General features: G+C 39.3%; 7 protein-coding genes across 10 annotated transcripts; 3 read left to right on the top strand and 4 right to left on the bottom strand.

The window, feature by feature from the left end:
• Positions 1-1,041: 1,041 nt before the first annotated feature.
• On the top strand, positions 1,042-38,331 carry tle2a (TLE family member 2, transcriptional corepressor a). Of its 2 annotated transcripts, none has more exons than XM_087785454.1 (20): positions 1,042-1,404; positions 16,092-16,252; positions 23,665-23,728; positions 26,036-26,080; positions 28,202-28,264; positions 28,430-28,471; positions 29,260-29,470; positions 29,924-29,940; positions 30,988-31,083; positions 31,474-31,518; positions 31,584-31,745; positions 32,138-32,264; positions 33,703-33,896; positions 34,623-34,702; positions 34,887-35,136; positions 35,539-35,786; positions 35,901-36,048; positions 36,117-36,267; positions 36,462-36,538; positions 37,442-38,331. In XM_087785454.1, the coding sequence occupies exons 1-20, from the start codon at positions 1,381-1,383 to the stop codon at positions 37,547-37,549; spliced, it is 2,313 nt and encodes a 770-aa protein (XP_087641580.1). In that variant the 5' UTR covers positions 1,042-1,380; the 3' UTR covers positions 37,550-38,331. The 2 variants fall into 2 exon arrangements, with proteins under 2 accessions (XP_087641580.1, XP_087641579.1); XM_087785453.1 differs by having other exon boundaries at positions 28,430-28,504.
• Positions 38,332-41,852: 3,521 nt separating this feature from the next.
• Positions 41,853-59,771, bottom strand: nadsyn1 (NAD synthetase 1). Its single transcript, XM_087785450.1, has 22 exons — positions 59,564-59,771; positions 59,432-59,492; positions 56,726-56,842; positions 56,335-56,388; positions 56,122-56,208; positions 55,504-55,555; positions 55,317-55,405; positions 54,924-55,041; positions 54,709-54,840; positions 54,230-54,301; positions 53,706-53,830; positions 52,022-52,070; positions 51,861-51,963; positions 51,184-51,352; positions 49,640-49,775; positions 48,437-48,543; positions 46,793-46,924; positions 46,638-46,707; positions 43,666-43,794; positions 42,735-42,911; positions 42,055-42,086; positions 41,853-41,976 (listed from the first exon to the last, which is right to left on the bottom strand). The coding sequence occupies exons 1-22, from the start codon at positions 59,646-59,648 to the stop codon at positions 41,931-41,933; spliced, it is 2,142 nt and encodes a 713-aa protein (XP_087641576.1). The 5' UTR covers positions 59,649-59,771; the 3' UTR covers positions 41,853-41,930.
• shcbp1 (SHC SH2-domain binding protein 1) lies at positions 57,479-74,824 on the top strand. 2 transcript variants are annotated; one of them, XM_087785452.1, is made up of 14 exons: positions 57,479-57,604; positions 65,404-65,586; positions 65,727-65,842; positions 69,536-69,744; positions 70,316-70,411; positions 70,988-71,218; positions 71,294-71,471; positions 72,556-72,603; positions 73,243-73,363; positions 73,489-73,620; positions 73,692-73,810; positions 74,019-74,105; positions 74,175-74,280; positions 74,365-74,824. In XM_087785452.1, exons 2-14 carry the CDS (start codon positions 65,454-65,456, stop codon positions 74,640-74,642), a joined length of 1,854 nt encoding a protein of 617 aa, XP_087641578.1. In that variant the 5' UTR covers positions 57,479-57,604; positions 65,404-65,453; the 3' UTR covers positions 74,643-74,824. The 2 variants fall into 2 exon arrangements, with proteins under 2 accessions (XP_087641578.1, XP_087641577.1); XM_087785451.1 differs by lacking the exon at positions 57,479-57,604 and adding an exon at positions 64,204-64,403.
• A 12,140-nt stretch (positions 74,825-86,964) lies between these two features.
• On the bottom strand, positions 86,965-93,012 carry spg21 (SPG21 abhydrolase domain containing, maspardin). The gene is made up of 9 exons (XM_087785449.1): positions 92,720-93,012; positions 92,448-92,510; positions 90,674-90,835; positions 89,248-89,328; positions 89,042-89,187; positions 88,831-88,939; positions 88,656-88,763; positions 88,438-88,578; positions 86,965-87,500 (listed from the first exon to the last, which is right to left on the bottom strand). The coding sequence occupies exons 2-9, from the start codon at positions 92,508-92,510 to the stop codon at positions 87,375-87,377; spliced, it is 936 nt and encodes a 311-aa protein (XP_087641575.1). The 5' UTR covers positions 92,720-93,012; the 3' UTR covers positions 86,965-87,374.
• A 2,651-nt stretch (positions 93,013-95,663) lies between these two features.
• On the top strand, positions 95,664-98,851 carry pdcd7 (programmed cell death 7). Of its 2 annotated transcripts, XM_087783137.1 has the most exons (6): positions 95,664-95,862; positions 95,958-96,565; positions 96,953-97,091; positions 97,563-97,793; positions 97,865-97,952; positions 98,349-98,851. In XM_087783137.1, exons 1-6 carry the CDS (start codon positions 95,781-95,783, stop codon positions 98,479-98,481), a joined length of 1,281 nt encoding a protein of 426 aa, XP_087639263.1. In that variant the 5' UTR covers positions 95,664-95,780; the 3' UTR covers positions 98,482-98,851. The 2 variants fall into 2 exon arrangements, with proteins under 2 accessions (XP_087639263.1, XP_087639262.1); XM_087783136.1 differs by having other exon boundaries at positions 95,664-96,565.
• Positions 98,852-102,134: 3,283 nt separating this feature from the next.
• On the bottom strand, positions 102,135-106,366 carry ubap1lb (ubiquitin associated protein 1-like b). Its single transcript, XM_087783041.1, has 5 exons — positions 106,262-106,366; positions 105,151-105,681; positions 104,037-104,186; positions 102,351-102,452; positions 102,135-102,269 (listed from the first exon to the last, which is right to left on the bottom strand). The coding sequence occupies exons 1-5, from the start codon at positions 106,364-106,366 to the stop codon at positions 102,135-102,137; spliced, it is 1,023 nt and encodes a 340-aa protein (XP_087639167.1).
• Positions 106,367-111,318: 4,952 nt separating this feature from the next.
• uqcrfs1 (ubiquinol-cytochrome c reductase, Rieske iron-sulfur polypeptide 1) lies at positions 111,319-112,847 on the bottom strand. Its single transcript, XM_087783134.1, has 2 exons — positions 112,577-112,847; positions 111,319-112,098 (listed from the first exon to the last, which is right to left on the bottom strand). Exons 1-2 carry the CDS (start codon positions 112,785-112,787, stop codon positions 111,488-111,490), a joined length of 822 nt encoding a protein of 273 aa, XP_087639260.1. The 5' UTR covers positions 112,788-112,847; the 3' UTR covers positions 111,319-111,487.
• Positions 112,848-121,896: the final 9,049 nt, after the last annotated feature.

The following is a 121,896-nucleotide window of genomic DNA, read 5'->3' as shown; positions in this document are numbered from 1 at the left end:
TTTTCTTTGTATCATTTTTATTTTATCTATCTTCTTTAGCGGGTTATCCTCGCCCTTTGTTCTTTTCATTGACTTTGTTCCTGTTCTTGTTTTTATGAATCTATTGTCTGTGTCTGCTATGAACTGAAATACCAATTTCCCAAAGTTATCTACCGACCGACCGACTGTGCAAACACATCACTGGTCAAAACTTGAGTTTTTACATACATGTTGGATCTTGAATTATGTGGCCCTGCTCCACAGAATGCTACCTGCTTCTCTGATCATTATTGTTTTCGTCTTTAACATGAAGATGCTTTAACATCCCCCTATGTGGAATCTGACTCTTATCTTGATATACTGCTAAGCAGGACTCATTGTTTCTGCATCTATATTCCTCTTTTCATCAGAAAGTATCTTCTGAGCTGGTGTGTGTTCACATCAACATTAAACATCAACATTAGGGTCCAACAAACACCACTGAACAGTGAGCTTCCTGGAGTCTTGACTTGTGGTGAGGAAGAGGAAAACCACTGGCTGTGGACACAGACCCACACCTCCATACTAGGGGGTCCCAGGAAAGGGTTAACCTCACACGGCTCCTCGTTGGCTCTGATGGACGTGTGCAGTCTTGTGGAACTGAGCTCCAGCCAATCCGGAGAAAAGCCATCCACCCCCACGTGGGCATCCAAAACGCGGATTGGCTCTCTCGAATCGTGTTTACTGCGCCTTGGTCGAACCCCACGTGGAAATATCATTCAATCGTTACATTTAATTAATATAAAGAGTTTGAATAAATATATCTTTCCACATGTGTTATTCCATGGAAACTAGTTAAACCAAAAAACAATCGGGATTAAGAGTAATTCATGTTTTTCTGTTCAAATGAAGCCATAATAGAATGGAAGGTTTAAATATATATGTGTATATATAAATATATATAGTGTGAAACAATGGTGTGGATGGGGGGGGGCCTCATATGTAAGGGCCCAGCAGGATCAGAGGAGGGGGAGTGAGTGTGAAGCTCAGACAAAAGAGGCTGCGGTGCATTCACTGCTGCTGCTGAGTTTCTCCCTCGAACTCCACCGCCTGATCCAACTGGACCTACACCGCAGAAGAACCCGCTCCAGGTCCACGTCTGCTGCCGAGCCTCTCCAGGACACCGAGGAAGCCTTGGTTGTGTCGCCGGCGTCTGAGCTCGCCTGCCTGCTGCGGTGCTGCTGCGGTGCTGGAAGTGAGACCAGAACAAAGAAGACTTGAAGCTCAGACTAGCTTCTCCGGAACCACTGGACCCGGACTGGATGCCTGTCTGAGCCGGTCTACTGTCGCTCGCTTCTAGTCTGGACGCTCCAGTCTCAGCCCGGAGTCAGGAGGACGAGAAGAAAGGGAAGGAGGACCAGGATGTTCCCTCAGAACCGAGCACCAGTAAGTCTTGAGCCTTACCGGCGATGCTAATGTTGGGTCGTGTTTGTTCTCTTTTGTGCTTTTGTGCGTCATTTTTAAGTTGATAAGTTGGGGTTCAGGAGGCCACACGAGCAACTGAAGACCCAGCCCAGCCTTGAGAAGAAGTTGAAATAAAAAGATACACGTTGCAGAAAAACAATCTCTTATTAAGAAGTAAACGTGGATGGATTCATACAAAAGAGTAGTTGAAGAACACCTAAGTATCAGTGCTGCACAGGAACAAAAGCACAAGGTAAATATTGAAATGGCAGGAAGTCATTTAAGCCTGTGTTGCCAGTGTTTTTAAACACAACAGTGTTTTTGTGGCAGCAGTATAGAATGATAGAATGTCATTAAATGACAAAAAATGAGCACTAGAAAAAAACAAGCAGCAATACATGTAAAAGATTACAGATTAAGATAAGTTACCGCTCTCTCTCACCATCACCTTCCATTCAGAAATTGAACTAGTGTTTGGAAATGGATTTGAAAAAAGACAATGAGAAGGAAAAATAATAATAATTTTTATAGGTATTTATCGTGGCCTGACAAAGGGTGAACGTGGCCCTAGAGGCACCCTACTATACCTAAATGTTTTTTCTTAAAATGCCAACCGGATTATATCCAGGCTTGGATTCTAGTTCTCCATAGAAAACTGTACCTGACCTAGTTGATCAGTACATCGAAGTTCTGCAATTTCAATTGTGTGCTTTTTATATTAAACAATAATGATCCTCTCCTGGTGCCTTTCTGTAACGTTCCATGTTACACCGACTAACATGGCCATAAAAACAAAATTGGCAACCGCCTGGGATCAGTGTGAGGTTAAGAGTAACGCCTGTGCTGCGCACATTTTAATATGTTCTAGTCCAGTTAGGTGGAGAGCTTTTGGAGCGCTGAGATCCATAAAGCAGGGTCCTCCAGCTGTGTGAAGTATCAATTAAACCCTGCTCATTTGCCTAACCCTCATCTCCAGGCTCCAGTGTGGCCCTCCCCCACCCCTGACTGGGGTCTTCACATTCATGCATGGAGACCAGATTAGCAGGAGACTTTACATGTGCTGGTGTGTCATTCAAATATGGATTGAAGTAACACAATAAAGCAGGTGAGGAGGTAGTATGGCCTTATTTGCATCACCACCATGTGTGGAGCCCACAGTTCTGCTTGCACTTCCTCTGGAGTGAGCTCGCCCAAGCCTGTTGGAGAGCTGCACACAAAATGTGTGCATGTGTGTAGAAACATGTGTGTAGTCACGCTGACTGCAGGCAGGTTGAGCGGGAGGCAGACCCCTCTGTGGCTATGTGGTTAACAATGTAAACTCAACCCCTCTTATCCAGTCTCTCCTCACTTGTGTTCCTCCGAGACACCCGAACCACATCTGAACCTATATGAAAGCGTCCCGTGGTACGAGGGGGCCGAACATGGTGGGCTCCAGTCGAGTGTTAGGCCAGCGCCCCCTTTCTCTTCATCCCTGCAATGATGTAGCAGAATACACAATCTTATGGTCTTCAGCACGCACGTGAAGCAAGTGTTTAGTGTGTCTTTTTATATGTACTGTATATTGAACATATTTTGTTAGCTTTTATTAGAGGTTTGAGTGAAACCTACTTCCTGAATAAGTGTTCTGTGGGTTATTATTGGCCTTCTTTGTATTATAAATCAACAGACTGCCGTCTTATTTTTAGATGAAGCAATAACTCGCGTTACTGTTTAATATCTTGCTAATCAGTGTGACAAACAAATCTTGAAATGCAATGAAATGGGTTCACTGTGTAGTGAGGGAGCAGAAATGAAACTGGAAAAAGGTACTTTGTACTTTGGGTTCTTCTGTGATGCTAATGGAGAAAGATGCTATTCATCTACTGCTATATACACACTAAAAGCCACTAATTTTACAAAAACTTTGAACCCCGCGGCTTATACAATGATGCAGCTAATCTATAGATATTAACTGGCGTCTGGAGGCGATCTGGAAAGAAGAGCCTGAACAAGGCAGAAGAGATGATGAGCAGAGGAAGAATATGGGAACAATAGCTGAATATCAATTGCTGAAAGGGCAACTAAAATTCAAACATCACTCATTTTCTACTCATAAGCGTTGGGATTGTTTACACATTAATATGTTTCTTTTTAGAGTTTTGGGCAAAAATGTAAGTCAATTAAAAGGTAGCGATTGGCTAAAAAAGATACTTAAAAGCATCCATTCTGCTCGTCTGTAAATCATCTTGTATTGAAACCTCAACAAGTACAATTGTTCCAGAAAAATATAAATAAGTTTATATTTTACGCTATGTACGTATGTGGCCGACGTTTAAAGAATAACAAATGATATAAACCAGAAGTACTCTGGGTAAATCTCGCAGGCGCTTCGAGTGAAGACAGTAGACTGTGTTTGCTCTGGAAGTGCTTGCAATGTTTACCTGGAGTACTTTCTACTGTTGCAAAAGGGTGAAGCCCATTATTGCGTCATAGTGGGCTTACCTCTCGAAATTTGAATATTGGGTGAACTATCACTTTAAGCATTGCTAATTATCATAACAATGTTTTGTACTGTATATTTACTGCAGTTGTTTAACTGAGTCATGTTTTTTTCCCTTTCTTATGTAGTGAAGCACTATGTGACTCTGAAGGGTTATATATGTATACATTAATATACATCATAATCATCATTATTATATTATTATTATTACCATCATTTCAACAATGCAGAATACAAAATAAAAGGACATTAAAAATGAAATGATTTGATGATGATGATGAACTTAACCTGATGCTCATTTTTAAGCATTATTGGAGAAACGCTTTGAAACATTTAAATAAAATTCCCACCTTTATACCAATACTTATTTAAAAAAAAAACTCAGTTAGCCGCATCAGAGGGCTGAAAGAGCAGCATGCGGCTCAGGAGCTGCGGGTTGCCGACCCCTGGACCACACCTAATGTTTTTGCTGTTTCTTTGATAGGTTTGTTTTAATTTTTCAGCCTAACGGTGGCTTGCGTCACAGCTAGTGAAAGCTCCTTGGACCTCCTATTTAGAGGTAACGGTAACAGATTCAAAATACAAATGTAACTATTCTCCATATCTCCAGACATTTTACCTGCTCATTGAAAATGATAAAACTAAGGAATGGCTTTCAAGTTAATTGTCCCATTACTTTTTTTTCCCTCAAAAGTTGGAGACGCATATAGAAACTGTTGTAATACCAAAACTGTTCACCTCTCAAATCTAAGCTGAACGTCTGCAGTTAAAGCACATCTTGTTCGTTTAATTTAAGGTAAGGTAAAACTTTATTGATCCCTCAGGAGGTCTCCTTTGGGAAATTGTTTAATTTCAAACGCGTTGTAGTGGTGTATAAGTGCAGATAATTAAGTCAATATGCAATATTTATGGCCCTGACTGTATGTTTGTGTGTGTATTGAAATGAAAATTAGTCAAAAACATTGTGAAAATACTAAGTCTATCACCTTTTTAACATTTACACAAAGGCTCTTATACAATGTTTCATGCTGTTATTCGTTACCATTTTATTTTATAATTTGACCATTTAATTTAGTGCCTGTTCAATATTTTCACACATATCCGCAACAGTATGAAAGAAACCTAAACTCAATTCAGATGGCCTCAAGGTCAGAAATCTCACTGCAATTAGAAAAATACAAAACTTCGTAAACGATTCTGTGTTTGAACTACTATTGGACATGATCGTTTCCTGGAGGTACACTAAGGTCTTTATTTAGTCCGAGAGGATTAATTATAGTAAACCTGAATGGTGCACCTTATCTACCCACGACTTAACCCTTTAAATAAGTCAGTTTAAATAACAGGATTTGTACGTGACCTATTGAACAACTGTTGGTGTTGTTAGAGGTAACGTGTACATTTTAGGACATTGTCAGGTCTCAGAGTAAGGTTTCAGGTTTCAGACGAAACAAACGTCCTCAGGCTTTTTATTCAAGTCGTCAGACAAAACTATATCAGATGCTCTCAAATATACAGATGACATGACAGTAAAAAAAAAAAAAGCATGATCACGGAATATTAATTCGTAACAACTGTTACTCTTCAATGTATGAATGGCAATTTGTCCCCAATTTGGTGCTCAGAAATCTTCCGACGTAAACATAACTGCTTAGACAAACATCCGTCAGACGAAACAGCCTCAGACAAACATCCGTCACATCGAACGCCCTCAAGCTTCAAAATAAAAATCTTCAGACAAAACGACATGACATGGTAAAAACAAAATGAGAATGTTTAATGCTAATCGGTCTGGATTGCTCAGTCAGTAGAGTTCAGGGCTTGGCACGAAAAAATCTGTTTCGATCCCAGAGTCGCGCTTTTATCTGGGATCTAATCTCAGTTATCAATAATGAAAAGGGCGCGAAAACGTGCAGATTTCCCAACAGGTTTGAAGTTCCAAATAGATTATTTTTATTTATTAAGACCACATGGTCGTTTTATACATGCATCACATCAGTTATATCAAGCTGGAGAAAGATAGAATAGAATAGAAAGATGGTTTCTCTCTTCTAATCATGTGATGGAAGCTATCTTCTCGAAAGGCACACTTATATTAACTTATTTTATATTTAATAAGAATATGCGAGCCAAAAATTTGAATCGAGCGCCGAGACGAATGGATAATCTTCATGTCACTACTCAGCGCTTTATACTTGTTGAACTACATCTTAAGATGTTTCTAACAAGCCACGGATGGTCTCTGTGAACAAAGTATTTGTGTTAATAACCCTATATGCAAAATATAAACATTTACACAGGAGCAGGTCTGCAATATATTTATAACGGTGTGTGATTAATTTTAGTTAAAATTAACTAATTTAAACTGTTAGTCCAGTTTAAATTCATGTTTTCATTTGTTTTTTTCTGATAGTGGAGAGAAGAATCACATGTTGTAGTTCATTTATACACTCGGAAATTTTTTGCGCGCTAAACACTGAACTTTACTGACTGAGCTATCCAGTCTGACGACGTCATGGGGACAAATTGCCATTCATACATTAAAGAATAACTGTTGTTATGAATTAATATTTCGTGGTCACACATTTTTTATTTTTACCAAGTCATGTCTCGGGTTCTGTATATTTGTTGGTGTCTAATGTCGTTTTGTCTCAAGACTTTTATTTCAAATCCTGAGGACGTTCGATTTGACGGATGTTTGTCTGAGGCGGTTTAGTCTGAAGGAAGTTTGTCTGTGGCTGTTGGTCTACAGTGTAAATGAAGTTCCTGTTCACACAGAGATGGAATTCACTAGTTCAGTAGGACTTTAATCAACATAAGTTTAGCGTTTTTATTCATGGGTCCTGCAAATCCAGTGGGGGCTGGCCCATTGAGGGGAGCCCCACTCTTGTGGACCTCGCTGTGTATGTTATTTTCTTCATATTTCATAATTCATTTATCGAATTTCTTTTTAGTATGAAAATAATCATGAACAGTGATTATTTCTTTGTAGAACTCTTCACACTGATAAACTATATTGCATTGATGCATTCTGTTGTTCCTAATCTTGGTTTGTGTCGTCATTCATCATATCCTGTTTATCCGGGGGAACTTCTTTAAGCGTACATCAGTGACGTAAGGGTAAACACAAGGGTCCATGTTCATGATATTTTGTTAGCTTGGTAAGCTCAGTTGGTAGCGTACCATATTTGAAAAACAACTTTTTTAAAAAGCTGTCACATATCTGTCTAGCTAGTCTTTCATATACTCAACTACTTCACAACGACTGTCTGCAAAATGGTTCAGCAACAACCTCATTATATTATTGTAAAGCATCTATGAGCTGTGATACATTTGCTTGTGTTCTTTTGTGTACAAGCATATATGCTCATGATCCATGCCTTCTACTTTTGTGTAAAGCAATGAAAGGTCAAGCACATGTGCTGTACACTCTTTTTTAATTTTCAGTGGGTCATATGATTAAAACTGCTCCATTTTTACTGAGCACTTCTTTTTTAGATTGACAAAAATGTCTTAAATTGGAACTGTATGCTCTCTATTGATCAATGGTTTGGCAGCCAACAAAACCTGTTGCAAATGATACTTGTGACAGATGCACAGGAAGGCGTGGGTCATTTGAGATATATTTAATTTAATGTGACTTCATAATAACGCCACATACAATCAATTAAAAACACTTTCTAAGTTTATTCTTTTTTGAGCAACCCATTTCACCATCATTGTCCCATTACAGTTTTTTCATTTTTCATGATGTGTTTTATAATTCTGTATTCTGGTTTATGCTTCTTCTTAATGGAGCCAGCAGTGCTTAGAAGGGAATAAGGATTTCTTAACAATTTTCCTAAGACCAAATAAGTTTCACTGAGATTTCTTCATCCGTTTCCTTTAGTTATGCTGTTTACACTACAAATAGCAATACCTCCAGGGCACAGGTAACAATATAGGTGCCCTTTTTTATTAAAGCGCAATTAATGTCAAAAACACTCTCTGATTTACTCACAAGTTTCAAATGTTGAAATCTTCCTCTCTAATATGCAGTAAGTCATTCATCATGATTTTGAAGTTATTACTGAAGGTTTCCCCTGTCTGAAATCTCAGTGAAAGAGCCGATCCCATTATTCGTAATAATAGGCTCCTCCTTTTCTAGCTAGCTGTAATCATTCCCCACTTTGTTGATAAAATGAGTCGCTTGGAGGTGGAGAGTTCTGGGATTGATTGTGTGCATCGACAATCCTCAAAGCATCTCCAGAAAAACGGTTTGAGTGGGCGGGGCTTACTACACATTTAAATATTTCAATTTGATTCAAACAGACACATACTGATGAGAACAATACAGGTCAAGATCAATTAAGACGCACTTAAATCAACACATTAGTTGCCCTTTTAAGTATATAACTATATATATCTTTAGATTCATTTAGGGGAAAATCCTTTGAAGTGCGTTTATGCTTTGAACTATTGTAACAGTTTATTTTGCTGTCTAACAAGAAGCAGCTGTCTCACCTGTAGTTCATGCAAAACTCTGCAGTGAGAATTCCAGCTCTAGTAGGAGGACTCGCATTTCCCGATCCAATTCCAGAGTAAAACTCTGCTTTGGCTGCCAGTTTCTTTCTAGAACCATTACACAATTCAGATTTTAACTTTCAGAGCTATTCATGGTCAGGCTCCACCTTACATCAGTGATCCGATCCAGCCTTACACCTCAGCTCGGGCTCTGAGGTCTGTGGATCAGAATCTGCTGATGGTTCCTGAACACGGTTCAGGACCAGAGGAGAGATCCTGAGCAAGACACTTCACCCTGATTGCTCCTGATGGTGAACTTGGCGCAAGTGTGCATGCCTACTCACATCAGTAAGTGTGAATGGTTGAATTTCCCCTCGCGGGACTAATAAGGGATTCTAAAAAAAAAAAAAAAAATCCTTCCAGGCTGTTGCTCCTAAGCTTTGGAACGATCTTCCACTGACTCCTTCAAGAAGCATCTCAACACTATTTGTGCCAGCTTTATATTAATTATTTTGGAGCTGCTGTGTTTGTCATCGTGTTTTGTTGACCTTTTAAAGTTTTATATTTTTAACTGTGTATTATTCTGATCAAGTGCTTTGTGACCCTGGTCTTACAAATACATCTTACTTACTTAAAGTTCCCTACCTCGCCGTAGCTGTTCAAGTGGTCCAGTGACAAGTCTAACTATCGACCAGCAGTTTGCCTACTCCATTTAGAGGACAGTGTAAAAGGTAGTTGAAAATGAACAAGGCTGAAGGGATGTCTAGTTTACACAAGCTGTTGCGGAGGTGCGTCTCTGTGGAAGGAACAAACGAGCTGAGGGGGTTACCTAATAAAAGAAGGCATCTTCTGCAATTAAGCCAGCTGACAGGCAAACTGTGATGCTTCACTAATGTGGGTTGACAGCAGGGAAATTTGAATAACGAGGCTTGTGGGAGTAAAGGGAGGAATGCAGGAGTGGAGGATTTGGGGCGATGAAAGACTGAGAAAGAAAGATGAGTTTTGCTAATGATCAGGTGCCCTCCTCCACCCCCTCCTCTTCTCTGAGAGGACAAATCATTGAGAGATTACCGGCATGCTTTTCTGGCACATGGGTGTTGTGTGTAATGAGGGGGGTGTCAGACCTGTTTCTTTTCTTTGCAATTGCCATTTCAATGCTGAGTATAATGGTCATTTTTAATAACCCAGATTTGGTCCTCAACGTCGTGTAGCAGTGATCTTACCGAGACTGATAAACTTCTAGTGATCTTCCAGGTCTCTCCCTTCAAGTGTGTTTCCCCTCTGGGGATGAATAAAGCTTTTCTATTCTATTCTGTCCTTGCTGTTGGAGTCGGAGAACAGACTGTGACAGTTTTCAGGGCAGGGCCGGGTCTAGACAGGCATGTATGAGGGGGCAGCCACAAATCTTGAGGGGGCATTGTGCCAGGCCCCCTCTTGCCCCTGCCTAGACCCAGCCCTGGTTTGAGGGGGCACAACATTTATTTGAGGGGGCCAGGCCCCTCTTGCCCCTGCCTAGACCCGGCCTTGTTTCAGGGTGTTTACATGATGATAAAGTTCTGGCCTAATTGGTGGTCTGGCTAGTGTTCTGAACCCTGTTAAGAGAGGAGGCAAACTTGTAGTTGAACAACAATTTATTTTTTTATGTTCATTTGAGTTGCTCATATTCTACAATCTATTTCACTTCATATGAAATGAAAACACATTTATAGGCCCCCTGAAAAACTTGATAATGCAATCGGGATCCTTATTTCAAATCCCATGAAGAAAAACTCCAAGGGCCAAAACACAATGGCATATCTTACTGTCGGTCCTTGTTTATGTCACAACTTTTTGGATTGTAGTTGAATGATGATGGACACCAAATGAATAAGATATTGATCATGATGTTCAGTGTCATAAGTTAAGGGCAACTAATGTGTTGATTTGATTCTCTCTTTAATTAATCTTGGACCTCTATTGAACTCTTTCCTTTTGCAAAATTCATTTTAAAATCATTAGAAAATCTGTACTGTCCACCGTAAAAAATTATGTTATGCTGAAGATGAAATCTCTTTTTTCATTACCATGCCTACTATGTGTTATTCGTCAAGCATCTGGATTTGTTACCTTGCGTCATCAACACTGGACTCTTGTACAAACAAAGCAGTGCGTGATCGCAGCAGGCTGAGATTTCAGACGGGGGAGAACTTTATGAAGTAATACCTTCCAACTTTGTCACAATGATAGACTTAATGCTTGGAGAGGAAGACTTGGCTATTTGAAACGGGTGAGTAAGTCAGGAGAGTTTGGTTTTGACATCAGTTACCCTTAAAAGTGTAGGTGAAATGGTAAATACAACCTTTAACCAAATAATTCTGTGAAATATTTGCATTTGGGTGTTGTATTTCTTTTTTTGGAATAATTCATAAAACACAGATTTTTAATCTGGAATCCTGACCAAAGTAACACGTGAAAACATTCCCCAAGCATATCTGTTCTGCACACATATTCAGTAGACATTCTGGTTTCTATACTGCTCAAGAACCACTTCGCCAAAGAGCCTTGTAGGTGTGTGGCCACAGACCTTTAAAACGTGGAAAGACTAGAAACATCACTATTGGGATATTTTTAAAATGAAGAACACATGGTGGAGTTCAGCTGACTCAGACTGCTGGATCTATTCATGACTATGAAATATTCACTTGTCCAAATACAAGAAGATTTGTTAATAAAGATAATTTTACCTCTTAAAAAAGTAAGCGATAGCAGGAGGCAGACTCTATTTATCATAAAAGTTCTGTCAAGGACCGTGGACGGCTTTACCAGAAACGGAGAATGAGAATGAAGAGATGATACAGAATCAGACATTCACATTACGTCAACCTTAATATGGGCTGTTGACACTTCATTTTAGTAAGTCAATCAACATGCTTACATTCACCATTAATAGTAGGACACTAAAATCAGGGATTCATTATTTACATTATAAATTATTACAGTGGATCTGAATTTATTAATTGTTTTGCATTTTGTTATTTTATTTTGTTACTACTGATTGATTAGTGTCAATATTACAAATGGCACCCCCTCTGGCATTTGTTTTCTCCTTATCCCTCGCAGCTGTTCTGTGCATGTTGCACAAGGTGTTTAGTCCAGATGTGAAGACCAATTTCATAGGTCCCCTCTTCTGATTGTCCCAAATGCACCACAATACAGTTATGGCCATTGCTTTGGTCTTTCATCCCCTTTATGGCCATCTTGACTCCACACCACATGTCAGCGTTGGCCATTGCGGCTACGAAGCATCCTGCAGTCAGCCAGCAATGTTGACGTAGCATGTATTCAATCCAATAAAATGCATGTGTGCCTGTAAATGCTCGTGAAAAAACAGTGGATGTGCACATGATACAAAGTCTTTCTTGTGGTGTGAGTGTGCTTGTCTGGTTGGGCTGGGTTTGCACATGGTTCATGAGAGACGAGGATGTGAGGGCACAGCGGTTAGCGGCTTGTGGTGTAATTAGATGAGATTTAAATTAAAGCTGTATGGATTTTCTCAAAAGAATCATGCATTGTTAATGACGCCCTCAAATATATAAATATATAAAATGTGGAAACATGTAGGTACAATGCTGCTTCTCCTCCTTCCCAGAGAAGCAAACTGCATATTAAAATTCTTCTTCTTCCTGCTGTCGACAGTACCCCTTATGTCCTCTCGTCATCAGGTCTTCATGTAACTAATGTGATTGACCCTCCCAGGATAAGAGTGAGATTAGATTGACTCCGTTTATATCAGATATGGCACATTTGTACCTGCATTTTTAACTGTCCTCTGGCACACTTCCTCTGGCAATTGGTGCCCGTGATGACTGATGTTAGCATGTGACTCACCTGTCTTCCACGAATGGATGACAACCATGCCAGTTACGCCAATATGCTTGATCCTTGCCCGTAAACACCTTACCACAGATTTAACCAAGCACAGTTTTAATTATATCAAAGAGTAACCTTCTTATGAAATCCCTCCTCTGCCTTACAAAACCAGACCTCCAAGATTTGTTTTGACTAAGCCTGACTGTAATTGGGTAACAAGACTTTCAGTAGATAAGCTTTTTTGAAGGGCAGGCAGACGGTCTACTGCTTATTTTGAGCTAGGATGCATTTCAGTCTGAGAGAATATCAAGGATTATCTGTTGGTACGCTCTCCATTCATCAAGGTTGCTTTGTCCGTGTTATGACCTTTGACCCAACTGTAGACTGATGCATTCAGTAATTGCATGATGAGTCCTAATTTATTTTTTATATTTTCTCATGCTAGCCTCTGAATTTCTTTTCGCAAATGGCATTATATTCTTGTTACCTCACAGTTAAGTGGACAGTCACTTCCAGGTTGACGTGGAAGTATCCATATAACCAGAACAACATACAAACCATACAAAGAAAAGAGAGTTTTGCTGCAAACCCTGAGCTGGTTCAAGCTGGATTGTTAATATCCTTCTTCTAGTTTTATTAAAAGTTGGTTCCACCTGTATGTCATAGTATAATTAAAATGCGTTTTCATTAGTATCTGAATAAAGAGCATAATACACATTACTGGACTACATATATCTCCACAAGGTTCTAACAATTGACACAAATGACCATTGAGTTTAGATGCTACTATATAAAAGCTATACTATTTCAAGTCCTTTGAGGTTAGAGACTTGCAGGTTTTGTTTTGCCAGTGTTTTCATATCTATAGATGATTAGTTGAGTAAATAGAAATCATGTCATCTTTTCAAATGGAAAAACCGCTACAGATACTAGTGGCATAGCTGAGATAGTAAAGTGGTTCGCTTGTGTCTAAGAAGTTGCTGGTTCAACCCCAGCCCATGATGGCTCCTGATGGTGAGCTCATGCACTGCATTGAGTAAGCAGAGAAAGAGCAATAAAAGTACCATTTACCATAGTTCAACAGTTCTTGGACGATCTACTCGTCAACGTTTAAATATTGACTAGGACTTTGAGGCCAAACGACAGGAAGTGAAGAGTTCTGTCACTTTACTGTGACTTTACAAACTTTAACTGATTCTATGATTTACATTGTCTATGTTCCCACAAGAACCATTGAGTATGTGTAATGTTTTTTTTTTTAACTTTTCACTCTAGTTGATCTCTTTCTATTCTCATCCATGAACATTTTCCTTTCTGTGAACCTCAAAACTCAATATATACTCTTTTCCTCTTTTGTTTATTTGTGCCGTACTCTGTCCCTCTCCTTCCAAGCATGTATACACATTGAAAGGACGAGTGAATGAAGCACTGAGAGCAAAGAGATGGTTCCCTCTTCCTCCTTCCATCCCCAGAAACGGTCTTCAATTCTCCCCTCCAATAAAATATTGATTGTCTTTGTGTGCGTTCAATTATGGCCGTTGCATGTAGGAGTGACAAATTTGAGTGTGCCCCTAAACGAGTGTATATTTCATGAGAAAGAAAGAGTAGGTTTGGGTTTTAGGCAGCAGTTTTAGCCTGTTGGGGGGGAGACCAGAGATACATTTCTTTCCCACTGCTCTTTGTTTTTTTTCCTCATATCTTCCCTTTCTACATCCTTCCTGAGAAATAACTCCCACAGTTTCTGACAGTCTCACATTCTGTTGAACCCCATCTTCCTTTTTACTTTCCATTTATTCTATCCTTCACCTTATGTTGCTGAAAGGTCTTTCCGGTTTTGTTTACCCCACTTACTTGAATTAACCAGTCTGCTTTTATTGGCACTCCTTGAGACCAGCCTAGGGATGAGTTTTATTTTATTGTGTTGTCATGTACACATGTACTGTAGCCTTGGTTTGTGAGGAAAACCTGGGAAAGTTTCATTTCTGCAATTTTCATGTCGTTGGACATGATCTTCCTGTTTCTCATTCATGAAGAGTGAGCAGAACAAATTTGTGTGTAAAATGTAAATGGTAAGTCAACTAAGTAAAGTTAAGTTATTTGTATAGCGCCCTTCTAGACCAGTGTCACATATCGCTTTAGCAAACAAAAACAATATACAGCTTAAATGCATGCTTTAAAAGGCCAAGACACATGAGACAAACACTGGAGTCCCAGAAAAGTAGGGAAAAGCCTGCACGAATAAAAGTGTCTTAAGATGTTTCTTGAAGGAGTCAGTAGATCCATCAAACTCAGAGAGAGTGGAAGATCGTTCCAAAGCTTAGGAGCAACAGAATGGAAGGATTTCTCTCTTCTGGTCCTGAACTGTGTGCGTGGAACCATCAGTAGATTCTGATCCACAGACCTCAGAGCCCGAGCTGGGGTGTAAGGCTGGATCAGATCACTGATGTAAGGATGAGCCTGAACATGAATAGCTCTGACCGTAAAAAACAGAATTTTAAAGTTGATCCTGAAAGAAACTGGCAGCCAGTTGAAGGAAAAAGTTTCCGGTCCGTTTTCTGCAGTGTTAAACTAGAGATGTGTCTTTGTCAAATATAACACCCAGGTTTCTCAGGCTCAGTTTGACAGACTGACTTAAATCACCCAAGTACTGACTCAACCCTGGAACCTTATCATCAGGAGCAATAACCAGCGTTTCAGTTTTGTCCAAATTTAGCTGCAAAGTTGTTTCACTCGGCCACTGTTTGATTTCTAGCAAACGATTGACTATGAATTATGAACTATTGAATATGACTAAATTGCAGAAATGTTCTGTATTCATCAATATTTTACTAGCCCTGATCTTGTTTTTGATAATCAAAATCTACTCCTGCTTTTGAACATGTGTTGAGTTTGTGTAAATTCAAGAATGCAATGTACAATGCATATTTTAATTTATATATAGCTTTGGTCAATGTGTACATGTGAATATTAATGACTTTGAAATCGCATATTGTTAAATTAGTTGACAATTAGCTGTTTTAAAATATTTTTACGTAATTATGTTCCTGATTGTTTACTATCTACACATATCTAAACTTTATATACCTTACTCTACTCCTTATACAGTGATCATTGTATATTGCTAATTACTTATAACCATGATTTACTCTTACTTTCATTCACAAAATACACACTTGTTTACGATCAGATATGAGGGTTCGGTGTGGTACATGAATTCAGAGAGCTTTATGTGCAACTCTGCGCTGGGATTTACCACTTGTTTTTCTAATGAACCTCAGATGAATGCAGCCTAATAAGGAAATATTTGATCAGATTTTGCTGTGTACTCAAGTTTTTAAAAACTTGTTCATTTGTCACCCGCTAGGCTGTTATTCTGACAAGGAGCCAAATAGACAGTCAGACAGCTCACGCCTCCCTCTTCTTCCAACCCTAAGATCCCCTTTGTCTGCCTGTCCTGTAGCATTACACGAATGGCTATAGTCTCCTAATTGCTGTGGACCCTGCCGAGAAGGGACACTAAGCACAAGGCTCAAGAGGCGTCCACTGCAAGAATGGGGTCTGTTTCGTACCCCCTCCCCCTTTTTCAGTCTCATTTCATGACTCAGAATTGTAAGTAAACAATGTCTGCCCATTTAGCTCAAAATCTCTTGTTTTTCCTTTACATCTAGCTGCTCTGATGAGTACCGTTTACCCCCTACTGTGACAACAACACAGAACTCACTCCGCTTTGACAATATCAGAGTTCTATAATGTATTTTTCTTTTCATCGATCAAATATCTTGTCTGATTGATTAACTGGACAAATTAAAGGTTAAAATCTAAGTATCTTTCTTTTCAGGCACCTCTACAGCCACCTCCGGGTTCCTCTGCTTCTGTTGTGGCAGCAGCGGCTGCAGCGGCTGCAGCTTCAGGGACACAACAGTCCCTTAAACTAACCTACCCGGAGACTCTGGACCGCATCAAGGAGGAGTTTCAGTTCCTGCAGACACAATATCACAGGTGGGTATGTAGACATCCTGTGTGTATGAATGCGTTATTGCTGGCAACCTATGGAATGTGTTTTAGATGTTTTCATGAAGGTTTTCAAGAATCCTTGGCTTGATGCTCACCTTCAACTAAACTTTATGTGTGGCAGTTGTCAGGAACACTTCGAAAACTGTACCTTTGATTTGATTCACGTGCCTCTATTGCTCTCTTACGTTCCACCGTTCATCTACTTTAAGTTGCTCTCAAAAATAAACTTAGTTATATATATATAATTTTCAGATTAATTGTAAATCAAGCAGAAACATTTGGAGCTAAAATATCAAAATCGATTTCCTTTTTATTTTACTAAAGGTGAAAATGATGTTGAGAATGAGAATCACCGACATTTTGCCAGTGTTGTATAATAGTAATATCTACAATCCTACTTAACACTTCCCTTTTCATCAGCTTAGCCTGTGTCATTATTGATGACTCAACCGCTACACCCGATCTTTCACAACTAACTTTGTTATGATAAGACACTTTAAATAAAATTGAATTGAAATTGAATTGAACAACTAACTTTATCGCTGCTTAGTTTTGTCTCTCAGTTTCTATTTATATTTTAGTTAGATTTTACAGGTTTAAGAACATATTTTGTGACGGACAGTTCAAGGCTTTTCAATATTTTTTCTGCAACAATCAAAAGATTCCTCTTTGCTCACTCTTTAATGATGACCTTAACCCTGACTGAAACTAATCAAACACGAGTCTCTCCTGGATCTGCTGCTGTGTTGCTGTCAAAACCATCCTCCTTGGCAGACGTTGAATGTTGTGTGTTACAAAAGACCCAGAGCGTGTTCCCCTTGCCAAGTTCTAGCCCTCAAATCAGGCTTCCTTAAGAAAGAATAATTGAAGGAACAAGCTTGTGACTTTTTGGGTGTTTTCCTTGGCTTTTTCCGGTTCCAAAATATCCAAATATCTAAGATCTAAGATATCTTAGATATTTTGAAGTTATTTTCCACCTTTGAGCTGTCTAATATGGCTCGTACATTTAATTGCATGCTTTGTATGGAGTTAGATTTGTTTTTTTATTGTTCAATAAAAAAAAACAACTTCAATCAAAGAAAACCTTTTGAAAATGTTTTTTTTAATTATAGTAACTTTTTTATTATCGATTTTTTTATTATTGTTTTTTTATTGAATCTTTTTTTTTTTTTTTGGTTGGAGTAATTGTTTTTGATTGAACAATAAAGAAACAAATCTTACTCCATTCAAAGCATGCAATTAAATGTACGAGCCATATTAGACAGCTCAAAGGTGGAAAATAACTTCAAAATATCTAAGATATCTTAGATCTTAGATATTTTAATCAATTTACGTTGGTCATGCATTTGTTGTAGTACATAATGCCTTGACAAACGTGTGTTTTAATTCATTCCCCCCTGTGTGTGGTGCCTTTATTTCCAATTTCTATAAGTTTTAAACAATTTCCCGAAGGAGACCTCTTGAGGGATCAATAAAGTTCTACCTAACCTAACCTAAGTGAACTAGTCAACACTACTGTATCATCAGAGGTTTATTCAAAGTTTTCGAGTCACTGTAACTTTGTTTCACTTCAAAAGAAATTTGGCTGATGGTGGGGTGTGTGTGTGTGTCTTAGCTGCCTGACAAAGAAATGAACGGTCTATATGTTTATTTGGCAAGTTCATTTTAACAGTGAGCGACAGCATATCACATTAAATTTTTTTTTTTTTTTAAATTTAATTGAGTAAAATAAGTATTTGATCCCCTACCAAGTCATAGTACTTGGTGGAGAAATCCTTGTTGGCAAGATCAGAGGTCAGATGTTTTTTGTAGTTGATTATCAGGCTTGCAAACATCTCAGGTGGAATTTTGGACCACTTCTCTTTGCAGATCCTCTCCAAGTCCTTAAGTTTCCAAGGCTGTCGCCTTGCTCCTCGGAGCTTCAGCTCCCTCCACAGGTGTTCTGTAGGATTATGGTCCAGACACCGGCTCGGCCACTCCATGACCTTAATGTGCTTCTTTTTGAGCCACTGCTTGATTTCCTTGGCTGTATGTTTTGGGTTATTGTCATTCTTAAAGACCCATCCACGACCCATTTGAAGTGTCCTGGCTTGATAAAGGAGGTTGTCACCCTGGATTTTATGGTACAAGGCCCCATCCATCTTTTACTCCATGCGATTAATATGGCCTGTCGCCTAGGCGAGAAACACCCCCAAAGCACGATGCTTCCAGCTCCATTCTTGACTGTGTGGATGGTGTTCTTGGGCACACACAGTCCTGTTCCTCTAAACACGGCGAGTTGAATTGATGCCAAAGAGCTTGAATTTGGGTCGCATCTGACCGCATCACCTTCTGAATGTTGCCAATGAACATTTGAATCCACCCTTAGTTGACATGAGAGTAGAAAATATGTGAAATTTGAATATTGGGTGAACTATCATTTTAAGCATTGATAATTATTATAATTATTAATTATCATATACTTTTCCCTTTCTTATGTAACGCAATATGTAACTCTGAAGGGTTATTTTTATATACATTTATATACATCATAATTGTATCATCATAATCATTATTATATTATTATTATTACCATCATTTCAACAATGCAGAATACAAAATAAAAGGACATTAAAAAACAAAATGATTTCAAACTTAACCTAATTTATAATAATGTACACGTTTGTAACTGACTGATTTGCTAAAAAATATAAAAGGTTAAATGAAGGAGAGGTTTGTTCGTTTTTTCAAGTAATTTGAAAAACGCTAAGAAACATTTAAACAAAATGGGTTGCCAACCCCTGTTCTAGGCTGATCCATCACCTTTCTGGAGATTGGTGGTTCTTTCATTTTGGAATAAGCTTACTCTCGCTCTCTCGCTCTCTCGCTCTCTTGCTCTCTTATAGTCTCCTTCTCACCCAGCTTTTTGTCAATGGTCCTGTACAGGTTGGCATCTGATTGATTAATTCTGTAGACAGGTGTCTTTTATACAGGTAACAACTTGTTATTAGGAATACTTTCTTAAAGTCAAAGCACTAATGTGTGGGAGTCATTGTGGATTGTTGCTAAATGGAGAATTCTGTGGGAGCCAGAATTCTTTATGGTTGGTAGAGGATCAAATACTTATTTCACTCAATGAAATGCAAATGATTTTTTTTTTTGTCATTGTGATTTTCTGGATTTTCTTCCTGATATTGTTAAAATGACACTGCCTTAAACGTATAGATAATACTTTACATGTTTTCAATAATGCCAAAATAAGAGTTACTTTAAGTTTTCTTTAAAAAAGAAAGTGTAAGGAAATCAGTTCTGTCTAAGTTGGCTTGATGGTTGACTTATTGCCACATATTTGTTGACTGGAACCATAAAAGTCCTCTTGACGCCTTTGTATTTCTTTTAAATCAGCAGGCTGATATTGGTCACTAGACTTAGCATAGACATTATTGACCAATTAGCAAGGGCTGAGAAAGAAGTAAGATTACAGGTTGATTCAGACCCCCCCCCCTCCCATCACTATCATCACACACAAATATGTTTCCTGGAAATGGAGGGGCTTAGTTGTGTATTTTGGCTGCAGAGAAGGTGGCTGGTTTCTGATAGATGTTGGATTAGATGGCAGGAAAGAGACGCAGGGAAGGGATTAAAGCTGATGAGCTAGAACTGTGTGTGTGTGGCAAGAGAAGTCGGTGCGTGTGTGTGTGTGGCAAGAGAAGTCGGTGCATGTGTGTGTGTGTGGCAACTGATTTTGGCTTCGCGGTTTGATGATGTAATTAGTTTGTTGGAATGAGGAATATTACAAGGAAAGTAAAATAAGTTGAGGGTTCATTTAAGTGCAGTTATAGGGTCAAGTTCACTTTGTTTTTTATGTTGAAATCCAAAATATTTGATTGAGGTTTCATGTTTTTTCATATTTAAGGGCATTTTTCTCTTTCATTGTTTTTTTTTTATGTTTAGTTTTGTGTTATTGCAAATGTGTTTAATGGTCTGATATGTGCAAAAATATGATTTAAATGAATGACTTATGCCATTTATGAAAAAAAAAACATACAGATTTTGTCATGACCTGGAACACGGGTGCTTTAAATTTAACGATCGGTTAATTACATTAATAATAATAAAAATTAAGTTAAAATTAAAAACACCCTGCTGTTAATTATTCCTAGTACCTTTTGTACATTTCAATTCAACTTTTTAAAATTCTTTCTTTAGGGTTTAGAACCTTGAAGCAATAGCAATGTTTTTAATCGTCTTACCATTATATGTACCAGATATACATTTATAATATTAATTATTTATATACTGAATGTAAAAATGAATTCCCGGTAGTAAGATTCCCATTTCAGAAAAAAGCATGAAAAAGTCTAAAAAAAAACTATTTTGTGGCCACCGGCACTTCACTTTTTTTCTTCATAACCAGAAGGGACGTGTGATCAATATTTAATTTAATGTAAAGTGAGGCAGAGGATCTAAATGGTTTGACACACTCTTTAGATGGTGTCAATCTTTGCTGGTGTTCTCCATGTGTTGGCCAATGAAGTCTGTGTTGTGGTAGTAGTTGGAACAGCTATAGGCCACCTCACCTTTGTGTAGTGGGGCTCTGATGATCAGGAGCCTTAGAAGAGTTAATCACATGCATATTGCATGTTGTATATGATGATGTTTAGAGATGTGAGTGGCTATTTGATGATAACATATTTTATTGAATACTAATCTTGACTTGAGGCTATGTTACTCCTTGATCTAAATGGTTCTTACTTATTTATGGCTTTCTCTGATTGTTCATCAACCAAAGCGCTTTACACAAGTCACACACTGATGGGAGTAGGCTGTGACGCGTCACGGCAGCCTGGGCACACAACAACACAATTGTATTTAAAGCCGTCTGATAATATTGTGGTGAAAAAAGGCCAGAACTTGAGCATCAATCTTGGTTAAAACACTACACTCTCCAGCTTGCAGCCGGTCAGGGAAATGGCAGGAAAATGACTAGTGAATGACGGTAGCATACGCTGGTATTTGTCAATAACTTCTTGCTATTGTTTCTTCCTTATTATAATTCAGTCAGGTATAATTCCGGCTCTATATTTTTGATAACATATAAAACATTTTAAAAATAATTTTGAAGGGAATGAAGAAAGAGGGTTCACTGTTTGGCCTTTTATCATGATTAAAACAAACGGACTTTATAAAACTTGTTTAAAAAATAAAATAAGAAATTGGACGAGGAAATCCGAATCACTGATGTGTTAAAGTTGATGTTTTACAGCTAACTGCTAACTGCTATCACAGTCAAAATAATGAAAATGTGAATTTGTTTCATAGAAGATTCAGTGACTTGTTTCAAACGCAGACCAAGCAGCCAACACGTCTCTTGTTTCTTCTTCAGGTTGTTTCTATGCAAGTTTTTTTTTTTTTCAGATGTATGGGCCAAGTCCTGTCTATGTGCTTACATATGCAGGTTTAAGATGTAGTTTCATACGTGTACGCATATACCTGGCTGAGCATTTTGCTTCACACACAAAAGATGTGTGCTCCAGCATTGATGGACATTCTGAAATTTGGCAAGTTGCAGTATTTTATAGTGTGGGGCGGATTGTCTTATCCCCTGTCAACGCTGGTAAAGGATTGGAGGACACACTCGCAAATGTGCATGCACAGCCGCGCACAAATACACACTGGTATCTTAAGCTTTCTTGCTCATCCCTCCTCCTTGAGCCTGCTCCTTGAATCTTGTTTTCTCTTTATCTTCCAAACCTGCTCTCTTCTCCCTCCCTCTCTCTCTGTAAAGGGTTCTGAGCAAAAGACTAATTATTACTGGCAATCATTTCAACATAAATACCCACTTCCTTCTCACCAGTCCCCCCTTCCCTCATTTCCTTTCCTCATCCAACTCTATGCTTCTACAGTCTCACACACACAGAGGCACACACATTGTGTTTTTGCTTTTTAAATACGACCTTGGGGTTTTACTTTTGAGCTAAAAGGTGTGTCCACATCTGTATACATGTGTGCCTGTGGCATCCATTAAAACCCATTCAACACTTTTGTGAACATCCCCTCAGTTCCTATATCCTGAGGCAATTCATGCGACTCTCACTGAGGGAACTGATGTTGTTAAGGCCTATGCAGAGATGGATCATTTTTCTCTTGTCCTGGATTGGCGATGTGTTTTCCTCCAAGTACCAAGAACACATGCAAGTAAATGCCACTCTGGTAAATGCATCTGTAAGTTCAATAAGATCGACCTTACAGTTTTGCTGCCTACCTATCATTAGGCCTGGACCCACTGATTTTGGTTTAATGTTAAAAGGGTAAAATGGCAAAGGGAATTTGCATTGGCTGAGTGATTACAATGATGAACACACACCAAGCTGTCCAGGTCATGGGACACACATGCACACACTTTGGTCAGCTGAGTGACGTCTGCCAAAAGCAATTCCACAGTAATGGAATCTATTGGCTGGTGTGTGTTTGTGTGACTGTATGTGTGTGGATGCGATAATCCTTAGCCACCTCTAGCTACTCTCCCTCCTTTGGTCCCTCTCTTTCTCTACTTTCATCTTTACCAGCTGGCAATGATAAATGAGTCTTGTGTGTGCGCATGCACACGCGGCTAGTGTGGACGGTGACTGGATTGAGGCTGTTATTACCTGTTGCGGCTGAGGCTAACGTTACGGTATTAATCATATACTAATTTTCCCTTCACCGTACAACAGTCTCCCCCTCCTTACACCCAGAATCAATCACTGCCTGCAGGAAACAAGTAACTTGACTGCCCTTGAAAAGACGAGATGTTGTAGAAGGTATTGCAGTGCATTTGAGTGGGTGTCGGGTACGCATGTATGTGTTTGGACCTGTTACTTGGACTTTTTAAAGATGAAAGTATGTGCTTATATGTATCTGTTTGCAAATAATTATTCAATTTCAGGGCACACAAGGGACTGCACACTCAGGCAGTCACAGAGGATGGAATGAAATACAGGACATAGGGGATAGCAGCTGGCTGCTTGTCATCTTGGTGATGGTGTGTCTGCATATATGTGTGCATTTCTTCAAAACATTTTGTGTCTTTGTTGGTATCAAGCACACCTGGTCAAGTACTAAAAGAATCCAATTTATATCTATATATTTTTAAAGACTAGGCTTTAGGGGAAGCAACAGAATTGTGTCTTAAAGTGTGTTCCTAAAGTCCTGCCTGGATTTCTGAATCTTTGTGTGACTTAGCCTATTATCACCTCCAAGTAAAGATTGACAGTCACAGTGCTGCAGTCGCCCTTCTGGTGGGAGAGGGGCTGATGTAAGGACAGTTGGAGTAAGAAATGGAGGCTTTAACTCGTTAATATTCCTTTGTACTGATTTTAAAGTCAATCAAGTTTCTTAAATGGCCTTACACATTTTTTGCATTTCTTTTCTTGCAGTTTGAAACTAGAATGTGAGAAACTTGCCACAGAGAAGACGGAGATCCAGAGACACTATGTTATGGTGAGAAACCCACACATGCAACACTGCACCAGAAATAAAGGCCAGCTGAAGCATCCAGTGCAGAAAAAGCAAGAAACACACACATTCACTCATTCTTAAGCACACACAATAATCCAAATATATGCATAATACTTTTATTACTTATATTAACAGACATGCTTGTTCTTATATACATGTTTGCATATTGAAATACAGCAAAGAGTAACTAACATCTGGCAGATTTATGGAGAGTAAGGATAAATCTCACACGTGCATGCAGAATCAGACGTGCACAAATCATACCCATCATTGCACACACACACACACGCACAGACGAGGGCAAACGTGGCAGCAGAAGAGAATAGATAAACACACCCAGCACCAGATAGAGAGACTTGCACAAAAATGCACACTGCTTAAACACACACACACACACACACACACACACACACACACACACACACATCTTTGTGAAACAGGTTGTCTGCCAAGTCCACGGAATCCCTTTCGTCTGCTCACAGCTGCCAAATGACACCCACAAAAACCACACACACTGCCACACACAAAGTATATTCGGGTAAACATCACTTACATGGGTTTGCAATCATATACTTCGGCTTGCTTGTGGATGATTTGTCCAGAATCTTGCTTGCAAGTGTCCACGCCTGTCCTAGTATCTAAAAAGTAATTTTCAGTGCTCTTACCTGTTTTTGTCAGCCCTGAGATGTTATAAATATTTGTTGAAAAATATTTAATTTTACACTTTTTCTCTTGAAAACTTAAAACTACACTCACTGACAAGATCAAAATTGATCAAGTCAAACTAAGTTGAAGGTCATTTACTTGTTTCTCATTGATTTATATTTCAATATTTAATATAGGACTGAAATTGTATCCAGACAGATATTATCATCATTGATTTAATTTAGTAAACCATTATATTTGCAAAAATTCCTGATCAGTGTTTAACATTGAAGTTCAATCTATATTGTGAGTTTATCTTTGAATCCTGCAACCTTCATTACCTGCAACAAGAGAACCCCAGCTGACTCTGTGTGAGCTGCCCGAACCTGCGGCCCGAACGGAGTGTGGTAATCTTGGCACAGAGTAGGACTTGGAGGGGGTTCTGAAGTTGTAGAGGGAGCGAAGGAGTGGGGGGAGCTGGCACTGAGCCCCAGCAAAGTCTTTTTTTTTTCTTGCTGATGATTTGGAGGAGTTTATGTGTTGCTAAGCAACAGGCGAACTTGGCACAGTAACTGATGAGCAGAGCTGCCAGCTGCCAGGAAAGGCATCTTTTATGGACACTACACACACACACATGGACACACATGGACACACACACACACACACACACACACACACACACACACACACACACACACACACACACACACACACACACACACACACACACACACACACAGGCACACACAGGCACACAAGTACAGAATACACGCATATATATGCACTCGGCTGTACTGGTAGTCTTTTGGAGAGTTCCATTTCTACAACCCCCTCTCCATCTCACCTGTACTATTGAGTTATTTTGATGACAGACGGCAGATAAAAGTTGATATTAACATATCCCTCTTGACAGAGCTTAAATGTACTGTAAAATTAAAATTTAATTTCAAATGTGTCAAATATCTGAGCATAGCACTTTGACCATAACTTTTTTGTTTTTTCAAACGTTTTCCAATCGTACAGTTCTCATCACCTGAATTTTTCGTGCCCATATTAAGTTTTATACAAAAGATCTTAAACAGTATGCCTCTTTTATCAAGTATTAAATGCAAAATGTCTAATCTTAAACTATAAATGCCTTTTGTCTGGACCATTGCCATTTCTTTGATTCTGCTTTAAAGCTAAATTCTCTATTACCTTTTTTTAACTCTTTTTTTTTTTAGTTGTTATCTTTCACAAAAAGTATAGAAAGTTCTGCAAACCAGCCAAAAGGGACCATATGAATCAGGACCTCTGTTTCAGAATGAGTCTTCACACTACATTACACACAGAAGTGAAGGTTGAAACGAAATGTCAACAACACTTGCCTACACTGTTATGCATATCTGACCACAGTCTAGTAAAGTATGTGCATAGTTTTGTTTTGAATAGAACAATGAATTGAAACATTGAAACACAGATGCAAACCCAATTGCATGTGTTGTTAGTCCGTGATCAATACGTTTTTGACAATAGGAAAAAACCTCTTGGTAGAACTCGTATTGATGCGTCGCCGTGAATTGTTGTTTGTAAATGTTTATGTTCACTGTTCACACCTTTCATTTATGGTTAACATTATCTGATGAACAAATCCTTCTCTTTCAGTATTACGAGATGTCCTACGGTCTGAACATCGAAATGCACAAACAGGTAGCGGCTTTGCATTATTCTGTTTCTTTCTACCCTGTGGGTTCTTTCTCTCTGTTCCACTAGAACGTCTATCTGCCTGTGATGCTGCTGCAGAGGCGTTAATAGGATCCACAAACAGAATTCATTTTTGAAACAAAGATGCACAGATGAGAATCTGCTGCCCTTCTCTCACAGCAGCATCTTCTTCTCTTCACCATAAATCCAGTCCTCTGCTCTGTTTATTCATCCCTCCCACTTCTGCCCTGCTTTTTTCTCCCCTCCATCCTTCTTTCTTCCAATTGCTGTCTGACTTTTCTTCATAATGCTGTCCTTAATCACCATTTCTTCTTCACCCCTGTCTCTTTCGTTCCATTTATTTCTCATCCCTACTATCTTCTCCACCTCTGCCCCCTCCCTCGCTCCACCTCTGGGTCCTCTCAGACATACCGTCCATGCTGAATTTCACTTTAAATCAGGTCACTGCCTCCCTGTCGTCTACACTCTCCCTCTTTGTCTCAATCTTTTGACATATTTCAACCAGCATCTTAATTTTCCACCCCCACCTCCTCTGTTTCTTCTTGACTTCTTTCCCTCTCACATCCTCTGTTCATTATCATTTCCGCTAACCAATTTGCCCTTTCCGTTATTTTCTCCTGTTCATTTCTGCTCATCTTACTTTATCCTCTTTTTGTCAATTGCCAACATATTCTCTCCCTCACTCTTTCTCTCACCCTCCATTCCCATCTCTCAGAAGATGTCATTTAGTAGTTGGAGTTCTCTAACAAGAAATCATTGTGTCTCCCCTGGGGGTTGGGGTGGGGGGTGAAAAATTGAGGAGATGGGGGGAGGGGGAGCACGGCTCAGCTAAAATGGGATGAAGGAGTGAGAAAGCATGAGGGGAGATGGAGAACAACAAAAAGAAGGGGGTGGAAGGTTCAACCCAGCATCAATAAATCACGGAAGTCTGTGTATTTATGTGTGTGTGTATGTGTGTGCGTCTCAATTAACGTGTATAATTTTGTCCACTGAGTCTAGTCAACAAGATAAACAGCCTGTGGTCATAATGATGTTGTCATCATTATCTCCAGATGCATATCATCTCTAGCTGAAACAAACGTTGCCGTGTGTGTTTGTTGTATGGCAAAGCTTCACTACAACTTGTCATGGGTTTGCTCATACCTAAAAAGCAAAGACAAGTGGGAGGGTAATATCGAAATACTATATACTGCTGCAATTACGCTGATCTGACCCTGGAGGAGCCAGAAACTCTTTCATTGGGCTGCTTTAATAGCTGTCTAATTTAACTCTTTAATCCCCCCCCACAAGCATAAAAAGTTATTTTGATCTGCTTCTTTTTAATGGTCTACATTTGTTTGTCTATCCTATGTCTTGATCTTATGTGTGATTAGCTGTTGGGATGCTTCCGGTTTGATTTGTATCTTTTGAGAGGATCAATTCAAAGTCATTTTTCCTTTGGCCATGTTCGGTGGTTCTGCCCAGGGCGTCTGAGTAGGACATATCCAAAAAAACCTCAGACTACGTACACAAGACACATAAATCTCTTTCAGTTTTTATTAAAATTATATACATTATTGCCATTTTAGTGACTTTTCCCAATTGCTTAAACGTGCAAAAAAAAAAGTGTGTGTGAGTTTGTCATCAGGTGTGGTTGAACTGAGAAAAGACATGCACTAAATGACTTGCCCTCAGCAGAAACGCACACACAATCTTCTGCCACATCACAGTGCAGAGATGGTGCATCTTGTGTTTGCTTAGTGACACTCACACACGCACTAGTACACAAACGCAGTGTGTGGGCTGGCCGTAGCCGCAGCAGATGCTGTCCATGAATATTTTAGCCAAACTCCCTGGCAGAGTTTCCATTTGCATGGACCAGATGTAAGCGGCTGAAATATTTACCACACTGGCGTGTGTGTGTGTGTGTGTGTGTGTGTGTGTGTGTGTGTGTGTGTGTGTGTGTGTGTGTGTGTGTGTGTGTGTGTGTGTGTGTGTGTGTGTGTGTGTGTGTGTGTGTGTGTGTGTGTGTGTGTGTGTGTGTGTGTGTGTGTGTGTGTGTGTGTGTGTGTGTGTGTGTCCATGCTTGTGTGTATCCAAGTGACAGTCTTCTTTCTTTCTCTACAGACAGAAATTGCCAAACGATTGAACGTGATCTGTGCTCAACTCATCCCATTCCTGTCACAGGAGGTGTGTCACTGCTCTAGATCATCTCCGTTCTAGAAAAAAAACTCGGATACATGTAGCTAACAAATGTTAAAAGCAGATTTGCCTCTTAGACCAAAAACACTGTAATCAACATTTGGACAGTTTAATACTGGAGCCTCGCTCATGGACGTTTTCTTCCCTCCACAGCATCAACAACAGGTGGTCCAGGCAATGGAACGCGCCAAACAGGTGACCATGGGGGAGTTAAATGCTTCAATAGGGGTACGTGGGCTCCCCCTCTCTGCCTCATAGCGTGTGTACCTTATACTCCCAATATTAAGTTTCCTTCATCTTTCTTTATTTCTGATACAATACAGTTTCATTTGAACTGGTAATAGTGACTCCTTGTTTGAGGTACAACATGGAATTATTTTAACAAAAGTTCTGTGTTAACTATTGAAGTCAGTGTGTCAGCGATTCATTTATGCAGTTAACCTGACTGTTGAAATTATATATATATTTTAGTTATAAAGATCCCTTTAATTAAAGCTGTAAGAATGAAAAAGAAGATTAGTTTAATCTTATTATTATTTCAAAGGTGTATGAAAATCAGCACATTGGAGTTCTTGAAACTATACCCATGCTAAAAGCTTCACAAATAGTTTTGTTGAGTAAAAAATTAAGAAATCGTTCTAATTCCGAATAAAAAAATAAAATACTGATGACTAAATGTAATTAAGATAATTTCTTTCTAAAACAAAAATTGTAGATGGGAAGCTTTAAACTTACAATTGGTATTAAACGGGTGAATAAATGATACACAGACCCTTTTATAAATTATTTTCCCATTTTTCTGCAGAGACCCACTGCCCCTCCCACCCTCCCACCCCCCATCCCCCTTAGTTTCTCCTCTTATGCATATATCTGTGCTGTCCATCTTCTACATTTTATTCTGTAAAGCTGCCTCACTACAACTATTATGTCACTGGGATCTTCTATTCCTGTTTTCTTTCTTTTGCCCTTGTTGTACTAAACAGCAACTCCAGGCACAACATCTCTCTCAGCATGCACAGAGTTTGCCTGTGGGTCCACACCCATCAGGACTAGCCCATCCTGGTCTGGCACTTGGTGGAGGGTCTGGTCTTTTGGCCCTCACTGGAGCCCTGGGTGCTCAGTTGGCTGCTAAGGATGAAAGGGCACACCTAGAGGCCGCGGCCGCAGCTGCAGCAGCTGCGGAGCATCACAGAGGTAAAAGAATAATTTACAATTTCTGCAGATTATACAGAACTGTAAGGTGACAGCTCTGCCATTATGCTGGTATAACATGTAAAGATTGTTTTTCTATTTTTTAAATGTAACACATTTTATAGTTATAGAGATGGCTTCAAATCTTAAATGGTAATATTCCCTTTAATTGTGCTAATCTTAATGTTCATCCCTCTAGCTGGTGTGATGATGCATGGCTGATGATAATGATGTGCACATTGATCACATGTCAGACACCAGAGTTGAAGAACCTGTAGATCAGAGAAAGTGTGTATGTGTGATGAGACTGGGCTTGCTCTACTATAGTTTTTTATTTCACTGACTCTAAGCATATTTTGCAAATTTACCAGCTGAAGTAGTATTTGTACTGAACAATATTTGTGCTTCTGTCCTCCTTCTGTCCTCCATGGAACTGTTGTTTCTACCTGGGAATAGATCGCGACGCAGGACCTGTAAGTAACTAAACTGTTGTCATTTCAGATATACACCTGTTGACTACATTTCAGGAGCTTTATAATCATGTGTGATCTCATCCTACTTTTTTATATTAACCCTAATATTATTACAAAACTTTATTCTGAGGGTGAAACGTATGAAGGGACAACACAGTTGTTGAGAATGATTTCTCATGAATTCTGTTATTGAAAGTAAACATTCAAAAGAGGAAGGCATTCTAATAATAAAAGGGGGAAAAATGTTTGTTTAAGTAAATCTAAAATGCAGGACTTATTTAAAGATGTCAAGGTAAGGGCTGCCTATATCCAACTGGAACCTCTTGGCTTGATGCACAAGCTCCTTTCCTGGTTTGGGATGAAATTCTGCCCCAACTAAAGCTGTTCAAGTATCTTAGGGTCTTGTTCACGAGTGAGAGCGTGAGATTGACAGGCAGTTTGAGGCAGCATCAGCAGTTATGTGGACACAAAATAAAGTTAACCCTAAAGGCAAAGCTCTCCATCCCTACCCTCACTTCATAATGAAAGACAAGATAACGGGTACAAGGAGTCTAGATAGCTTACTGGTATACCGGCGTGTCCCACCACTAACGGAGAACGGAGGAGACACATGCTGGAGAGATTCTAAGCTGGCCTGGGAACACCTCAAGGTCCTCGGTTTGAGCTGGGAAGATAAAAATCTAGGCTTGTTCGCTAAAACTGGTTTCAGCAACCTGTCCTAGGATAAAACACAGAAGTCATGTAATTTCTGATGACTTCATAAACAATTAAATTTGAACACATACAACCCTGATTTATTCATATATGCATTAACAAGATATAGTTCAACTGCGTAAGAGTAACAAAACGGCTGCTACAGTGACCAGAACATTAGCAGAACCACTTTCTTCTATGCAAATAATATATCTGAAATGATTACTGTGTTTTCTGTCACCTCATTATCATCCTCCTCCTTCCCCTTTTGCCCTCCCTTCCATTTCTTCATCCCCTCAACTCCCCCCTTATGTCATTTTACTCCCGTCTCCCTCTTGCATTAAATCTCTTCAGAGCTCTCTGTCCAACGGTGATAAGGGTCGACCAGCAGACTACCTCAGCAACGGCAAAAAGAGGAAAGCTGATGAGAAAGAGTTCATGACTGATTATGTGAGGACCCACATTTTTTACTCATCCTATTTGTTTCAGTCAAGCTGGTTTTCTAATGTCAAGCCAAATTGAAACACATTAAAGTCCTGCTTTGAGTATATACTGTAGAATTATAGTTTAAGTTGGGGTCTTTTTCTTTTTAATTTCTCCCCCAAACTTCCTTAGAAAATTAGAAAAAATATTGCAAAGATGTGATATCAATATATGCCTTGTCCTGTCAAAGAAAATTAAAGTAAGAATTAAGAAAACTATACACAATCTATAAATTAGAATGAGTGGATACTAAAGTCAATCTGGCTCAAAAAAAAACCTGACTGCTAGAAAGCTGAAATGGAAAAAGTCCAACGGCTTACAGCATCATTTGATTTCTAATATCTGTTTCCCCTTCAGAACAGCGATGCAGATAAGAGTGACGATAACTTGGTGGTGGACGAGGTTTGTGCTGACACTCTCTCTTTCATCAACATTTATATTAATTATATTTTACTGTTTTTGTTCAGGACCCATCTTCCCCCCGCAGCGTGCAGTCTTACTCATCCAGGGAGAACGGACTTGACAAGATCCCACCGTCTCGTAAGGAAGGCCCCCCACAGGCCAGTCCCACCTCCCTGGCCTCTTCTAGCAGCACAGCATCACCATCCCGTGGAAAGGAGCCGCCACAGGTAAGGCAAACACCACATAATATATAATGTCGACCACATACATATATCATTAAAGTAAAATAATTGCTAACACATCATGTTCTGTTCCTCTCACGATTTTCCTCTAAAGACGCATTTCATTTTTGTATTTTCCCAACTTACTTTGGCATTAATCTAATGGTTGCTTTTGTACAAAAGTAAAAGTGATTTATTACTGCATCACTTTGATAAATGGCAGATTATGGAGACTTTGCAATCAGTAAATGAGAGCCAATTAAATGTTTAGTAAAAAAGCTGAAACTCTACTCGTAAAAATGTTTTTCTTCTTGGCTAGTCTAATCTTAAACCACCATTTTAGGCTCCTCTTGACTCCTCTCCTCTTCTTTCTGTTTCTACCTGGTACATGTATGCAGAGAGAGAAATCCATCACTCCAGGGATGAAGCCTGGCACCCCCATGTCACAAGAGTCAAACACCCCAGGACCTAGTGGACCACCCCAGTTTCGACCTATTCCGGGAAAACCAGGAGTTGACCCTCTCGGTAAAATGAAAGTTTATCATTAGAAATGCAGTAGCAGGTGTGTCTAAAATACACCTCTGAAAACAGTTATTTACTTGACTTGATCGTTGTAGAATATTTCATATATTCCTTCATGAGTTCTATGTGCACATAATTATCATCAGTCATGCATCATCACACCAGCTAGAAAGATGAACATTAAGAGCGCAATTAAAAGTGAATATTAGCATTTAAGATATGAAGCCGTCACTATATTATATATTTTATAGTTACCCTGCACGACGATGATGGTCCAAAATTGCATAATCATAGTTCGTATCGGCTTCAGTGAGATCAATGATTTGAGAAAATCAAATTTACTAATCAAAACACACAAAGACTAATCTTCCTCCATTTATATTGAATGGAACAACAATAATAATTTGGATTCCCCTGGGTAAAATCATTCAGAGATTTCCTGATGTTTCTTACCACATCTTTGCTGATGACATCCAGCTCTACTGCTCTTTTGATCCAACTGAGCCCCAGAGACTGAACAGCTTAGTCAATTGTTTGATTTATAGCAAATAATTGACTGAGTGAAAACACTTTTCAGCTAAATGTGGACAAAACTGAAACTCAGGTTATTTCTCCTGATGATAAGGTTCCAAGGTTGAGTCAGTACTTGGGTGACTTAGGTCAGTCTGTCAAACTGAGCCTGAGAAACCTGGGTGTTGGATTCGACAAAGACATGTTTCTAGTTCAACACTGCAGAAAACTGACCGGAAACTCTTTCCTTCAACTGAGAAAAATCTCTAAACTCAGGAAAATGTTGTCACAACGAAAAGACACAACAAACATTGTTTTTAGTTTTCATGTCTTAACAAGAAGAAGCTGTCTCGCCTGCAGTTGATACAGAACTCTGCAGCAAGAATTCTGACCCGCTCTAGTAGAAGAACTCAAATTTCTCCGATCCTTAAATCTCTTCACTGGCTTCCAGTTTCTTTCAGGATCAACTTTAAAATTTGGGTTCTTACTCTCAGAGCTATTCATGGTCAGGCTCCTCCTTACATCACTGATCTGATCCACCTTTACACCCCAGCTCGGGCTCTGAGGTCTGTGGATCAGAATCTACTGATGGTTCCACGCACACGGTTCAGGACCAGAGGAGAGAAATCCTTCCAGGCTTTTCCTTGATTTTCTGAGACTCCTGTCTTGTTCTCGGTGTTGTCTTGATCTTTAAAGTATTTAAGTCAATTTTTTTAAGCTGTTCTTGAAGTCAAATGTTCTGTTTGACATACCGGAGTATTTACTCAGCGTCACTGAAGGAGTTGGATATGATCAACAGGTGTCAGTAGTGATCCTGAGACACGGGTATCCTGCAGCTACACTCTCCATAATGAGTCACTCTGAACAATGGACCTGTTATGTCATCCTTATCATGTGTTTACTAATCCACATGTCTTGTCTCCTCCTCCAGCTCTGGGTCTGAGAAACCCCTTGGCAATTCAGGGTACATACCCGCCAGGTGCTTTTGGGCTGCCCCCTCCTGGAGTGAACGGGGACCTTCCTGGGGCGGCGGGCTACGGAGCCGGTCTGCACTTAGTCTCCCCACAGATGAATGGAGCTGCAGCGGCGGCGGCCGCGGCTGCTGGCTACGGACGCTCCCCTGTGGTTAGTCTGAGTCTCCACAGATAATTTGTCTTCTTTGTTCTCGCCACGTGTGACACATCAGCACAAAATGCTGTCGGCAGAGAAAAGGGGAGAGAGAGAGAGCCATCATTTTCCTCCTTCATTAGAGTGATGGTGTAATAAATGCTGCTCAGTTGGTTGTTCTGTCCTCCAGAGGTGTTGGTGAGGCACTGTTACATCTACTGTCCTCTACTTCTTCACAGCAGATGATTCGGATACATTCAACAAATTCACATCACAATGCCAGAAATTGAACAAATCGAGTAACGCTAACTAACGAGTAAATCATTCAGGAAATGACATAAATCATCTCATCGACTCTTGCACAAAATGTGGCTTTTAAAGACATTTTTAGGAGCCTTAGGGGAAAATATTTCAGCTTTGCAGAAAGAAATGCATATTAATGTTTCTATTGTGACCAAGGCTGTTCTAGCACTGTTCTTAGCCATCAGGTTGGTATAGACAACTACAAGACAGACATGAATCATACGTTTTTCATCGCTTTATATGAATTATAAAAAGACCATTTTTAATGATTGTGTTTCTGATGACTGTGTCAAGTGCTAATACTATGTGGGACCTTTAATAATAAAAAAATAAAATAAACTTTATTGTCGAAACTGAGTAAAAGATTACCATTAATGTTGACATTGAAAAACGCACTGTAACCTACAACCCTAGCATGTTCTTTATCTCCCGGTCCTCCAGGTGGGCTATGAATCTCCACACCCACATATGAGGGTCCCTGGGCTGCCTGCCAGCTTGCAGTCGGCTGCTTCTGGGAAGCCGTAAGTTTTGTTTTCTGGACTCTCCTCTTGGCTTGAAATAAAATTTGACTAGGAAAGCACTGAGACAGTGCACAAGGAGCTCTAGTCCCCTTAGTTTAGTTGTTTTTCTAACAAAAAGATGTATGATGTTATGTATGTTACTTCTTGTTAACTTGGATAGATACATTTTGCTGCTTCTCTCCAGAGCCTACTCCTTCCACGTGAGTGCGGATGGTCAGATGCAGCCAGTACCGTTCCCACCTGACGCCCTGCTCGGTCCAGGCATTCCTCGCCACGCCCGGCAGATCCACACCCTGAACCACGGAGAGGTGGTGTGTGCTGTCACCATCAGCACCTCCACTCGTCACGTCTACACGGGCGGCAAAGGCTGCGTCAAAGTGTGGGACATCAGCCAGCCTGGGACCAAGAGCCCGATGGCTCAGCTCGACTGTCTGGTGAGACACTGAAGTTGTTCCTGTTGTTCTCAAGAGCATTACACTGATGGCTCGTTTTTTACCCTCATGTCTACTAAGGTGTGGGAACATTTTCAGAGTTATCCGTGTCTTTTTGAGTGACAGGCTGAAATGCATCTCAATGTTCTGTGTCCCCCTCATCCAAATACATCCATATCGCTTGTCTCCGATATCCATCTTGTACTTTACCCCATCTAGAGGAACACAGAATAGTGAGCATAGTTTGAGACTGTCATATGGACATTAATTTCCTGTAACTCAAAAAATAAACGGATTGCTCTAAAAACATCTCCTCAGTTGACATGAGTGAACTATACATTGAAGTAGAAAAGATGTGACTCCATGCAGATGTACTGATAGTGCTCCCTGGATGCTCTGTCACAGAATCGAGATAACTACATCCGTTCCTGCAAACTTCTCTCAGACGGGAGAACGCTGATTGTCGGTGGCGAGGCCAGCACATTGTCTATCTGGGATCTAGCCACGCCCACTCCTCGCATAAAGGCAGAGCTGACCTCCTCTGCACCAGCCTGCTACGCTCTGGCCATCTCCCCTGACAACAAGGTCTGCTTCTCCTGCTGCAGCGACGGAAACATCGTGGTCTGGGACCTTCACAACCAGACGCTGGTCCGGTGAGAGTGAAACTTACTCTCACAAATGTTTGACGTTTCTTTATGTGGCCTTTCCTGGGAAGTCAGTTGTGTGTCTCCCTCCTCACACTCTTGAACCTGACATGTGCTCTGCAGGCAGTTCCAGGGTCACACGGACGGAGCCAGCTGCATCGACATCTCCAACGACGGGACCAAACTGTGGACGGGAGGACTTGACAACACCGTTCGATGCTGGGACCTTCGAGAGGGACGCCAGCTCCAGCAGCACGACTTCACCTCACAGGTACAAAAATCGATGAAATAATCAAAGCAGATACACAAAAACTCACAACGTCTCCCCCCCCGATTCAGATCTTCTCTCTGGGTTACTGCCCTACAGGCGAGTGGTTAGCTGTGGGCATGGAGAGCAGCAACGTGGAAGTTCTGCATGTCTCTAAACCTGACAAGTACCAGCTGCACCTCCACGAGAGCTGCGTTCTCTCGCTCAAGTTTGCTTACTGCGGTGCGTTCACTTGCATGCTCTTCTACAAATTGATGGTCTGCTTACATCAGATCACCTGAGGATGTTTCATCACAGAGAAGAACATTCGTGCAGTTAATTATGCCAAAAGTGTTTCCCCTCCCTTCGCCCTCCTCCTGCTTCAAGTCCTCGCAGTCTTCCTCAAAGGGATGATGACTTTGTGTTCGTTCTTGTAGGAAAATGGTTTGTGAGCACTGGCAAAGACAACCTCCTTAACGCCTGGAGGACTCCGTATGGATCCAGCATATTCCAGGTACATCACTGACAACAGGAAACGAGAAAACGTGTGGAACAGAAGATGTCTAAATGAGTCCAACAACACTTCAATCTTTACGCATGTTGTTCTATTGAACCTCAAAAAAGATTTGCAGAACGTAAATCAATGCAAATATAGTTTAACAGTTTGAAGACTTCTACAAATATCAACTCATCACTGTTGATGAATATTTTCCAACTCAAAAGGAATAAATAATAATAAATTAAATAAATTAAAAAAGATTAGTAAATAAAAAACGGCCAAATCGACGGAAGGGCGATTTTGTCTATTTTGTAGAAAAATAATGTAAGGGGCTTCATTTTCATCCCTTTTAATTGTTCCCATTTAACTGTGTGACGACAGTTGTTTAAGACAAAATATATTTTTTCGTCTCTTTGTACGTCCGCAGTTAGTAGATTCTTTAGATGGTGTTGCCGTCAAAGAGGTATTATAATGCATGGCAGTAAAGGATCTTAAATATAAGGACTATATAAGGAACGAGAGGGATTGATATTTAATAGAGAAACAAGGCAAGGTGTTTGCGTAATTATTTAGACACTTTTTTCTTCCAATTGCTGCAAAATACAGAAGTAATTGTAATTAATTAGTGAGAGTGTGTGGTTTTCTTGTTATGGCTAGAAAGTGATGGAAAGAATGAGGTGTTGAGTCTTGATTAATAAATGTAATCCAGATAAATAAGAAGTGATTTAAGCGTATTTACGAAGTCCAAGACATGTTGCATGCATCTGCAAAGGAACTTGTATCAAAAATATTTATCCTGACAGGCGACTAGGTTTAAATCACTCAATTAATTTTATTATCCCTGTTCCTTGTCCCACTTTATAAATGTTTATTTTCAATATGCTTTGAGTCTCTGACCTGTCTTTCCTGTGTCGTCAGTCTAAAGAGTCGTCATCGGTGCTCAGCTGCGACATCTCTCCGGATGACCAGTTCATCGTCACCGGCTCGGGTGACAAGAAGGCCACAGTCTACGAAGTCATCTACTGAGCCATGGTTGGCCCGTAAGGAGAACGGTTTACCACATGGGGGCGGAGTCACAGCTCATCCCTTGATCAGTGGCTCCACAGTGCATCGGTGGAGTGGTGACATTAAAGTCATACTTTACTTTCTTTGTAAAAGATGGGGAGGGACCTGGCGCACAAAGTCACATCTCTGGAAAAACAATGTTTTTATGCCCTGAAGGCACTGAAAGTTGAACTACGCCGCTGTTGTGGGATTTGTCCAAAGACTTTTTTTGCTGTCATTTATTTTCTAAAAAGACAAAATAAAACCTCTGTAGTAAAAAATAAATTAGTAAAACATATTTTTTTAGCATTTGAATTCTTTGCGAGCAGCTTGGACTACAAGTGATTGAACGAGTGGGAGATGAAATTCAACAGAGGCAGCATTTCCGGGTGGGCTCCATTCCCCACAGAAAAATGCCCATTTTCAATCTGGCTAGCTCCAGTCCAGCCTGGACAACACGCAGATGTCTGCTCCTCTGGCCAGCAGATGTGTAGCAGATGGCTAAACTTGTGTTCTGTGAGATTTTTAATTTCCCTCTTGGTTTATTTTCAACAGCAACATGATTGTATTATCACGACCCACAATCCCTGTGTTTATTTTTCTCAAAGATGCAAGAACTTGAACTGGACTAAAAAACCTCCCAGGTGTGGAGATTTCATCAATTTTGGACTTTATGCTTTTCTATGTTTTGTTGTCAGGCTACATCTATTTTCACTGCATTGTTCCCGTTTGTGGATGTGTAAATAAAGTTCTCTGAAGTTAAATGCTGCTTGCTGGGTTTGCTAAGAAACTGGGAGGACAATGGGACAATTTTGTTTTAAAGTGATGGGGGGGATATTTACCGGGAGTATTTCAAAGTACTTTCGGTTCATAGCGCTGTCTTTTAACGCCCACCACAAACGAGTTTAAAATATATACTTGGCAATTTTTTTCCGAAATAAATTCTGCACACCAAGGCTTCAATAGAAGAAGGGCATTCCAGATGAGCAGTATGGAGGAATATGGATGTTTTTAAATGTGGAGGGAGTTCGTCCCTGGGTGCCAGTCACTTCATTAAAATGGATTTTCACTTTTGCCTATAACTCTAAAAATGAATAAATTACTCCAGACCCTAAGTCCATATGAGGGCAAATGGAAAATGAGAAGTTAACATTTTGGTTGAACTAATGTAAAGTTTTGAACTAATTAAAAGTTGTTAAATCTTTTTCAACCCAATTTATTGACACCAATGTTTCTGTGCATCCATCACGTCACATTTGAGTGTTCTTCATCATGTGTGCTTCCGCCCCCTACAGGCTGTCGCTATGGGTTACCTCTCGAGGCTCTGCCTCACTGCTAAGAAAGAAGGATGCACTCACCACCTGCCACGATAAAAGGCCTCCTTTCCCATTAACTAGTAAGTATTCCACTCTTAGGGATTGGCGAAAGTTCTGTGCAATGCCTGCCTCGGACTTCCAGCAGCCGGTGGAGCACGGAGGGAGATGTTTATGTCAACAAGCAGCCAGAGGTTGTACGTGGGCCCGCCAACCAGAAGACGGCCTGTACACTAGGTGGAAGAAGGGTTTTTTGACTATGTCAACCTGGAGCAGGGGCCCCTCATCCAATATCAGAATCCATTACAATTGAAAAATATGTCACTGAACGAAGACGGAACTCAACCTAAGACAGAAGAGTAAGGACTGTGAGTTCGGAGCCTTTAAAAATGTTACGCTACAAAATTGTGTTGGGCATGAAAAATGAAAGCCTTAAAGAGACTCTTGAGAGAACCTTATCTCACATTGGAGAGGCCAATAGACACAGCAGAGACGGCAAAAGCACAGATTCAAGTAATGGATGCAACTGAAAAGCCTCAACGTGCACTGGAAAGTAGCAGACATGAATATAAACCGCAGCAGATAAAAGTTAAAAAACAACCTGCTCAACAACAGTACAGTTCACTAGCAAATACATGTGTGGACGAACACACCAGCCACGACAATGTCCTGCATACGGCGCCACCTGCAGAAAATATGGAAACCAAACCACTATGCGAAAATGTGTGGAAGTCATGAATACCAGCTGGAAAAGAAAATGCATCCATCAAATACTGAAATCGGTTATTTTGGAACGATGGATGTCCACAATTTAATGTGGATTTTAAGTTGGACACAGGTGCAGAAGCCAACGTCCTGCCATACCAAGTGTTCAAATCCATGAGTAAGAAAATCAGGGATGAACAAAACTGAACTGAACTTCAACTCAAGCCTACAACTACAGTCCTGGTGGCATCTGGCTTCAAGAAACCGCTTGGAACAGCACCATCTAGGCTGCAGACAAGACTGTGGATGACCAAACATTACAGATGCTACAAGATCCCCACAGAGATGGCTGGCCAGAGCTGGAAAACAGGTGGACATGATGATGACTGTCACAATACTGGCCCGTCACTCACACTATAGCATTGAGAAAAGGAATAGTCTTTTTGGTGACCCAATAGTTATACCTGAAATGCTGAGGAAGAACATGCTACGGAAGCTCCATGTTGCTCATCAAGGAATGCAGGAGGACAGTAGATGACTTTTACAACATGAAGCCAGACCACATCAGACTAGGTTCAGATGTACAATCAGACCACCAGAAAGATTCAGAGACATATGTTAAAATGAAGAAGTCAGAGGATTTGTTTGTTTATGGTTCCAGTTATTTGTGATGACCAATCATTTTGAAAAAGTGTATTTTTTCATAGTTCAGGCATGCTTCAAGCAGAGAAAGAATTTTGTTTCGGGATATGTTTACATTTCAAGAATATGAACACAAGTTTAATTTAAAGAGTCAATTTAATTTGGAAATTTTGCATGTTTAGAGTCAAGTTTGGAAGAAAGAATAAAAAAAGAGATGCCAAATATTGTGTGGCAGATTAATATGTATAATACAGGATGATTCTTCAGTACACCTTTTCAGGTATTCCCGTTCTGGGCACTCCACTGGTGAGGGAGAGCGTTTCTGGATCCATGTTGTCCCAAGCCTCGTCCACAAGCAAACTTTATGCTTCCAAGATGGAGCATGTTTTCTAGCTAGTGTGAGTCCCAGCAGGTCTGTCTTGTTTTCAGACGGTGGGCAGTGTGTGGGGCTGTTGGGCTGCTGACGGAGCACATCAATCCCACTGCTTTCCTATAGTGTAACCCATAGCGACGGCATGCAAAAGGCAGAAGCATGTGCTGTCAAAGAGACTGATTCCCCGTGTTTGAAATACTGACTTGTTGGTGGAAAGTGAGGCCTTTTGGTAGAACCAAGGTTATAAAAAAAAAAAGAAAATCTTACAAGGTAGTTTCTTGCAATGTCAGCTTTGTCATCTTATGGATGGTGAAAAGGGCAGCATAAGAAGGAAGGTCACAGAGGGGCCACAAATAGAATTGTAATAGAATTATAAAATCACACTTTTTTTCTTTTTTCATTTTACTAGAGTGGTTATCTTTTGGACGTTTCTTCTTCTTCTTCACGGCTACCGTAATGTCATTCCGCGTCTGATGGCTGGACTGTGATCGCGACATCTAGTGGATGTTATTTGAGTTGCAAGACTTACAAGTCAGATTTTTGCAGATATTGTGGTACGATTGTCTGAAAATAAACGAGACTTGTAAGAGGCGAATCTGTTGCAACAAATAAGAATACTTGTAATGGCTGATCCACATGTAAAATTTGGTTTCACACGCAGAATTTTAAGTTTTACCCGTTTTGTTTTGTAGATTAAAATGATATATTTACAAATACAAATGTTTTTTTTATTCAAGTCACAAATATGATTTTTATATTGGTGCATATCAGCACACACACGCAACCAATGAATATTTACAGATGACACTTTCACAAGTTACAAATATAAGTCCATACTTCTGCTCTGTAGTGCTAGATCAGCTTTTATAAAATGAAAGGTTATTAATTGATGGTCAGACAAAACTGAGTTCTAAGGAGAGACAATTAATTTTAATTTCAAGCCTAGTACAAGATCTGAGGTGTGGTTGAAACAATTGGGTTAAGTTGATTCATGAACACACTGACAGAAGAAAATTGATTCTAGTGTGGAATTTAACATATTAGCCAAGCTATTATTTACTATATCCACATGGATGTTAAAGTCCCCAAGAACTTTGACATTATCTGATTAAATCTGTTAAATTCAATATGGATCTGAAGGTTGATACAATACTGATATAAAACTGACTAAACTGTTTTTGAGGTTGTAAAAGACAGACCAAAAAAAAGTGTCCCTCTAATAAAAGATGCTTTGTAGTAAAAAACAATTGAAAAACATTGGAAGGACTTTATTGTGGCTCTGATCAAAATCACATTCTGATCCCTTCAACAACGGAATAAAAATGTACTTTTAAACTGAGTTAGCGGGGAGCAAGCTATGCTCAGGGGCTTCCTCTCTGTGAAGATAAAAACAGACAATAAGGCATTATAAACATTTAAACCTTTCTTCTTTACATTTTTAGACACAATCTTACTGCTTCTGTTTGTTTGCAGAAATCCAAGACACCTAAAGAAAAGGTAAACAAAAGCATACTTTAGACTCTTTTTGTTGTAATGACATGACTTGTACTGTAAACGCAAAAGAAAATCTATGTTGTGTTTACAAAACTTGCAATTAAAGTTTCTGATTCTAATCTATGTAAGCTTATGTTGACTGATGCGAAGGGATTCAAAAAAAGGACTGGCCAAACCACCACCAACCTTCAGCATCCCAAGCTCAGTAGATGTAATCACATATCTCACTGTTTTTGCTTTTTTTTTTAGCTTCCATTCATCCTGACTGGCAGACTATGGCTTGAAATCCTGACTAACTAAACTACAACATGTGACTATGAAGTGCTTACCAACACTCAATAACCTGGACAGGACTCCAGCCTGGATTCACATATACGTCGATTTAAACCATCGATTCACAACCAGAATAAAACCTGCATTGTTCCCTTTAGTTCTAAGATGTCAACAATCAGTCTGACCTTCGTTCTGCGCCTAAGAGCAGACCTTTCCATCGAGGCTCAGTAATGTGAAAACAACATATTGGTGCAAAGTCTAGGAAAAGCAACATCTGTCTACCACTCCACATGCAATGTCCCAGCCTCCATGCAATGTTGAAGAGACCAAGTATCATTCTGTTAAATAACAACTTGACAGCATCTACCTCTCGGTCTATTGACCTAAACTGCCAACTCCAGGAGGTGTTGTAGAGGAAAGGTCGCAGGTCAAAGCGGTTGTCGTCAGGGCTGTAGCTTTCAGCATGGTAAGAAGGGGTCACTGTGGTCATCTTGTGACGGTTCACCGAGTACATCCGGAAGAAGCGTTTGACCTTCTGTGCCACCTATAGAAAAAAACAACAGTTAAGATTCATCCTGTGCACGTGTTACATCACATTCATGTGATGTAGGTGATTTCTCTTCTTGTTATTTAGGGTCTAGTTCACTTTTTTAAGTAATGCACCTTTTCATCTAAACTATGCAGGATACATTCTGGATATCTCCAGAGGGATTAATCAAGTCTATCTGTTCTAATCTTAATATAGTTAAACATAAAATGTTAATGCTTGAGACAAGTTAAAACACTAGAGCAATAACATTTGCAAGTGAACAAAATACTGTTCAAGAAGAGTTCTATAATGTCGAAAACGGCGCTTAAAACACAGCGAACAATACAATACATTTCTTTGTGACCATGGTCTGCGAAATGCGCTTTACAAACATAAATTACTTTCTTACCTATTAGAACACATGCCAGGTCTTTCCCTGCAGCTTACTGGTTTCTATGTGATCATGGTTAGGGTAATAAAGTGGTTGGACTATTGTAGGGCTCATTTTGTTTTGCCCCTCCAGGATTTTCTTCCTTCATGAGACATGTGGTGTTGATTACCATTAGATTATACAAAACAGACATGGGTAGGAAATGCTGGTTCTGCTGGTTAGGGTATTTCATAACTGGACTTTAAAAAAAAAGTAAGGAGTCAAATAAATGATCGTTTTCCGCTGAGTTAGTTGAGATGGTCAAAACTTATAAATGTTTATTTTGTTAATTGTGTTATTTTCAAATTGCCAACAGTGCTTACTAATAGAGCTATTCACCTCTTCTATTGACAGTGCATCCTTCCACATGTGGATGAGTTTACAGAACATAGTGTAAGGGCCACACTTGTAGATCTTCCTCAGACGGCCGATTGCTGATAGCTCCGAGTAGGTCATGCCCATGTCAGCCTGAAGACAGTTGTAAGAGGGAAAATGAGTGTTAAGACTTCAGAGAAAGGCAGCCAATCACAATACATACAAGTATTACAAGTGAAAAAAATGACTTTTTTCACTGTGTCACATGACATCTGTGAATCACACAATTGCCTGAGCGTTAAAGTGGCTCGGTGCTCTTTTGATTTTGTCTGGATGGTGCTGATATACTTCCATGGGGCATACCAGTTTTTTAGAGAAACTTTTGAGAGGGACACCAATAATAGATAACAGATCAATAAACCTGGCTTTGTTTAATATTAACTGTATACAATCCTCATATCCAACGGAGTACTAAATTCCAATATTTAAAATAATCAAGCAATTGAAAATTAACCGAAAGTAGAACGTGAATCCCATTTGGAACTGAATGATGATAAGGAAGTGCCATCACCCACAGTATGGATGCATCAAAGGCTATGTTGAGAGGTAAAATAGTAGCCATCCATTCCAATTTGAAGATAACTAGACAAGAAAAGCTTACTGAATTGGAACATATACAGAGGAAAACTCACTTAAAGAACACTCAATCCTTACCTCGCAATACCAAATTCAAAAAAATAATTAAAAAGATATAGACGAATAAACACACAAGATGTCAGGTGGAAAATCAATGAGACTCGGTCAAACAAAATAAGATGGCAGCAACCATACTGGTCTGTACATAAAATCAGTAACCCAATGACTAATTAAGTAGAAAATCAGCTAAAATGTTTAAAACGGTTCATAGAATTTTACGAAAAGCCTAATTATCAACCTCAATCACATAATGACCACCAGATTGATGCCTTTTTTCTCAAATACAGATCCCTAAGGTAAACATCAAAATCTAAGGAAATTATATATACACATCATATCCTATGAATCTATAATATATCAACCTATGACAACATATTGTATTAATCTATCATATCACACCATATCGTATATGTCTTATAACAACCCTTTTAAATAATGTTCTGAATCAAAAAAATAAACATTTGATAAATTTAAATAATTTCAATGGCTCTTACTTATATAGTGCTTTCTATGCTTATTCAGCACTCAAAGCACTTTACACTAAGTTACGCACACACACAATCACACACTGATGGGAGTAGACTGCGATGCAGCGCACCAGCTCAACCATCAGGAGCAATCAGGGTAAAGTGTCTTACACAACGCCACAATCTCGTCTGGAACTGGGATTGAACCTGCAACCTCTCAGACCACGAGTCAACCACTACCATCCGAGCTATGACGCCCAAGGTGTGCCTAATTCACATCCACTGCCCACATCCACTTCGTCTAATGTTGTTGTGTATTGCACTTCCGAGCCACTGTAGATTTCTCATCTAATGCAATACCAAAAAGCAATCAAACCAAATAACTGTAGACATAAAGAGTAACAATTACAAAACATTCAAATCAGATTCCAGAAAATATTTGTCCACTGCAAGAAATAGTCCCCTTCGATTTGCCATTTGAGGAATCCATTTTAGTGACAGAGTCCCTTGGCTTTTCAAGGTTAACATGAACAAAATGATGGAATAATAGAAAAAAATGACAGAAAACAAACTTAGATTCTGCAATTAAAAGATTAAAAGAAGGGAAATCCCATGCGACAGATGGATTAACTGCTGGGTGGTATAAATGAATGGAGACCACCTAATTACAACACATTAAACTGGGTTTTAGAAAAATAAAATTATACCTCATAGAGAGAGGCAATTATTTCCGTCATTTGGGAATTACCGTTGGGTGAGTGTTTTAAACATCGTAAAATAAACATCATTAAATAATTTGGGTGGACCCAGGCTAGAGATTTTTGGAGACCGTTTGATCCCGCTATGGACCAGTGAATGTTCGAATTTAGTCGGATTAAGAAAGATGGGGAACTATACCTTATTTAAATCTTTAATTAAGGATAGACTTCATTAGGATCAATATTTTTCCATGAGTATCCTATCATATCATATCTAATCAATCTATCATAGAATATCCATCAATCTGTCATATTATATCAGGTCTATCAGATCTTATGAATCTATAATACATCAACCTATCAAATCATATTCTATCAATTTATAATTTCATACCATATCATATAACCTATCACAATTGATGAATTTAAATAATGTCAAAAAGGTTTGACTAATTACATACAGTAGCTATTCACATCCACTGCCCACCTTAATTTCGTCTAATGTTGTTTAATATTGATGTGTATTTGTACTTCTGCGCCACTGTGGGTCCTAATCTAATGCAATACCAAAAAGCAATCAAACCAAATACAGATGAGCATTTACAAGACATTACAATCAGATTCCAGAAACTATTTATACCACTGCAAGAACTAGTCTGTAACCTGTACAAAAGATATAGGTGCAGTCTAAAATACAATTTTGGAGAAGAAAAAAAAAGGTTGTCCTTGAGTAATTGATTGCATTTTTAAATTCTGTTTTTTTTTCTGATTTGTTCATGATACTTTTTACATAAAGTCCACATAAGGGACCATTATTACCCTGATGTAAAACAAATTCGATTCAATACGAGTTTAAAAATGCGTGTGAATGAACGAATATGCTTGACAAAACAGACAACATTTTCTAGTAATAGTTAGTAATAGTTGGCAACATCTCAAGCTGTGATCCAAGAAGCAGGGTAGCTTGGAAACAAACAGGACTTGAAACTGGAAAGTTACAAAAAGGATAATGTGACAAATGTCACAAGTGGAATAAGGACAGCATAGATGGCATTCTCATCACAAATTTGAAGTGGACGTTGTGGCTACTGATTGAAAGCAAGCTTAAAGGTTTATAATTTGTATTTATGTATACCTCATCGGTCTGAGCCACCTGTCCATCCTTCAGAGGCTCCAGTTCAGCTGTAGGTGGAGCAGCCAGAATTCTATGAGGGATGCAAACCAATAATTAAAATTCAATATGCAGTTATTCGCCCAAGGAAATTTGCATTCACCCTGAAGAAAACTCACTCAGTCAGTGCAGTGAGGTGAAACTCCTTCACACAGTACTGCAGGAAGTTCTTAAGGTCCATCTTGCTAATGCCCCCTATAGGATTAATGTCAGCACTGGAGCAGTCGTACTTGGTAAAATAACCTGTCAGGCTGGGGTAAAAGCAATAAGATATTGATCTTGTTATTGGGTTGTTTTTAAATTATGAAGAGTGAAAAGCTGCCAGTGTAATCATTGTTTACTAGAAAGTGACTTTGCCTACACAACAATGGTTTGAAAGCTTTGAGATCAATAAGTTTGGGATTTAATAGTACACAATTAAAAGCTAGAATTCTGCATTAATATTTACAATAACATTATCTTCTATTGTACATAATGTCGGTTCTGTTAAATTAAAATGTACTTCTGGCTGGTCACGAGGGCCGGCTCTGTCCTGGGCCGCTCGCTGGACTCGGTGGAGGAGGTGGGAGAGAGGAGGACACTCTCCAGACTATCCTCCATCAGGGACAACACTCTCCACCCAATGCACCTAACCGTGGAGGAGCTCGCCAGCTCCTTCAGTGGCAGGCTCAGGCAGGACGGAGCGTTATAGAAGGTCCTTCATCCCAACTGGTGTCAGGATATTTAACTCTCTACTTTAAATATCCTGATGCTAATCCGTAGTGTGTTTTTCTTCGTGTGTTTTATTTTATTTTTTGTTTTTTATTTTTATTTTATTCTATTTTATTTTGTTAATAGTGTTAAATTTCTAATTTTGTAAATAATTTGTATATTTTTAAGATCGTTTTTATTTTATTTTGTATTATCCCTATTATTATTTCTTTTTTTCCTTGCACTTCATTTTTTTCAACTGTGCTGTTGTAAAAGTGTGTTTCCCCTCTGGGGATGAATAAAGATTTTCTATTCTATTTTCTATTCTATTCTGTGTTGCATTATGCAGTATCTCGAGACAACAAACAGAAAGTCCTTTGGCTGGTTTAGTAATTTCAAGTAGTTCGGCTTACATATCGCTTAAGAAATACCTACACATTTCGCAGCAGCTAGGTGTAGTTATCATTTCACTGCATCTTTCCACTATACAAGCACTGATACAAGCATTTTTGAAACCGACGCCCATATTTACGGTTTTCAAACAAAGACTCAAGAAAATGTCCACTTAACTGCAACAAAAGAGTTATTGTAGGAATAATGGGTGTAATGTGAAAATGTGGGAGTGTGTGTTTTGTTGTGTGATCAAGACAAAAACTGAAATGATCACACAGAGAAAGATCAGTCATCCCCTTTTCTCTGAACTTGCTTCATATTTTAGAATTATCTGAACTTTGATGAATAAGGAGTTTATATCTTCACAGGAGAACATTCAGCTTCCATACATCGTGATTGCATTCTGATCTGGAAGTTGAACCATTTGTTCAACTATGGCATTTCAAACTCTTGTTTACATTGAAAATTAATGAACTATAGTGCAACACAAAAGTTATTTTTTATTTATTAAATTATAAATTATCATTTTTAATACAATTTGCATTATTATTCAACACTGTGTGACTGACATAAGATCATTTTACACAAAATATTTCAAAAGCCCTCTTAGGGAACGATTTTCAAAAAAAGATAATAATTATCAGGAAACAAATTTTCTTTGCAGAAAACAAGTCTGTTACCTCTCATCCACATTGGCAGAGCCCAGCACCAGTAAGCCGCCTGGAATCCCCCTGGACCACAGACTGAGCTGGGCAAACAAGTAGGCAAGGACCATCCTGATTCGAGCCTATACCGGAGGAGTCAGGGAGGTGTGATTAAGTAGAGTTAATATATGAAGACATTAGGGTGAACAGAAGATGGCAGTAGAAAAATGAAAAATCCATTTCTTCTGCTCAGAATGGTTTGTTTTATGCTTAAACATGCAGAAACTAGGACCGCTCCACTTTTCTTTTCTTCATTGTATGGCTGTTGTTCTCTCAGATTGTCACTTACAGGAATCATTCTGGACAACACTAGCTCATTTATTGACTTACTATTGCCATTATTTGAGTCTAGTGTGGGGTTGGCAGGTTAGTAGAGTCAGATAGCATGATGAGCTCGAAGCTAAATGGAGTCAAGGAGAATACATTATACCTGTACCTAGGTGGGATGTCAACAGGCAGTGATAGTGACACAGTTTATTGGCTATTAATATAAAAAAAAAACACAGGACAGCCGAGTAAATTTAAAGCATGTAAAGAGTCATGGACAAAAATTTGGAACATTTCTGTTTCAGGGCCAGTCCGATTATTTTCAAGATTCTCATCTATATAGGGTTCATCAGCGGTCCAACTGCAGATCACTCGGATCATTATTACATTGTGTTTCATCATCCCAAACTAATAGAGTAAAAAGGAATCACTCAGCTTAGATAAAAAAGCACTTCACCTGCACTTTAGAAAGTATTTAAAAAACAAAACAAACAGAATCAATAAGCAGAATTGCAACAGGAAACAGAAGCTGTTCTTCGTCTGTTCTTACAAGAACTCTCTCCTCCTTCTTCTCTTTCGCATTCTTTTACAATTTAAAACCATTTTGGTGAATTTCAAGTTTGTATCCCAGCCCAAAAGACATTCTGTTGGAAATCTGCAACAATATCAGAATATGACAGGTACAAGAGAAATTAGCAAATGTGCAGTGTGAGTGGATTTTATTGTTTTGCCTTTAGTCTATAGTGTAACAAGTCCTGTGTTATCTCGATTGTCTGTGAAAAATGTACACAATCCAAGCAGAGCATTCAGAGCATAAAGCATCAATATTCCTAACATCTAATGGAAAGGCAACTCTACATTAGATGAGATATAAACCTAGGCAGCTCTTGCATGACCACGAATCAATTATACCTGTAGGTTCTGAAGAGCCAGGTTCTCTGTGCGACTTCCTCCATTGACAGTAAACCGAGGAGAGGCCTTTGTCAACAGGTAGAATATACCCAGAATTCCTTTAACAGCCGCATCAATATTGATGTTCATGTGGTAACTGCAGGCAAACATAAAGACACTTTGTTATGATGACTTTTACCTGTTCATATTCATGGTCACAATTCCTCAGAAAAGTGATTGTTGTTAGATGTTACACATTTCTAAAATAACATCATAATTGTTGTGCATCTTTATCTTTAAGGAATTTACTTTCAAGGGTTGACACAGCAAGGCTCCTCCAAGTGGTAACAATGATCGTCTTCATATCATCATTAACCACAATCATGAACAACTCTAGTCTTCTCTATTTATTCTTGATAAATATGTCCCCTGTACGTGTTAATGCCATCTAGTCGTGACCTCCCATGACCTTGTGTTAATGCTTATTTATAATATATATATATATATATATATATATATATATATATATAAAATGTTTATATGTTATATGGTCGCATTTTTACCACATTATAATTATAATATATATATATAATTATAAATAAGCATTAACACATAATAGATACAGTATATATATCATGTCTTAACAAGAAGGAGCTGTCTCGCCTGCAGTTGACACAAAACTTTGCAGCGAGAATTCTGACCCGCTCAAGTAGAAGAACTCACATTTCTCTGATCCTTAAAGCTCTTCACTGGCTGCCAGTTTCTTTCAGGATCAACTTTAAAATTCTGATTCTTACTTCAGCTATTCATGATCAGGCTCCACCTTACATCAGTGATCTGATCCAGCCTTACACCCCAGCTCGGGTTCTGAGGTCTGTGGATCAGAATCTACTGATGGTTCCTCACACACAGTTCAGGGCCTCCTAAACTTTGGAACGATCTTCCTCTCCCTCTGTGTTTTATGTAGTCTACTGACTCCTTCAAGAAACATCTTAAGACATTTTTATTCGTGCAGGCTTTTCCTCGATTTTCTGTAAATCCTGCGTTGTTCTCTTGATCTTTTAAGTATATATTTTATCGAGTTTTGTTTTTTTAATGTTTAAGTGCTTTGTGACCCTGGTCTGGAAAGGGCTCTATAAATATGAATTAATTATTTACTTACTTATTTAAAGAATCTGTATGTTTCTGATCTTTTTTTTCTGTTCTCATTCAATGAAAACCCTCAGCACTTACTCATTCACTAATAATTTATTGACTCTGCTTGCCTTTTTCTCAGAGCTACTATTGCTAAACCATGCATCATGAGAAATTTCACAAAGCTTCCCTCTTACTGTCACTGCCGCTCTTCAGGCTTAGATCACACCTGCCATTTTCGTCTTCCCTTCATCCTGTTGCACTGGTCGCTTCACATACCTCCTTTTCCACTACACTCTGATCCCAGATATTTAAACTGCTTTTATTATCTTTAGACCCTGCATCTACCGTTCTTTCTGAACCTCTCTCTGAAAAATTCAGTGTCCCATCAGTGTGCACAAAGAAGTCAAAGTTAGTGCTTACTGTCTCACCTGCCAGTCTGAGCCGCAAGGTTTTTGGCCCGATTACGAGTGTCCTCAGAGCTGTTTTCACTAGCCATGTAGCATGTGGTAAAAATGCGACCACAAAGCTCTTTAGGCTCCTTAGGATGATAAGACTCATCTCCAACTATCCTACGAATATCTTTTAGGACCTGTTGATCTATGGAGAAAAGATATGGGTTCACGGACATAAACATCCCAAAGTGTAATCACAGAAAGGTGAATGGAATCAACGGAACTAGTGTCAGTCGATATTTTTCTTTACGTTTCAATTAATCTATGTTCTAGAGAGGACAGATAGTATGTATTATTGTATTTTTAAAAAAAAGGAGCAAATGTGTCTGATTTCATTTTCTTTTCTCTACTAATCTTCCAAAACCTTTAACATGCATGGCATTGGTTTAGCTAATTCCTTATGTTTACCCATTAATAGTCAAAAGCTTTGTCTGAGAAAATACTAAACCCCTAAACTTGGGATTTCAGAGTATTCTCTGGCATCCGACAATCCAGGATGAATATCTCATTCTGCGTCTGCTAGACAACTGAACCATAGCTCAGTGGTAATAATTAGGAGAAAGAATGATCACTCAAAGTTCCATAAGCAGAATCCCTCGTCTGCTAACAGTGCCTTCAGTCAAAACCAAGAAACTACCCAAGTGACTACTTACGTCCCTCTGCTGTGGCATTGCAGACCAGAACACACATGGAATAGACAATGCAGGCAGTGGATGAGCTATCCACACCTCCACTCAAGGGCAACAGGAAACCACCCTGGAAGAAAGAAGTTTAGATTATACAGACGCAAGGACTCACAATACACTCTTCTTACCTGTCCACTCCTCCTCAAGTAGTCCCACAGCCAACACGCCGGCCCTAGACTGCATAAAAAACATTTTATAATATGTTGAAGAAGACCTGTGGCCTTACATTAGGAAGGAGATTATTCCATATCATAAATTAATTTATATTAAAATATATGAAGAGAATGATGACTTTTCTGACATGTTTTAATTGAATGTGTTGAGCTAGTACTATACATTATGTTCAGTTCAGTTCAGTTTATTTAAAAAGGACAATGTGCAAAAGATCTTGTAAAAAAAAAAGCTGAAGAGAAATGATTATGGTGAGATCACAATGTACGAGTCTACCTGCTGAGCAACTATGCACCCGTGGACAAGTTGATTCACTGTTTCACTAATCATTGTGTGGAAATATTGGATGGATTGGCACCTGCTAAATGAAGATCTCCTGAGTCTGAAGAGACTTTGTCCAAAGACTGAGTGTCTCTGGAAGTCCACTAAACTTCAACTTCTCATACAATGAGATGGTGGAAACTGCCAGATCTGATTATATTCATGCTCATTTGAACCAACTGAATCCCAGAGGCTGAACAGTTTATTCAATTGTTTGCTAGAAATCAAACATAGCTAAGTAAAAACAATTTGCAGCTAAATGTGGACAAAACTGAAACTCTGGTTATTGCTCCTCTAGTAGAAGAACTCACATTTCCCTGATCCTTAAGGATCAATTTGAAGATTCGGATTTTAAATTTCAATGCGATTCATGGTCAGGCTCTAACTAATCAGTGATCTGATCCAGCCTTACACCAGGGCTTGGGCTCTGAGGTCTGTGGATCAGAATCTGCTGATGGTTCCTCGCAAACGGTTCAGGACCAGAGGAGAGAAATCCTTCCAGGCTGTTGCTCCCGAGTTTTGGAACGATCTTCCTCTCTCTCTGCGCTTGATGGATTTTTGGGACTCCTGTGTTTGTCTTATGTGTCTCTACCTTTTATAGTATATGGTTTTAACTGTGTATTGTTTTTGATTGTTAAGGCGCTTTGTGACCCTGGTCTAGAAAGGCGCTGTAGATATAACCATTACTTACTTACTTACTTACCCTTGCAGCTATATTTTGCAAGATTTCTTACAAATATCTTTGGCTTATGTAAATGAGTTAAACCTCATCACAAAATATGCATTTTTCTTATCATCTAGATATTATGAAAAAAATTTCCTGTACACTATACCAGCTACTTGGTAATGGCGTTCCATCGTTCCATGTATGCTGGTTTCTCTAGTTCCTCTTATGTCAGTTTCCGTTCTCTTAGACATTCACTAAATGTTTTATCTCTTGAGGCCATCTTCCTGATAAAGTCATAAAGCTTGGATGATATTGTTGAGGCAATTCCTTGATAGTCTTGTTGGTTATTTCCTTTATATATAGCACATTTCATTGGGACTTTTGCAACTGGCTTTAAGTTGGCTTTAAAGGTATCATTTAAAGGTCCTTTGCTTCATTAAGTTTGCGAAGAACAGTCTTTCGTGATTGTTGATATCCTGCTTTGTATGAAATACATATGGTTCAAATAACATCCAAATTGGACACCTTTGAGGGAAATGGGGGTCTTCCGTCTCCCTTGCCCCCCATTTAAGCCTGATTGAGTTGAATCCCCCACCCCAAAATACTGGAAAGCTTTGTCTTGTGGTGATTGGGTAAATCCTGCAGCTATATACCTGATTTCCTCTTCTGGTGTGTAATAGTGACATGTGATGGGCTCGTGGGTTGGTATGGTGACATCGTTGTTACTGGTCAAGGAGAAGTCCACTTTGATTCGATGGTAAGGCTCTAAATCATTACTCTGTAAAATAGAAAACCAGTTAAGGAAAGACAGAAACTAGTATTGAGCAACCACATACCAGAGTACAAGCGTGAATGTTTTTCAAGGAAAGAGTAAATTAATCCATAATTTCGGAGTAAGATATATACAAGAGTTATAAATTAAGGGCAAAAATGCTTTAGAATCAATTTGGAAGTCAAATTTGGAATCTAATGTGTTCACAAATGCAGATGAGATGAAACTATACAGAAAGTAGTAAGAAACAGTTGCATTTTATTATAAAATTTGACCAAAGAGTTAAATAGTCAAGAATATTTGATTTTCCGAAAGCACAAAAGTAGACGTGAGAAACGTTTGCATTCAACTTAAAAATAGGAAGCTGCTGAAGTTGTAACTAGAAAACATTTCTTATAGTCTTACCAGGTGAGGATGGCACTTTTCTCCCCTGTAGCAGCGCACATCCTCGAGGTCAAGAGTCACTGTCACAACCTCCTGTGAGACACAAAGTGGTGTCACTAATGAACACACTTACGTACGTTTTATTCTATTCAGTGTGGCTGCAAATTTGCTTACTTTTTAATGTGTTCCCTTTAATCTACCTTAGAGATTCTCAATTTCTCTAGTTATTTACATTTCTCAATTATGGTGTTTTAACCATGTTTCTCATCCTCCCTGCTTTGTGAAAGGCTTTAACTGGGAAACAGGGTTGATTGTGCCGTTCGCTAATAAATAAAGCATTCAAATGCCTCTCAGCCAGCCAAAGATACAATTATATTATACTAAATAAGCTAAATAAAGCTCAAAGCTCTCTTTACGCTAACACGTGGAATGGCACTATTTAGAGTGATGGTAAACTTAAATCTAGGTCTTGCAGGAATGAAGCACTAAGTGAAACTTACCACATCATTTAAAGAGAACTGTGCTCCCTGGGCCACTATTTCACCATTAATAGCCACCATGGAACATCCATCATAATAAAGTCGGTCTCCATCACAACCCCTCTGATTTGAATATAGGTAAATGCCCCCACACTGGAAACACACAAGTAACAAAGTTGTGAATGTTGGCAGAGCAATGAACATATGCAGGTTTTCCTTTACACTTGGACATCCACCTTGTTAGTGGTAGACTTGAGCAGGTTGATTCTGTTGTCCGCTTTACGCAGCTCATGGTGACTGGCAGAAGAATTGGTGAAGATTTCAATTCCATCCAAGGACATTTGGATATGTGGACTGATAACAAAAACATGTTCAGTTTTTTGGGGGAGATTTTGGTGCACTTTGGACAGACAAAAGTATTGTGGTAAAACTTTGAGACCTGCTCATCTTGTTTTCAACACACTATCTTTATTGTTTTGTGACCCTTGTTTTAGAAAGGCACTGTACAAATACAACTTAATTGACTGAGGAAACATAATGTCACAAAATCACAAAGGTTCTACTAGAACGATACATAAAGCTAACCAAGTGCTCTCCTAATCCTTAAGAGACTTCAATTTCGGCTTTACCTACGAGTTTTCCAGAGCTCCTCACACATCTCAGTGCCTATGCAGGTGTCATTGGTTGACAGCACACAGTCACCAAAGGGAACAGTCTCCTAATGAAGGGAAAATTAAGTCATAAGGAGAGGCTTTCTTTCAATATTGGAGTTAGGATTGATATATAAGATTAGATTAAATATCAGAGCTTCCATACCTGTCCTGTCACCTGTTGAATCATACGAGGAAGTAAATATTCATCCACTCTCCTTTCAAAACAGAAAAAAAGAAAATTTATTACAGAAGTATAAATGTGCAAAGAAAGATTAAATGTTAGTCAGACACTGGGCAAATTGAAATACTAAATTCGGAAATGTCTTTTATAGTCAATTTAAACAAGTCTTCAAAAAAGTGAGGGTTCTGTGTAAACCACAATAAAAAAATCAAATACAATTTAATTATAATGATTATGTTTTAGTATGTCATTACTCTCTTTAATGAAAAAATAATATAGATAGTATCATAATTTCCCAAATACCTTACATCAATTATAGTAACTAGTAATAAATAATGAAATTCTGTCATGAAGTATTTATATAAATGTTTTGAATTCATGTTTAACTGTGTAGAGATTTTAGATTATAACCCCATTAAACTCATCATATACAACACCCCATAACCTTACACCTACAGTAAAAGGCTACGCATTAATATGTGGTCAACAATCTGGCAACAACTTCCCTCAAACTAATGGCATTTTGTTCAAATATAATTGAAATATATTGATAACACAATTAAATGCAGGGAAAAACATTACATCCTTTTAATAATCAACCTTTCTTTCCAGGGTGAGAACCAGCGCATCTCTCTATAGTTGCCCGACTGAGCCAACTGCAACTTAGGCCGGATAAGCAGAATCTTCCTGGAAAAAAGGAGAAAGAAACAAGACGTTGACACCTATAGTAGGCTTATAACGGTAAATATAGATATTATAATTGTGACAATATACTGTTTGTGGTTCAGAGTCATGACTGCATATTGGACGTACTTGTTGAGGAACAGGACTCGACAGTTGTAGCGTACATTGTGATGCATGATAGGCCTGAGGAGAACAAAACACTGGTCAATGATTGTTAAGGTTGATTACATGAATGCAAATATTAACAACAACAGAGCTGTTTGGTTATCAGGATAACAAAAGATCTCTATTCATTGATTAGGAACGATTGACCATGAGGAGGACAATAATTTGAAATGATATAAAAGTAAAGTTTAAAGAAGAAACAATAGTCTCAGTTGGGACCATCCCCATATAAACTGAGTGAGTGAGTAAAATATAGAAAAAAGGGGAGACAGCGAGAAAGAAAGAGGAAAGAAGGAGGATTTAAGAACAACAATAGCACATATACAATATGAACGGTTCATTGGTTTGTACTGACATGCCCACATCACAGATGATGTCCTCAGTGACAGGAGATTCCAGAAGCTTCTGTAAGACTTCGAAGCAATGGAGTAATGTGTCTGACTCGTAGAAGTGGTCTGCACAACCGTAGCCACTAAAAACATGGAAAATCAAAATATAAAAGGTAGAATTGTCAGGAAGTCAAGGTTTTAATCAAAATTACCTGAAGAGAAAAACCATGTTAATACAAACCTTGTAGTTCATAAATTGACTTCATTACTGTTTGTTATTACTATAGATGAACAGTTCAGCAAAACTTCACACGTTTGCCCGTCCGTAGATTGTAGCCATCATGTGTAATAATACTGTGTAATAATAATTATCTTTGTATTACATATTGAATCAAAAAAGTGTCTATACAGTAAAATATATCTAACATTTGTAAATAAATCACATATGAGTCATATGGCCTTTTTCTACTATCTCAGTTCAGCTTATCTCAGACAGGTCATAAATGCAGTGTGACTAGGAAAGTTTTATTTATTGCTTCAATCTACGGCTTCATGACACTTTTGTCTTAGTAATATTCGCCTCTACCCTGTTAAAATGAATTTTCACTAGCACAGTACCTTTAAAAACTGTTACTTTTTGAGTACCCGCTCCGTTGTGGTTCTAACCGAGTTCAACTGATACCAAAATGGGACGTTGACCTACAGAGCAAAGTGCTCCAGTATCCATTCTCCCGCTGTCATTTTTCAGCTCCCACCACAGATCTTTAACATGGATTCAATCAGGGCTCCTGGGCTATTTCAGAATAGTCCAGTGTTTTGTTTTTAGCCACTCTTGGATGTTTTAACTTGAATCATTATCCTGTTGCAAGACCTAAGAAATGTGACTGAGACCGTGATTCCTGAAAGTAAGCAACACTTTTATCTAGAATACTTTGGTAGTCTTGAGATTTCATTATACTCTGACTAGCAAAAACTTTATAGTCAAACAACAACGGATGGTGCCACCACTTAAGTTAAGTTGGCTCGATTCGATCATTGCGCTCTAATACTACTTTAACAAGTTATTGAAAATAACAAAGCCCGATTTATTCTGATCACTGTTACACTAGCTATGTACTACACCCTCATTTTTGAAGAAAAAATGTGTTGATCGCACGTAAACAGCAAAAATAGTGTGAAAGAGCCTCTGCAGCCAGATGAGGGACCGTCTACACATTACTTTCAATGACAAATCACAATGACAATGTAGTATTGAAATATACTGTGTGATTTTAACTAGACTTTCTTTCAAACGTATTTTTTCCACAAATAACTAACCTTCATATATTGTCACTCCAATCGTTGTTGTTTTTTTTACATTTAAGTGTATTGTTTTAGTTATTAAGTTCTTACATGCACTATTCATTACCCATTTTGTAATAACTCCTATTAGTGACAACTGTTATGTAATATAAACGTATTGAAAGCACTGATGGTCACCAAATTCATGTCACACTCGTTAGTTTCTAACACTTGTTTCTTTTTTAAATCTTTTAAATCACTATTTTCATGCAATGTTTTGTATTAACTTTGTAATTACAATTCATGATGAAATACCTTCATATCAAGTTACTACACGCGTTATTTTTTTTTAGAAATTTCCTCTAAATAGTTTTATATCAATATTGTTATGCAATTTTTCCACGTACATTTTGTAATAACTTTGTAATTACAACTCTGATGGTCACCAAATTCATGTAAGTAAGTAAGTAATTTTTATTTGTATAGCTATTTTCCAGACCAGGGTCACAAAGCGCTTAAACAATCAAAACAATATTCAAGAAAGTATATATTTTAAATATCAAGATAAAACTGATAACACAACAGGAGTTCCAGAAAATCAAGGAAAAGCCTGAACAAATAAAAACGTCTTAAGATGTTTCTTAAAGGAGTCAGTAGACTCCATCAAGCGCAAAGAGACTTAGAGAGTACCATCATGTCAAGCTACTATAATCATTAGTTAAAACAAATAAGTGAAGTAACTTGATATGATGGTACTCCATAATTTACATGAATTAAGTGACCATCAGAGCTGTCATTACAAAGTTATTACAAAATGTATGTGAAATATTGCATAAAAATAGTGATTTGGACAATTTCAAAAATAAATTTGAAAAACCAATGAGTGTAGTAACTTGATATGAAGGTACTTCATAAGTGACATGAATTTGGTGACCATCAGAGTTGTAATTAAAAAGTTATTACAAAACATTGCATGAAAATAGTGATTTAAAAGATTTAAAAAATTAACGAGTGCCCTTCTTTAGTCACATTAAAATGGTGACCATAGGACATAAAATGAAGGAGTTGGACTTATAAACACCGCGTCGCTTCCCATCTGCATAGAGATCCGTGTATTTAATCAAGACAATACCATGAAATATTAAAGTTCAAAGGCACTTGAACCCAATACAGCAGGTAACTCTGAAAGAGGTACGATTTGTAATTCAACACCTTAGCGTTCGTGAGTTATGAACGTGCAAAGATCGAATCTGCCAACAACTTTACTGAAGAGGTGACCCCTGACGCTGAGTTCACCTTTGACTTGTTCTACAAAACGACCTCGGCTGTTTTAAGTGTGTTATGAGCCTCTTCAACATCCTTTAATACTCTTCTGAGGCCACAGCGAGGCAGGTGGACTACAGTCCTGTAGGACATACAGGAGTTTTGTGAAAATAATTCTTCAGTCATACCAAATCTCCAGCTCAGGACCGAGTCGGTACTTGGCTCCATGGGACTTGGCACGGTGGATACCTGAGGAAAGAATATAGACTAGTGTGTTTACACACGCACGCGATCTCTCGTTCCTTGTGCGCGTGACTTACTTTGTAAAATCCTGTCCAAGTTACCGTCAAAGTCTAAAGACCACTGGTCCAGAGAGCAGGTCGCTAAAGTTACCTTCCTACCCATTAGCTCGAGCTGACGGTGACGAAGCAGGAATAATGCTAGCAGTGAAGTTACAGTCCTCACGTGAGGCGGATAGACAGAAAAGAGGTCGTTTGTTTTAAACCTGTCAAGCAGCAGCCATGTCAGCCGAACAACGATTCTGCGCATGTGCGGAGGCGAGGGGCGTTTCATGACGACACTACAGTTTCATTGCTGGGACAAATACCGAGTTAACTGGAAACTAACAATTTCCCAGTTAACGCCAATGTGCATGTCCCCTAATGTCGGAATTCACAGTCGGAAACTCGGAGAAGTCTTTACAACCCCCAGTTGAAAAATCTATTTTCCAAGGGCCTTTATTCTGAAAGTACACATCAGAATGTCTTCAAACTTCCTTAGTCTATTCTTCAGGTAGTCATTTCAGCCATGCTAAATTATTTGTGTTCCCCATACAAACATTTAAAAACAGCATTGATATATATAGCATATTACCGAGTATTTTCAAAAGGGCCTTTATTCTGAAAGTACACATCAGAACGTCATGAAACTTCAGGAAGTCTAGTTAAGTCTACAAACAGTTCAACCATGCCAAACTATTTTTTTATTTTTTTATAAACAAACATTTAAACACAGCGCACATTGAGTGCGCATAGGAACACTTTCAAAGGGCTTTTATTGTAAGTAAGTAAGTCATTTTATTATTATTATTATTATTATTTTACAGACCATGGTCGCAAAAGCGCTTAAACAATCAAAAAATACAAATAAACACTATAAATATCAAAATAACACCAAGACAAAACAGGTGTCCCAGAAAATCAGCGAAAAGCCTGCACGAATAGGAAAGTCTTAAGATTGTGAATATATGTGAAGATTATCTTTCAATTTCATAAATGGAAATTTCTGGATTTCTTCACGAAAAATAATTTGTAAATGCATTTCATTTCTTTACGTCATGTGAGCCGCGATCCAGCAGCAACTTTTTAAAAAAACTAGCGCTTTTGTGAAGGTGTTACTGAGAGAGAAGTCATACGCGGAAGGATCTACGAAACTATTACTGATAGATTCTCAAAAATACTCTGATATGGTGACATTAAAGTATCTTTTCTCTCAAAAGATTCCAGAGACACTTCTGTTTAGGGATTAGAAGCGACACTTGATGAGACCAGAGTCTGCAGACGTGTGTGAGACTGTGCGGTGGAAATATTTTCTGCTGATGTGTTATAATTTCCCGTTTATTCTTGCAAAATAATTAATTTACGGTTGTTGGAATAATTTTATTACTTATTTGTGACGTTCTATTTGCTTGAAACGATGTTTGTGCACAATGTATTTTATTAAATTTTCTTATAAAAAAAACCTTAATTGACAGTTGACAAAGATCTGACTTTATTTTAATGTTCAGCAGGTTTTGAAGTACAAGTGAACAAAGTTTCATGTATTTTTACTGTAGAAATATTGATTTATTGTCAATTTAGTACAGTGTATTAATGTCACTATTAATCAAGCATAATATATATATTAATTCTTATAAAAAAAACGTAATAGTTGACAAAGATCCAACTTTATTTGAATGTTCAGCAGGTTTTGAAGTATTAATAAACAAAGTTTAATGTATTTTTACTGTAGAAATATTGATTTATTGTCAATTTAGTACAGTGTATTGATGTCATTGTTAATCAAGCATAATATATATTAATTATTGTAAAAAACGCAGCACTGTTAATAAAGTACAATATAGACGTTGAAATCTCGCTTAAAAACTCAGTATATATTTTAATCAAATGGTTACTGAATGAAATGGTTATTTATGTTTGCTTTTTTTCTGTCTTTTTTTTCAAGTGTATATGGACAGAAAGGGAGCTCTTTTTGAGGACCAGGAATTGGGGACTTATTTTTGTTGGGACGCTTTTTCAGCTGTATAGTTAATTTGTTTTCTGTCTTTGGTTTGTTCATCAATGTTGAATGTATTTTTATTACGTTAGAATGAATGAACAGTTTCTAAAACGAATGCCTGTTACGTTCGTCTTGTAAATTTTAAATAAATAGGACTATAACATTCAACCGACGCAAACACTCCTTAATTGCTCTTATCATAATGGGAGAGCATTTATAACACATATTGTAAATATCATACATGTTTTGCCGGTGTTTTGGATACAGTATAACATGAACAATTAGCAAGAACGATAACTTGTATATAAAAGTGTCACATTGTCATCTTCCTACTTAGGGGCATCCGCTTGAATGTTAAAAAAAAATAAATAAAAAAAAACATTCGGTTGTTCTTCAGATTGCAGCCGCTTCTCCTTGCATTTTCATGATTATTGTTAAATAGTACAACCGACCAAACGGGTAATTGATACAAATTATAATATCCTGGAATCCAGTACAAAACAATACAACCACTTTACTTTGTGTGCAAATGTTGGATTTGGTAAAACCCCTATATATTGCAAAGTCAAAGATTTTCAATTTGAATTGAACGAAATGTGTTACTGATGCTAAGTAAGTAAGTAATTGTTATTATATAGCGCTTTTCCAGACCAGGGTCACAGATAGACAGATCAAATTACATTTAGTTTCATCATCATCATTCAATATATTTCAAATGCATGGACATTATTTTATTTAAAAAAAAGTTGTTATCTTTAGTGATGTTGAGTTTTCTTTCGGTCGTAAATAATGACATTTAAAGCATTTTTTATTTTTTTCAAAGAAAAACGACATGAGCTTTTAAAATATATGCCAGTACTTTGTTATGATTAAATGTAAATAAAACATTTAATCCTATTTGCGTGTTGTAAATATATGTCTTATTTGAGGTAATTTTTGTATTAATATTATCAAAATCAAATTATACAGTAACATCTCAAAATAAGTTGAAGTTTTTTTTTAATTTGTTGATATTTTTTGAGATGCTGAATATTCCAAAATTGTAGAAACATATAAGTTTAACCTCACAAACATTAGTTGTTGACTTAAGTTACATTTATATTCATAGCAACATAATACATGTAATTGAATTTAACTGATTATTTACTGATCATATGAATATTTGAACAACTATACACACAAGTCACCTAACAATCCAGACATCTGCATATTTTTCTCTTTGTGCTGATTTTACACCATTCAATGACCTGATTATTAACAAGGAATTACCCATATAGTTATTTTTCTTATTTTAGTGTCCCTTTTTATAATTACTGATGAATCTGGACAGACTAGGTCACATTCTACGATATAGATTAACGTATTGATTCAGAAGTATTTGGGGAAAAAATAATTTTAATACAGGTTGTAGAGATTCTGCAAGAGAAATGTTTACAGTGAGGTATGTTTGATTGTGAGAGTAAATACCACTCAAATCAAATCCAGGTCTTTCATCTTAAAGCATAGAATGGGTAGAAAAAGGCCATCCTGCTTAACGGCAAACAAGGGTACAGCACAACCAAGTGGAGCCCACTATCAGATGTACATTTTCTGCAGTATTGTAGATGGAAAGGAACTAATCACTCCACCTAAATGATTCCCACAGCTTGAAAAACTGAGTTGCATAGGTCGAGCCCGGTAAAGTTCAAAATGTTAAAAAAAAAATGGACAGGATCATAGCTGTGTCTGTCTCCCCTCTTTGTACTTCTCATCATTGAGGCCAAAAGCATCCCAATTCCATAACCTTTCCTACCTGTCTGCTCTCCTTAGCAATAATATTAATTCATTTAAAGCGATTCTAGGCGATTTGAAGTCGAGCGACGCCAGTGGTCTAAACTGGTAGTGTTTAGCCCGACGGGAACCACATTTCCCGTCAGCACTTGTTAAACGTCGCAAAAGTTGCTATGTCCCAGTTTGCAGCAGTCTGAGGATTTTTCTGGATGAAGGATGGATACCGATGAGGTAATGAATCAGATTGTGGATAATAAAATATGAGTTATCACGGCTTTGTAAATAAAATTTAATAATAAAAAAATAAAACTTTACCACCACAACTAGCGCGATATAAAGCATGTGCACACCATCCCCCAGAACTTTTACAGTGAAAATAAAAATCACACAAAACACCTAAAGCCACGGTATATGAACTAGTTTTAAGTTCATGTGTCATCACAAGTTTTATGAAAATATTTGATTACAAAAATATTATGGTACCCAAACTACCTAGAGATGCTTTAAGTCACTTTATGCCAATAATATTTATATGCCAACTTGTTGTTAAAACAATTTTTAATTTAAATGTATTGTATTTTATGAACTTCATTTTATTCCATTTATATTATTTTTCTTCTGTTTACAACGCTTTCTGAATTTGATATCTTACTGTCAACGGTTGAGCGACATTATAAAAAATCGGACCCTAGATGACGCTAGAGTTTATATACTTGTTCTTTGTCAAGAGTGATGATAGATTCGTTTCTGGGTGGCTCCTGGTGCCAGTTCTTGGGCCTGCTGTTCTTCGCCGATCCTCTAGGTGGTGCTGCACCACCCTAATGGGGGACGCCATGAACACGGAAGTAAAGGGGCGTTGCCAGAAGGTGCGTTCTTAGTTGACCGGGGAAAGTTTGAAAGTAGTGGCGGCATTTCCGCAGCTGTCAGCTGTTAGCTACTTGTATTCGCCTGGCACACCCTCCAGTCAAGTCTATATGGAGGCAGAACAAGATAAAACCTCTGGAGAAAAGGTGTATGTTGAAAGCCGGAATCACATGGCTTCGTCAGAGAGCGTCGAGCTAGAGCAGGAGAGCAGGTTTGCAGAGACGAAGACTATGGACATACAAACACCAGGTCGGTAGAGCCTTGTTCTTGTGTTGTTTTGCCTAAACTGACTGGATACCATACTGAAGGAAGTACAATTGTTTGCTACATTCACTCAACAGTGCTCTCAACCAAAATATTTCGTATAGTGACAATGTATTGCTTTGAACGTATCAGAGCTTTTAACCCTATCAGTGTTTTTGGAGTGATGGCAGGTCATATTCAGTCTGGTGTTGCTGGTTTCATATGGAAGCAGCTAACTGGTTAAACTGCATATGCTTGATCGGTTGGAACAGAAACCTTCACCACCCCAGCCCTTTGAGGACTTGTTTGAAGTCCCCTGCTTTAAACGGTTAATTCAAATTCTATTACATTGACTAACTTGTCTCGAAAGGTTAAAAATACGATGACAGTGGCTTTAATGCTTGACTGTAGTATATCGATGCAATTTCAGCAAACCTCCGAATGTTAACCCAAATAAAGATCTATAATAAAAAGACAATGAAAGTCAGTAATACAGAAATAAATCCATGAGTTCTGAGCTGGAGAAGATTCTGGGAACACTTGTGACATCTACATTCGCTGTATCTGATGTTTGATTATTATAGTAACATTGTTTATTGTGATTTCTCAGACGGATACCTCCTTAAATATCTTAAAATGACCAGAACTCAGTATTTATAGATATAGAGGACAATAAATGACCGTTCTTACCTATAGGATTGAATGTCTTGCATAGGTCCATGACAAAATTGTATCTGGAGTTGGGATAGAACCTGCACCTTCTTAGATTCGGGCCAACCTCTCTTCCATCTGAGATTTAAATTAAATAACACTCATAAAATAGATGGTAGATATAAACATATTTGCTTGCATTCATATATACATTTTTATATTATGCTATATAGTTAATACCATATATATTTGGAAAGTCTATTTATCCATTAAAACCTTCGACATGCTTGAGGATGTTACCCAAGTCTCTATGGATGGTCTCTGTGATAATTGTTTTATGCTATGTTTCCTTAAGAAGAAAATGATGAGGAGAGTGGTGAGGACACTGACACAGACGACTACAGTATGGTCACACCTGGGACTCGGTTGCAGAGACGAGAGCTCCACCCAGGTTTTGCTTCAGATCTCCCAGACACCTTTCAAACTTCTCACCTGCTATTCTACGAGCGTTTTAAAGCCTATCAGGACTACATGCTCGGTAAATCTACTGTGATTTTTGTCATGCTATAGATATACATGAATTGTGTTATGTAGATAAATACCTTTTTTTTTTTAAATTTTAATCTCATACCTTTGTTGTTAAGACATTTTGCCTCTGGTTTCTGTATCCAACTGTAGGAGACTGTAAACCATCAGAAGTAAAGCCGTTTATCTCTGATTACTTGAGGAAGGTATTGGACCCATGTGATTGGCAAGCCCTGTGGACTACTGATGTCTCAGATGTCTTGGTTGAGGTAAGATTAAAAAACTTTCTTCTTTCAAGCTTAGTTTTATGTCTCTCAACTAAAAACAAATGTGTGAAATTCCAAAACAAATGGGGGAAGCCACGAAATAATCCATTTGATTGAATCAATAAACTCTTAAGGGTAAAATAAACCCAACCTTTCAGGGGATTTTACTCGTAATGTTAAGTTTAATTGAAAAATGTCTCTTTGGCCCACATTGTAGTTGTTACTGCATAGGCACTAACCTTCATAGACCTGCTTAGGGTGAGGAGAATGTCCACTGTTCTGCAGGCAAATCTCATCCACATCACGGGCACAGTCGTGAGGGCATGTTTCAATAGTGACGGTTATTTTCTCGACTTGGTTCATTGAGTCTCATTCACTTAAATTGGTCTTTTCTTCCCCTTTGAATACATTGATCGCAGTGTTTGTGTGAGCATGCATTTGTATTTATTATTATATAAGAATGTTCAGAGTAGACTGTACTTTCTGAGGAGGCTTCGATCATTTAACATCTGCAAGAAGCTCCTCTACATGTTCTACCAGTCTGTGGTGGCCAGCGTCCTGTTCTATGCTGTGGTGTGTTGGGGTGGAAATGTGTCCAAGAGGAGTGTCAACAGGTTGGACAGGAGGGCTGGCTCTGTGGTTGGAATGAGGCTGGACTCACTGGTGACAGTCGCTGAGAGGAGATCATTGAACAAACTACTGTCCATCATGGACGATGACAGTCATCCTCTCAGCACTGTCATCAGTGAGCAGAGAAGCAGAATGAGTGCAAGAATGCTCCTTCCCAGGTGCAAAACAAATAGACTCAAGGACTCATTCATTCCTCGGGCTATTAAATTGTACAATTCTGAGTTCGGGGGCAGGAGTGGAGTATCTGGATGTTCTGTTCTATGTTGGTCTTTGTTGTTTTTCTTTGATCTATGTTCTTTGTCTTTATCTTTAGACTTAGATTGTGTAATTGTGTCCTTTTTTTCTTTATTTTGATTGATTTATTTTTTATTTTTTATAAAAATGTGCTGTATGTATTGGCTATTGGAAAAAAACAATTTAATCAATAAAGTTTTACCTTACCTTATATTACAATAATGTTTTTTTTGGTAGTCACAAGATGCTTTAAATAAAACCCGAAAAAAACCCAAACATGACTAGTTTAAAAATGCATTTAAGTAAGTAATTTAAATTTATAGAACAATTTCCCAAACCACGGTCACAAATTGCTTAAACAATCAAAGCAAAACTTAATAAAATACATATTTAAAAGGTAAGTAAGTAAGTAAGTAATATTTATTTATATAGCGCTTTTCGAGACCAGGGTCACAAAGCGCTTTAACAATCAAAACAATACTCAAAACAGTACATACTTCAAAGATCAAGACAACACCGAGAACAACACAGGAGTTCGAGAAATTCAAGGAAAAGCCTGAACAAATAGAAACGTCTTAAGATGTTTCTTAAAGGAGTCAGTAGACTCCATCAAGCGCAAAGAGAGAGGAAGATTGTTCCAAAGCTTAGGAGCAACAGCCTGAAAAGATTTCTCTCCTCTGGTCCTGAGCCGTGTGCGTGGAACCATAAGTAGATTCTGATCCACAGACCTCAGAGACCGAGCTGGGGTGTAAGGCTGGATCAGATCAGTGATGTAAGGAGGAGCCTGACCATGAATAGCTCTGAAAGTAAGAACCAGAATTTTAAAGTTGATCCTGAAAGAAACTGGAAGCCAGTGAAGAGTATTAAGGATCGGAGAAATGTGAGTTCTCCTACTTGAGCGAGTCAGAATTCTCGCTGCAGAGTTCTGAATCAACTGCAGACGAGACACATCCTTCTTGTTAAGACATGAAAACAAACTGTTACAATAGTCCAGACGAGAAGAAACAAACGCATGGATTACAAGCTCCAGATCATGTTGTGACAACATTTTCCTAAGTTTAGAGATTCTTCTCAGTTGAAGGAAACAGTTTCTGGTCAGTTTTCTGCAGTGTTGAACAAGAGACATGTCTTTATCAAATACAACACCCAGGTTTCTCAGGCTCAGTTTGACAGACTGACCTAAGTCACCCAAGTACTGACTCAACCCTGGAATCTTATCATCAGGAGCAATCACCAGAGTTTCAGTTTTGTCCACATTAAGCTGTAAAGTGTTTTCACTCAGCCATTGTTTGATTTCTAGCAAACAATTGACTAAGCTGTTCAGCCTTTGGGGCTCAGTTGGATCAAAAGAGCAGTAGAGCTGGATGTCATCAGCAAAAATGTGATAAGAAACATCTGGAAATCTCTGAATGATTTTACCAAGGGGAATCAAGTACAGCAAAAACAATAAAGGACCCAGAACAGAACCTTGAGGGACTCCACACAACAGATCTGCCGATTCAGACCTCATTTGATTGGCAGATACACTAAAACTGCGCCCAGAAAGGTAAGATGAGAACCATTCTAACACAGACCCAGACAGTCCCACTTCATCCCTTAGTCTTCTCAGCAGGATCTGGTGATCAACTGTGTCAAAGGCTGACGACAGATCCAAGAGAACCAGAACAGTGAATTTACCAGAGTCAGCCGACATCATGATGTCACTGGACACTTTCAATAAAGCTGTCTCCGTAGAGTGATGTTTACGGAAGCCAGACTGAAACTTCTCATGGATGTCGCTCTGATCCAGGAACAAAGACAGCTGCTCGGACACCACCTTCTCCAAGATCTTGGACAAGAAAGGGAGCTTAGAAATAGGCCTGAAATTACTGAGGTCAGTTGGGTCTAAGCCTGGTTTTTTGAGCAGAGGCTCCACAATGGCATGTTTAAATGCATTGGGAAAAACCCCTGTGGAAAGGGAGAGGTTCACCATATTGGTAACCCAGGGGCCAATTACATCAAATACTTTGATAAAAAGCCTACAAGGAAGGACGTCATCTGAGCAAGAGGAGGGTTTCATCTTGTTCACTAGTGCTGAAATATCACCCAAAGATACAGCAGTGAAGGATGACCAAGAGGAGGAGATGGGCTCAGAGACAGTAGGGGTTCCCAACAAAGGGGGAGAGATTTTCTCTTTGATCAATTTAATTTTGTCAATGAAAAATCTCAACAATGCATTGCTGTCAGCTTCACAGAAGACCGGCGTGATTTGAGGAGCAGGAGACACGAGAGAATTAATCGTGTCAAACAAAACTTTGGGGTTTTTCCTATTTGCTGCTACCAGTTTTCTGATGTAATCAGATCTAGCAGTTTCTACCATCTTATTGTAAGAAGTCAACAGATCCCTGAGGTGAAGTCTGTGCACCTCAAGTTTAGTAGACTTCCAGAGACGCTCAGTCTTTCGACAAAGTCTCTTCAGACTCAGGAGATCTTCATTTGTCCAAGCCACGAGACAAAGACGGGAGTCTCAGAATATCAAGGCCTGCACAAATAGCAATTTTTTTAGATGTTTCTTGAAGGAGTCAGTAGACTCCATCAAGCGCAGAGGGAGAGGAAGATCATTCCAAAGCTTAGGAGCAACAGCCTGGAAGGATTTCTCTCCTCTGGTCCTGGTCTTGGAAAAACATTTCTATAAAGGCACCATCACATAAGTATTTGAATGTCAACAGGGAACACTATAACCAGGCACCACTTTTGTGTCACTTTGAGCTGGAGATTTTCAGCATTGATGAAATTAAGTGAAAAGAATATAATTCAGAGGATGAATTTTCATTAAGCTAATATTCATTTCAGGTTATTGATGTGGACTTCAGTGAACTTAGGGCCAGTGTCTGCTTGGTGGAACCGCTACAGTACGAGACCAGAGGCTGTGAACTTGACGAGGAGTCAATGAAGACCCTACTGGAAGCCACACAAAAAAGAGTCTCACTTTTGGAGCTTCAGGTGGTCTTTGATGAGACTGGAACCTTTGACATGACAGCTCTGGCCATAGAGCATCTCAGGTGAGACTGTGTAGTCTATTTAATTATTACATTTTGGATGCATATCAACACTTCAGTACTTGTGTGCCCTTGCTCTCTTGCCCTAAGCACTCGCCTTTGGTCTAATCCCCAGCTCTATCTTAAGGATAATAGATCCTTAATATAAGGTTAATAGATCCATGTCTAAAATAAGCTGAAGTGAACTTTAAATCCACCATCAAGGACAAAGCGATAGACTGACTGATTGATTGTTCACTCCAGATCTGTATGTCACCCACAATGCACTGCAAAAACACATCCAGTGGCAGTAAGGGACCACAGTTGTATGCTGTCTGTTTCCCACCAAAGAAGAAAGTGATTCAAATGTATATACAGTCTATATTTTAATTTTGTTTAAAGGATGACGTATTCAAAGGAGGAAATGTTATGCAAGTTGGGCTGTGTTATACCCAGAAGATGCCATGGGAGATAAACGATCTCTATGCTTTCTAGTACTTTTATTTAAATGTGCTTTTTTACTTTTGCTGTGCATTCTCTGTGTTTTAGTGTGAACCGCAGCATTTGTGCTCCTTCACTTATTTTCTTGTTTCAGGTTTTTCTACAGGCATATCTGGAGGCAGTGGGATGAAGAAGATGAGGATGATGACTTTGACTACTTTGTCCGTTGTGTGGAACCTCGTCTGAGGCTGTACGTAACACCTGACCCACTTGATGGTTTAGTTTAAGTTCAATCTGTAGCCTGTGTTTTATTAGAAATATGCTAATACTTTATATGAAGGCCTCACGTATAATTGAAAGCAGTTATTATAGTTTATGATGCTGCATGGCAACTTATTTGTTATAAGTTACCATGCATTTTATAAATATAACTTTAAGTAGGAACAGTCTTGTAGTTACAAATAACATAGGATTTCACTCTGAACACATGTTCCAACCGTGAATCAATACCCAAAAACATTTGTATCTGTAATGGCACAATACAGCCTTGTCATTTATTTTAAGGTTGTTATGTGAGAAGTTCTAAAGTTATTATAATGTTTGACTTTAGTAACTTTGACATTTAATTGTAAAACATTACAAACACTGGAATTATAATGCAATAATTCCACCACGTATTGAAAATAAACCTTGTTTTAACGCATGATTATAAATGGCCCAAAAATCCCCTATTAAGCTGAATGGTCATATTGTGTTTTGAATGAGTTTATAACAAATTAAACTGTAGACCTTCATGTTAAGTGTGACCAAATATCATACTCTTTAGGTACTATGATATCCTGGAGGATCGGGTCCCAGCTGGCCTTGTGTCAGAGTACCAGTTGCTGCTGAAAGACTGCACCAAGTGTTTCCAGCAATTTGCCGTGTTGCGTAATGGCCTCAGCAGTGACTCTGACTCGGAGCTGGACAATGTGTCCATGGTGGAGGGTCTGAAGCTGTTCCATCAGCATGAAACTCTTAAGAGAAAGCTCTACATTATTGAGAACCCTTTACTGAGGTATATAAACAACAATTTTTCTTCCTAACAATTCATTCTGTGGCCCATAAATCACTTGTTCCTTCTTATTTCCAGGTATGTTTTAGCATACAAGGGCAACTCTCCGACACTGTGTGTGCAAAGTCGAGGGAAGCGAGAATCTCGCATTAAGGTAGTACATGTGGTTTGTACCTCCTGCACCAGCCAGCAGCTCCAGTCGCTGCTCAATGACCGTCTGAATCAACAATGCTCCACAGATGACACGGATATTCAGGTGATGTCAGAATGCTACTGGACCATATTTCACATTGTTCCAAAGAGGATGATTCCATAAAAAATAAAGTAGATTTAGTGATTTGAACAACGAAAGTTGAAATGCCTAACATTTGTACTGAAGACTGACTTGAATGAAGCATGAGTTAATTCCAAGAAAAGGTTCAGAAGTTGTGTGCCACAGGAATGTATTTCTTTTTCAACAAATATTTTGGTGAAGTCAAGCTTTTATAAACTAATAAATCAATCATGTACTACCTGAATAGGCCAAACCCAGTTTAAATAGTAGATGGACTAACCTGACATGTGACAAGTTTTCTGTAGATTCTTGGGTAACATTTTCAATGAAGATATCATTTATATAAATTATAAATGTATTAGATAATTTTAACAGTCATAACGTCTTCCACCAAGCCTATGTCAACCTATAACATGAATGATGCTCAAATAAGGTATTCACAGGATATGGAGTTATTAATAACATTATATTGTTGTTACTAAACTTGACGGTCTTATTACTGTCTTTAACACTCAAAAACATTTTTTACTTTTATCAGGTGCAACAACTCCAAGTGTAAAAGTGAATATTCTTTTGATAAACTTTCTCAAGGCAATATATTTAAGCCTCACAGGATCTTGAAATTTGATAGGAAAAATAGTAGAAGAAATGACCACACTGCATTTATTGGCACAAAGTGTGAATTGTTTGTTTACCTGCAGTGTCACGTTTTCAAGTTATTTTTGAAACGAGATGATTCATGTTTTACAAACGAACACATCAGCTTAACCTTTTGGCATGAAAAAAGCTTGTTTTATCTGAAATTTGTCTCTAGAATCAAGATTTAAAACAAGTTCCTATATTGTTCGGGTGATTGCATCTTAGTGTGAGACAATTCTACTATACTAAAATATATACTTGGTAAGAGACTTACGCACAGTTGCGCAACGGTTGTATAATGTATCTTATAAAGGCATTGTTATGTCTTATATGTTTTCGATGCATTCATAAACAAGATAGAAAGTGTTAAATTCTTAAATATTTATTAGCTAGCTAACAGTTTGTTTTAATCAATTATTGGGAATAGGCAGAAGATGATCAATCATATGTCACCCTTGGCTTCTCCTGGACAAAGGTAGGCAACAGGGAGGGAACACTGTGTTTTGGCAGGTATTGGCAGCTGACATGTAGCCAAATAAATTACTCAAACTAGAAGAGACGCATCCTGCAGAAACACCACAGCTCTATCAATCTGTTGTGAAACCTCAATTTTATATATTTCCTCTCTTCTAATATGCATTTGCACACTGTATCATGCAGTTGGGTAGAGTCATCTCAGACAAATGTTTGATTATTAGCTGTTCCTTGGGTTACCGGTTAACATAGCTATTTAGCAGCTGGTATACATTGTCTGCAACAACAAACGGTGCCAATCCATAACCATGACGTCCTGTTTACTCTGAGACAAATTAATAAATTAATTATAAATTAAACCTCGAGTACTACTTTTCAGTAACCTGTAGAAGAAAATGGGCAGGCGGCTGACCTCATGTTTACGCGCTGTGTTTACAAATGGAGAAAAAAAAGAATGCTGTTCAACATTACATATTGCACTGAAGACCCAATGTGTGTTTATAATTAGGATCAATAAAGACAATCTATTAATGATAAAATTAAGTTTTCCATTTATCCTCCTACCAGTTCAATGTATACAAAAAACAACTGGCTTCAGATGTATAACCCATGTTTATCTAATTGAGTCTGTCTAATCCAGTTCCACAGAGACCCTTTATCTGCAGTGGATTCCTGCTATGAAGGTGACATGGTGATTGTGCTCCCTGGAGTTTACCGTGTGACCAGCTCCATTTGTCTGCCAGACTCTGTCACTTTAGAAGGTAAAGCACTTTTCACATACCAGGGTCACAATGTGCTTTAACAACAAAATAATACAAAGGTTCAGCTCACATGCAGATCGCTTGGGCAGCTGCTGTTTTGTTTGACTCTAATGTTGTGCTATCAGGCTATGGTCTTCCTGATGATGTCATCATTGAGAAACAAAGCAAAGGAAATTCATTTGTGGAGTCAACTGGAGCTGATGTGAGACTGTCCAACATTAAGTTAATCCAGCATGATGCAATTGAAGGCATCCTCAGTGAGTTGTGGGTTGCACCTCCAACACCATGTCGAACATGCCCTCAGTCTAACATTTTTTCTGGTCTCCAGGTGTGCGACTTGGCTCCCTTACAATGGAGAATTGTGTCTTACAGTGCAACACAACAGGTGTCATTCTTCGCAGTTCTGCTCGCCTCACAATGAACATGTGTGACCTTTATGGTTCCAAGGTACATTTTTCTTCTCATAAATTGGATGCGGTAAAATGTCTTTGAATTGATGAGATGCATTAAAACGCTTCTAAGTAGTGGTCATGCAACTAATTAAATAATGGATACATTATTAGCTGTTGTTTTTGTTTTTTCCCCAAATGACCCAAACTTTCATTTGCATTTTAAATTGTTCCAATCAATTTGGGGTGTGTTTGTGTGTGGACAGGGGGCTGGGGTCGAGATCTACCCAGGCAGTGTGTGTCAGCTGGTGGGGAATGGCATCCACCACTGCAAAGATGGGATTCTCATCAAGGTGCAAACTGTGGAGCTTAATACATTTCTTATTGGGGAAATAAAAAATAAAACTGAGTCTCATACTCAGGACTTTGCTGAGGATGTGATGCCTTCTATCACCATGGAGAACAACATCATCCACAATAATGAAGGTTATGGAGTCATTTTAGTCAAAGGAAGCAGTGGCGAGAAAGGTTAAGTATTCATTTATCTGCTTGGCTCTTATTTAAACTACTCTAGGCAGAACGTGTGTTAAAATGCAATCTGTGTATCCGCAGAGGAATCTAACAAAGAAGGACAGAACGTGGAAGTAGACCAGACCAGGCTGGCTCCTGTACCACCTTGCCTATCTGAGCTTCCTGCAGCAGAGATTGATGGCGGTGATGACGGGGCCCCCAGCTTTAAGATTAATTTCTGTCGGCAGTTGAGCAAGAACAAGGAGGTGACCTGTAGACAGGCGGCTGAGGACCTAATGGAACATAAAATCTTTGCTTCCATTCATGGGAACCAGTTCAGACGCAATGGCGCAGGGGACTGGGGGACTTTCTCCTACTGAGTGCTCAAGTGGGACATACTGATGCTTTTTAAATCTCATATTAGTGGTCACTACGATGAAGCAGCACCAATGTTTTTATCATTTATTTATTATACTTCCTGTTGAAAATTAATTTTAACCTTTTAACTCCATTTTGGTGACATCAGCACTTTGTTTTTGCTTCAATAAAATTGCACATGGTGGAGGTGTGTTCGGTGTTTGTCACAGGGTGTGTATTGCATTCCACATATTTTGTTTAAAGTTGTTTCGCTGTGCCTGCCTATTTACAATTTACTACTTTATACTAAAACGTCATCAAAATGTTGGGGTTTTCTGTCTTTTTTTTTTGTCTTCAAATTTCTTTCAATGAGTAAGATGCCACTTCTGAACAATGAAACTCCTCGTATTTATTTTTTAAAAAACGGGAGAGATTTCTTCTAGGAAAAAAACAAAACAGCTCATTAATTTTATTGGATATGATCGCCAATGATTTAAAGCTTTAATTAAAAGAATATGCTTTTTACCCCATTTGGGTGGCGAATCAGCATAGCACCTAAACGTGGCCAAATATAAAGCTTACCAACTGGGTTAACAAGATACCTAGCACAATGTGCAACAGGATCCGTGTTGCACTTTTCCTGTTGCTCAAGTCTGTTTAGATACACTAGCTAATATTTAGGCATCCTCATAACTTAGCCCTGTGGTCAACCTGTATCGTGTTAATTTCTCTGGTCAGCCCCCCTGAGGCCATCACCAACCTGCCTGTTTGGGATCAAAGTCCAGCATGGCTCGGGTGGGGGGTGGAGAACATAGCCGTACTAACTTATCCGACGCATTGCTGCTAGACGGGAAGCAGGAGGTAGCTTTGTAGGGAGGCGTGGTCCACTGCGTGGAAGGCTGCTCGGAGATCAATAAAGGCAATGTTGAGATGCCGGTTCTTTCTGTACTCCCGTGCCTTCTCAATAGCAAGGCGTAGTGTAGAGATGTGATCCGTGGTGGAGCGGTTTGGCATGAAGCCCGCTTGTTGTGGGCATCGTCTACTCCTGATGGCAGGGATAGCTCTTGTGAGTAGGATATGAGTGAACAGCTTACCTGGGATGGACATTAAGGTGACCTCTGTGATTGCTGCATACTAGCTGGTCTCCCTTACTTTTACAGAATGGTAAGATGATGCTCCGTCTCCGTCGTCGGGGAAGTTCTCTAGAATCCATACATGGCACACCTGTAAGTTTCTTGGATCAGTGGGTCCTTGAGTCGGGAGGAGTCAAGACCGACTTGCCTTTTGTTGGAAGGGTCAGACTTAAGCTTGAGCCTCATGTCAGCAATTAGTAGTCTGTCGGTGTTACCAAGCTGGGCGCCTCTGTAGACTCGGCTGTTGGTGACAAACGACTTCCAGCGGATTGAAATGAGGATGTGGTCGATGGCTTTCCTGGTGCTCCCGTCCGGGCTGTACCAGGTCCAGTGATGGATCCTCTTGCGCGGGAACCACGTGTCGGCAATGCAGAGATTTGTGGCTCTACAGAGCTCCAGAAGGCGGCTGTTGTTGGTGGTGGTTGTATCCAAAGAGATGGGACCAATAACATCCTGCTGAGAGGGGTTCCGTGAATTGGCTGACAGGGTGGCATTAGCATCTGTGAGGACTAGGGTGATGTCATGAGGTGGGGCATGCAGGACAGCTTTTGCAGCTGCTCATAGAACGCATCCTTGTCACTATCCTGGGTGACCTCAGTTGGTGCATATGCGACAATGACAGTCATCTTCCCATGTTTGTGAAGAAGGCGAGCTGAGAGCAGGCTGTCAGAAATGGGTTTCCATCTGATAAGTGATCCTCTCAGACCTGTGAGAATGGCTAGGGCTACTTCATAGAGTCCAGTTATGTCCCCTTGGCCGCTCAATATGAAGGCGTGGTCTCCGGCGATGGTCTCTCCAGATCCGGGCCATCTAACTTTGCAGATGCCAGCTAAGCTAAGGTCATATTTGTACAGTTCATTTGACAATTAAGTTGAAGAAAAGGAAAGTTGAAATACGGACATTATCTTGGAAATTCACTACTCGGTTATCAGTAGGTCAATTCCAGGAAAGGTCAGTCCTATTTCTTCTAGTCGGTTTTGTTACAAGATTTAGTTCCGCCATGACGGAAGGGGACCCGGTGCTAGTATAGTCAGCTGGTGGGGCTGCCAACTCACAGCATACTGTGTTGCTGTAAGCTGGAAAAACAATTTCCCGAAGGCGATCTCCAATCAATCTATGAGTTGTAGCTATTATGCATAGATATATTGTTAAATATGACAGGTTTGCGGGACTATAAATAAAATAAAATAACAATTTCAATCAAACTACCTCAGATGTCTTCTAGAGGATGTAGACTACTATCCTATAAAATATCACATCAACATCTATCAACATTTGAATGTGGAGATTAAAAGATATTAGTAATTAAATAATCATATTTTTAGCTATCTCGCATATCCTGCATTGTCATTTATGACAGGTTTGAGGGACTATAAATCAAATAAAAACCCAAACTCATATAAATAAAAACTGCCATAAATGTCTTCTAGAGGATGTAGAATACTATCCTTTAAAATACCACAACATTTGAATGTGGAATTTTAGAGATATTAATTTCAAATTGAATAATCTTACTTTATTCCTGAAACAAAACTCCGTTACCTTCACAGGTAGCTGCAGATGCTGCCCCAATTCGTCTGTCAATCTCACACTCCATTCTGCCCTCACTTGTGAACAAGACCCCAAGATACTAAAACTCCTCCCTCTCTAGATCCACAAAACACGTGGACGGGTTGGGCAAACTCCCATGCAACCTTAAGGATGGTGGAGGGTGTAGAGCTGATCCACAGTTCCACGACCTGGATGTAAACCAACTTGCTCTTGCTGGATTTGAGGCTGGACTCTCCAATAGAGCCTCCTTTCCAGGACCCCTGAATAGACCTTGAGTATGATGCCCCTGTAGTTAGAACACACCCTCCAATACTCCTTCCTAAAAAGATGAACCACCACCAGTCTACCAATGTAGAGGAAATCGCCCCGACGACTGTGAGATGTTGCAGGGTCTTCAGCCATGACAGTCCCGTCACATCCAAGGCCTCGAGAAGTGTGGATATCATCCACCAGCAGGGCCTTGCCACCAAGGAGCTTTCTAACCACCTCTGCAACCACCCCAGAGATAGAGGAGCCAGCGTCAGAGACCCCTGACCATGTTTCCTATTCAGAAAACATTTTGGTGGGAAAAGACCATCAAAGTATTCTTTCCTACGATCAACGAGAAGAGGTCAGCAGACCGTCGTCGCTAATGTACACTGTCGACAGTGCACTGCCTCCCCCTCCTGAGCCGCCTAATGGTTGTCCAGAACATGTTAAAAGCCTTACTTAAGTCATTCTCCATGTCCTCACCAATGCCCTCCCATGCCCAGTCGTTTGCCTCACATACCACCAAAGCTGCAGCAGAATTAGCCTGCCAGCATCTTTTGCAGTTGGTTGATTATTTAAATATTAATATCTATTAATTTCCACATTCAAATGTAGTGATATTTTTTATATGACAGTATTCTGCATCCTCTAGAAGACATCTGAGGTAGTCATTGATTAGAACTTAGTATATTTATTGATTTATTGTCATATTTAACATTTAACATTAATATTTTATATATTTATAGGACAGTACTCTACATCCTCTAGAAGACATATTGTCAGATTAGAACTGACTTAAAGCTTTAAACAATGATTGATTAATGATGATGAATTGATTTAAAGACACATTTTAATTGTAATTACAAGATAAAGGATTAGCAGTTTCCAGTTCTGTGTCCCAATTCTTTCTGCAGACAAAGAGAGCTGCTGTTATACCGTCAGTGCAGTTCTTCAAAAGTTTTATATTACACTTGAGGTCAGAGGTGGCATTTAGAGTCCAGTTCCTGAGACAGACATTTCCCCAAATTCCTTTCTCACACATAAGGCAGATGAACAATACCAGTTTTGATGCAATTATAATACTGTTATATGTGGTCAAGTAAATTTGATAAACATATTTCAACACTTTTCCAACACATATATGGCAGTCATTGATTATAACTTGGGATATTTATTGATTTATAGTCCCTCAAACAGATACACATGATTATTTAAATATTAATATCGCTACATTTCCAAATTCAAATGTTGTGACATTTTATAGGATAGTAGTCTACATCCTCTAGAAGACATATATGGCCGTCAATGATTGGAAAGTGGGATATTTATTGATTTATAGTCTAAGCTTGGAACTATGCTGTATAGACTCCTCTTTTGCCTTCAATTTACTATTGAAATTGCTTAGGGGAATATTATTAGTCCAGTTGCAAACAACCCAGCGAGTGTGTGCCCATTTCATCGCTAGAAACTCCAGTTTCATGGCGCTGTCATTTTTCTTTGCTGGTATCAGGCTTCGGTTCGCATAACCCAGGGATTCGCAACCTGTGAAGGTATTGCAAGTGGGCCGCAAAATCGTTTACAAAATGGTATCATTTTTTTGTGGGAGGGTGGAATTAATTATATACAAATAAAAATACACATAATGATTTAATTGTTAAAACGAGTTAAGTTTAAAAGTATATTAAACATTTTCAAATATTATTTTCATTATATTGTTTTTCCTTTGAATATTATACATGTGACAAGGAAATGAGAACGGATTATAATGCCTTCATATTAATGGGGTCGGACGTGGGCCACAATGGTTTTTGAGACTTAAAAGTGGGCCCCGAGTTGGAAAAGGTTGGGGACCACTGGCATAACCTCCCCACCTTTAGAGGCAGTAGTCCACACACAATTACATGTTGCCATCATTTCTTATGCATCAGTAATACAATTATGGAACAGCATGAGGGCTTTTCAATTCAACTCAATTCAATTTTATTTAAAGTGTCTTATCATAACAAAGTTATCTCAAGACACTATACAGTTGAAATAAGACTATAGTTGATTAAGGAAAAATAGATCCCAGCAATTCAACAAAGAGCAAGAAGCGAAACACTGTACAGTGAGCTGTACAGTGAGCTATGGCGAGCAGAACCTGACTCATTGTTGACGGCCTGCCGCTTTGACCGGCTGGGAGGAAGGATGGGGGGGGTAGACAGATGGATAAGGAGAGGAGTAAGGGAAATTATAGAGAAAAAAAAAGAGGAGAGTGTAGGAGAGTCCATGGAGGTGCTGGAGAGAACTCGGGATCTGATGACGTGGTGAAGATCCTGGATCAGCAGCAGCTCTGGAGGTGGAGCCCTGGGGCTCCGGGAGAGAAATAAAAAGGTGTGGGTTTAAACTGCACAGGTGATGAATGTAATGCAGAAAAGAAGGATATACAGAGCTTGGTGTCTAAAACTCCTCCAGCATTCTCAGCCTATAGCAGCTAAGATAAACAGTTAAGTTAGTTATAGCAGCTAAAGATAAACAGTTAATTTAGTTATAGGCTTTATCGAAAAGTAAGGTTTTAAGATTGTTTTTAAACATAGAGAAGGTGTCTGCCCTCCGGACTGAAGCCGGTAGTTGGTTCCACAGCAGAGGGGCTTGAAAACTAAAGGCCCTGGCTCCAAATCTACATTTAGAGATTTGTAGTATAACTAATAGATCAGAGTTTAAGGATCGTAAGGTCCTAGAGGGTTGGTAAGTTTGGATTAAGTCTTTAATGTATGTTGGTGCTAGACCATGTAAGGCTTTATAGGTTAAGAGAAGGATTTTAAATTGTATTCTAAATTCTACAGGAAGCCAATGTAGGGAAGACAGCACAGGGGAAATGTGTTCGCGCCTCTTAGTCTTAGTCAGGACACGAGCTGCAGAGTTCTGAATGACACAAGTCTGAGAGACTTTTTAGAACATCCTGACAGAAGAGAGTTACAATAGTCCAGCCTGGAAGTTACAAAAGCATGGATGAGCTTCTCAGCAGCATCTAAAGGAAGGAAGTGCCTGATTTTTGAAATGTTACGAAGGTGGAAGTAAGCAGTCCGTGAGATTTGTTTTATGTGTGAGTTAAATGATAAGTCCTCGTCAAAGCATACACCCAGATTCTTTACAGTGATGCTAGTAGCAGGAGCAAGTCCATTATGTAAAGCCGCCATCTACGCACGACGGTGAGCTCTGCGTTGGATCCGCTGCAGTTCGCCTACAGGCCAAAGATGGGGGTGGATGACGCCGTCATCTACCTGCAGCTCCGGGCACTGACTCATCTGGAAGCCGCCGGTAGCACTGTGAGAGTCATGTTTTTTGACTTCTCAAGTCCTTCAACACCATCCAGCTGGCGCTGCTAAGGAAGAAGATGGAGGACGCAGGAGTTGGGACACAGCTGGCAGCATGGACGATGGACTACCTCACCAACAGGCCGCAGTATGTGAGGCTGCAGGACTGCAGGTCTGAGGTGACCATCTGCAGCACCGGGGTGACTCAAGGGACAGTGCTGTCACCTTTCCTTTTTTCCCTCTACACGGCGGACTTTGCCTATGACTCCAGCAGCTGTCACCTCCAGAAGTTTTCTGATGACTCGGCCATTGTGGGCTGCGTGTCTGGGGGGGGCGAGCTGGAGTACACGTCAATCATCAAGGACTTTGTTGACTGGTGTGAGAGCAACTACCTTTGCTTAAACACCGGTAAGACAAGGGAGATGGTGATTGACTTCAGGAAAAAGTCCCCACCACATCAACCGGTGAGCATCCAGGGCTCGGACATTGAGCTGGTGGACAGCTTTAAATACCTGGGTGTTCACCTCAACAATAAACTGAACTGGTCCACACATATCAACGCCGTGTATAAGAAGGGCCGAAGTCGCCTCCACCTCCTGGGGAGACTGAGGTCCTTCGGAGTGTGCAGACCACTATTAAGGACCTTCTATGACTCCGTGGTAGCCTCTGCTATCCACTACGCTGTGGTCTGCTGGGGAGCAGACAGCACGGACCGGGACAGGAAGAGACTGAACAGGCTGGCCACGAGGGCCAGCTCTGTCCTGGGCCGCTCGCTGGACTCGGTGGAGGAGGTGGGAGAGAGGAGGACACTCTCCAGACTATCCTCCATCAGGGACAACACTCTTCACCCACTGCACCTGACCGTGGAGGAGCTGGCCAGCTCCTTCAGTGGCAGGCTCAGGCACCCCCAGTGTAGGACGGAGCGTTATAGAAGGTCCTTCATCCCAACTGGTGTCAGGATATATAACTCTGTACTTTAAATATCCTGATGCTAATCCGTAGTGTGTTTTTCTTTTTCTTCTCGTGTGTTTTTATTTTATTTTTATTTTATTCTATTTTATTTTGTTAATAGTGTTAAATTATCTCTTTTATTATTTATTTTTTCCTTGCACTTTATTTAATTTGTTTTCAACTGTGCTGTTGTAAAAGTGTGTTTCCCCTCTGGGGATGAATAAACATTTTCTATTCTATTTCTATTTTATTCTAGATCATTGGTTAAAGATTGCCTGAGATATTACGGACCAACTAGTAAAACCTCAGTCTTTTCCGAGTTCAGTAGGAGGAAGTTTTTGGTCATCCAGGACTTGATATCTGTAATACAGGACTGTAGTTGTGTTAGCTGATTTCTTTCATCTGGCTTCATGGACAAGTAGAGTTGGGTGTCATCAGCATAACAGTGAAAGTTTATAGAGTGTCTTCTGATCAAGTCCCCTAGTGGGAGCATATAGATTGTGAATAGTATTGGACCAAGAACAGAACCTTGTGGGACACCATAGCTGACCTTAGTCTGTGTCGATGAGAGGTGGTTGACATGTACATAGTGCGTTCTATCCGACAGGTAACATTTAAACCAGCTAAGAGCAGTTCCACAAATGCCTATATGGTTTTCTAGCCTCTGTAGAAGGATTTGGTGGTCGACAGTGTCAAATGCAGCACTGAGATCTAGAAGAACAAGAACTGAAACATGGCCCTGATCAGAGGCCATCAGTAGGTCGTTGCTTACTTTTACCAGGGCGGTCTCTGTGCTGTGGTGTTCCCTAAAACCAGACTGAAACACCTCAAATTGATCATTGTCATGGAGATAATCACAGAGCTGACTTGTTACCACTTTCTCCAGAAGTTTTGAAATGAAGACAAGATTAGAGATAGGCCTATAGTTAGTGAGGACCTCTGGATCAAGAGTGGGTTTTTTAAGCAGAGGTTTAATTACTGCAACTTTAAAAATCTGAGGCACCAAGCCTGATGTTATTGACAAGTTAATAATGTCAAGTATGAAAGTGCTAAGTAAGGGGAACAGTTCCATGTGTAGCCATGTGGGGATCGAGAAGACATGTTGTGGACTTTGATGAGGAAACAACCCGGGACAGCTGTCGAGGACTCACTGGTAGAAAGGAGTCAAAATATGTATCAGTCATAGTGTCTGTGTCCGGTGAGGCTGCACCGGTTGTATTAGAAGAATCTAGCAGGTCTTGAATCTTTCCTCTGATAGTTACAATTTTTTCATTAAAAAAGTTCATGAAGTCTCTGCTACTGAGATGAGGAGGGATGGACTGCTCAATGGACTGATGGCTCCGTGTCAGCCTGGCTACAGTGCTGAATAAGAACTTGGGGTTATTCTTATTTGATTTTATGAGTGATGAGTAATAGCTGGCTCTGGCTTTCCGAAGAGATGCCTTGTATATTTTTAACTTATCCTGCCAGTCCTGGTAGAATTCATTATGTATTGATGAACGCCATTTCTTCTCTAGTCGTCTAGAATCCTGTTTTAATTTACGTGTTTCCTGAGTATACCAAGGAGCAAGACTACTTCTGTTAACAGTCTTTTGAGTTAGTGGTGCAATTAAGTCAAGCGTATTATGCAAATAATAAAGAGTCTGTAAAACTGCCCACAAAGTTATCAATGTCGGGGTGACTATGGGTAGAGTTTCTTGACACACTGAGGCTAGGCATTTTACTGAGCACTGAGGGAATTATTTCCATAAACTTGGTAACGGCACTTTCAGACAGACATCTTTTGAGAGTGCTCCTGCTCTGTAGACTTGGGTCATTTAAGATAAAATCAAGGGTTATTAATTGATGGTCAGAAAGAACTGAATTCTGAGGAGAGACAATAACATTTTTAATTTCAAGTCCGTACGCTAGGACAAGATCTAATGTGTGCTTAAAACAGTGAGTTGGTTCATGTACGTACTGAGAGAAACCAAATGACTCCAGGATAGAGTTAAACCTGTTAGCTAAGCTATCGTGGACCATATCAACATGGATGTTAAAGTCACCAACAATAATCACTTTATCTGATTTAAGCACCAGGCTGGTCAGGAACTCCGGGAACTCAGACAAAAATTCAGAATAAGGTCCAGGGGGACGATAGACTCCAACAAAGAGAAGTGACTGACCTGATCTCAAGGTTGTATTAGATATGCTAAGTATAATACTTTCAAAAGAGTTGAAATCATATTGTGGTCTAGTAAAGGTTGAAAGACATGAGTTGATGATGGCTGCGACTCCACCTCCTCGACCAGAGCGTTAAAGTTAGTGTGGCTGGGTGGTGTCGATTCATTTAAGGATACGTAATCATCTATACACAGCCAGGTTTCGGTTAAGCACAATAAGTCAATGGTTTTATCTGATATAAGTTCATTTATTAGTGCAGCTTTTGAGGACAGGGATCGGATATTCAACAATCCACACTTAATTCTCCTGTCCTCTACAATGGTAGTGCAAGTATTTATTTGATTTAGATTTATTTGAATTATATTTTCTTTAACAGCTCTTTTACTGACATTTTTTCTTGGTTTTATTAAGCGGGTCAGATTCACCCTCTCTATGTGGTTAAAGGCGGGTGGCTGTTGTGGGAGAAGGGCAGAAGAGTGTGGAAGACCGCAGTTCTGCCTTCTGATCTGTGCTCTGTGTTGTCACGTTACACTAAAACTCTCAACACTGCTAGACAAGAGAGATGCTCCTTCCAACGTGGGATGGATGCAGTCTCTCCTAAGCAGACCAGGTTTTCCCCAGAAGGTTTTCCAGTTGTTAACAAAGCCAACCCCATTTGCGGGGCACCACTCCGACAACCAGCGATTAAATGATGAATAGCAAGTAAACATATCATCATTGGCTATATTGGGAAGGGGTCCAGAGAACACTACGGAGTCCGACATTGTTCGTGCGAATGCACACACCGACTGAACGTTAACCTTGGTGACCTCCGAGCGACGTAATCGGATGTCGTTGCTGCCGACATGAATAATTATCTTACTATATTTATGTTTAGCTTTAGCCAGCAGCTTTAAATTTGATTCAATGTCGCCCGCTCTGGCCCCAGGAATACAGACTACTCTCGCTGGCTTCGCTAGTTTAACGTTCCGAAGTATGGAATCGCCTATGAACAGAGCAGGTTCCTCGACCGGTGACTTGTCGAGTGGAGAAAATCTGTTCGAAACGCTAAGGGGTTGGTGGTGCTCCGTTGACTTTGGCCGGGAACCATTCCTCCCACGAACAGTCACCCACCGACCCTGGTTTCCCGGCTGCTAGGGAATTGCTGGAGGACTACCTGCTAGGCTATGTGGCTGTGCACCGTCTACCTGACACTGGCTAGCTAGCAGTTTAACTTCGACAGCACACAACCGGCTCTCTAGTTCAACGAGCTTCACCTCCAGTCTAGCTAACAGGCTACACTTTACACAACTACTGCTGTCTCTAAAGGAGGCCGAAGCGTAACTGAACATCTGACACACGGAGCAGGAAAGAACAGAGGAGGGAGAGGGAGAAGGAGGAGACATAGTGAGAGGAAAACCGGGAAGTTTTTCAAACTTGTCCTCGGCCCGATTCGACTCCGGGGGATGTTGGTAAAATAAATGTAGATGTTCACGGATGCTCCAGGAATAAGGCGAACAAAAAGAGAAACGATTGTTCTGCTTGGAGCGAGTGAGACGCTGCACGGTGCTCCACTACGATACGACAGGTCTTTCCTTTGTAATCTGGCCATCTAACAATTGTTGCTCAGATATGTTTATACATTTTTACTGTTATGCTGACAATACCTAACACTATGCATCAATGTGAAGAATGCCAGAGTCACGTTTTTGTGTTTTCCAGCTTCTCCTAGAAAATAGTTTGTGGAGGATGGGATACCCATAGTTTTTTTAGGATTTTCATTAGGGCTACTGGAATAAAGGCCTATTCCACGTGGCTTTGCTGACTTCTGAAGGTGGTTCATTAGGAGTTATAGTCTGGTTGCTGCTCCTCTCACTAGAAAAAAATGCCGTTCAAGGTATCCATGTGCTTACTTCTCAAAGAAACTGTCATAAGCATGGCTTCTCAGTTTTCGTGCAAAGTCAGGAAGGCTTCCTGCAGGTCTCTTGTGCCACACTCTTTTCTGGTTACCACCCACAGAGCAATAGTCAATCTGAGCAGTATTAAGACCTTGAGAAAGTTGTCCTTTGAAGAAGAGGACCATCAGTCCTACTGCTGTGCACCTCTAACCTCAACATTACACATCGATTTCCTAAAGTCCTCCAGTCCCATCAGTTTAAGCCTCAAGAGGAAGGTGAATTTCCATGGGGGTCTTCCACCCCCTTCAAATGAACAAGACCTGTTAAAGATTGCATGTGACTCTGTGTGGAGGCCTCAGGGGGCGAAGTAGTCCCTCATGAAAATAGTTCCAAAATTTCAGCTCCTTTATCAATTGTATGGGGGCAGAGAGAGTGTCCAAAGACCCCATTCAAATTTAGACATTTCGAACACTGATGAAACATCATATTAATATATATTTGAAAAAGGATGATTTCTATTATATCAGCTCTAAGGCCCCACCTTTCCTGGGAGACGCTAGTAGTATGTATACAATCTGGTGCATAAATATTGGTACGTTAACGCTGCTCATCTTTTTGGTCTAAACTGCACCTTACTGGATTTGAAACTTTCAAAACAAGATGTGCTTTAACTGCAGACTATCATGATTTAATTATCGGATCTAAACATCCAAAATCATGAATGAATTTGATCAGTTTTTATAAATGCCTGCAACTTTTTAAAGGGAAGAAAAGCACAAAAAACAACAGGAAAAGTAATAAACATTAATCAAACTTTCACTTTTCAATTATTGTGGTCGTGGTTAAAAAGCTACATGTTAAGCCAATCTAAAGTACATCACAGTTCCTATTGTTGTATGTGGAGTTAAACATACATTTGATATAGATCTTTCTGACATCCGTTTCAATATCTACATACAAACAGTCTCATATATGGTAACTATAAAACGTACAAATCAGATCTGTTGTCATGTAATAGTTGTATGCGAAATTCTCTTGTACAAAATGTGTACTTTACCCATAGAGAAGCATTAAAGGCGGTTAGAATGTTTTAAGGGAGACTGAACACGCAATGTTACTATTAAATGGTTGATGACAATAGCAACTTTATTTGAAAATGTGTATAAAATAAGAAATAACAATATTGAAAAAGGGGAACATTGAAGATCAAAGGAATGTTTTGGTGCTTCTGAGTCACAGGTTGGGCTCATATCTTAGAAACCTGCTAAGGAGCAAACAGCGGAATGAAAATTGGAAAATATTGGACTGAGAATTTATTATGTTTGATAAACTGCAACAATTATTGTATGTACCCCTGACTAGGCAGGGTACCACCCCGTGACACAACATATATACAAAAAAAAGATAAGGCAAAGTGTCGGAATGCAAAGCAATATCATATATTTACAAGTTATCAAAATATTGCTTCCTCTGTGAAATAAAAATAGACAGCTGATAAAAACATCCTTTAAGGCTGAATGACGGTCCAGACACGCTCACATATCTTCATCATAATTCTGGCTCCCGGTCAGCTGGCTCTCCTGGACCTCTAACTCCTCGGCACTGACCATGGCTGGGTTGATGGCAGCATAGCGAGTTCCATGAAACTGACGCAGATGAATCTAGAGAAGGTACATTTACATAACTTTTACAGTCAGCAACTTCATCAGATTGATCTCATGTGCAAACATCTTCACATTGACATCTACGTCATTGAATGAACCACCTGTCTTAATTCTCTACTTCACTGTTCCCCCAATCCTAAATGTCTACTGTTCAACCTAAAAAGATTTTATTTTCAAGCCCTTTCGCTCTCACACATGTAGACAAACACCCTTGCAAATGTTTGCACACATTAATTGTACACTCAACATAATCAGTGCATGTTTTGTTATCCTTTCTTGCCCAAAAACAAGCCACAATTCTCCCATTGCTCTATTTAAAATCATCAATGATTTTTTTTGTGTTAAAATGTCAGTTGAGTGTAAACAGTTCTCCCTCTCTCTAACAAGAGAGGATTTACATATAAACAACGTTCTTAATTTACCTACATTTGGGGTAATGACGATCGTGTTAGTATTGCTCAGTGTGTGTTTATGCGTTCGTGGGACAAGTTCTGGTGAATTCAAGGTAAGATTACTTGAAGCCATTAATATTGAACATGATACACAACAATAGTTAACATTTCTTTACACCTCTGCCATCAGGCAGGAGACTGCGACACCAGAACCTCCCACCACAACAATTCTTTCTTCCCCTTTGCAATCAAACTCAAACCCATTTAAACGTCTACACCCCCATAACTGCACTATGTAAATATCCAATTTGTAAATTGTAAATGGTGTTGTATTTAAGTTTAATATTTTATTCTAGAATGTTTGATGTTTGATGTTGATGTTGCAGAGTGGACCAAAACAAATCCAAAACAGTGGCATTAATGGCACATATAAAGAATTCTGATCAGAATAACTATAAGGACTAAACTAGCAAAGTAACTACTAGAACACTGAATATGTTAAACTGTTGAAATCATCCAGTATCCATCCCTGCAGCCTTCACCTGGATATATAGGTTGACCTCTGCACTACGACACAGATATGGGAAGTTCCCTCCGGTCTTTAGATGAGCGCGTCTGCCGTTAGGATACAGTTTGTACATTTCCTCTTTAGCCTCCAAAGACAGTGCACTCTGGTCAAAGACCTAAGCACACAAAACACAGATGGTTAGTTGAATCTGAAAGCTTCCTCTTCGCTGCTCTAATTGAAATAGCAACTTACATCTATTATGGTTACTGTAACTTCTTTTATTTTGTGAGGCTCCACATAAGAGTTCTGGCAGTTTAATGTAAGCCGCGATGCAAGTTCACTCTGGTTTAAGCTCTCCAGCTGCAGATGGGAAGTCAATTTTGTCAATATTCATATGAGCAATTAAATAGAAACACAACCAACCTACCCTGTCCACCATAAAGTCAATGGCGTCGGCCATTTTAGGGTCTACTGGTCCTTTAGCAAAGTTTCCCAGGACAATTTTCTTCAGCATGAACGCTGGCATGAGCCAGAAGCTGCAGGAGGGCACAATATCATTATATACACATGCATGTAAACAAAACACACAGGCACATACGAGCTGTGTCAATTTTAGCTTGGAGAGAGAGGAAGACTACCTGTTGGCCGTCCACGTCTGGTTGAAGATGGATGTATCACTGAAGGAGTTACAAAGGATCAGCGATTGCACACGCGGGGATTTGTGGGTGTGCTCTGCAAACTTTTGTGCCAAGAATCCACCCAGAGATGCACCAAAGAGATGAACCTGCAGCCGGCCAAGAGTCTATAACAGCAGCTCCATGGTACCACCAAAGTAAAGGATTACCTTGTCCAATTGCAAATGATCTAGAAGCTTGCAGAAGCCGTGACAGAACTCCATCAGATCCCAGTACACAGGATACTGCAGCTGCAAGCACAAGAACCATATTTATGAATTGTCACTAAATGGAAAGGACATCTTGGAAGTGGGAGCATTATCAAGAGTAACAGAAACATAATTAAAGTATTGTCTTCTCTTCAAGGTACTATGTCACAGAAGAAAGACTTGGACATGGACGACAAGGCCCTGAGCAGAGCTTGTGAGATAAAGCATCAACGCTCGAAACCAAGCACAAAGATCGGCCTACGATTGATTCCTTTAGTAGTAGACCAGCATGTTGGGAATTACTGATGTGAATAAAAGGCACACCATTAAAAGAAGAAATACACAGTGAGAAGCGAAAACAATCATTTAAACAATAAATAAAATGATCATTATTAAGTAAACCTTGAGTAAGGACATTTATAGATTTACAGATGAAGAAAATAAAATTCAATATAATAATCTTTATTGTGAAAGAAATTAAATCTTGAAATATTTAAGCCCCTTTATTAAAACACAATAAAAGATAAGCCGAAGATCAAAGAGTCACATGGACAAATATTGTTGATATTCTAGGAAGGGTTAATAAAGTATCATCATGAGCCCACAAATGACCACGAAGAAGTAGCAATAAGAGAATTTTCTGAAAACAAAGAAGTTGCATGGATTCTTTTCCCCTTCAGGCTGAGTTTTAAAAAAAGAAAAGAAAAAGAAAATACATCTTGTGATTCATCAATTTATGAATCTTCCTTTCCAGCCCTGATTCAACATCTAAATTTAACACATGTCTGAGTGCTTATGCTGTGAAGTGGAAAAAAAGCGTTGGGTTGAGATCTGGCAACTCTGGAAAAATATACATATATTACACGTACATGTTTTTTTAAACATGCAAATCATATTTAAATAAACCAGAATCTGTGATTTTCCTTTGCCCGGTCAAAAAAAAAAATAAGATAAAATATACATTTTAAATTGGTCACAATCAACAAAGATCATAAGGGAATAAGAACGTACTGTAGTGACCAATCAGCTGTCCCCATTGGGCAGAGGACATTATGGGAGATGCCAGTTTGTGTATGTTCACGTGTGCACGATAACTTAGTGAGGTGGGAGAATTAGTCTCCCCCACCATGTTCTTTCATTGTGTTCAAGCTAGAACGGCTGTTCAAATAAAGTCACTTGTCTGTGGCAGTGTGGAAAAGACACAAAGCCTTGTGCTCTTTTGACTGCAGCTCACTACAGCTCGCTACAATACACAAATGTGCTTGTCTTTCTGTGAGGACACAATGCGTACTCGGTCAGAAAACTATTAACCAACTGATTTAATGACCATGCCCAAGTTACTGACAACTTACTCCCAACAGCCTCCTCTGGACAACAACGCACTCACCGAAATCACCCTGTAGCCCCAGCCAGTCAAAGCTAGAACCTGCTGGAAGAAGACCTCTGCTGTCCCACTGACCGGAGGCAGGAAGACAATGGGACATCTGATGCTCTTGGGGCCGGCATCATACAAAGACCACACTTTGCTGTCGTCATCATCGACAATGATCTGGTGAAGAGTAAGAAAAAAGCTGTAGATTATGAGATGCAACATTGGACTCCCAGTATTAGGACGATAGGGGCAAAGATACTAGCAGGAATATTGATGGAATTAAAAATAAAAATAAATCAAAGCTGCAGTATGTAAAATATTTTTCCTTTATACACAAATATTTCCAAAAAACCTGTGAAATCAGAACTGAAATCTGACCTCTGTAGATACTTTTTTCTGCACCACTGAATAATGTGTTATCCATCTATAAATGTATATGTATATATATATATATATATATATATATTATAGTAGCAAGTATTTACCACTAAGTTTGGTGTTCACCATACAGTTTTAGCTAAGCTTTAATAAACAGCTAGGCATGTTTATTTACTTTGTGGAGATATGTATTTTGTATCGTTTATTTAACATTATATTTTGTATGCTTACTACATAACTTCGATGATATCAACATCAAGCTCTTCTTTTCCTTTCCCTCTACCCTCTGCCTCCAAATTCTTGTGTTGCCAAGACCAGATAAGAGTTCTTAAACCTCAATTGATAATGCATTTCTAAGACTCGAAGGCCTGTTGTGGCCAACATACATATTTACCAGCAAGTCTAGGGTAAAATCTTAAGTGTGGTGCAGTTTTGATAAAATTGTGGTTAAACTTTTGACAAGTTTGACTTGTTTGCGTTTTCCCATGTTTGAACAATTACAAATAATAACCTATATATGTTCTCTGATTCGTGTTGATGTTGCTGAGGATGACTCAGATGCTGATCTTGGATAGCTGGAAAACAGCAACAGCAACAGCAATAGTTTCTGCTCCTGGTCTTCTGTTTGAACTGTGGGGCCTTCCTGATAGTCTCCAGAGTTGCTGCATCCTGGCTCTCTCTTCTACTGGTGCTACCGAAGACATCCTGGCCACACAGACCAGGGTTACTTGGCAAGGGTTGTTGCTGAAAACCTAACAAATTCACATGGTGCTCTAGTTATTTAACTTTGCTTAGGTATGGACTCACTTAATTTTAAAGCCACCTGCCAGAACTTCCGGAAAGTTAAATGACACGGTCATGTTCAAGTTTACTCAAACATTTCCCCTCAGTCACAATCACTATGTACACAGAGTGGGTGAGAGACTGTTCCCCGTTCTTCACAATGTACCTTAATAGGAAGTCAGCTTTTGAAGCCATTGTTTTTCTAGAGATGAAATCACTCTGCTGTGATTGGTCAAGCATCGAGTTTTGTCACCGTGCGTTATCAATCCAGGAAGTCTTCACCTCCAAGGGACTCGTTATATAAACAAAGCGTGGCTTGATTTACAGCTGGCTGGAGAAGAAGTAGACCTCTTGAGAAAAGAAGGAGGACATAAAGTCCTATAAAATAAATTCCAAATATATTTATGATGAGGGACTTGCTGCACCCTGGAAAGGAAGACTTGAATATTTGAAACATGCAAGTTAGTCAGGAGAGATGGCTTTTCACGTTCGTTGTTCTTAAACTTAGGTTAAAAAGCAGTACTTTGAGTCCTGGCATTTTTTGTCAAGACACCATGAGTGGTTAGATTTGCTTTTGACCATTTGTTTTGGCACACGCATGTTAATAGCCTCTGGTAAGCCTACTCACTCTCTTCAGAGGAACTGTGCTTCTAAACCAGTTGTAGTCAGGAGACACTTTGATTTCCTCCATCTGTAAAGCACAAACGGATATGTGACGTAAAAGAGAGAACACACAACACATGAATGGTTGGATGGATGTTTAAAACACCAGCAGCACGAGTCTAAGGGAAGAATGTCAAATAGAAACTACCTTTACAGGTGACAATCAAAAAGTACACAAATAATACACGCTATTCGAGACTTTCGAGGTGATCTTCGTATTGACTTGAACCAAATTACCGTTGAGATATAGATGGTGGTCACCGTGTCCGCTGAGGTTTATCCATAACTAGTCACCATCTCGCCAGGCTGCTGGTCATATGACTGCTCTCAGCGACTTCCGCGATGGCTCGACGCTGCAGTGACACCGCCCCCTGGCAGCTAACGCTAAAGCTAGCTCAAAGAACGAAACACTGTGTCGTAGCTCAGCCGTGACCTCATATAATATGAGGTTAGATTAAGACCATCACACTATCCTAACTCAAAAAGAGTGAGCTCGTATGGCTCGGCAAAACCGACCCACTATCGTTTGAAATGTTTCGGAAATGTCTGACACTTCCTATGTGGTGACGTCACACCCCGCGGTTGCCAATTTTTTTTTTTATATAAGTGAACAAAAGAGCAAATAAAATAGTTGTACAACAACAACAATTCGCTGCATACGTGAAACAATAATATTAACAAATTAAATTAAATTATTATTTTTTTTTTTAATTTTAATTAAAAAATGTGTCTCGTCTCGTTTTCCTCGGGTTCGGGTCGCGGGGGCAGCAGGGAGACCCAGACTTTCCGCGCCCCAGCTTCATCATCCAGCTCCTCCTGCCAGACTCCAGGGCGTCCCCAGGCCAGCTGGAAGACATAGTCCCTCTAGCATGGGTCTGCCCCGTGGTCTTCTACTGGTGGGATAAGGCCTGAACACCTCACCAGGGAGGCGTCATGAAGGCATCCTAATCAGATGCCCAAGGTCCCTCTCCAGGATGACCTTGCTTCTCACCCTATCTCCTACGGAGAAAACTCATTTCAGCCGCTTGTACCAACAGCCTTGTCCTTTCGGTCCATACCCACTGTTTGTGTCCATCTCACGCTCCATTATTCCCTCACTCGTGAATGAAACCCCTAGATAATTAATTTGGAGGTGCTGATTCTCATAAGGTATTGTAAATAGAAATAAATGCCGTGGTAAATTCTTGCCTACTAAGTAGTCTATACTGTTTCATGTGCTATGACGAATAAAAAGCAAGAACCCGCACATGTCTACCAATCAAGAAGCGTGGGAGACGTTGTTTATTATGTAATGACATTATTTTATTTTTTTTTCCCCCATGATTAATACTACTATTGTTATTGTCATACCCCAATCCCCCATAATTTCATCATTATGAGAAGGCTGTGCTATGATATCTTTAACAAGCTGTATTTGATAGCCGAGGTTACACATTTTCAACACTGATCGAGGAAAAGAGTTTGTCAATTCCAAGGTTACAATCGGTTTTAGTTTTGTTTGATAACTTCCAACACCTTGATTAAACATAAATCGTGTCGTCTCCAGTGACTGCCAGACAAACGGGCAGCCTATGGTAAATTTAAATTAAGATACATTCAAAAGGAGTTAGACAAATGGGTAATATAACAAGAACCAGATGAGACAAAACAATAAAACAGTTAAGATTGGGGGGTGCTGCTGAGCACAGCATCATAGTAGTTTTATGTAGTTCCATAGAACAATATATAAACTTTATTTTATCAGCGCACTTTAGGAAAATATTTTAATTTTACCTTTGCTAAGCCATATACTTATAGGACAAAACTTCGAAATGGCTGGTAAATCAGGTAAAAGTAGACAAACAACAACTCAATCCACGAGGCCTTCGACACCGACTTTAGCCTCAAGCTAGATTGAAGTTGCTATCCTGAAAGGGAGTGCCTCAACATCCGATGCATCGGTCACCCCTCATCCCAAAGGCAAGACTTGGTCTACCTAACTTTATGTTCTACTACTGCGCAGCAAATGTGTGCAAATTTTTATTCTGGGTTGGTACCCTGCGGGAAAACTGGGTCTACTTTGGGCTAATATAGAAATAAATAATAATGAAATTCCTCTGCTAAGTGCTACACTACAAATAGGCCAACACCACATTTCCAACCCTGTAGAGAAAAAATATTTAAAGATTTGGATTCAATTTCCGTAACATTTCAATTTATACAATCTAAGCATGTTCTCTCCCTAATTAATAATCAACCCTTCACCTGATCTCTCTGTATTACCAACACATGCAAAAGTATAAGGGTTTTGTTCCGATGAACCAACCCCTCCCCGGCATCGATACATGGTGGTGGTTGTATTTTCCTCATTGATGGAACTCAGATTTGTTTTTCTTCAATGGAAGTCAGACAAGCCACCATCATTTAAGAGTTGGGTACAAGAACTTCTCTCAATGTTGCAGCTAGAGAAATTAAGATACTGTCGGTCTAATTGTCTGGAGACGTTTTTTTTCTACCGTCATATGTATGGAGTATTGTTGTTGTTTTGTTTGTTTTAATATTATATAATAATTTCTTAATAATACAATTATATATATACTGTATATATATATATATATATTGGCTAGGTAGAACTTTATTGATCTATTGATATATATATAAAATAATACAATAATTTGACTTGACTTGATATGTTGTTAATTTGTTTTATATGTATGTGTACATTTAAAAGAATGTTTTGCCATTATTATATTTTATTTATTTGTCTTTGTCAAGCCCTGGATTTCCATGACCATGAGGAGGTTTTCTTACAGGGGTGGAAGGTAGGATCTTTCTTTGTTTGTTTACTTTTTTCTTAAAAATGCCTGTCTTAATGTCTGAAAATCAATAAAAAAGATGTTTAGATAAAACTGTTAAGATGTGCAAACACAGGACTCAATAGTGCACAAATTAAATTAAGTAACACAGATAATGAAATGTAAAAATACTTAACTATATTAGAATAACTAAACGAATAAAGATAATGTAGGGTTATTTAGTTGTGTGTGTAATTTAATATTGTTTATCCATTTAACCATTTGAGAAAATAAAGAATATTTTGACTCCTAGTTAACTCTCCATACCAGTTGATGGCGCAATAACGTTGTTTGCTAGTAATGACATTGAAACAAACAAAGAAGTGTCGACTGGCTGTGACGTCATCACGAAGCGACGGGTCTGACTTGTTCCTCGGATACACAGGCGTATATACTTGAAAATATAGTATTAAGTGGAGTTGTTGGAGAGGAAATCCACATGTCTTATTATCAGGAAGGCTTCCATGGGTTACCAAGCGGCACCACGGGCCAGGACGCCCCTTCTTCCCAGTGGACCCACAGCCTGGCTGCGGATGGCTCCTCCAGGTGTGCCTTCTTTCCTCCGGGATCTCAAGACTTTGGAATTCGTCGGTTTGAACCATCATTTCCTTTCGACTTTTCCGTCCCACCACCTCCTATAGGCTACGGACACCTGCCCGGTCTCCCCGGTTCTTCCCATGCCAACGCGCACTTTTCAAATCCAGTCCCCCCATTTCCTCGATTTGGGTTCGGTTCTGGACCAGCCGCACACACCGCTCTCCCCGCCGCGGATGACTCTATAACTGAGACGGAGATAAGGGAGCAAGATCTTCAGTGGGTCCAACATTTTCTCTCGGACCGTAACACACACCCGTGTGGGCCGAGCGAGTCTCGCGGGGAACCACAAGTCAACATGTCTACGGTTCGAGAGAGTCTGGGTCGAGTCTCAGAGCTCCTGTCCGCACTGACGGAGACCCGCCGCCGCCTGGAGCTGCTCGTGGAGCGGGACGAGTGGGACCAGGTGTACCAGGAGGCACTGGCGATGAGAGAAGAAATCGAAGGGAAACTGTCTCTTCTCACGCAAGTGGACTTTCTGGACAGGGTTAGGAAGAAACTCAGCCGCACCTTCAGGAGGAAACAGCGGATTGTAAGACGCAAAGAGAGGCTTAATGTTGAGGCTCGACTCAGGGAGCAGGCGATGGCAGAGAAGGAAGCAAACATTGACAAGTGGAGGGCTCAGCAGTTAATTCAGGTGGAGGAAAAGAAAAAGGTGATTAAAACACTATACTGTAGAATATCTGTTCCGCATCTGCTGTTAATATTGTGTATTTCTAAACGCTTTACCCTAAATGACTAAATTCACCCCTTTTAACCACATTTTTTTGTTTCCCTAATTACAATTACAAGTGTATATCTTTATATGTTTACATCATGTCCATCTTTCTCTATGCTTGGCTATCATAAATTCATCTGTATGTCCTTCTGCCTTACTTCCTTGACACCCTTTTCTTTGCACTATGACCAATTTTCGGGTACCGCTGTCGACTCTCCTTAACTCACCACTTGTCCATTTTTATTTTGCTGTTTTATTGTCTTCATTCCACCAAGCATATGGCAAACAGACATTTGATTAAATCTTGGTTTATCTTGTTTCTAGGAGCAGGAGCTAAAACTGGCTGCTGACTCTGTCCTTTGCGAGGTGCGAAAAAAGCAAGCTGATAGCAAAAGGATGCAGGACATTCTAGCATCTCTGGAGAAATTGCACAAACTAAGAAAAGAGGCAGCATCAAGAAAAGGTATCATATTTAAAATGTGTAATTCAGCAGCTCCTTTTGAATGAGTGTATATGCATTATTTATAACCTGAATAAGCAGTAAAGGAGGTCAAGAATTTGGATGGTCTTTTAAGTAAGTAAGTAATTTGTATTTATATAGCGCTTTTCCAGACTAGCGTCACAAAGCGCTTAAACAATCAAAATAAAATTCAATAAAGTATATACTCTAAAGGTCAAGATAACACTGAGTTCCAGAAAATCAAGGAAAAGCCTGTAACTTTTAACATGCATTGTTCTTGGATATTCTCGCAGAGGCCTTTGAAAAATGATAGACCTCTGCGGCCTTGGGTTTATTCTTTACTTCTTAACATATTATGACTTAACCTTCATATTTCAACTAAAATGTTTTACCTTGTTTGGAATTATTTTCCCACACTGCTGTATAAATGGACTGTTTACCTTTCATCATGAATATCAACATCTTTTGTTTCAGGGATCTCCATTGACCCTGACAGTGAAGAATCTTTTAACAGTCAGCTGGAGAATCTGAGGAGTGTCATGAACAAAAGGTCTGCTATCTACTCGGTGGAGGAGAATGCTCTGATGGTGATGCTAGAGGGAGAGCAGGAGGAGGAGCGCAAGAGAGACCGAGAGTTATACCTGAAGAAGGAGATGGATAGACGGCTTCAATGGAAGGAGAAAGTAGCGTCCATTTTGTTTGGCGGTATCTATCAAACTTCATCAATCTTATGCTTCTGAAGTGAAAATGGAATGACAAATGTTTTATGTGTGCAGACAAACTTCCTGTTAACCCGGCGCTGCTGCTCTACAGAGACTACTACCTCCAGGCCCAGCACTCACTTCATGCTCTGGTTGAAATGCGGTAATAATCCATTGATGCTACTACACATTTGTGCAAGAAAAAAAGTGACTTAGAAACAATGGAAGAGGAAATCAGAAGAAGAAAAAAATAGTATTGAGGTTCCCAAGAGGTAAGAGTGGAACCAATCGAACCAGGCCAACTAGCAGCCTTGCCTCAAAAGCTGTAATGTACTGACCTTTGAACACTGGTAGTGTTGTTTAACATTTCCTTAAGAGAAAAGTACTGTCTTTACATCTCGTCTGAGTTTCTTTTCTTGCATACATTCTTGTATTAAAATTTTCATTTATCGAACTGTTGAACCCCCCCGCCCCCCCAACTTTTTATTGTTTGTCTCTTTCTTGTAATGGTCAAAAGTTCATGTCGAAACAGCAGTTAATTTCAAGTTTTTTTTTTCAGGAAGGAATGGGATGCTTTCTTGGTGGCTGCTGATCATCCAGAGGCTTCAACAATTCCACAGAACTGGGTTTTACCCGAACTCCCATCAGACCTCCTGTGGGACACAGCTGTGCTCAAATCTGAACCCCAATGAAATATTTCCATTCACATGGTCATTGGTGGAATCATAAAGTATTTTTTTCTTTGATAGTAGAAGTTTTTTGCAAAATAAAATTATTGTGACCATAAGATTTATCTGCATCTGAATTGAAAATGTCCAAATTACCTAAAGTTTAGTTATAAGTGTATACAGTATATTCGTTGTACTGCGATTACCCACCATCCTTCACACAAGAGGCCCTGCACTATTATGTTTGTAAATGCATTTTTAGAGGGAAAAATAAATTTCCCGAAGGAGATCTCCAGAGGGATTAATAAAGTCTATCTAATGTTGTCTAAATATATTTAAATCTCAGGCAAATATTTTCCATCTGGTTGGATATTAATTATGGTCGGGGAGTTTGTCGCCCTTGGTCCTGGGGGTTCGTGGCCGGGTTGGTCGGTCTTTCGGGGGCTTCCCGGGTGGGGGGGGCCACACTGGGCGGGGCCACATTGGGGGGACGGCGGAGGCATTGGGCGGACCCATGTTACCGTAGAGACCATGTACCGCCCATGCAAGTGCTGCTGTCCCCCTGGGTGCTGCATGGTGGGTGGGGGCGGGGGCTGGGGGTCAGTACGTGTAATGGGCGGGGCCTCTGCACCTTAGAGACCGTGGACCGCCCATGGAATACTGCTGGCCCCCAAAACTTCCCTCATGACATGGGGGAGGTGGGCTGCGGCTGTTGGCGACGGTCTACAGTTCAAAGATTGGGGGCCGTTCCCGGACGGCTGCAGCCCCATTGCCCCCGCCCTGCCCGCACAACCATGGCCTGGCCATTGCTCCCCCGGGCTCAAGCGGTGGCACTCGACCCGGCTACTGGCCGTGTCCGCAGGGTATTGGGGGGGGGCTCCGCCGCCGCTGCTGTGGTGGATCCCTATCTCCTTGACTCGGTCCCCTGCTATGGACTTTGTGGCAGCCTGACGGTCTGGGGGTCTTCCGTGGCCCGGCCTGGCCCCGGGGCTCTATCCCCTGACTGGTTCTTCTGGCTGCCCCTCTGCCCCGGTGCCTGCGCCTGGTGCCTCCCCCTCTCTGCTTCCTCGGTCGTCCTCGCCTGTGCTTGCCCTCTCGCGCCCCCGGTGGTGGTCCGCTTTCTCGCTGGTGTTTGGGGTCGGCTCTGGTGGTTATCTCGCCTGCCGGGTACTGGTCTCCCGCGGGTTCCTGCCGCGGCTTGGGCCCCTGTGTCTGGATCCTGCTGTGCTAGGTATGTGCCCTCTGGCCTGGCTATTTCAACCTCCCCTGTATACCTGTGTATTGTATACATTTGTCCCAAACCCACACCTTTTTATTTCTCTCCCGGAGCCCCAGGGATCCACCTCCAGAGCTGCTGCTGATCCAGGGATCCACCTCCAGAGCTGCTGCTGATCCAGGATCTTCACCACGTCATCAGATCCCGAGCTCTCTCCAGCACCTCCATGGACCCTCCTACACTCTCCTCTTTTCTCTCACTATATCCTCCCTCACTCCTCTCCTTATCCATCTGTCTACCCCCCCATCCTTCCTCCCAGCCGGTCAAAGCGGCAGGCCGTCAACAATGAGTCTGGTTCCGCTCAAGGTTTCTGCCTTCTAAAAGGAAGTTTTTCCAGGCCAGAGGCCAGAGGGCACATACCTAGCACAGCAGATCCAGACACAGGGGCCCAAGTCGCGGCAGGAACCCGCGGGAGACCAGGACCCGGCAGGCGAGATAACCACCAGAGCCGACCCATAACACCAGCGAGAAGGCGGACCACCACCGGGGGCGCGAGAGGGCAATTCAATTCAATTCAATGCTGAATCCAGGGATCCACCTCCAGAGCTGCTGCTGATCCAGGGATCCACCTCCAGAGCTGCTGCTGATCCAGGATCTTCACCACGTCATCAGATCCCGAGTTCTCTCCAGCACCCCCATGGACCCTCCTACACTCTCCTCTTTTCTCTCACTATATCCTCCCTCACTCGTCTCCTTATCCATCTGTCTACCCCCCCATCCTTCCTCCCAGCCGGTCAAAGCGGCAGGCCGTCAACAATGAGTCTGGTTCCGCTCGAGGTTTCTGCCTTCTAAAAGGAAGTTTTTCTTCGCCATTGCTCACTGTACAGCTCACTGTACAGTGTTTTGTTTCTTGCTCTTTGTTGAATTGCTGGGATCTATTTTTCCTTAATCAACTGTAGTCTTATTTCAACTCTATAGTGTCTTGAGATAACTTTGTTATGATAAGACACTTTAAATAAAATTGAATTGAATTGAATTGCCCTCTCGCGCCCCCGGTGGTGGTCCGCCTTCTCGCTGGTGTTTGGGGTCGGCTCTGGTGGTTATCTCGCCTGCCGGGTCCTGGTCTCCCGCGGGTTCCTGCCACGGCTTGGGCCCCTGTGTCTGGATCTTCTGTGCTAGGTATGTGCCCTCTGGCCTGGCTATTTCAACCTCCCCTGTATACCTGTGTATTGTATACATTTGTCCCAACAATGAGTCTGGTTCCGCTCAAGGTTTCTGCCTTCTAAAAGGAAGTTTTTCCTCGCCATTGCTCACTGTACAGCTCACTGTACAGTGTTTTGTTTCTTGCTCTTTGTTGAATTGCTGGGATCTATTTTTCCTTAATCAACTGTAGTCTTATTTCAACTGTATAGTGTCTTGAGATAACTTTGTTATGATAAGACACTTTAAATAAAATTGAATTGAATTGAATTGAATTACATTTAAAATTGATTATAGTGTAGAAATTATGTTGTCTGAAAATGATTTGGTATAAAATGTAGATATTTTAAGAATGCTATAGTTATTGTTTAGATCATTGTTTAAACATTAGAATGTGTCCAGGTGACAGAATTGTATATAGATTCTTATAACAACTGGAATGGTGAAGGGCAGGAGGGTCAAACTGATTCGCTGTAGGGAGCAAAATATCAAGTCACGACCAAACTAATTATAATGTTTTATCTGTATTGAACACGCCTTTAAGGATAGATATACAGTAAGTGTTGTTGCAATATTACGCTTTAATTGCTAAATCTAGCATAACTTTGTCCTACACCCACCATCATTTTCATCAAATTCCTCTCAAGTTCACTTTTTTTGGAAGTTTCCTTTTCCTATAATTGCTAATAAACATTGAACTACCTGACAGTTCCAACCAGGAACAGTTCCAAATATCAGAGGTTTGATCCTGTGTAAATCAGGAGGAAAGATTGTGGCAGAAAGAGTTGTATTAATCAGCATCCATTTGTGTTGCAATGCGTTTTATTGCATATGCATACATTTGCTTAAAATTAATCGCATCCGCTGTTGTAATGTGCAGATTAAAGGAGTGAAATGAATCAAAGCTCCCAACAACATATTACTAATAGCTCAAGGTGAGGATACATTTTAGAAAAATATGTTTGGCTGACCTAAATTAATTGTGAAATATGTTTCATTTACATTTTATCCCATATATGCACATATCTAAATATAAAAAAACAAAACAATATTAAGCACATATTGTTTAAGTACTGTATAAAGCAACCAAACAACAATTGCCAACCATCGTCCAACCATCACACAGTCCAATTGGCATAATGTATTTGTAAATTATTGCAGGGATAAGTTCATTTTTTCACGAGTCCATGAAGACAGTTATATAGAGCAGCACATATTCTAAAATAATCTTTAGTATTTTCGGAATATTTTGTGTCCGACATCATGCCAGACGCATCATCAGCTCCTCCAGTGCTCTCTCACGGTGATTCCCATTCACAAGCAGAACCTCTTTGATGATGTTCTGATGGAACCCCATCTCATTGAACTGGCTCAGCAGCTGAAGAAACTCTGCTGCCTGATGAGCACAAATGTTGATATAAAAACTGAAAATAAAAATTGTGTTGATGTGGACTGAAGAGATACAAAATGAACTGACCTTGGTCTCACAGTTTTGGAAAATCTCGAGAGCTTCTTCTACCAAAGTCACGTCATGTCCCTGCTGACACAGATGCTCACAAGCCATCACATAACTCAAAATCTGAAAACAGAGGTGCAAATACAGTCAAACTGGTGTCATTTCCTATTTCTCGCATGTTTTCAGACCTCTCTATCACTAAGCAAAATGCTCCTCTCTTGTTGAGATGTCCGTTTTTGGGTGAAAATACATCTTTGAAGGCTGTCACACTGGTTAGGTTTTTCATTCAGTAGGTACAGTGGTTAATCCTTGTACTGACATGTTCATCTGCCTCATGGTAGTGCAAACATGTTTGATGGAAATTCTCTCTATGTCTGTTCTGCTCTTCATCAAGTGTATAGTATAAGCTTTTTAACGTTTGAATATTTTCAGATCTCCTTCTGTCTCTTTACATTAAAAAAGTGTTTGCTTCTCTACTAAAGTAATTTTAATAATTGTGCCTTTACACACAATGAATTTGTGTGTTTTCAACTTTGTATATACATTAACTCTTGAAGCACTTTTCTGTGGAAGAATAAGCTGCTTACTGCCTGCTGTATAAGTTAAGAAGATATCACCTCAATAAAATGTTCTTAACACACACTTATTCATAATAAATGTTTTATTCAAAATTATTTTTGCAACTAGGATTTATTACTAAGTACTATAAGTATGTGCCTTTCCTGTAATTTATTTCCTGAAAAATATATCCTCTTGATGACTGTTTCTCTAAAATGATTCATCTCATGTAACTGTCAAATCTACAATAAAGAATTGTTGACGTTTACAGGTATATTGTACTGTGATATGAATTGCTAAATGTAGTATCTGTTTAGGTTTCTGTCCTATATCAATGATATTTTTACATTAGCTATTTAAAGCATTCGATCTTCATTTCCATAAGAATGTCTCTTTAAATAATAGTTTTAAGATTCATCATGTTAAAATCGATACAACTGTTTTCATAAAGATGTTTATCATGGGAAAGTTGTGGTTCCCGTCTGATTAACTTTCATCTGCCACAGTAAAGTAAGTCTTAATTTGTTTATTTTTTACCTAACATGTGTCGTCTGCTTACGTTCTTTTTCCTTCTGATTTCCTAATCCTATATATGATCTACCTCAGGGGTGGGCAGTTCTGGTCCGGAATTGCCCATCCCTGATCTACCTACCATTGTGGTATCTCATCATTAGTGTACCTCACTAGTGAATCTTTACACATCTGACTAATAAACTTGGTCTGTGCAAAATTCTGTTTTGTTTTAAAACAGTACAGGCTTCATTAGATAGAACTTATTGAAATTGTTTTTCCAATTAAACACAGCAATACAGACGATTATTCATAAAAATAAAAATAAGAACAAGAACAAAGAAAAATTAAAAGAAAGAACAAGATGATACAATCTAAGTCTAAAGATAAAGATGAAGAACATAGCTCAAAGACAAATAACAAAGACAAAGGATACAAAGATTAACATAGAATAGAACGTCAAGATACTTTCACTCCACTCCTGCCCCAAAACTCAGAATTGTACAATCTAATAGCACGAGGAATGAATGAGTCCCTGAGTCTATTAGTTTTGCATCTGGGAAGGAGCATTCATGCACTCCGTCTGCTTCTCTGCTCACTGATGACAGTGCATTAGTAAAGGAACAGTGGATGACTGACCTGCTCTGGTGTTTTACAGGCTGTTTTCTGCAGGGCAGCGATAGCTGTGTGGATGGGATATCCACTACTAGTTATCACTCCCACCAACTCCCTTTCCTCTGGACTGAGCACTGAAAGAAGTCCCACTGTTGCATCAGCTTCTCCATAAATCTTTGAAGAAAAGCATTGAATATTTTGTTGAAATAAACAAAATACAGTTGATATGATACATGTCAGATCCTTACAGATACCTGAAAGGTTTTAGTAAATGCGAAACAGAACAACAATGTTAACACTATTATCGATAGCATATTAACTTTGATCAGGGGTAAAAAGAAACAGAACACAAGAAGATACAGGAAAGGTATATTTTAAGTTAATGGCATGTGATTCCACAGCCTCTCTCCACCTTGTGGTCTTCATTTAACAATGTGACTCTGGCTCATATATCGGCACTGGTGCTCATTCAAACGTGCATTTGCTTATTGTACTTTTTTTCTTTTTACCTGATGCTGCTGTTAGAAAAAAATACCCTTGTGGGACTAATCAAAATAAAGGAAAAACATATCTTTGTTTTGGTTATCTTTCCTTGTAGGGTCTTTATTTAAGCGTTTGATGTAATTGGTCCCTGGGTTACCAAAATGGTAAAGCTCTATTATAGAGCCTTTACTGTTATTTTAGCTTATTATTATCCTATTTTCTTATTTAAATTCTTGTTATAGTATAATCATTCAGCATGTGTGAAATTGATTACACTATCAATGTAGATAAATAATTACCTATCCTGAACAATCTGGATTTTAAACCTGCCAATTAACTAAGTTAACTAAATGTGGTGGATTTGTTATGTTCAAAAAAAGTTATTCAAAGGCACCTGCATACGTATGGTTTACATAACAGTTAAACAATTTAGTTAAAATGTTAATTTTCAATAGGGACAAAGCCCAAGAGCAGTTGAAGAGTTTGTGATTATCCAACCTCAAGATCAGAACTACTAAAATATAGATGAAGGCCAAAATCCCGTAAATTTTCCTCTGTTCACGTTCTACACACAAATTCCTTCTGATTGTTCCCTTACAGGGCTCCCCTTTGTAAAAGGAATGATACAAAGATATATAAAGGAAAAAGTTCTTACCAACTGGCTCGATTTCTGCTCCTCAATGCTCAAGATTTTGTCAATTGTTTTGGACCGTCTGTTTCGGCTTCGATGTAAGGCATGACTGTTTTGGCCATCGTCTTCTGATCTCACCAGCACCAGAGAATACTGACGCAGACTCTTCCTGCGCTGGTGTGGCAGACTGCTGAGGCAGCTGGGTGGATTGTGGAGGTCTGGGACAAAGGCTTTCGGGGCTTTTTTGTTGGCAAGCTGACATATATTAGTCATTTCCACCTTGTTGCAATGAGATATTGGCTTGGTAGCTTCATTTTTAGAGTTACAGGCATTGATGCATAGAACTTCAGGGGTCAGACTATGGGACTGTTGTTGACGGTTAGGGTCCAAAATATCCAAGCTTTGTTGGGTGGTCAAGTGGTTCTGCTGTAGGCTCATCCAGTATGGAGGGCATGAAACCATCACTTCTGACATAGAGGGCGGGAAAGGCTGGTGCTGGCGAGAGAAGCCATTCTGTAAACCTGTCAACACCCACTTTTCCAGACTGAAGTCATACTGTAAGAAAGATGAGGTTTCATGTTTAAAAAATGATGCAAAAATAGTTGAAGCGCATGTAAAGTGGTATATAGATCTTTTAACTCGAGAAATGTGCAATTTTTATTTGTTGTCAAATAACAAAGGCAACTGTGGAAATCGATACCGAAAACTAAATCACTAAAATAGTATTAGGAAAATCTTATGGATATGGATTTATGGATAGAAACATCTTCTTACCTCACTAAATAATAATGGACAAAAGAGAAAACAAAATGAAATAATTGAAAATGTTTATTTTGAACTGACATTTATCCTCATAGTGATTAGTCCAGTGTAATGTTGACCTGAATCTTATATGTAACTTGGTTCGTATGACAAGCAGTTTGTAAGTCTGTAAATCTGAAAAATGAATACCCAGATCAAATTAGACAAAAGGAGATGAAAGCTTCTGATCAATCATGCAGGCCACCGTTACTAGTATGATAAGTCAGGATATCATCCAAGATTTATTTAAAAAGACAATATAACAGTTATTGTAAAATCATTTTGCTACCACATACACAAATGTAGACTGTATAGAAACTGCGTAAATACATACCTGTGTCTCTTGAAGTATTAAAATGTAGTCTGGGGAAACAACCTCCACATCATCTCTGATTTCAAATGAGGCTCCGTGGGATATTTTAAGAGGGACATTATCCATTCTGAAATAAGAGAAATCTGTAGTTAGGAGTAAATAAGTAAGTAAGAAATTATTATTTCAAAAGCGCATTTCACAGGCCAGGGTCACAAAGAACTTTAACAATCAGAAACAATACACAGTTAAAATACATACTTTAAAAGGTCAAGCCAACATAGAAACAAACACATCAGCCCCAAGAAAATCAGGAAAAGCCTGCACAAATTAAAAAGTCTTAGGATTTACTTGAAGGAGTCAATAGACTCCATTAAACGCAGAGGGTGAGGAAGATCGAGCAGATTTTGATCCACAGACCTCAGAGCCCGAGCTGGAGAGTAGACAACTAGCTCAGAGGATAGAGTGGTTGACTCTTGGCCTGAGAGGTTGTGGGTTCAATCCCAGTTATTTCCCTGAGCAAGACACTTGATTGCTCCTGATGGTTGAGCTGGCGTAGCAGCCTACTCCCATCAGTGTGTGATTGTATGGGTGAATGTGTAACTTAGTGTAAAGCGCTTCGAGTGCTGAGCAAGCATAGAAAGTCCTATATAAGTAATAGCCATTTACCATAGATGTATTTTATACAAAACATTTTTCCTTTTTTTTCTTTTAGATTTTTTACTCAATTCCTGTGTTTAATTATTTTATTCTTCCTTTTCATCCACTGTATGTTTGTTTAATACATTGTTAAAGGGCAACTTGAATTAAGTGTCTCCTAAATTAATCTTCATCTATTGTACTCATCAGTATGTGTCTGTTTATACAAAAGTCTCTTTTCATTAATTAGAAAATGTGCTTCCGCTCACTAAAACTCTTCGTTTTAACATTTTAGTTATTTACATTTGTTAAAATGACGTTCATTTTTCTCTCTCACTCTCTGTCTGTCTCTTGAAATTAAGGTGTACATTTGTACTTTTAATATGTGGTACCAGATAGTTAGTATATTCATATAGTTTAATGGTTAAAATTAAAGTTATAGTGCTTTCTGCTCTTGCTATCAGGTTAATTTGACTTTTAATTTAATAGGAGCAGTATATTTTACCCAAAAAAGAATTGGCATTGTTTTTGCAAATGCACCCTTTCTGTTACATGTTGTTACATTTGCATACTGCACATTTGGTTTGAATCAAGCTAGTTTTAACTGCGTAATGATTTGTCCTTTTAGAAATCCACTTTATAATATAGTGGCTAAAATGTGACATTTTTATTGAATTTTAACAGTTTAAAATGTAATTATATCGCCAGAGAAGTACAAATATATAATTCAGTGATAAATGTTCCATGTTTCCTTTAAAGAAGACCATGCTGGCTATTATCAGCTTTTGTTTTGTTTTAATTTCTCTCTTCTTTGTCCTGGAACTTCAATAATGAGGCCCAGCAAATAAAAACATTACAAAAAAACAAAACTAAAAATCGGCATAATGATAATGATAATTCTAATTTACAAAAGATCATAATAAAACACATGTAAATATTAACTTTCTTCAAGGAACTAAAAAAATGTGTATTGTCCACAAGTCTGTGCTGGTGTGTGTATGTTTTTGTTCAGTGTGTTTAAATATCCATTTTTGTAATGACTTAAAAAACCTTACTGCAGTAGTACTTGGCTTTTAGTTGCCTTCCATTTGCTAGTAATATAGGTAGCTTACATGATTTGGACGGAGCTTGGATTAATGAGCGCTATATAGGTTGAAGAAAAACAAAAGATCTTCCCCAGACCACATTTATCAGGAAAGGTCTCGTGTATTGCAGCAGACAAAAAGGGATGCAAAGGGGTTCAGGTGTGTAGTAATTTTAGCATAGAAAACTCAACAAACACTACCTTAACACTCAGGCAGCATTAGACTTATACCCAGCATTTTTTTAGAGAATACATTTTCTTAAATTTAAAATGCTATACTTTGTGTAAATACATATCCAAAATGTTTCTCATTAATCTCAAAGGGCGGGGATAAACAAATTAAAAGAAAAAGGTTGTAAATAAGACACTGGGGTGGCTAGTAGTGGAGTCGGCAGAAATATTTATCCACAAGCAACACTAAAAGTAAAGGTTCAGCTCAACCCAAGCTAAAAAAAAAAGCTCTCCGACTAAATAAATCCGCCGTCCCCAAAATAGTTTTTTCTCCCTGCGCTTAACTCACTGAGGCGCCATGTGTTGTGTGGGAATTAATGATGACATCACAGTTGTCAAACCACATATAAGATACAGATCAGTGTGGACAATCACTCACTTTAAAAGACAAACAATGAGCAGCAATCAGTGGGAACTTTGGTGATGCTGACCATGATGGTCAGCTATCAACTATGTCCAAACATTTGTGTTACCTGAAGAGCAGATGGTCAAGGACCTACAGCAGCAGATGCTGAATAAACTTATTGTACTGTACTGACGTAGGAAACCGGTTATCCGCCATCTGGTCTGAGGTTCAAATAAACTAAAAAATCAGCAGAGGCTCTGAATAGTTTACTTAAACTTAACTTAAACATCACTTTGTTTTATTAACATGAACCACAACAAAGAATCACTGTAAAAAAGGTGAAAAAGAGAGACTATATTATAGCATAAATCAAGTCAGTGAATATGAACTTCAGTGAAATAGAAAAGGAGAAATAAGGTTCAGAAATAATAACTGTTCTTTGGCCAGTTGTTTTCAAATATCTAAAAAAGACAAGTAGTTTAAAATTGATTGATTGTATTTGCGATATGTATGACAATCAGAAATAGTTAGTTTTGTATGTGTAAGTGTATGGTTGTATATGAATCACTGATGTACTGTAACCACTGCTAATGACATGATGAGATTAAAATAAACTATAAACAACAACACCATAGATGTGAAATGAGTAACCTTACCTCAGATTCTTGAAGCAGGACCTTCCAAATGGTGGATGTTGTTGTATTCACACTCAAGTGAGTGTTCGTGTTTGTAAGAGCAGCAGGCAAAGCTTATAAGACTTGAAACACTAATCTAATGATTGACATCAGTAGCTCTGCATCCCACACAGACACAAATACACACACATACTAAGCAGTTTGAAGTGTCAACAGCCTTGTTTACCTTCCTGTGTAGTGTCAAGCCATTCTGGTCTAATATTAATAATTGTGTTCCAAATCTCATTGTTAAGAGGACCTCGAACTAACCTCCCCAGGATTGGTCGGCACCCATTGGGATGAAGGAATGTCTACATGAACAACAATAAATCACTCCAGACTTCCCTCATTTTCTGAAGACGTGTGTATCAAAGTGAAATAAATGTTTAAACATTAATTGATCTGATTAAACATATCTTTTAAGAATTAGTTTACAGGAATTGGACTTAAGTACAAAGATTCCTGCAAGAATATTGTTTATAACATGTGTTACAGTTGTTGGTGAGACATATACGGAAGAGGTGGACCCAAATGAGTCTTTAGAAGTTAGAAGTTCCAAAAATGTGACAATAAGGCACAGAGAAACAGTAGAGCCAGAAATCAGCAACTGTGATCTATGAAGACCAAGAGTAGCTGCTGTTTATGCCAGACTCTCTGTCTGGTAGACATTTTTTGGTAGACTCTGGTTCACAGAAGGGCCTCTACCCTCCAGCAATAGTTGATATTTTGGTCCACTGCAGATGGCTGATCATTGTCACTTCACATGGTGTTCGCGGGCATGTCAATTTTTTTCTGTGGTTAATTTGGGTCACGGTTATACTGTACGTAGCCCTTAAGGGGACATGAAAGAAAACAGATCAATAAGTTTATAAAGATTTGAGAAGTTTACAAAGATCTCGAGAAGTTTAAAAAGATAGCCACTGTTTATGCAAGATCGCCAGAAGTAAAAAACTTGAAGTTTTTTAATGGGGAGATTAATTGACTTTCTTGGTGCTTGAACTCAAGTGCAAGGAAATACTATCTGTTAGAACATATAAACATCGCATCAGACATCACAAGCAGATAAGTTGGCTTCAAGATGACGTTGGTCATCAGCATTTCCTTGTTCCAGCTTACCTAGACGATACCACTGACAGCTACTTGGAAGGAGCAAGCATTGCCAAACCAAATAATTAAATGCTGTTGGCGATTTCTTTGGAGAGATGTTTTTTTTAATTCTTGTTTACTGCACAACACCACTGGATTGAGGTGCGTCACCAGCTTAGCCCCTTATGGGAAGACTGCTAAGATCCGACCTGCCTCAGGACCTCCTGAGATGAAATCGCAGAGATCTAATCAAGGGACTAACAATTGAAGAAGTGAGGTTCAAGGATGATGAACCCCCTCAACACACATGTAAGACTACAGTACCTGAGCAACAACCCAGATTGAAAAACAATTAAGAAAATCATCAAGAAATATAAATCCACCCTAAAGACTAATCGAACAATTCAAAGGTTTTTTTTTTATTTGCCTTACAGATATTTTTTATTTAAGTTGAAGTACAGTTCTATATTTGCTAAGACTGAAGTTAGTACAAGTTGATTTTATTTTTTTACTTAGTTTACATTTGTATGTAAAAAAAGAATTGTTATTATTTACGCAAGGAAAATTTGTTTACGTTTAAAGAATATTTTTTAATAAGTTCTTTTAATTTTCTAAATAAGGTCCATTTTTTATACAAGATTGTTTATGTAATTGAAATACTTTTATTTAAATCAAAAACGATTGAGAGGAAGATTTAATCATAACAGCGAATGCATGTATAGATGATGTATTTTTGAAAATGTGTAAAACATGACCACCACTGGATTTAAATTCATTAATTCCATCACTTAGAATACAAAACCTCATGACAAGTTCATAAGTATAAACCAATCTTACTTCTTCTTAATGCTTTATATCGCCCTTTAGAGCCTTTTTGACTACATTTACTGAGCTGGTCATGTAGGGCAACAGTTGTCCTTTTGCTACGATTACTGAAGTAAAAACCCCAAACAACTACCAAAGTGAGCATGAAAGGGTGGATGCATGTACAGAATAAACATGTAACACATACAAACTGAAATGATTTTTTTAACATGATCTTAAATGTATTTATTTTTATATTTAAATATTAGGGGACATGTGATTGACATGAATCTAAGGACACATTGGTCTAAAACTCAAAACAAAACAGTGTCACAGCTTACATGCTAAACACTTTATTGTAGGGCATTGACTCTGGATATTGGCGTTCATCCAACAACAACAGTGTCATCATCAGGAAACTCATAGAAAGGGACCTCCAGGTTTAGAGGGGCTGGTCCTTTCCTGATGCGGCCGGAGGCATCATAGTGGGAGCCATGGCACGGACAGTAGTAACCTCCGTATTCGCCAGCGTTAGCAATGGGCACACAGCCTAGGTGAGTGCACACTCCGAGAACAACGACCCATCTAGGGTTTTGCACGCGGTCCTTATCATGCTGGGGGTCTCTCAGCTCACTAAGGTTTACTGCCTCCTCAGCAGCGATCTCCTTCTCCGTGCGGTGGCGGACAAACAGGGGTTTGCCTCTCCATTTGAAGGTCATGTTCTTGCCCTCTGGGATGTCGCTGAGCTTGATCTCTATCTTCGAGAGTGCCAGGACATCAGCAGAAGCACTCATGGAGGACACAAACTGAGTGACCACAGTCTTGGCAGCATAGATGCTAACAACAGTGGTGGCACCAGTAAGCAGGTAGGAGAAAGTCCGTCTGCCCTCACTACTATCCTGTGAGGATGTGTGAGCATCCTGAACCTCCGGTCGTCGATAATCAGAAAAGTCTGGAACTTTGAGGTCTGTGTGGACAAACCGGACTCCAGCAGCAGCTGCAAACACATAAGAGATGGGTTAGAATATGGCTCTCCAACTAGTCTTTTCCAGTGAGGGAAATGAAAACAGTGACATCATTCAAAGTGTTAGCTCACTTAGATGTCTTTCAATATAAAGCATCTATATATTTATACATTCAACACAAAATTGACATGAAAACCCTTTTTAGTACTAAAAGTAATTTGCATTGACAACACCAATACAAATACTGACCTCCAGCCTATGCGACGTCAAAACCTTACTAGTGAGTTATATTTCAATCTTTTCTTTCTGTACTGCCACCACAAAAAACCCTATGCTGCGTTTACAACACTGGCAATACAGAAATATTTATGTAACACATACAACACAACACAACTCATTGATTTTGATCTTTGAGATTTAATCATGTTCAGACGCCATTTCCTCGAATATCTGCCCCATCGAATGAGAACACAGGTAGACAAGACTTTCTACAGTTTGAAACAGGCTCACCGTTTATGCTAGAACTCACTGCCGGCCCGGTCTTCGGGCTCTGGCCGCTGACAGACTCGCGACACAAGAAGGACTGCTTCGGGTTAAAGGCTAGTTTTTCTCCCTTGATCACAACACCGGGAACAAGCGCCTTCAGCGGGCCGGCGACGGTGTTCGCTGTCGCCTGAAGATATGGGGAGAAAGCCCCCGACCTCGCACCGAGGGACATCATTTTGTCGGCTAACCGGAGACCGGATGACCTTGCTTTTAGAGTGCGTTTCGTTCTGTGCAGCGGGCGTCTGACTTCCTATTGCTATACTGCCCCCAACTGGTTCGGAGGCTGAAGTGAATCTGACCGAAGCTTCCTCGATCACTGTCACGGTGCAGGTTATGACAGTGATATATATATATATATATATATATATGTCATATCTATATCTATCTATGCTTTGCTGTTGATGTAAAAAAAAGTTGTAAATCTAGCCATTCAGATAGATAGTAAATAAGTAAAGGTTATTTAGATATAGATAAACTGTATTAATCCCTCTGAATTTATTAATTTAATTAATGTTCCAAACAACATGTAAAAACCAAGTCAACTAACAAAGTAACTTTCATAATGTTTTTTTTTATTGTATTTCGTGATTTTTTTAATATCATATAACAATTTTCTTTTTAAATCTGTGGTATTGTAAAGAGACCTTGAGAGCTTTGAAATGTGCTTTTGAATAGAATGTGTGAGAGAGATATAACCTTCATATTTGATGAGACATTGTTTTTTTTTTAACGAACCTTTCAGATTTTTCTTTTTATTGGTGTTTAAGGTTGAAGTTATTTAGTCCTATATTTAAATGATCAATACACCGATAGCAGCATAAAATCCAAAAAGCCACAGTTAAATGTTTTACACGAAACACAAATAAAAACAATATGTACACAAATATAAATAAAAGCAATAGCATGATGTTTCAATTCGAATAAAACCTTCAAAAACAAAAGCTTAATTATTTTATAAGTCGAGAATGTTCTTCGAGAATCTCTTCCACGCCGTTCTTTGCTACCGTAATGTTGAGCTATCCTTTAGTGGTTCTGGGGATCAAGCTTTAAATTCTGGTGTGTTAATTAATTTTGTTAAAGGTTTTCTATAAAAATGACAAGTTTAAAAAAATCTAGCTCGCTAAAAGGAACCCGTTATTGATAAAATCAGCCACGCCATAGAACTCTAACCATTTTTATACGAAGGTGACTGTTTTGTTTGTATCGATTTAAAGGTCGGTTTTGTTAGTATATTAGTATTTGGTCCATTATTAAACAACCCTAACTTATTCTTCACGCATATACCAATAACAACACTGACACCTACTGGTAACAAAACATCACTGATCGTCACAATGACCAAAATCGTCCCTCACATCTTAAGGCAGCGCTACGATTTTTAGTCGAGCGACGCCAATGGACTAAAGTAGAAGTGTTTAGCCCGACGGGAGACCACATTTCCCATGAGCACTCGCTGCACTCGCTAAACGTCGCCAAAGTTGCCATGTCCCTGTTTGCATCAGTTGGACGCAAATTAATGCACTTGTGCAAAAGGGTCTTCCGCCACTATAAAGCAACGTTTTAGTTGAATAAAGTGGGTTTTAAAAGTAACCTTAAAAGAACACATCGTCAGTTAACATTTATGAATATTGTAATGCGAGCTGAACATTGATCTGTTGTCTGTCTGGTTGCTGATAGAGTTCCTGTGTGTGTTGGTGCTGGCGTGTGATTATAAGAGATTATTCAGTTCAGTTCATTTATGGTGGGATAAAAGGCATTAATAATATAAAGTACTCACAATTTTCATATAAAGATAATGGCTCAATAGATCTTTAAAATATCACTTTTAAAGTAGTGTACTTACTGTATAATAGGATCTTGGCAGCCTACAGTATCCAGGCAAGGACTTGATAATGTCAAGACTTGGGACAGGAAACCCAAATGCAGAGGCAGGAAACAGGTCTAAGGAATAAACTACTTTATATTACAAGGCACTGATTTAAAAAAAAACAAAAAACTTAAATGAACCATACGGCTGGAAGACCCGACCATGGTGGACGTAAATAGCTCGACGCTGTTCTGGACTGCCTATTGGTTGAGTCGCAGGATGAAGGACGGTCGATTGTTAAGCAACTTTTTTGATTGAAATTTTTTTTAAATTTTTTAAATTTTTTTTAAATTGAGGAAACTTTTTACATCAGTCCCGGTCGATCGTGGGAGTGCTAAATAAATGACCCGAACATACACTGGAATGTTCCTTTCCACCACAAATCGAAGTATAAGACCTGGGACGTGAGTGACCGTGTTTGACTTTAATATAGTCAAGCCATACCAGCAAGTGTTTTTAAGCACAAAACAATCAAGAGGGACAGGGATCAGGTCAGGAGCACAAGAGGAGGTTGACAAGACAAAGACATGAGGATCAGAATTTCACAATTAGCTTACAGTGAGGTGACAGAGCTGAATTTCTCTGTGTGACTTCGGTCTGCTGCCTTTTTCCTCAACAGCTTCTGCCAGCCTTGGGGCCAGGTGAGGCTGCTTCGATGAAACCGGGCCATGGTGGAAAGAACTAAAGGAAAGACCAGTGGAGGAGCAGATGAGTGAGTTGTTATCATATTCCACCTTGGGGAGTTCCTTGGTCCAGGAACTTGGGTAACCAGAGAACAGGCAGCGAAGAGAGGTTTCAAGGTCTTGGTTGACAACTTGGACTGGCTGTTCAATTAAAGGGATGCAGAGGAAAGGCATATCTCCAAGGAGACTGCCCCGGTCAGTCACGATGTCTCTAGGAAGACCGTGGATACGGAAAATGTGCTGCAGAACTGCCTCAGTGGTCTTCTTGGGCAGGGGTATAAAACTTCCCATTTGTAAAATGGTGCACAACAGTTAGGATCGGTTTCATGCCCTCGGAGGACAGGAGACCGGTTTCAAAGTCCATGGATATGTAGGACCAGGGTCGAGGTGGAACTTGCAAGCATTCAAATTTACCTAGTAGTTGTATTTTGGAGGACTTGCTGGCAACAGAGACTGGGCAGGCGGTGACATACTCCCTGATCTCTTTGAGCATGTTAGGCCAAAAACGTTAACCTACCAAGAAAACCGTCTGTGTATTGCTGGATGACAAATCCAACTGACAGAATGACCCCAGTGCAGCACCTGAGAGCGTAGATAAGACGGCGCAAAAGGTTTAGTAGCTGGACAAGTTGCTTGAGGAGGGGTGTGACGAAGAGCCCTCTGCAACGGCTCCAACCACTATGCAACTGGGGAGAATAGGCTGCTGGGTCTTGCTTGAGCCAACAAGATATAACTGACGTGACAGGGCATCAGCGTGAGGGTGGTAAGTGACAGTAGAATCTGCTAAAGAACAGGGACCAACAGGGTTTCAGCCGAGGTACAAGCAGATACTCCAGATTGCGATGATTAGTTCACACCACAAAAGGGGGCTCGGACCCCTCCCGCCAACGCCTCATCCTTTGAGTACGGCTACAACACCAGTGTCTATATCAACTGCAGCTGCGTGTCTTGTTGGCGAAGGATTGGGGCTGAGGTGAAGCGTTTAGGGAGGTCCTGTAATGCCGCCTCCGCCACTGCAATCTAGTGAAAGGGCTCTGAATTAGAGGTGAGGGATTAAAAGGAGAGAACAGACCGAGATAAAGTTTCTGATAAATTGCAGATAGAAATTTGTTAATCCTAGAAAGATGCGTGAGGCTGGACCGGCCAGTCTCGAACAGCACAAACCTTCTCAGGATCCATGTAAATGCTGCCTGGATGAATAATGTAACCTAGAAAGGTGACTGACTGAACCTACCTCAATGAACAGTTGATATATTATCGGACGCTCTAACATGACACAGACATGGTCGCTGTGAGAAGACTCATCTGGGGAGAAAAGGTTAACGAAGACAAAACAGAATGTCATTAATAAGATCCTGAAACAATGTGGGGGTTGGTTAGCCAAAGGGCATTACAAGATATTTGTAGTGGCCAGAGGGAAATGGAAAAATGGAGTCTTCCATTCCTCTCTGCGTCTATTCTGCACTACATGATAAGCATTTTGGTATTGCAATTTTTAAGAGAAATGTTATTATGTGCATGGTAGTGAAAGCAGGGGTGTAATAAACAATCCTTATTACCCATGAAAAAAAAGCAAGCATCTGCATATGGTCTCTGTCTTAGGTTAAAATAGAGTTTGATGACCACGGAGCTGGAGCCAGGGGAGCTCTATGATGATGGGGTGAATATAGGAGTTGAGGATATGCAGCTGAATACTTCCCGTGTGGCCGTCATGGAAACAGAGGTTGACAGGAGAGGTGTGCTGAGTCACTTGACTGAGAAGGTGGCCATCCAGGCAGAGTTCCTCTGTAGGTGAAGGCTGGAGGCCGCTGACTGCTGGGTAGGAGATCCATCCCCAGCAGACAGCGCTCCTCTGTAAGGATGACAGTGGTAACAATGGAGTGCAAGTCTCTTGGAAGGTCGAGGGTGATGAGTTGTTGTCTCAACTGGGGAGACAGACCCCGCGGGAAGGCATCAATCTGCCCCTTCTCATTGCACCCACTGTCAGCTGTCAAAGTGGCGACGTGCACGGCGAAGTCCCTCACTCTGCGTGTCCCCTGGAAGGTACTCTTGAAAGTGTCCATGAATTCAACCACAGAGTTGCAGATGGGAGACTGCATTTCCAATTCTGGCCCAGGACTCAGCTTGGCCACTGAGGTGAGAAATGATGAACGTCACCATGGTCAGATGGAAACGCAGCAGCATCTAATTTAAACTGCGGCCAGCACTTAATTATCAAAAATGCTGACAAAAAGGGCAGACACAAGACACTGATCAAAACCACAAAAAATTGGCCAACTCAACTGAAATTGCACACAAAGACTTAAATTTGACGGTTTGACGCCACTACAGAGCCTGACAGACAGAGATTGGTTTTAAGCACACAACTATCGAGGGGAACAGTGAACAGGTGAGATGAAGACACAGGTGACATGAATCAAGGCAATTAGGTCAGGAGCACAAGAGAACGTTGACAAGACAAACATAAAGGTATCAGGGCTTCCCAATAAAACCAGGAAGTGAGACAAACAGGCTCAAAAATGACAGGACATGACAGATGAGCACCATGGGTCTGTCATACGGACAAAACAACTAGAAACAGGGACGCCAACGGTGATTTAAAACACATTATGAATAGCAGAGCTTTGTTTACTAAATAATCATTTTTGTACAAATCATTATTATTGAAGGAATAATACATAAATGTTTAATTTCGGATAGAGATTAGACTTCAAATGGTTACTTTGACTAACTGTGCGACATTAACAAGTACATTGTTTTAAATTAATTATTTAATGAGCTTCATTTGTATTTGGCATTTACTAAATTATAAAAGCAGGTGCCTTTCTATTTCCATCAGCAACTACTGAATATCACGATTGTCACGCTGTAGTCTACTAATCAGCTGCAAAAAACAAATCTCAAAGCTCTAGTAATAGCTGGCATTATAATAAATGATCATACAGTACATACATTATAAATAATAATACAGTAAGTGCAGAGGTTTAAATCATCTACAGAAAGATCATTATTCATAGTCTAATTTATACAGTAGGTTTCAATCTTGGGTGTATGAAAGTTTATTTCTCTTTACTAATTTGTAGCTGTGGGTAACTACAATACAAAATTACACACAAATTTCTATTGTATCAAAAGAAATTCCAATGATTGCTTCACGAGGCTTTTTACAGCACTTCCTCATTAAAGAAATTTAAGTTCTAAGGATTTTGTCGGTATCGTCTCTTGGGCCTAGTAATAACACAGCCCTGTCTGTAGATGGCATTGTTGACCCCATGATGCCACTATTGGCAGTGTGCTCATGGTACGTAAATCAAGTTTTTTACAGTTCAACGTAATAATCCGAATTAGAAAACCTTTATTACCAGTGTTGTAAACACGAGACAGAAATTAAATGATATAAAAATATATTAATAAAATAAAATAAAACAAAATAAATAGCCATATAATTGCATATAAGTAAGTTAATAAGTAACAATTATTCATAAAAACAAAATAAAATACATCGGATTAAATTTAATAGTATTTGTCATACAGCCAGATGGATAGAAAGAGTTCTTGAACTGGGATGTTTTTAATCTTGGTCTCCTGCCTGACGGGAGCAGTTGGGTGCACTGGGTGAGAGGGTCAGCTACGATGATGTCCTGGTGACATCCAGTGCCTGGAGATGGAAGAAGGCAGCCAATCACCTTCTCAGCAGAATGGATAATCCGCTACAGTCTGTTCTGGTCTGTAACTGTTGCGGTAGTGTACCACACAGTGATGGAGGAGGTGAGGATTGACTCCACAATGGCCGTGTAAAACTGCACCGTAGTAATTGGAACTTCCTGAACTGGCAAAGGAAGTACATCCGCTTCTGAGCCTTCTTTAGGATGGTTTAGGGGTGGGCAACCTGGTCCTCAAAGAGCTGTAGTGGGTGCAGGTTTTTATTCCTGTTTGAAATACTTGAATTCATCTATCATGAGGATGATATGCTAAGCCCAGACAATTACTTCTATAGTATATCATGCTTATGAGAACAAACAACCTAAAAAAGTACAATGCATTTATAATTTATCTCCCAAATTCGGGCAAATGCCATTTAACCAATCATTGAACATTTCTGATCTTTGTCAGACTAAGGCAACCCTTCAGTTTTCTGTGGTGTCATGTCCTTATATTATATATATATTATATTATATATCAACGAATACTGACCCCTCTCTCTTAACCAAAGTAATGAAAAATAAATAGACAATATGCATAACACCTAAAAGTATTATTCCTTATCTTATTGTCAATGTTTTCTGGACTAATGTGATGGCTTTTCTCAAAACCTTCAACAGGTGATAGAATAGGAATAGAGAATCAGGAATATAGACTAACATCCCAAATCATTTAAAGAATATATGCTTTAACAGTATATTTCATACATGACTGTTTTATTTCTTACAAACATGTTTAGTATGGACTTCATGTGCAGAGTAAATTCGAATTGCAGCATTATATTTTCATCAATAATCAAAATAAAAGTAATGAATTTAATTCCATGTCCTGCAATTCCGATTCACCATCTTGTGGGCTGGAGCCGATTCAATTGAAATTCCAATTGTTCTATATGGTCACACAAATCGGAAATCAGAAAATGCATTTTAAAGCCATGTCTAATGGGGCCCTCTGAAATCAGAGTGGCAGCTAGTTTGCAGATTAGGTGGCCTTCAGATTTGAGACACAGCAGCCCCCACACGAACCCCCAAGGAGTGCAAAAGGCTATGTGTGTGTCCGTGTGTGTGTGGTGTGTGCCTGTGCATGGGGAAGATCAAGGCTAACCCTGGCCATAGAGGAGGTCAGCATTGTGACAGCAAGGATCTCCTAGCGACAGAACCAGGAATGTTCTCAGGGCCTGAGCCAAGGGAAGTCGGCTGCCCAAGAACAATCACACAAGAGTTAATATTGGCCCTGGGGGTCAAAGGTTAAATGCCTGTAGGTCACAGAATGGAGGAGGGTTGCAACCAGACAGAAGACAGGCAGGCAGGACTGGCGCTGCTAGTAATTTAGTAAGAGTGGGTGATTGTTAACGAAAGTGTCTCTTCACCTACAGCCTGTGCCATATATTCCAGTAGTATGTAGTAATAGAACTATTCAATTGGCACACTGACCTGCATTAACTGTTTTGAAAACATCTCCAATCTATTAGAAGATCACCTACCTGCAATTTGAATCTTTTTCACCAAAAATGAATGCAGTCATGTGAGAGCGTGACAATGGAAAATGGAATTATGAAAACCAGTTTATAATATTGTCTGTTCGAGCACATGAACTTTTACAAATTATTGATGTAAAATACACTTTTTCTATTGATATTCAAAGGTATCTTATCCTAAATGGTTTTGGGCCAAACCAGAAATGTCGCCTTTTTTTAAACTGAAATTACAGGGCCAGATTGTTCCAGGAAACATGGTAAGCTTGAGCAATAACAGAGATCAGTCAGTGTAATTCTTTATATTGTATGAAGTAAATAGTTGACCATTGCGTTATCTCAGGGTCAAGGTGACCTGGTGGCTGTGTGGTATCCTTTATGGCACTTCTGGGTCAAGGTGAACGACCTTCATCACTGCCTGTGTATTTCTGGAAGCAAGGGAAAGACAACATAAGGGATAACACAAACACTTTTTTCGGGCCTTCGGGTCACCTTGACCCAGAGGCAACACAAAAAACAAAATATATATATAATGTTTCAAATTGCCTGGGAGAACTGTGGCATTAGGACCCTCACCCTGACACAACATACACAGCTTAAGTAAAACAAGATTTTTGTATTTCTATGTGGGCCAAATGATACATGTAACTCATATTACTGTTTTAATAAGAGATTCAAGATCAAGTGTGACCACAATGTGTATGTCTGAATACTGCCTTCAGTTTGCCGAAATGTCAGAAATATTGGAGCCATTTCACATTTAAAAGAAGTTGTGAATAAAAAGTTACAGGTTCAAAAGCTTGTGTCCTAAAGCAAGACACTAAACCCTTATTGCTTCCTATGGCGCACTTTGTCGCAGCCTACCGTCAACATTGTGTGATGTGTGTTTGAATTGGTGCATTTGGGGCTTTACAAGCAGAGAAGAACAATTTGCCATTTATGACCCACTTATAACTTAATATTGCTGTATGTTTAATGTTTTCACTCTGTAGGGATCATACATGGAAAAAGAGCAAAGCTCTGATATAATGTGATGTACATTAATTTAATCAATATTAAAACAGAATATGAATATTTATTGAATTTTGAGACAGTTAATGAAGATGAACATAATATTTGCCTTTAACCCGCCATTATAAGCTAGGTTTTGCTTCTATAGTCTGAGTCTTGACAGTGCCAAGGCAGCTTTAGAACTATTTTAAGCTCATTCACATTCTATTCTGCTTTCTTGTTTTTCTTGTCTGACATGCAAATCTATAGGTTTCTTTATAAATAACATCATTTTTTTAAATTTTACTTTAACAATTATCTAGCAAAAAGTTTTTTCAATATTCAGGTATCTATCAACGTTGATGTACTTTTCATCTTAAAGAATTTCCCATCATCTTCCTCTCCACAATGATGACAATCTTGACAATCAATCCTCTTCACGTCCCAATTGACCACGTCCATTAACCTCATCAGTTGTCCTTTCCTTACCTCTTCTCTATTACCTTGAATTTAAATATTACTCATCCCCTGTTCCTAGTTCTCCATGATGGGGTATAGTCCTTTTCTT

The sequence above is a fragment of the Callionymus lyra genome, chromosome 2, assembly GCF_982586985.1.
Source record: "Callionymus lyra chromosome 2, fCalLyr1.hap1.1, whole genome shotgun sequence".
NCBI classification, from domain to species: domain Eukaryota; kingdom Metazoa; phylum Chordata; class Actinopteri; order Syngnathiformes; family Callionymidae; genus Callionymus; species Callionymus lyra.
This window is presented reverse-complemented; position numbering and strand designations above follow the sequence as displayed.

What these genes read in the sequence shown, in the direction of transcription:
- ubap1lb (XM_087783041.1), bottom strand. Translation starts at nt 106,366, where the DNA reads ATGGATAATGTCCCTCTTAAAATATCCCACGGAGCCTCATTTGAAATC. An exon ending in TAATACTTCAAGAGACACAG is followed by an intron (nt 105,682 to 106,261) that starts GTATGTATTTAC and finishes TCTTTCTTACAG; the next exon opens with TATGACTTCAGTCTGGAAAA. An exon ending in TCCAAAACTGTGAGACCAAG is followed by an intron (nt 102,270 to 102,350) that starts GTCAGTTCATTT and finishes TGTGCTCATCAG; the next exon opens with GCAGCAGAGTTTCTTCAGCT.
- tle2a (XM_087785453.1), top strand. Translation starts at nt 1,381, where the DNA reads ATGTTCCCTCAGAACCGAGCACCA. An exon ending in TCCAGAGACACTATGTTATG is followed by an intron (nt 23,729 to 26,035) that starts GTGAGAAACCCA and finishes CTTCTCTTTCAG; the next exon opens with TATTACGAGATGTCCTACGG. An exon ending in GTGGAAAGGAGCCGCCACAG is followed by an intron (nt 31,746 to 32,137) that starts GTAAGGCAAACA and finishes ACATGTATGCAG; the next exon opens with AGAGAGAAATCCATCACTCC.
- uqcrfs1 (XM_087783134.1), bottom strand. Translation starts at nt 112,787, where the DNA reads ATGATGTCCCTCGGTGCGAGGTCGGGGGCTTTCTCCCCATATCTTCAG. An exon ending in AGTGAGTTCTAGCATAAACG is followed by an intron (nt 112,099 to 112,576) that starts GTGAGCCTGTTT and finishes ATGTGTTTGCAG; the next exon opens with CTGCTGCTGGAGTCCGGTTT.
- nadsyn1 (XM_087785450.1), bottom strand. Translation starts at nt 59,648, where the DNA reads ATGGGTAGGAAGGTAACTTTAGCGACCTGCTCTCTGGACCAGTGGTCT. An exon ending in GGTCCTGAGCTGGAGATTTG is followed by an intron (nt 56,843 to 59,431) that starts GTATGACTGAAG and finishes CCATGTTTTTAG; the next exon opens with TGGCTACGGTTGTGCAGACC. An exon ending in TGGCTCTTCAGAACCTACAG is followed by an intron (nt 48,544 to 49,639) that starts GTATAATTGATT and finishes CCTCCGGTATAG; the next exon opens with GCTCGAATCAGGATGGTCCT.
- pdcd7 (XM_087783136.1), top strand. Translation starts at nt 95,756, where the DNA reads ATGTCTTATTATCAGGAAGGCTTCCATGGGTTACCAAGCGGCACCACG. An exon ending in AGCGTCCATTTTGTTTGGCG is followed by an intron (nt 97,794 to 97,864) that starts GTATCTATCAAA and finishes TTATGTGTGCAG; the next exon opens with ACAAACTTCCTGTTAACCCG. An exon ending in CATGCTCTGGTTGAAATGCG is followed by an intron (nt 97,953 to 98,348) that starts GTAATAATCCAT and finishes TTTTTTTTTCAG; the next exon opens with GAAGGAATGGGATGCTTTCT.
- shcbp1 (XM_087785451.1), top strand. Translation starts at nt 64,265, where the DNA reads ATGGAGGCAGAACAAGATAAAACCTCTGGAGAAAAGGTGTATGTTGAA. An exon ending in CTGGCCATAGAGCATCTCAG is followed by an intron (nt 69,745 to 70,315) that starts GTGAGACTGTGT and finishes TTCTTGTTTCAG; the next exon opens with GTTTTTCTACAGGCATATCT. An exon ending in ATTGAGAACCCTTTACTGAG is followed by an intron (nt 71,219 to 71,293) that starts GTATATAAACAA and finishes TCTTATTTCCAG; the next exon opens with GTATGTTTTAGCATACAAGG.
- spg21 (XM_087785449.1), bottom strand. Translation starts at nt 92,510, where the DNA reads ATGGAGGAAATCAAAGTGTCTCCTGACTACAACTGGTTTAGAAGCACA. An exon ending in TTACAGTAACCATAATAGAT is followed by an intron (nt 88,579 to 88,655) that starts GTAAGTTGCTAT and finishes TTGTGTGCTTAG; the next exon opens with GTCTTTGACCAGAGTGCACT. An exon ending in AGGTCAACCTATATATCCAG is followed by an intron (nt 87,501 to 88,437) that starts GTGAAGGCTGCA and finishes TACCTTCTCTAG; the next exon opens with ATTCATCTGCGTCAGTTTCA.